This window comes from Culex quinquefasciatus, chromosome 3 (genome assembly GCF_015732765.1).
Source record: "Culex quinquefasciatus strain JHB chromosome 3, VPISU_Cqui_1.0_pri_paternal, whole genome shotgun sequence".
Classification (NCBI taxonomy): Eukaryota; Metazoa; Arthropoda; class Insecta; order Diptera; family Culicidae; genus Culex; species Culex quinquefasciatus.
Genome location: NC_051863.1, coordinates 179,891,912 through 180,036,090, shown reverse-complemented (window position 1 = coordinate 180,036,090; position 144,179 = coordinate 179,891,912). Strand labels below are relative to the sequence as shown.

The 144,179-nt window shown below is 37.2% G+C and overlaps 5 protein-coding genes across 6 annotated transcripts in view; 4 read left to right on the top strand and 1 right to left on the bottom strand.

The window, feature by feature from the left end:
- Positions 1 to 3,864, top strand: part of LOC6049347 (protein disulfide-isomerase A3) — a 7,936-nt gene extending 4,072 nt beyond the window's left edge. The window contains exons 2-3 of the mRNA XM_038262887.1: positions 1,864 to 2,709; positions 2,840 to 3,864. Of these exons, the coding sequence (XP_038118815.1) occupies positions 1,864 to 2,709; positions 2,840 to 3,311 (1,318 nt within the window). The 3' untranslated portion in view covers positions 3,312 to 3,864. The remainder of the gene's footprint in view (positions 1 to 1,863; positions 2,710 to 2,839) is intronic.
- Positions 3,865 to 10,309: 6,445 nt separating this feature from the next.
- Positions 10,310 to 14,464, bottom strand: LOC6049348 (DIS3-like exonuclease 2). Its single transcript, XM_001866092.2, is given in 4 exon segments — positions 10,310 to 10,839; positions 10,900 to 11,792; positions 11,795 to 14,170; positions 14,242 to 14,464. Coding segments are annotated over 3 exon segments (3,489 nt in total). The 5' UTR covers positions 14,163 to 14,170; positions 14,242 to 14,464; the 3' UTR covers positions 10,310 to 10,611.
- Positions 14,465 to 18,650: 4,186 nt separating this feature from the next.
- Positions 18,651 to 20,352, top strand: LOC6049349 (cyclin-dependent kinase 4). The gene is made up of 5 exons (XM_001866093.2): positions 18,651 to 18,897; positions 19,077 to 19,245; positions 19,306 to 19,447; positions 19,575 to 19,903; positions 19,966 to 20,352. Exons 1-5 carry the CDS (start codon positions 18,804 to 18,806, stop codon positions 20,183 to 20,185), a joined length of 954 nt encoding a protein of 317 aa, XP_001866128.1. The 5' UTR covers positions 18,651 to 18,803; the 3' UTR covers positions 20,186 to 20,352.
- A 4,943-nt stretch (positions 20,353 to 25,295) lies between these two features.
- Positions 25,296 to 26,597, top strand: LOC6049350 (AP-3 complex subunit sigma-2). The gene is given in 5 exon segments (XM_001866094.2): positions 25,296 to 25,516; positions 25,606 to 25,697; positions 25,767 to 26,110; positions 26,113 to 26,151; positions 26,154 to 26,597. Coding segments are annotated over 5 exon segments (570 nt in total). The 5' UTR covers positions 25,296 to 25,447; the 3' UTR covers positions 26,180 to 26,597.
- A 4,398-nt stretch (positions 26,598 to 30,995) lies between these two features.
- On the top strand, positions 30,996 to 141,855 carry LOC6049354 (myosin heavy chain, non-muscle). Of its 2 annotated transcripts, XM_038262734.1 has the most exons (16): positions 30,996 to 31,237; positions 31,725 to 31,727; positions 40,154 to 40,437; positions 57,431 to 57,646; positions 93,831 to 93,987; positions 105,898 to 106,019; positions 122,038 to 122,061; positions 122,587 to 122,604; positions 123,615 to 123,707; positions 123,784 to 126,523; positions 129,048 to 129,352; positions 129,553 to 129,907; positions 129,966 to 130,375; positions 133,182 to 134,243; positions 134,302 to 134,465; positions 140,472 to 141,855. In XM_038262734.1, the coding sequence occupies exons 3-16, from the start codon at positions 40,303 to 40,305 to the stop codon at positions 140,572 to 140,574; spliced, it is 5,904 nt and encodes a 1,967-aa protein (XP_038118662.1). In that variant the 5' UTR covers positions 30,996 to 31,237; positions 31,725 to 31,727; positions 40,154 to 40,302; the 3' UTR covers positions 140,575 to 141,855. The 2 variants fall into 2 exon arrangements, with proteins under 2 accessions (XP_038118662.1, XP_038118663.1); XM_038262735.1 differs by lacking the exon at positions 122,587 to 122,604.
- Positions 141,856 to 144,179: the final 2,324 nt, after the last annotated feature.

Below are 144,179 nucleotides of genomic sequence, written 5' to 3'. Positions count from 1 at the left end.
TAATTGAGCTGCTTTTTAATGTTCGACTAATATAGCTAAACAGTTTTCGCTGATTTGCTACTATTTTATCCTTTACATTTTATTGAAATTCATATCAAAGCCAAATTCAACAAAACAACTTTAACTTTTTTTATGGCATTTTGCCCAGTTGAACATATTTTTAGAGTTTTCATCGATCAATATTCAAAATTTTATTCAAAATCCAAACAGAAAACAAACATTTTTTTTAATTTCCACGGGAGCCATCCACCCAAGTATTTAAATATCGTGAAAAATAAACAGGTGAAATTTTCTTAAAGGTGACTTTAAAGATAAAAAAACTGAATAGAAAAAAACTAACTAATAAATATTAATTTAATGTTGAATAACCAAGCATAAATCTTTTAACATCTTTCAAAATTAATGAAAATATTGCTAAATTAATTTAGTTTCCTAAGTAAAATTTATGAAAATTTTTTTAGAGTATCAAATAAAGAGCAATCTATTTTCTAAATATGTTTCTGATGAATTAGAATTTTTCTATCTGTTTTTTTGCTCCTCCGTTTACTCATTGACCGGAGGAAAAGGGAAAGACGACTTCTTTCACTGAATGTTACTTTTTTTTAAAATTGTTTGCTTTTAATTGATTTCTAAAAAAATCAATAAAATTTAAAGAAAAAAAAAACTGTGCAATCTTTTAAAAAAAAAAATCACAATTCACTTGTTTAATAGAATTTAACATGTTTCGGTTGAAAAAGACAGAGTTTGTAAAAAAATACGAGAATATTTTTTTTTCTTTGACTGATTTTTTGTTAACATCGTTTAAGTTTTCGCAGCATTCACATCTTAGTTGATGTTGTATCAATTTCATGTTAATGTTGGTTTTGCTAACATTTTTTTAAATGGTTCATATCACATATTTCAAAACTAATAAAATTTAAGTCTTTCATGAATGAAATTTTGATTATATTATTATTTTTCATGTCAAATTTATCAATCGAAAGCTTATAAAATTTAAGTCTTTTATGAATGAAATTTTGGTTATATTATTATTTTAAAGAATTGGTCTGAGAAAAATTGATAAATTTCACGGGATTTCACGGAAATCTTCAAATTTCACGAATTTCACGCTGTCCGTGAAATCGTGAAAAATCACTAACCCTACAAATTACGATCGCAATTTCTCGATCCACGATCGAGATTTCTCAACAGTAAAATTACGATCGTAATTTCTCGATGGTAAGTCGTAATTTGTCGATGGTAGATCGAGATTTGTCGATGGTAAGTCGTAATCTTACTGTTGAGAAATCGCGATCGTGAGTCGACAAATTACGATCGTAATATTACGATCGAATGCAATAATCACCACGACGATGTTCAACGCCATTCTGGTTATGTCCACTTTCATAAATGCAAAACTTCCAATAATGCATGTTTTTTTTCCATCGGGCACTTAATCTTGGCACATCAGCAGTTTGCCGTTCAGTTACAGCTTATAAAATGCGTTTTTAACTGAAATCAAGGAACAAAGAACTTAAGGGGAAGTACATAAGCAAGCAAGTTTTTTAATCAAAAGTTTTCTTTTTAAAAATAATTGTTAACACTCGACCCCCGGTGGTTGATCACTTTTTCGTTTGACACTTTTTTAGTTTGTGCCCCGTTGGTTGGTCAAAGTCAAACTAAAAAGTGACGAACTGTCACTTTTTACACGGCGCTCACGCACACTATCAACACAAACGTTTGGTAGCGTGTGTGAACTCTGTGTAAGAGGAGTGTCCAACTAAAAAGTGGCCCCGTTGGTTTGACAACAGAAGATATTTTATAAAAAGCAAATTATGTGGGAATTTTGTATTAATTTTCAACCGAATTTTCTTTTCCTCGCAGGTGCGGCCACTGCAAGAAGCTGAAGCCGGAGTACGCCAAGGCCGCCGAGCTGGTCCGCGGCGAAGACCCACCGATCGCGCTCGCCAAGGTCGACTGTACCGAGGGTGGCAAGGAAACTTGCAACAAGTTCTCCGTGTCGGGCTACCCGACGCTGAAGATCTTCAAGAATGGCGAAGTTTCGCAAGAGTACAGCGGCCCCCGGGAGGCCAGCGGTATCGCCAAGTACATGAAGTCGATCGTCGGTCCGGCTTCGAAGGATCTGCTCACGGTGGAGGCGTTCGACGCGTTCCTGAAGGTGCAGGAGACCAGCGTCGTCGGGTTCTTCCAGAAGGAGTCGGACTTGAAGGGAGTCTTCCTGAAGTACGCCGACAGCCAGCGCGAACGGTTGCGCTTTGGACACTCGAGCGCGCAAGCTGTGTTGGACAAGCAGGGTGAGACTGACGCGATCTATCTGTTCCGTGCCAAGCAGCTGGCCAACAAATTCGAGCCGGACTTTGTCAAGTTCGAGGGCAAGACCAAGGAGGAGCTGACCACCTTCGTTAAGGAGAACTTCCATGGGTTGAGCGGCGTTCGTACGCGCGATACCCAGGCCGACTTCAAGAACCCGCTCGTTGTGGTGTACTACGCCGTGGATTACGTGAAGAACCCCAAGGGAACCAACTACTGGCGTAACCGTGTTCTGAAGGTGGCCAAGGAGTTTGTGGGCCGCGTCAACTTTGCCGTCAGTGCCAAGGACGACTACCAGCACGAGCTGAACGAATACGGATACGACTACGTCGGCGACAAGCCGCTGGTGCTGGCCCGCGACGCCAAGAACCAGAAGTTTATCATGAAGGATGAATTCTCGTAAGTATATAAGATAACGCCAGTTTCGCAACAGACACGTCGCCGCGCATCAAAATTGCTTCGGTTGCACAACTTGGCCACGTCGCCGTCACTATCTCATTAAAATGTGATTTACTTTTTTTTCTTCCAGCGTCGAGAACCTGCAGACCTTTGCCGGTGAGCTGGAGGAGGGTGCGCTGGAACCGTACGTCAAATCCGAACCCATCCCGGAGAGCAACGACGCCCCGGTCAAGATTGCCGTCGGCAAGAACTTCGAGGATGTCGTCACCAACAACGGCAAGGACACCCTGGTCGAGTTCTACGCGCCGTGGTGCGGCCACTGCAAGAAGCTGACCCCGATCTACGACGAGCTGGCCACCAAGCTGAAGGACGAGGAGGTCGCCATCGTCAAGATGGACGCGACCGCCAACGACGTGCCGCCCACGTTCGACGTCCGCGGCTTCCCGACGCTGTACTGGCTGCCCAAGGACGACAAGAGCAACCCCAAGCGCTACGAGGGTGGCCGCGAGGTGGACGACTTCCTCAAGTACATCGCCAAGCACGCCACCAGCGAGCTCAAGGGATTCGACCGCAAGGGAAGCGCCAAGAAGGTCGAGCTGTAATCTCATTCTACACACTCACAAACTAGCCAGCGATACAGACAGAGAGAGAGAGGTAAAGACTTGACCGTCCCTTGCAAGTCTTTCCTGTGACTTGGCCACATGCCGACGCCAGCAGCAGCAGCAGCAACAGCAAAGTGTAAATTTCCATTCCTGTTTTGTGAGACCTCAGAGAAATTGTGCTTTCCAATACACTTTAACTACCTTTTTTTGTCTAGCGAGGGTCAGTTCGAGGGACAAACGTAGAAATGCTTCGCTGGCACGAACAAAATCAACAACAAAAAATAACAACGTAAAACGCTTAGGTCAGTGGTCAGGGAGGTGAAGAAAAAAATAAGCTGTGTTTCGGTTTAGAGGACGCTCTGACTGCTCGTTAGTTGAAACAATTTCATTTTCTTACAATCTTTTCTTTTTTTTTTTTGTACGATTCGCCACATTGCGGTTGTCCATTGTATGTTTAAGAGTGCAAATGCAGGAGCAGATTAATTCTTTGTGCGGATTAATTTAACGAGATCTTACAGTTGAATAAAGATTCTAATTTTTTTAAGACTAAGTCGGATCGATATATGCTTTTTTGTTGAAAGAAAATTCCTCAAAAATTGCTTGTTGTATCGTTAGAAGCACCTTCTGTTTGAAAACAGAAAACTCCAAGTTGAACTCACTTGGAAATACCGTGGAGAATTTCCCTTATGCCCTTAAAAAAGTGACTCATCAACACCTCCCATCTTTTCCAGAGAATCTTGTTCAAGTGTAATTGGGTCTATTCTGCTGTTCGCTAGTTCCACATATTGCATGCAAGTTCTGGATTGTATGCTATAGTGACGAACCGCCCTAATTCTCCATACAAAGTTTGGAGAAAAACCGTTCGGCCCCGTCTAAATATTTTTGAAAAATTCAAAGGGCACGTGTTTCAATTTTTGTAGGTCAGTGTAATCTTATCAATGATTACGAGCGATAACTCATTTTTTAAACCATTCTAAAATTGACTTAATTTTTCCATATCTTGTTAAATTTTCAATGCTTTCACTAAGAATATATTTTCTGATAATTTTTCAAAGCATAAACACTAAGTGCATCTCCAGCGCTGGGGACAAACATCGAAGCAAAGCAAACTAGAAAGCAAATCTTCAGAATTTCACTTTGCTGCCGCATCAAATAAAATTATGCACGGAAAAATCGAATCAAACACGGAAAAAAGTTAAAAATCATAAAAAAACTTCAAAAATTACAAAAACATTTACATAAAAATATCTAAAAAAAATTTTAAAAGATCAAAAATTTAAAAATTTAAGGAAATTCAAAAGTTATTTTTTTTAAGTTTAAATAATCTAAAAAGTATAACAAAATTAATAAATTAAAATAAAATAAAAAATAATTTAGAAAAAAAAAAATATTTTTTTTCTTAATTAAAAAAAACAAAAAAAATAGTCTGAATAAAATATTCAAAAGCAAAAAAAAAAAATTTCATTTTTTTAAGATTAAAAAATAAAAAGATAAAAATTAAAACTAAAAAAGCTTGAAATCATTTATAAAGGTGCAGAAAATATAAATTTTAAAATTAATCAAAATCAAAATTGACACATTTTTAGTTTGTACCCCGTTGGTTGGTCAAAGTCAAACTAAAAAGTGACAAACTGTCACTTTTTACACGGTGCTCACGCGCACTAACAAAACAAACGTTTGATAGTGTGTGTGAACTCCGTGTAAAAGGGCTGTCAAACTAAAAAGTGACCCCGTTCGTTTGACAACAGTTGGTGTCAAACCATCGGGGTTTGAGTGTATTATACAGCAATTCCCCACGAAAACAGCATGATTCGAAAAAAAAGTTCTCCGATAGGGCTCAATTTTTTTCTGGGGGTTCCTTGGCCGAAATAATTAGACCCGTATTTTTTTGTTTGGCCATTATGGTGACATACGCCTTTTTTTTCAAAAAATCATAACTCCGCGCCATTTCATCCGATTTTAGCTGTCTTAGACGCAAAAGAAAGGTAATAAGTTTGGCTATTTGGAAAAAATAGTAAGAAGTTTCAAAAATCTAGCTTAACATTTGAAAAGGTCGTATGAAAACTTAAAATGCTGTTTTGAAGGTCTCGGGACCAAAGAGCCTATGTCTGAAAATATTATTATCGGATCTCAGAGTATCGAGAACATAACTTCACCATTTTTAAATATGTTATGTGAAATTTTCCAAGGAGTCTTTTTTTCTAAATAGCCAAATTGATCACCTTTCTTTTGCGTCTAAGACAGCTAATATTGGATGAAATGTCGCGGAGATATGATTTTTTGAAAAAAAAAGTGGTTTTTGCGAAAATGACGAAAATTACCATTTTTTTAACCCCCCTACCACGGCGTAGGTCACCCTAATGGCCAAACAAAAAAAAACGGGTCTAATTATTTTGGCCAAGGAACCTCCAGAAAAATTTTGAGCCCAATCGGAGAACTTTTTTTTCGAATCATGCTGTTTTCGTGGGGAATTGCTATATAGTCAAATGTAAACATTCAGTGTTTCCCGCTTACTCCGATAGACATTGACATGTATGAGGTGTGAGAGGGACACACTCATTGTTTACATTTGTTTAAGGACCAAATCAAAGAAAGTCTAGTAATCAATAAATTTAAAAAAAAACAAAAAAAATAAGAAAAAAAATTAAAAATAAAAATTAAAAACCAAATCTGGAGTTTTTTTTTTTTTTTTTGAAAAGGTCCAATAAGCCAAATTTCCAGTTTTTGCGTCTTGGGTGTTTTTGAAACCGCCTTGAGCCAGGGGTATTAAAAAACACCCAAAAAGCAAAAACTGAAAATTTGGTTTATTGGACCTTTAAAAAAACGATACTTAATCCACCTTTAGGTGGTTGGTGCCTTCCTCACATTCATAAAGTCAATACATTCAGTAAAAATAGCAACATTCCCTTAACATGTTTAACAAATCAATTTTATTACTGATTTCTTTTGATAGGGTTCGCAGACCTTCAATTTTTCTGGCTCATTGGCAAGGTCTGATAAAAAAAACCTATCCAACGAAAGTTCACATGGAAGATTCAGACAATATTTTTATCACAATATCTCAGATCCGGCCTCCAGAAAGTATATAAATAACACTTAATTGCCAATAACTTTTGATAGGGTTGTCAGATCCTTGATGTTTTGGGCTCATTTGAAAGGTCTTTCAATTATCTAACTAACGATGGGTCGCATGATGAACCCGGACATAATTTTTACTGAAATATCTGAGATCCGGCCTCCAAAAAGTGTATAAATAACACTTAAGTGCTAATAACTTTTGATAGGGTTGTCAGATCTTCAATGTTTTGAGCTCATTGGAAAGGTCTTTTTAATACCTTTTTGAAAATGTATAACATGATAGGGTTTCTTGCAAAAACCACCCTTTTTACAATCTTCCGTACATTCGCCAAAATCGTTTTTTTAGCATAACTTTTGAAGTACTCAAGTAAACTTGCTGATTTTAAATAGAGACCTATGGGACCCCAAAACGGATCGAATGAGACTAATACGGTCAAAATCCGTTCATCCAGTCCGGAGATAATCGAGTGACAATTTTTTTGTCCACCCACCTACACACATCCACACAGACATTTGCTCAGAACATGATTCTGAGTCGATAGGTATACGTGAAGGTGGGTCTACGAGGTCGAATTAAGAAGTTCATTTTTCGAGTGAGGAAGGCAAAACTCCAGAAATTCAAAAGGAGTCAAGATTCAAAATAAATCTTCAACAAATTAAAACAGATAAATCTATCAATTTGAAAATCAAAATTAAAAAAATAGGATTTATTTTTAGATTTTGATGTTTTTGTTTTTTTTTTCTTTAATTTTTAATTTTTTGAATTTTTATAGTTTTTGAATTTTTAAAATTGAAAATTTCCGGATTTTAAAATTTTTGAGTTTTAAACTCTAGAATTTTTTTATTTTGTATTTTTGATTTTTTTTCCCGTATTCCTTTTTACTTTTATTGGAGTATTTCTCGGTTGAATACCAAAATTTTCACAAATTACATATTTTTTCGAAAATATTCAAATTTTTATTTTTTATCAAACGATGCGAAATTTGGAGTGCTTTCCCGTGGCTTTTCCCCTTTTTGCCTTCCTCACCTTACTGAGGAAAGGCTATAAAATCACTCGAAAACTGAACTTCTCAATTAGACCTCCTAGACCCACCTTCATGTATACCACCTATCGACTCAGAATCGAATTCTGAGCAAATGTCTGTGTGTGTGTGTGTGTATGTGTAGGGATGTGGGTCTGTGCACCAAAAAATATGCACTCGATTATCTCAGCACTGGCTTAACCGATTTGGACCGTTTTGGTCTCATTCGATTCGTCTTGGGGTCCCATAAGTCCCTATTGAAAATTATGAAGTTTAGTAAAGTACTTCAAAAGTTATGCTAAAAAAACGATTTTGACTAAAGTCCGGAAGATTGTAAAAAGGGTGGTTTTTGTAAGAAACCCCAGCATGTTATACATTTTTAGAAAGGTATTTAAAAGACCTTTCCAACGCGTCCAAAACATTGAAGATCTGACAACCCTATCAAAAGTTATTAGCAATTAAGTGTTATTTATGCACTTTTTGGAAGCCGGATCTCAGATATCACGATGAAAACGTTGTCCGGATCTATCATGCAACCCGTCGTTGAACAGGTAATCAAAAGACCTTTCCAACGCGTCCAAAACATTGAAGATCTGACAACCCTATCAAAAGTTATAAGCACTTAAGAGTTATGTATACACTTTTTGGAGGCTAGTTCTCAGATATTTAGATGAAAACGTATTCCAAGTATATCATGCGACCTATTTTTGGATAGGTAATTTAAAGACCTTCCCACGAGCGTGTCTATTTTGGATAGCATTATCCTTTGAATGAGAGGAAGGCACCAACCACCTGAGGGTGGATTAAGTAACGTTTTTAAATATTTTATAAAATTTTCACAAAATACATTATTTTTCCAAAAATATTCATATTTTCATAATTTACAATATGGGTAATATACAAAGATATTTTTTTATGCTTTTTCACTTTTATTCGTGTTTTTTTTACAATTTTCACAAAAAACCGTATTTTTAAATACTAAAACTTTCATAATTTGCAATATAAGTTTTAAATAATTTGAAATTTGGTACGTTTTATCACTGGTTTACAAAATACCGTATTTTTACGAAAGCCATTAAATTTTCATAATATATGCAATATGGTTATCAAACGATTTTAAATCTCGCATGAATTTTCACTGTTTTCGAGTTGTTCACTAAAATTTTCAACAAGTACCGTTATTGATTGAATGTACTCAATTATTCAAAATTTGAAACATGGGTATTAAACGAAGCAAAATCAAGCATGCTTTTTCACTTTTATTAGAGTTGTCGTTGGCAAAATACTTGATTTTTCACAAAATACCGTAATTTTCGAAAATACTCGACTTTTTCGAAGGGAAATTTTGTTTGCTCTTTCGCTACAAAAATTAAGAGAATCTGTACAGATTTGGCGAATTTTAAGAACAAAATTTCGTTTTTAATTGTGATTCGTTTATCCAAAGTCCCATACAAACGCGTTGGGATAATCGAATCTGGTACTTTACAAAAACATTTGTTCTGTAATTTTCTTACTTTTAACATCAAGTTCGAGTTCTGCGACATTATTTTAGTGAAATTTGAAAAGGTTGATGGCACATTAAATTACAAAATGCATTTTTTCATTATTTCAACATAATCTAAACATAATCACTCTAGAATAGATTAGCTTGAGTATGGCTCAACAATCAAAAAATAAGACACGAATAGAGTAGAATCATTATAATCGGATCTGTATTTTCGAAAAAAATCAGTTTCTTGAGATTTTTTTTGCTTTTTATTCAAAAAAGTAGAAATGCATAAAAAATCGTTTAATATCAATATTGCAATTATGAACATTTGAGTATTTTTTTAAAAAAATACGGTATATTGTGGAAATTTGAGTACAACCCAGACACGATTATCCGAAGCCTCGATTATCTGAAGGATAATCAAATCATCACAAAAAAAAAATATTTTGTATTTTTTTATTTTCTTACTTTTAACATCAAATTTGAGTTCTGCGACCTCTTTTAGTCAAATTTTAATATTTAATTGCCTTTTAAATTTAAAAATGTTTTTTTTTTATATATTTCAGCATCGCCATTTTGGTTGCCATCTTGGATTTAAAAATTCTAAATCAATTAAGAGTAGTTTTACACTTAAGCTAGACAATCAAAAGGCCTTCGTATAATCGAGTCTGGACTGTATTTTACACAACAAAATACTCTAAAACAGTGAAAATGCATACCAAATTTCGCTTCGTTTAATACGCATAAGCAAATTTAGCAGTTTGGTTCAAAATAATGTACACTCTCAGAATAACTGAAAATATGCAGTACTGTTTTCACAAAACCGGAGGAAATCGAGTTTTTCAAAATCAAGTCCAACATTTTAAAAGGGCTAAAACAAATTTTCAGTTATTGCTTTTCGGATGTTTTTTAACACCCCGGACTCAAGGTGGTTTCAAAAACACCCAAAAAGCAAAAACTAGAAATTTTGACCTTTTCAAAAAAAAAAAAAAACTCCAGAAATGTTATGTCTGATTTTGAAACTCACATTTGGTACGGTATGTCTACGCATCCTTCCCCCCCGATAGATTCTGTGAAATGTGACCCACTTACAAAATCCTCACTGCGGTAAATGTAACGTAGTAGGCCTGACCGCTTTTATCGGGGTAATTTAACTTGGAGATGCTCGAATGTACTACGCATTCCCATTCGCATGGAGATGGTGATCCTAGCGGGTTGCAGACTGGATTTCGTCATGTATGTGTGTTGATTGTCCAGCGCAGGTTGCTTAGAAATTGACTAAAGGGAATTAGCCAGGTACTACGGATACTACGTACGTAATTTAAATCGCCATACAAGATATAAATTAAAATAATATAATATTCAAATAATAAAGGAGAATTTCTTTCATAACCAATAAGATTAAAATGTTTGCTTTTGAAGCATTCTATATTTAATCAAGATGTTTGAAATAATGTTGAATGTTGAAAATGGTTTAATATTAACAGGCAATAATTTATGGACTGCTAGAATTCTCGCCCTTGTCCACAATTCTTATCGACGAAGAAAATTATAAAAAAAAATGGTAATGTTTTCATAAAAAAAATAACAAAATTAATCTCCGAGAGTGATGTTATAACACCTAATTAAGCTACTAAACTAGATATTCACCATCTTACCCTCGCATTGTTCTTAAACAGTCAGTCGAAATCTACCCGGAACGCGCGCCCACTCACGCCTCCCCGCCTACCGCCGGCGTCGATTCCTTGCTCTGCACCTGCAGTGACGGCAGCACGCTCGTCACCGTGACCGCCTCCTTCACCAGCTGCACGGTGACGCGCACCTCGGAAAACAGCCGCAGCTCGGCGGGCGCGATCTTGCGGTCCTTGGGCAGCAGCATGCAGTGGCGGAACGGTTTGGTGTCCTCGGTCAGCTTAAAGTCCGCCACCTTGGCCAGTTGCTGCGAATGGGGAGATTCGGTTAAGGGGGGTGTTGTTTGAAGGAGGTTGGTGGCGCTTACCTTGTAGCTAACTTTGCAGACGTGCCCGGTAGAGATCAGCACCAGCTCGAGCAGCTGCTGGCCAATGTCCGAGACGGCGGCGGTCGTTTCGATGCTCTTGGCCTTCTTGAGGTAGTGTTTGAAGTAGAGCAGCGAGCTGGAATCGCCGGCGAGTTTGGCGTTGTACTTTTTGACGTTGCAGATGTTGGCGAGCTGGCTGAGTTCTTCGGGGGTTCGTGCGGGTGGTTCGGCGAGGTCGAGGGCCGCCGTGAGGACGCGATGGACGAGACAGTCGGCGTACCGCCGGATGGGGCTGGTGAAGTGGGTGTACATCGGAATGGCGAGAGCGTAGTGGAAAAAGTCCTCGGGGAGTTTGGTGAACGCGGAGCAGAAGTAGAGGGCTCGGGTCATGGGTTTGGCCATCATGATGTTGAGGACGGCGCGGGCAGCTTCCGGTTGGGGGCAGGCATTGCTGATGGTTTCGAAGGATTCGGCGATGGCTTTGGACGAATCGTGGCGCAGGGTGTGGCCGTGTTTGGCCAGGAGTTTTGCGAGGTTCGTAAGCTGGGGTGAGGATGGGGCGAAGTGGTTTCGCAGGATGGCGAGGTCCTTGAACTTGCTGTAGGTGAATTCTGCCACGGACGAGTTGGCCAGCAGCATAAAGTCTTCGATCATTTGGTTGGCAGTTCGAAGTTCGTAGACGGCGTAGCTGGTCGGTTTGCCGGTGTTGGGATCCAGCGTGAAGGACAGCTTTGGCTGGTTGATCTTGATGCAGCCGTTTTCCATACGACGAGCTCGCAACTGAACGGCGATCGATTGCAGCTGGTTCACGATGCGGCTGAGGTAGTTGGGCGTGTAGTCGTGGAGGATCGGTGGGAAGTCTTCGGCGCGCAGATTCTCCGTTGGCTTGTCAACATGACCTGGGCGTGTTCGTACGCAAGCTGCGTGCACGAGTTGATGACCGTTTTGGCGAACCGCGTACTCAGCACCTTAGCATCCGGAGTGATCTCCCAGAACACGGAAAACGCCAACTTGTCTTCACCCGGAAGTAGCGAACACAGAAAGCAAAGCGGCTTTGGCAGCATGTGATACACGTTGTCCACCATGTAGATCGAGGTAGCCCTCAGCTTGACCAGCTCGTCCAGCTCCGAACCCTCCTTCAGGAAGTACGAAACGTCCGAAATGTGCACGCCAATCTCAAAGTTGCCATTCTTCAACACCTTACAACTCAGCGCGTCGTCCAAATCCCGCGCCGTCAACGGATCGATCGTAAACACGCATTCCTCCCTCAAATCCTCACGCTTCTTCAGCTCCTCTTCCGGGATCTGGAACGGCGACGGCGGCAAGCTGTTGATGATCTCCTCCGAGTACGGTGACACGTCCAGATCGTACTCCACCAACAGAGCCTGGTTCTCCGCCTCCAACTCGCCACACTTGCCAATCGACTTCAAAATCGTCCCAATCGGAACGTCCTCGTGCCACTCGATGATCTCCGCCTGGTAAATCACCGACTCCAGCTGCTTAAAATCGTTCTTGAAAATTGCCTCCGGCCAATGCTGCTTGTAAATCCGCATCACCGGAATCTTCAGGTCCCGCGGCGAAAACTTTATGTACTGATTCGAACTCTGGTAGTACGGCATGAACGTCCCAACGCACACCCGGCTGTGCCGCTTCTCCAGAATATCAATCACGAAGCCCCAATTGTTCTTCAACCGCTCGCTCTTCACCGGCGAATCTTCACTGTCCTCCTCCGGCTGAACCTCGCCGTGCTTGACGAAGACCCGCACCCGATCTCCGTCCATTGCGCACTTCCGCAGCAGAACCGTGTTGATGTACACATCCGCGTCCCTCGTATGATCATCGACGAACGCTTGCGAATTATTGTTCACATTAACTCGCACCACGCCCTCGACCACGTATCCCAACTCCTTCTTGACCACCTCATCTACCAGCTCGTGCAGCGCCTTCTGGTTCGCCTCCGTCAGGAACCCGTTCCGTTCCGCCTTCGAAACGTTCTGCAGCGTCAGCTCCTTCTTGTAGTCCGCCTTGTCCGTAACCTTTCCGTTATTCAACAGATACGAAACCTCCTCCTCAAACGTGCGCACCTCGCGAACCTTCTTCACCTCCTGGATCTTATCGGCCGCGGTCACCGTCAAAAACGGTCGCGAAACCTCCTCTTGCGTCGCAACCCGCGCCTGCGGCCCGTACAAATGCACCATGGCACGCGACTTCAAATTGACCGCAAACTCCTGCAGGTTCGGATTGATTTCCACCGATTTCTTCTCCGCCGACTGACCCTTCTGGTGTCGCACCGTCAGCAGCGTTTTCTCCTTTCCCAGCTTCAGCAGGTACTCGTCCCGCTGCTTGGGGCTCAGCGTGAGCAGCGTCAGCAGAAGAAGGTTCTCCGGTTTCGCGAGTCCTTGGATGCACGACGGCAGCGGGGACGTCCCCACTTGCACCCGATGGTTCGCCATCAGATTCAGCTGCGAGATGGGCGTCGACGGCTGGGCAGGGTTCGGGAAGAAGGCAGCGCTGCCGTTCTTGGTGAAGATGTTGTTCAAATTTTGCTGCTTCGCAGCATTTCCCGCCGCGTTCTTTTTCGCATTCTTGGCAGCCGCCTTACTCGAGGTCGTCACCTTGCTACTCGTGCCGGACGTGCTCGAAACCGTCGACGAGTTGTCACTCACAGCCCCGGAAATCCTCAGCTGCTGCAGCTTGCTCTGAACCGCCTTAATGCGATTGCAAATCTTTTTCGAATGCGCGTCGAATCGCTTCTGAACGGCCGGATCAACCACGGCCGGTTGCTGCTTCTTCGAAGAATTCTTACTCTTCACGCTGGACGTCACGCTGCAACTTCCATCGCCGTCGGATTCCTCCCCTTCCTGACCCTCATCCAACTTCCGGCACTCCTCCCGCTTCTTCTCAAGCTTTCGGTTGGCAGCGTTGTGCTTCTTCAAAATCTCCTTCTTCAGCTTCACCGGGTCTGTCGGCTTGTCCTTGCTGCCACCCGCCACCGCAGGCGGTTCCTCATTTTCCTTCTCCAGCTTGCTCGGCGGCTTATTCGCCGAAACCAGCTCCACAAACTCAATCTTTCCACCATCGGCTTCATTATCATCACTGCTCAACAGAGGCGGATCGCTTCCCGCGGACGGTTCGCTCGAATCATCATCCCCTTCCTCCTCGTCCGGGACCGGTTCCGTGGACGGCGCCGTCTCCTGCAGCATCTTGCTCGTGTCGGACTTGATTTCCTCCCGCAGCTCGCGCAGGTAATCTTTGGCCGACATGTCTGAAGCTAAAACATTTCAAAAATAAATCTTATTTTGAAACGCCGTCCTTCGCCGCCGATGGTGAAATTTTGCTTACCTTTCTCAACCTTGTGAAATTGGGCGAATTCTGCAACGCTGAACCGCTGGAAGCGTGCAATCAACGGCTTAAGTACACGCTAGCTTAACCAAAGAACACAAATTTAACTGGAAATTGCGCGGAAAACACGTTTTTCCGCGAAAGAAAAGTGAAAATCTCTCGCCACCACGAAGACTCAATGAAAGTGCGTTCCTGCCAGAAAACAAAGATGTGTCAAAGGTGGTGTCGTCTATCTCGCTCTTGCACATGCAGTGCCGATTTCACGAAACGTTTTCTTTCCTGCTCTTGCCCCAACAAAGCAAGAGATCTGTCATCGCAGCAAAACAAACAAAAATATAACTCAGAAAAATGCACACTTTGATGTTACGTGACCAATTCCGTGAAAACCGTGAAAACAAATCGCAAAAAAAAAAAACTGAAAAAATTTAAAAGCTTCAAATTACGCTTTATCATTAGTTTTGATATTCTAAAATTCTAAAATTCTAAAATTCTAAAATTCTAAAATTCTAAAATTCTAAAATTCTAAAATTCTAAAATTCTAAAATTCTAAAATTCTAAAATTCTAAAATTCTAAAATTCTAAAATTATAAAATTCTAAAATTCTAAAATTCTAAAATTCTAAAATTCTAAAATTCCAAAATTCTAAAATTCTAAAATTCTAAAATTCTAAAATTCTAAAATTCTAAAATTCTAAAATTCTAAAATTCTAAAATTCTAAAATTCTAAAATTCTAAAATTCTAAAATTCTAAAATTCTAAAATTCTAAAATTCTAAAATTCTAAAATTCTAAAATTCTAAAATTCTAAAATTCTAAAATTCTAAAATTCTAAAATTCTAAAATTCTAAAATTTAAAATTCTAAAATTCTAAAATTCTAAAATTCTAAAATTTAAAATTCTAAAATTCTAAAATTTAAAATTCTAAAATTCTAAAATTCTAAAATTCTAAAATTTAAAATTCTAAAATTCTAAAATTTACTAAAATTCTAAAATTCTAAAATTCTAAAATTCTAAAATTCTAAAATTTAAAATTCTAAAATTCTAAAATTCTAAAATTCTAAAATTCTAAAATTCTAAAATTTTTCTAAAATTCTAAAATTCTAAAATTCTAAAATTCTAAAATTCTAAATTCTAAAATTCTAAATTCTAAATTCTAAATTCTAAAGATTCTAAATTCTAAAAGTTAAAGTTCTAAAATTCTAAGGTTCTAAGATTGATTAAAGTTCTAAAATTAAAATTAAGATTCTAAAATTCTAAAGTTCTAAAGATTCTAATTCTAAAGTTCACAATTCTAAGATTTAAAAGTTCTAAGTTCTAGGATTCTGGAGTTCTAAGTTCAGGAGTTCAAAGTTCACAAGGTTAAAATTCAAAATTCTAAGGTTCTAGATTCTAAAATTCTAAAATCTAAGTTCACTAAATTAAAATTCTAAAATTCAAAAGGTTCATAAGTTTTCTGGATAGATTCTAAAAGTTCTAAAATTTAAAATTCTAAAATTAAAATTTAAAATTCTAAAATTCTAAAATTCTAAGTTCTAAGTTAAAATTCAAAATTCTAAGGATTCTGGAGTTAAAACACAAAATTCACAAGGTTCTAAAATTCACTAAATTCTAAATTCCAAATTCTAAGTTCTAAAATTCTAATTCTATTCTAAAATTCAAAATTCTAAAATTCTAAAATCAAAAAATTCTAATTCTAAAATTTTAAAGTTCACAAATTCTAAAATTCTAAAATTAAAATTCTAAAATTCTATAGGTTAAGGTTCTAAAATTCTAAAATTCTAATTCTAAATTTCTAAAATTTACAATTCTAAAATTCAATTCTAAGTTTAAAATTCTAAAATTCTAAAATTCTAAAATTCTAAAATTCTAAAATTCTAAAATTCTAAAATTCAAAATTCTAAAATTCTAAAATTCTAAAATTCTAAAATTCTAAAATTCTAAAATTCAAAATTCTAAAATTCTAAAGTTCACAATTCTAAAATTAAAATTCTAAAATTCAAAAATTCATTAATTTACTAGTTCTAAAGATTCTAAATTCTAAGATTAAAAGGTTAAACTTCTAAAATTCTAAGTTCTAAAATTCTAAAATTCTGGGTTCTGAGTTCTAAATTCTTAAGTTCTGGTTAGTTAACAGATTCTGGGTTCACAAGGTTCTAAGTTCTAAAATTCTAAAATTCTGAATTCTAAGGTTCACAAGTTCTGGGTTAAGGTTCACCAAGGTTCTAAGGTTCTAAAATTCTAAATTCACAAGGTTCGAGTTAAGTTCTAGATCTAAAATTCTAAAATTCTAAATTCTAAAATTCTAAAATTCTAAATTCTAATTCTAAAATTTAATTCTAAAATTCTAAAATTCTAAAATTCTAAAATTCTAAAATTCTAAAATTCTAAAATTCTAAAATTCTAAAATTCTAAAATTCTAAAATTATAAAATTCTAAAATTCTAAAATTCTAAAACTCCTAACTCCTGTTTTTTTATTTTTACATTGTAAAATCCTTGAAAATTTTCAAAAATGATAGATTGTAGATTTTTCCCAATTTAAAATTTTAAAATTTAAGAATTTTCAGATTTTTTAAAGAATTTCTAAATGTTAAAAATATTTAAAAGTGATTAAAAACTTTAACATTTTTAAAACTTAAAACAATATATTTTGTTTTTTATTTTTATAATTTTTGTACTTTGTATTTTTTTTTTAAAATTTTATAATTTTTAGAATTTGTTTTTTTATTGAAATATGAATTATTTGAATTTTAGTATTTTTAAATTTACAATTTTTAGAATTTTCGAATTCAAAATTCCAACTCGTGCGATTAACGTTTTGGGAATTTAAGAACTTTATAATGTTAGATTTTTATTATTTATGAATTTAAGAATTTTAGTATTTAAGAATAAGGGATTTTTAGTATTTAATTTTTTGTCAATTTCGTAATTTTCATATTTTAGAATTTCATTTTTTTTTAACATTTGAAGACTTTGAGAATTTAAAGAAATAATTAATTCAAAAAAAATATTTTTTTTTTAATTTGCACAATATCAAGAAATTAAATAAATTTAGAATTTTCAAATTCTTGCATCCTTAAGTTCTGGAATGCTAGAATTTTAAATAAGGAAAAACAACTTTATAATTTAATTTTACAATTATCAAGTCAAATCAGCGTTGAAGTTTTTTTTAAGCTTTAGTATTTTAGATTTTTTATTTCTCTGTTTGAAATTATTGGATTGAAAAGAATTTGTGATGTTCTATTCATCCTATTTTTAATTTCGATCGTCCAATCGCACTTTCAGCACACCTCCTCCATCGTTTCTAAAACAGGACTCACCAACCGCTTCCTCGATCGCAAACTGGTTCCTTCCCGTCCCGTTTACTGGAATGGCTCGCCGAGTAAACCATATTTCCCGTCCTGCTCCTCCTCCTCTTCCTCCTATACCGCTACGAAGACCGAAATCTGGAATACAAGACACTTTGATTCGGTCGGTCGCCCACTCCGTCCGGAACTTTCCAGCTGAAAAAGTAGTTCAACCTAGAACGCAACTTACCTTTAAACTGTCCAAAATCCTCCCAAAGCCTAAAACCAACAACTCGGTTCGACTCGGTTGCAATCAAGTCCGAACAAGATCAACTGAAGAGAACTGTCAAACTGTTTGCGTCGACGATAATCGACGTCGAATTGAAGGTAAATCGATGGAAAAAAACAATGTCGGGCAGGTCGAGTGTTTGTCGTACGTTTGTCGTCCTTTCGACCAATCGATATCGAAACGGTAAAATCAAAACCGTGCGACAACTCGTACGACGTGCGACATTTTTCAAACAGGGATGGAGCGAACTGTCAAAAACTGCTCGACTGCGGGTGCTCCATTGCAGAATTCTGCAGTACGGGAATAGACCTAATTGGGTCCTAAAATGAAGCTTAGATTGCTGATATTATTGTTTACAGCGATAAAGCTTATTTTTCTGAGTACAATGACCCTTTGTACTAGCACAAAGAGTTTAAAATGGATTTTTAAATCAATTTTGAAAAATTTACCTCGCGGTCCTTCTTGACAGAAAAGCTCCTACTTGACAGCTCGTTCCAAGGGGACCATAGTTGATCCATCGAAAAAATGTTGTCTTGTCAAAAAAAAAATTTGCATTAAAATGAAAAAAAGTGATCAGAAATGGTTTTTAATCGTGTTTTTTACCGTTGTACATAAAAATTGACATAGGACTTTAGTACCCAATTTATTCATAAATTCAATTTTATGTTCATGCAACATTGCGGTGACAAGTTTTTTGAGTGTGCAGCGAAAAACCCACTTTAGCCGATACACTCTACACTAGCACCCACCACCCATCATCAGCCAAGACACCTCTCGGCTCTACCCGAGTGGGTCCAAGGGCTCGTTAGTGCAACCGTCCAACACCGCAAAAGTTCATTCTTCCACAACAGTGTGACAGTGTGTCCGGGCTAGGTAAAGCTGCGCGCTCAGCTTTGAGGGCCGTCTTTATTTACTTCTGCGGAGCGCTTTTCGGCGAGTGTTTACTTCCGGTTTCCTCTCCTGTGGCTTGATGCGCATCGTGCGCCGGAAATGGCCTCGGGCAACAACAACAAACAGAACCACCAAGCCGTAAGCATGTTCCAGATGAGCTCAAACTACGAGGAGCTGAACGTGATCGGAACGGGTGAGTGTGTGTGTGTGTGTGCGGTTGGTGGGTTGAAGTGGGTTCACTAATACCAACGTAGAAAGGATTTCTGGTGAACTGGCGCGCGGGATTCCGACCGGGATGACCGTTGGTGTGGGGCAATGCTGCCTGGACCACCTGTTGATTGGATTTAAATAATTTACTTTTTTTTGAAACAGGTGCCTACGGTACGGTTTACAAAGCTCGAGATCTTGGCAATGAGGGCAAAATTGTGGCACTGAAGAAGGTCCGGGTGGCCCTGACCGAGGACGGTGTTCCGATGTCCACGTTGCGAGAAATCGCGCTGCTGAAGCAACTGGATGCGTTCCAGCATCCCAATGTGGTCAAGTAAGTTCTATAATGGCTGCTTCTAAATTTATATTAACTAACCATATTTAAATTTTAAAGATTACTGGACGTTTGTCACGGTCCCCGGTTAGAGCGCGAAGGTCAGCTGGTTTTGTTCCTGGTCTTCGAACATCTGGAGCAGGACCTGGACGATTACATCAAGCGGCTTCCTCCGGGAGGAATGCCTCGAATGACAATTCAGGTAAGTTGAAATTTTGATCCAAGAAGTCTGGATTTACGGTGACTTCAATGCGTCTTTTGAACGATAGGACACGAACTGGCAGAATTATAATTATTGTTAATATTTATATTAAAATGATAACTTTCAGCGCCTCTCCCGCGAGCTGCTGACCGGTGTGGACTTTCTGCACTCGCACCGCATCATCCACCGCGATCTGAAACCGCAGAATCTCCTGATTTCGGCCCAGGGTCGGCTCAAACTGGCCGACTTCGGGCTCGCCAAAACGTACGACTTTGAGATGAAGCTGACGACGGTGGTGGTGACGCTGTGGTACCGGGCCCCGGAAGTGCTGCTCGGCGAGCCGTACCACAGCTCGGTGGACATCTGGAGCTCGGGCTGCATCATCGCGGAAATGTTCCAACGGGTGGCGCTGTTCCCGGGAACGTCCGAGGGCAACCAGTTGGAGAAGATTTTCGAGTAAGGCAATCCCAAGCCATTCTGAGATGAAATTAGTTAAATTTAACAATTTCCTCTTTTAGATTGACGGGCCGCCCGTCGGAGAGCCAGTGGCCGCGCGGCATCTCGGTGGCGCGGGAAAACTTCCGGCCGACCATTCAGCGGGAACCGCGCGAACTTTGCCCCAAGCTGTGTGACTTTTCCAACGACTTGCTGAAGAAAATGCTCGCGTTCAACTCGAGGGATCGGCCGTCGGCGTTCCAGTGTCTGCAGCATGCGTACTTTACGCAGGAACCGATGTAGATGCGGTGTTCGCCCTCTTTCCCGTTTAATACTGCCATACAGCACAAGGACCAGGTAGGAACAAAAGTTAAGGATTTCACTGACAAATTAAGTTCGAGCGTTTACATTTTTTTTCTTAATGTTGAATTCAAATTTATACAATAGACAATAGTTTTCGTACAAAATGGCTTGGGACATTTTTTGCACCGTAGAAAAATGAGAAATCCGTTGATTCAATCAATTCCCCTGTAATATTTAATAAATTCATCTCCAGCGCGGGTAGCAAACATCGAATTTGTACCCGACGTCAACCCCACCGCGGTACCTGTCGCGGTAACAAATTTGCTCTCAGTTCTTCGGGATTTCACTTTGCTACCCGCTATTTTGCTGGTTTGCTACTGCGGCAAATGGAATGATGCACGGAAAACTGAATCATACACGGAAAAAAATTTAAATGTTTTTTATGTATAAAAAAAAAATAAAAAAAATTGATTAAAAAAATATAAATTTAAGAAAAATAAAATAAATAAAAATAAAAAAAATTAAAATTGAGAAAATTTCAAACGTTTTAAAAAAATTTAAAGAAATATTTTCTTAAATTAAAACAGGTTTAAAAATTTAGAAAATTTAAAAAAAAATAAAAATTCCAAAAGAAGAAAAAATAAAAAAATGACAGGATTAAAAAAAAAATAAAAATTTAAAAAAAATTAAAAAAAAAAACAAATTTAAAGAAATTCTAAAAAAAATAAAAACTAAAAAAATGAAGAAAAATAAAAAGAAATTGAAAAAAATGGCAATTTAAATTAAAAAAAAACAGCAAAAATAAAGCTATTTAAACGCTTTTTTGAATTTTTAAATTTTTGAATTTTTGAATTTTAATTTTTTTGAAATTTGGAATTTTTAATTTTTTGATTTTTTAAGCTTTTGAATTTTTTGAAATTTTGAATTTTTGAATCATACACAAGAGCAGACATACAAAAATCTCCGAAACACGCATTCAAAACATTGCCCCCGGCTTGCCGGTACTTGTTGGGTATCAGAAAATGAGTACCCGACAGGTACCGACACATATTTTTCTTCTACAGATGAACTTGAGATCAAATTTGATACCTGCTTTGCTACGCGCGGTTGGAGACTCGGGGGCAAACTCGAGAGCAAATTTGGTGGGAATAAAATCGGGTAGCAAATGGTTTTCGACATTTTCGAAAAATGAAATTCTTTGAAATTTTCAATAGGATTAAAAAGTTTAATGAACTTTTAGCATTTCTAGGCATGAATCAACATATAATTATTGATTTTGAAGGTAAACGAGAGCAAAAAATGATAAAAACCCATATTTGCCTCCCGTGGTGGGCTTGTTTCGGTGGCAAATTTGCTACCCTAGCGGTAGGGATGACGGAGTTTTTTCAAGGTGGCAAATTTGATCTCGGTACTCATGAGCCGGGTGCAAATTTGATTTGCACCCCAGCGCTGGAGATGCCCTAATAAAAACATTCAAAAACATATTTTCAAAAATTAAACGTGTACAGATTCAAAAATAAAATTTGAGAAAAAAAACTAAGTTTTAAAATTATAATATTGTTAAATTTTTAGCAGGCCAAGTGCGAATGATGCTGATGATACCTCTTCAGTTGACGCTCAGGTGAGGAACATCCTGGAAGGAGCGTCACTGACTACGTCCGTAGTCCTGTTAGATCATACTTGGTCAAGACAGTATAGCTCTGGTTCCTTGCAAGTGTCCTATTTTCTTACCTCCACGTTGGCTTGGTTTTCATGATGACCTAGCTGGTGGCCTGTGGAAACGGATCGTAAACCTTTGACCACCGCGGGTCAGAGTCGAGACGGCTAAAAGAAAGGGGCGCGACAATGTGAAAGGGAAGTAATTTGTGATTGTAGACGGTATTGTTTTGATTCGCAGTATGTTGAGTCAACTGCTGTGGATGTACCTGAAACATCGCACAACGGGGTTTCTCTTCTTTCCATTTCATCTACCACCTATCTTCTGTTTATTTTGTTTCACTGATTTTGTAACGCGGCTTCTGTTTACTATCCTCCATTTGATTTCGATTTTACTCATTTGATTCTCTTATTTCTCAACGCTTTTTCATTGTATTTTACCAATTGATGCTGCTGTAACATACATTCTGCTTTCCCTTAATTTGGCAGCGATGTCAATTTTGTTTATCATGTGCCTTTTCTTTATTTATCTATTTGACTAATTTTTCATCTGCCCTATAAATTGCCCTCAATACAATCTAAGCTTGTTTGTTACCTCTATTTATTAATTATTGTTAATTTCTTTATCTACTTCAAAAATTATTATCTTTCTTTTACTATTGATTCTTCAACTAGTATATTTCTTTCACTGTCCATTGTTTTCAATCTTTTCTTCAAACAAATGAGGTTCGAGCCCTTACTCAATTTTTGGAGTGATCAAAAAATTAACACAAATATTACTATTGTACTTTTGAAAAACTTTTATAAAATGCTTAGGACTAAAAATTGTAACAAAACACCGCGACAAAAGAAATAGCAACATAAAAACACGACTCAACACTAGGAAAGATTTCAGGAGAAAACAAAACACAGTAAAATAACAACTAGTTTTTGAATTCAAACTAAAAATAAAAAATCAAAAAACTTTAATGAAAGTTGTTAGGCACACTTTAAATGGTTAGGCGCTTATACTTACATCAAACCCTACGTAATGTACCACCCCCGGCCGAGTTAAAATGCGTAACCGGAAAAGAAGGTGTGCATGCCTGGCACGAACACTCAAAGCGTGTTCTAGCGTGCTGCTCGTACTGACTCAGAGCAAGGGTGAGATGTAGGTGTAAGGGCAGTGCGTGTTCGTCGGGAACCTGGTGCATAAGATCGGTCAAGGCCCGTTCTTACACTGAAAATTGCGAATTGCGAATAATATTGTTAAATTTTAAAGCCTTAAAATTCTAAAATTTTAGAATTTTCAAATTCTAGAATTCTAAAATTGTAGAATTGCTAAAACTTTGAAATTCCGAAATTCTAATACTTTAAATTTCTAATATTTTAAAATTTCTAAAATTTTAGAATTCAAAAATTCTTAAATTGATAAATTCTATAATTTTATAATTCCAAAATTCTAAAACATTAAAATTCTTCAACTTTAGAATTTTTAAATATTAAAATTCGTGAATATTAAAATTCTACAATCCTAAAATTGTAAAATTATAAAATTCTGATATTCCAAAATTCTATAATTCTAAAATTACATTACATATTTATTTAAAAACGATAATTCTAAAACTCTAAATTTCTTAAATTTTCAAAAGCCACCATCTCAAAAAACATAAAATCAGATAACTTTGGAGCATATTTGGAGTCATATTTTAGGAAAGAACACCACATTTTGAGAAAGATACAAATTTCGTGATTTGATTTCCGAAGTGTAATATTGATGATCACTACGGATATTCGAGTATGAACTGGTTTTAAAGTTTTTAAATCCCAGGACTTTTAAATTTTAAATTTATGAAATTTTCAAACTTTTTAAATGTATTTTTTTATTTTTGATTTTTTAAAAGCTTAATTATTTCAAAAATCTGCTGTTTTTTTATTCTTTAATTTGACAATTCACTAAAGGCCTTTTTCATTGACCCGGCGAAATACCCTTCTTCCAAATCATCCCTCACCTTCCGTTTACTTTTAAAAGACGCACATTTGCCACTAGTAAACAAAAAAGACTTCCCTTTACGTTCTTAGATATTTTTGTTTGTACCGGGCAATAGTAAAATTAATATTAAAGGTTTAATAATATTAAAGTTTATAATTTTAAAATTATTAAATTTAATATATTTCTCTTTTTTATTATGCTCAAACGTATTGTTTTGCCATGTTATTCGATGTTTTTTGATTAAATGAATTACTCACAAAAAAAGATAACAATGTTTTGCTTCTTTTGCCAAAAACAGGTTTGTAAAATATTATTTTGCCGTCAAGTTAAACTCATTTGCGTTTTTGTGATGTGCCCGAAAATCTTCAAAATCTGGCATGTCTGGGCAATAAGCCACGCGCGCGAACGGTTGGGGAATGTTTGGAGAAAAAGCCACGGAAGATGGGAAGAGGTTGATAATTTCAAATTCGAAGGCTACGTGGTTTTAATGCACGATTCCATTTCAAGAAATTAAAATGCGCTTGAAGAAGAAAAAGGAATTTAAAAATTTGATTATTTGGTCTATCAACAATAGTTCTCGTTCATGATTCTTCTTTGGCAAAACCAGGGGGATGCTTAAGGCCGCCATCTTGGATGATTGAGATTGATAACGCGCGCAAACTGCGCACAGAGAAAACAAAAATATTTCTTTTGCTAACAATTCAATTTGTGTTATAAGAATTACTGTAGTAAAAGTCACAGTTTACACAGTAGTTAAGTTAAACGTTTCATGTGATAAAAGTACAAGTTTAAATGAGGTCATCGGCCCGATGTGTACTTAATAATCCCTACGTTAGTAGTTTATTTTGCAAATAAATTGATAAAAATCACCTCACAAACATACACTAACTTTTAAACGTACATTGCGGTAAAATTTTACATAAAAACAATAATTACTTTTTTTTACAGTGCGCAGTTGCTTTGTTTTGATTCCGTAACGAACAGCTGTTCTTTTGTGCTGGAGCCGAAGTTGACATTTCCCTTTTGTTCTGGTGCCGAAGTTGACAGCTTGTGTTGGCTACGGGCGAGCTGCCTGTAGTGAGATATAGATGTCGTCAAAACCGATGGAGATCAAATTTGGTAGCAAATCGATGATATTCGATATTGTAATTAATTGTTTTTAATCAAACATGTTTATTCTGTAAAATTTCAAAATCTGGAGTTTTTTTTAAAGGGTCCAATAAACCAAATTTTCTGTTTTTGCTTTTTTAGTGTTTTTTAATATCCCTGATTCAAGGCGGTTTCAAAAACACCCAAAAGGCAAAAACTTGGTTTATTGGACTTTTTCAAAAAAAATGATTAAATCAAATTTGGAACCCCAGCCCAGCGGTGGAGATGGCATAGAAAAACAAAAATAATGAACTTTCTTAAGGTGCCATAAATAAATCAGCCATAAAATTCATTTCAGGTGTTTCTGTTTACATTCCACTGAATGACAGCTCGCGCGTGAACAGAACACAACTCTGACATTTCATGTTGTTGTACGACCAGTGAGAAGTGAAAAATCATCAATCTCTGGCTGGATTCCCGCAAACTATCTTCCAGATTTTACGTTTTTATCGCCTTGAGGCCGATTCTTTCCCCAGGGCCACACGATGATCAAGGCCATTTTAGTGTTCAACAATCATGGGAAACCGCGGCTGTCCAAGTTTTATCAGTATTTTGTAAGTATCTGGTGGGCGCTAAAGTAATCAATATTTTGATTACGCTAGCAAATTTGGAACTGATTTGCGGAATTTGTCCACTTTCACAGAACGAAGACATGCAGCAGCAGATAATCAAGGAAACGTTCCAGCTGGTATCAAAGCGGGACGACAATGTTTGCAACTTTCTCGAGGGTGGCAGGTATGTGAAGGAACTCGTTAATTACGGACACGGATTCGTTTTTCTAACGTGCTGCTTTATCTATTTCAGTCTGATTGGTGGGTCCGATTTCAAGCTGATCTATCGGCACTATGCCACGCTGTACTTTGTCTTCTGTGTGGACTCGTCGGAGAGCGAGTTGGGCATTCTGGACCTGATTCAGGTGTTTGTCGAAACGTTGGATAAATGCTTCGAAAATGTTTGCGAATTAGATCTCATTTTCCACGCGGATGCCGTCCACCACATCCTGTCCGAGCTGGTGATGGGAGGGATGGTACTTCAGACCAATATGGCAGATATCCTGGCTCGGATCGAAGAGCAAAACAAACTGCAGAAGCAGGAAGCTGGTTTGTCGGCCGCTCCGGCACGCGCCGTCAGTGCCGTCAAGAGTATGAATCTCCCCAGCAGATCAAGGACATCAAATTACCTGATCTTCCCAAGCCATCAAGGACTTGAAATTCTGACCAAACTCCAACTTCGACACTTCGTTACTCAACAAGATAGCGTCCGACTCGTCCTACATTCCGATCAACAGCGCCCTCGACGGGTTCAACTTTGACTCGTACCAATCGGAGCATCCTCCGTTGGCCATCTGCGAATCGTCCAGTTCCGCCGCTAGCAGTGAATTACGACGGCAGCAGCAGCAAAAAGGCAGACGGAAGTCGTCTAAAAGGAACGTCGCCGGCAATGGCGAACAAGGCGACGAGGAAATGGTCTAAAATTGGTGCAGAAACATAGACAAAAATCTTCAAGAAAACACAATACAACGTGCAATCTGCTTGTGGGCGTGCTTCTCAATTGTGAACCAAACATTATATTCAAGAGATGTTAGTCGGATGCTGTATTAACCTAATTAATAAAGATACACCTTTTATAACATAAGACAAATGCAGTTATTTAGGAAAAAAATGCTAAGTTTTTCGAAAGTCTTTTCATCAAAAAAAAATAATTAAAACTCTGTTCTTAATAAATTCACTAAATTCTATTACTCCAATTGATTTCTTTACAGCTCTACCTCTAGATTGGTTTCGATCTAAACAATCGAATTTAGACTATTTTTTATAGTCACTTCTTTGAGACCTTTAAAAAGTTTAATTCCATTTTCGAATTATCGACTTTTTCCGAAAGGTCGAAAATCTGGAATAAGAAGAGGCATACAAAAAAAGTGAAAACTGTTGTATAAATTGAAAAAAAAAACTTTGTTAAAATTCAAAACTTGAAAAATATTTTTTTTAAAAGAAGTTTTTTAAAAATACCAATTAAGAAAAAAATAAAAAATGGCTAATGCAAAGTTGGTCTGAAATATTGGAAAAATCAGGGGGCAAAAAAATATATGTTTTTCCTAAACCTTCAAAATGTCAATTAAAATTTAAAAGAAAATAGATAAAATCAATTGAAGATGCATTCCGCAGCATTTAGAATCATTTTTAGCATTGTTGGATTTAATCAAAAATCTCTAGTTTTTTTTTTTGAAAATTTTCGATGTACGGTACAACAAAAAATATTTTTTTTTTCAAATCTAACATGTTTTGAAAACTAAAGATTGCAACATAACTGAGTTAGCGTAAATGCACTTTTTTTTATTCAAATATTGATACTATGGCTTGTTATTTTGATTTTTATATTTTGATTCATTTAAAAAAATAATTGGTATTTTTGATTCCATAGTTTTGTGACAAGTTTTGACGAAAAAGGTTTAGAATTTATAATAAAGCTTTATTTTAAATAATGCCAAATTTAACAGGTTTTTTGCTTAATTTTAATAAATATTAAATTTGATTTAAAGTTTTATAAGTTTCCCTCGGATTTTTTTTTATTAACCAAATTTATTGCTATTGACCGGGACCGTGGTGTAAGGGTAAAAGAAAATAAAATTTAATAAAATTTCAAATATTGATTTCAAAAAGTGAAAATCGTTTTTTATTTTGTTCATTCTTTTTAAAGCAATTTATACGTCTTTTTGTGCAATAGATTGGATTTTGATAGATAGGGAACAGCATCTGATTCCAGCGTGCCTCTAATGTTGTTATATGAACACTTTGACGTTCAATTACTACAAACGCGTTTTCAACTGATATCGGGTGTCTGCGATCAGCAGAGAAGCGAGTCAGACGTGCGTCCCTCACAAACCAAAAAAGTGCTAAAAAGTGCAAAAAATGCCTCACGGCAAGAAAAAGAGGCGGTCCTCACCAGCAGGATCGGCAGATTTCAAGAAGCTAAAGAATGCCGAAGCGCTACCTGAAAAGCCAGGCAGTTTGAGCAAGGACGCTCAAAATTCGTCTGGAAACCAGTTCGCTATCCTCCTGGACGTGAGCGAGAAGGAAGAATTTGAACGACGGGAAAAGTTGCCACCCATTTTTGTGAAAACATCGTCATCGGACTCGGTGCGAAAGTGGCTGACCGGGTTTATCAAATCTGGTGCTTTACGAGCTTCCATTCGCTTGTGTGCTGATGGACTCAAAATTCTTCTACCTACCAGAAAGGATTACAACGACGTTCGGGATTTCCTGAAACGCCCCATGAAACAGGTCCTCCGAGGCCTGTACGACATGGATGTGAGTGTTCGAACTGTTTGCAGTTTGGGCATGGTGGAAGGAACTGTTTCATCAAGAGTCGTTGTGCAACCTGCAGAGTTGAGCACAAAACTCAAGCTTGCAACACAATCAACGAGAACATCGAAGCCAAATGCTTCAATTGCGGCGGCAACCATTCGACCAAGAATCGAAGCTGCCCAAAACGTGCTGAGTTTGTAAAAATTCGACAGCAAGCGACGACGAGGCACCAACCAAATCGACGCAAAACACCACCAACTTTCACGGACGTAGATTTTCCTGCTTTGGCGTCACCTGGAGTGGGATCTGTTCGAGTGGTTCCAAATCCGCAGCCATTGCCGTTGAATCAGCGGCAAAGAGTTGCAGAGAATACAACACCTCCTGGCTTCAGTCAGCAACCCAGGAAAACAATCCAGCATCAACGGATGAAGGCAGCAGTGACCTGTTTTCACCACAAGAACTTCTGAACATTTTCATCGAGATGACAACAACACTGCGTGGTTGCAAAACTCGTGCGGAACAAGAAAGAACGCTTGGAGGATTTATCTTAAAATACAGTTCGTAGTTTACTCGTTCTAATGATTTTGAATATTTCAATGAATTTACTTTTTTAAGTTTTTAGTTAGGATTAGTTGTAAAAGTGATTTTTTTCTTTTTTACCCAAATGTATTCGATTCAATGCAAAAATGTAAAACAATTTGAAGTAAATAAATGAATGTGAACAGTTAATAATAAAACGAAAAATACAATAAAGATGAAGAGCATTTAGCCATACCACTTAGAATGTAAATGAAATGTAATTATTATAAGAAAATTCAATAAAGACATATTTAATTTCAAAAAAAAAACTGATATCGGGTGATAAATATTTCATTAGGAAGTGAGCAAGCAAATTTCTATAAACAGTTTTTTAAAACAAGTTGTTTAAATAGTGAAAATCAGCAAATTGAATGGAGTTAGGAGCAAGCTTAACCTGCCAAACATACGAGAATTTTCCCTAATGGTTAATTATTATTCCGAAAAATATAAATAAAGTTTTCTAGAGCAACTTGTGTTCAATATAAGCTGATATATGTGTAGGGATTATGGGTTGCAGGATTTAATATGTAATAAATTATTAAATGAGTATTTATTATAAGATTAATATAATTCATAAATAAGATTTGAGAGCGCAACAAAAAGTGCGCACCTTCATGAATATTGCCTTGTTAGCAGACAGATTGCGGATTGAGTGCGAGCGCGCTAGCGAGCTGCGAGAGAGAACAATGAGCGAGAAAACAACGATGAAGCGCGCGGCCGGCGAAAGAGAGAATCAATTTTGTGGTTAATTTGTGTGGAATAAGACGTGTTGTTTGTTAATTGCAAAATATCTGTGTTTTTATTACAAAAGAAAGTCCCCGATCACGGCCCCTGGGCTTTGTCATAATGAGTGTCATAGGTTTGATGCTTGTTTGGCAAAGAGTATGATTTGATTCGATGTGGAATCAAAATCGAAGTGTTCAGTATATTGCTGAAGCTTCCATTTTTACACATGGACACCACTTCATGCTGCGAGAACCCACTTTGGCGTAGTCTCAGGGCTTAATCGATGGCCGGTAAGCTGTCATCGAGACAAGGAGGTTCTCTGATAGTGGAAATATCACATTTGTACAATGAACCGCTACATATGTGATTTTTCCCTATCTTAATGTGGGTGTCAGGTTAGGATGCGGGTTTAAAAATAGTGTTTGTAGAATTTAGGATTTTAACTATAAATATCAACTTTTTATACTTTGCCTTTAGTTATTTAGGGACAAAATTAGTAACAGTGAATTAAGTAATTCTATCAGAATCGGTGATTTTCATTCAAGTAGCATAAAAACCATTCTGATTTGTCAAAATTTCCATAGAGTCTCGATCAATCAATAGTGAAATGATATCGGACTAAATTCGTTGATCTGTTGAACTAACGGTTGTCGGATTATGATTGTATCGACCATTGTTGCGAATCGAGGATCTACTGCAATTCTGACGAACAAATGGTCGTCTCTTTTTCAATTCACGACGTAAAATACCAACTGTTATTTTTTTTTTTAAGAAGCCAGACAGGTTTTAAAAGAAACGTTTTTTTTTTGGTTAATAATTAAAGTGTCGGGGATTTAAGATAAGAGTAGCTTTCGGATAGGTTGCTTTAAATCTTGTATTCAATTCAAGTTAGGAAGTTATCCGCAAATGAATATTTGGACTTATATGAATAATTGAACATTTTGGACTTATGAATAACACACAACTGTGCATTTATTCTAGAGTCAGATCCATACAGCGTCAGTGTTTATTTGGTCGAAGTGTACTAATTCATTGGCAGATCTGATTCTAGTTGTAATGTACGACAAGACTACTGACGGACGTGACAGGACGAGGGCCCAGTTTAGAGGTTTCGACATCAACGATGTGCGGCTGGATCACCCTCCCAAAAAAAAAAAGAAAGTCCCCGATCACGACAATTTCTTTAAAAAAAAACTTTAATCTTCTCCCCTTCCAAGTACAGTTCAAAATATCAGGCTCAGCTAAATTTCTTATATTTTTAAAAAGTGTAAAAAAATGACGAAGCGCAAGAAATCCACCGCGAGCCCTGCACTTTGTCGCGTGCAGCAAAAAAAACACGATCTTTTGCAGACTTGCCGGTCCCCTCAGCGCAGATCTATTTCAAACCCATAATCCCTTCTGCCAGCTCTGCTTCCATGAACTTTCAACAACGCGTTTCAACTTTCAGTGCGACGGAGTCGAGTCGGCTTGAATCGAATTTCGTTCGGTCAAAATTCTCGTTTTATTTTCCGCAAATTGTCGCGTGTGGTGTGCTGTCCAGCCTGTGTCCAGGTGTCCAGGAACCGCGCGGGGTCTCGGTCGTCGTCGGTTTTTCGCCAGTTTCCGGCCGCGGGGAGTGTGAAGTTCGTTTTTCTTTTTCTGCTGCGGTACGAGAAGAAGAAATTGGTGCGTGTTTTTTTGCGGAGTTTGGGTCGTGTGGATTTTGTCTGGAGCGAAGTTGAAGGACCTGTGCCGGTGGGAAGTGGCCGGCTATCGGCATTTTCCCGGTCTGCCGCGGTCATCGGTCTGGAATTGGAACTCCTGCCTCCCCGTCGCTGCTGGCGAGAGTTCCAGTTCCAGACACAATGCGTCAGAAAGAGACGGAACAAGACGAAAGGGGTGTGCCGGCGGCGGTCGTGGCGGAGGAACCGACGTAGAGAGAGAGAGAGTGCACAGGCAGGGTGTGGTGGATCTTGAAGAAGAAGAAGGAAAAAATAGCAACACTTGGCCGCTCCTTGGAACCGGAGAAATTGCAAGCAAATTCGGTTGGGATTCCGGAATTGGGAATAGGAAGAGGCTATGGCACTCGGGACCGGTTTCTGGAGAAAGTGGAGCAACTTTCCCAGGATTAGCGATGTTCGTGAAGGAATGATGACTCAGGCTTACGTTTAAGCAAGTCCTGGAACCATTAACAGATATCTCCAGTGAGTTGGAACATTCCTGTCTGAGAAGAAGATATGGAAGGTATTAACCGAGGCTCGGAGGCCGGCGGAATCGGGCAGTTGGTGCGACACAGCCGAAATTTTAATCTACAACGTCTGCACGACCAAGATATAAAATATACAAAAAGGAGAAACGTAAATACACAGAAAAATGTAGCCCGCAACGACGTTCCGACGGACGGAACAGTCTTGGAATAACGCACACAGCTTCATTTGGCCACTCACCGTCGTCGAGCAGCCTTTTGTGTGTGACGACGACGATGTCTGCTCCGCTGCGCTCAGCAGTTTGAGAGACCGATGGTGGTGGTGGTGGTGCTGCTGCCGCTGGAAACCAGTTCGCGATCTTCGTCATCGCCGGGAACGGTGTGCCGCAGGTTGGGTGTTTCAATGAAATCTAAGATCAGATAAAATTTTGAATGATCAGCCAATTCTGATTAAAAAAAAAGTTCAAGTAGTTGAATACCGTAATTCATGTTAGTTCAGTTCATCGAGAGGTACTACAAATTCAATGATGGGTTTGATAAACGTCGCAAAAATGCATTCTAGATACATGATGTTCACATCCGTGTTAGGGAAGCGCTTTTTCGATGGCTAATTTTATACATTTTAAACATATGACAGCCAAGAGTCTATAGTACCTCAAAAAAAAAAAAAAGATTAGTTTCAATAGTAAAATAATATGGCCAATGCCGAAAGTTGAATTGAAAATTGCTGAACAAATTCAAATCGAATGGTGCAAAAATCGTGCCATTTCGATTTGTCTGTTCAAGGATGAAAGAGGCAAAACCTCGAAATAAATTTTGCAACGGCCTTAAAGACGGATTCAAAAACACCCCAAAAGCTTTAACCTTCAAGTTTGGTGAAACCTGGTTTTTGCTGAACTAATTTTTTATCTAACATTTTCAGAAAGTCAAATTATTTTTAACTTTTAAATCCTGTTGTTCTAGTTTAAAATGTTTAATTTAGCCTTTGTGGAAAAAGTCATTTTTTTCATTTTGGAGTTTTCAAATTCTAAAATTTTAAACAATTTTTAAACGAGTGGCTATCCAGATTAATTCACTTTTGAATTTCAAAATTAATAGAGTTTTGTGACATTCCTCGTACACTTAACCCCCGATGGTTGGTCACTTTTTCGTTTGAAACTTTTTTTTTGTTTGTACCCCGATGGTTGGTCAAAGTCAATCTAATAAGTGACCAACTGTCACTTTTTACGCGGCGCTCACGCACACTATCATAACAAACGTTTGGAAGTGTGTGTGAACTCTGTGTGAAAGGGTGTCAATCTAAATAGTGACCCTGTTCGTTTGACAACAATTGGTGTCAAACCATAAGTAAATCATCTAATATTGTCCGATGGAAAAAAATAACCTACAATTTTGTTGCGTACGAACACGCATTGTTACGTAGTTAAACATATTGTTTTTTTATATTTTCAATAAAAAATAAATCAATTTTGAAATTTTCAAAAAAATTAGATTTTTTTTTTCAATTTTTGTTAAAAAAAATCAGCTCTTAAACCAATGCCGAAAGTTGAAAAAAAAAACTTTTTGAATTTGCATTTTTTAGTTATTGTTTTATATTTTAAATTTTAAATTTAAGTTTTGAAATTTTCATATTTTTTTAATTTAAAGATTCGTTTTGGTATGTATCTTTGATTTTTTTTTCAATTTTGAACTATTGGGTTCTTAACACTTGTACGCTCGGGTAGTATTTTTCAGGTAGTTTTTTTATCATAAAAATCTTGTAACTTTTGATAGAATCGACCAAACTGGACGCATCCGGTTGCAAAAGATCCGGAATTCCTTCTAGTTTCCACTGAAGAAAGGACGATACATATGGTCCAGGGTTACCGGAGATTTGTTTTTTTTTTGACAAAAAACTATTTTTTGACATGAAACAATGCCTAACTTTATCATTTTCTTATAAAACATGCCTTATAACATAGTTCAGTGCAATTATTTGATATGGTCAAGGCCTCCGGGGACCCTGGGACCGGTTCCAAGTGGCCATCGGATGACCCAATGTTGGTACATTGGTGCAATCGTCAAATATGTCAAGCGACATGTCAAAACGTTTGGAAATGGTTGCTCAACTAGCCACTTTGGCCAGTTCCGGTGAATCCGGAATTCCGGTCCCAGTCGAGAATGTTTCCCAAATATTCAAATTTGTCAAGCAGCATGTTAAAACACTTGGAAATGGTTTTATAAATTCAACAAAAATGTCAAAAATTCAGAAGCTGGTTATCTGGTCACTTTGGCCAGTTCCGGTGAATCCGGAATTCCGGTTCCAGACGAGGATTTTTGTTTCCAAATGTTTAAATATGGCAAGCGACATGTCAAAACGCTTGGAAATGCTTTTATAAATCCAATGAAAATGTCAGAAACTCAGTAACTGGCCATCTGGCCAATTTTGTAGTTGGTCAACTAGCCGCTTTGGCCAGTTCCGGTGAATCCGGCATTCCGGCATTTTGGGTTTTGAGACATTCTGAGTTTATTTTTTATCTTAAATTTTTTGTTTTTATTTTTGAATTTATGATTTTTAACCACCGAATTTCAGATTTTTAAACAAATTTAATGTACATTTTTGTTGTTGTTGATAAAAACGATAATCATGTAAATAATTCGGAAGATTCGCTTGGACACAAGCTACTTACTTAATATTTTCAAATATAAAAAGGAAGGTTTGATCTCTATAAAATTAAAATAATCATTTCCGCATGCGAACTTTCTTCACCCGCGAAAGAGAGAGGGGACGAAACACGCAAAAGAAAATCGCCCTCGAATGTTTCGAAGAAAATCAATCAGGAGAAGATTTTTTGAGAATCTCATTGTTAGCACCACTTCAATTAATATGCACAGATTTTTTTTTAATTTACTCGAAACGGAAAAAATGAATTACATGTAAACTCATCTGATGTAAACTTGAGATTCGACGTAAACGCTTGAAGCACACGTAAAATCATACTTTTACGTACAGTTTGTTGCAAATTTACATCAAATTGCATTTAATTTTAAATGTTTATTGACGTTCAAAAGTGTTATTTCATAAATGATGTAACATTTGGACATATTTTATAGTGTTTACATATTTTTTTTGTGTTAACATTGACACCCTTACCCCCGTGGGCTTTGATGATGAAAGCTAGTCTTAAAGTCTTTACGCTTAGGGATGATAAGATTGGTTTTCCCAGGTACTGTGGGTCGTCAGGACTTTGGCAGCCCTACGGCGCGTGCCTCCGGGTGGCGGATGGAGGATAAAGGGATGAGTTAACTGGAGTGACAGGCTGCAAGGGATCCGGATCCTCAGCAGTCTTCAAAACAGTAAGCTATCCTATGGGCATTGCTTACAAAGATGTTCTCTTAAGAACAAAACGACCTCTCTGAAGAAAAGCGCTCACGCGGACCGGATCATCACTCGATGGAAAGTGCTTTTACTCTGTAGTACTAGCGCGAGTACTCACAAGATAAGCTACGTTGCGAGATGATATTATTTTCTTTTCATTGTAAAAATGCTTAGCTTTTGAAGGCCCTGGGCATGAGTAGAGATCTCAACGCCGTTAGCAATGTTGGCTTAAAAATAAAATTCATTGGATAATATCACCCTCACCCCAGCCAACATTTTTGCCATGCGAAGCGGGCCTCTAACACTGTGTCTAGGTAACACCTAGCTAGGAGCGATCAGTGGACAAACACAAGAGGTGATCCCAGGGTCGATTAGGAGTTCATGAAGCAAATTAGTCGTCTCCCACCCCTTTTAAATTGAAAATGAACTCTGAAACCAGCGTCTACTCACAACAACAGAAACCGAGGCCTCTTCTAGGCATTCTAGGGTCTAAATTACTGCTTGCCATACAATTTTGAAATCAATGATTAGAGTATTTGGGATAATTATTTTCAACATTAAAATATTTATCTGTTTGTTATCTCCACATTACTTTCTATAACAGGTTTTAAAAAGAATACTTTCTGTTGTTACATAAGCCTTTTGCTTGTTCAACAGACAATTTAGAAATGTTAGGTGTTAAGCGGAATTAAGCTAGACCATTTAGAAATTTAGAAGTGCATTTAGGTTTAGGCACACTTATTTTAACCATGAGCTTCAGTTTTATTTTTATTATTATTTAGAGAAGATTTGTAGGGTTTATTCTCCCTAATGAGTTCGTTCCTTAGAAATTAGGAGAAAAAAGATACTGCCGCCACCTTTGTTTAATATTTGCAGGTACCCAGCCTCATCAGCGGAGCTGGTCAAAGGATGACCAGGTCAAATTCGTTACTGACCAATTCCGACATCAACTGGCGAAGGTGATCTAGGACATCTGACGGCGGTTGCGGGGTCGTCCTCTCAAAAGCTAAGTAACAAATCAGTAAAGTAATCGTATTACAGGCCTGCCTATTATGGTCATGTTGAATACGATTAACTACAACACTAACCATTTAAACTTTCAGCAAACAAGACTTATGACGGACGTGACAAGACGAGGGCCTGTTAAGCTTTTAACCATTGTTTCCTGTTGTTTTCTTTGCTTCTGATAATTAATTACTTTCGTTGATTGATTGTAAACCTCAACATATAAATTCATTTTGATAACTTTGCGTTTGTTGGGATGGTTTAATAATCGGTTAGTAAAGGTCCATTTGTGCGTGGATAGTGTACTCCGTTCGCTAGGGTTCCTTGGAGTCAGTTCTGTGGGGTTTAACAGTCTCGACAGTTTAAACCTATAGCGCTGATTTTGGGAAGCTCGTGCGAACGGGGTTTTTAATGAACATTGGGGGCGGCGATTGAGCACGTTTTCGATTTAGCTTATTTACATCATTACACGATTACATACTCTCACAAACACAATCTCATTTTAACCTACCCAATCATGTCCTCAATCCCCGCTCCCATGGAGTGTGAGCGATCCGCATGTGATTGACACGACCATTACCGTTCCTTTACACAACCGGACTTGGACTGACTTGATCCTGGCTATCCCACCTCGATCCGCAAAAAAAAAAAAAAAACATTGACACCCTTACCCAAAATCATGATTTTCTGAGTTCAATATTCCACTTTTTCAAACGATTTTTTTTAGTTCAGGCACTACAACCATAAAAATGGTTTTATGGGTTGAACCATAACGTTCGTATGAAAAGTGGGATAGGGGAAAGTGGGGCAAGTGTAACAAGCTAAGAAAATGCTCGTTATAACCCATTCAAAAGTTAAAAAGTCTGTCGGATTTTATTAAAATCATTTTATTCTAGGTCTTGACTGAGACTTTGATGAAACAAGTTTTCAAAAAATCCTGTTTTTTAATGTAAAAAATTGATTTTAAAATTTTGGATTTTCCGTACGTTCTACTCCACTAGTGGGGCAAGACGAACAACCCGTTGGGGCAAGAGAAACAATGCATGAAAAAACATGTTAATTTGCTAACAATTGAACTGTTATCACTTAGATACATCAGATTAGAATGTATTTGAAAGGTTTCTTGCATTTTTAAATTATATAATAATATTTTACAAAAAAAATTATCGTTTTTACGAAAAAAAAAATTAATTGATGATAAATAGTAAATTTTCATAATATCACTATATTTTGTATGGACAATTTTTTTAACAATTGTTTATCAGTTTTTAAGTACTTTCATGTATTTATTTCCCAATAAAATATAATGTTGCAGCAATTCGTATTTTTTTTCATACTAAAAATCCATATGGTGCACTTGCCCCATCTGAACAAGATTTTTAAAAGCTCTCAACAAAAATTACCAAAAGTTAAATCATACTTTGTAAAAGGTGCATGTCATTGGTAGGGACACTACTGATCTAGGAAAAATAGCATTTTGATAAAATGAGCCTTAAAACGAACCCTAAGCCTTATTTTGTACTTACCAAATATTATAAGAAAACAAAGGTTTTGAACAAAACTTCATTAAATCTTATACCCCGTGACGTTTACGTCGTTTTGGCGTTTATGTGGTAGTAGAATCAGCTAATTGCATTGCTAGCAACAATTCCTCATACTGGAAATAATCAAAATGGTAAAAAAAATGCAAAATTAAGAAAAAAGGGGTTTCCAAATGTTTTACAGTGAAACCTCTTTTTACGCGGTGCGTTACGTTTTTCTAATTTGTTGATTTCTCTGGAACGGCGCAACATTTTTGCAATCTTTTAAGAGCAATTTGTAGGTTTTGTTCAGATCTTCAAAACGTTTTTGAAGCTTGCAAAAATATTGTATGGTTTTAGAGAAATCTACGAAACAAAAACGTAACGCCACCGCGTAAAAGAGGTTTCTCTGTATATCATTTTTTAAAAATTTGATGAACCCCAAAGTATTACAATGTAGTTGTTTATTGCGACCATTAACATATTCTTTTCTTCTAGTCCCAAATCAATTATCGCTGCCAAGCGATGTAATTTGTCGTCTCTCCTCAGGTGTCTGATAAGGTCCAGCTTGTGATGACGACACACTACCTCCCTTTTTCTAAGCAATCAAATCCAGAAGGCAAAAGATCACCCCACTTACAAGGCGGAAGCGTTACCACGTGGCTCGGTCAACTAATGGCAGTGCCTCTGCCAAATTTGACAAGCGATTTGGCCGCGATCGGAAAATGCAACGCTAGTTGGTCCTACTTCCAGCGCACCGCGCATCTTCTCCATCCACACGTTGTGGATAATCCGTGCCCGAGGCTTGGTGTTTGTTCCGTTCCTACACATAACACTCATGGCACTCACCGTTACACGGACCAACCGAGCGACGACCGTAGAATCGCTCTGCCTATACCAGCTCAGACCTCAGCTCGTAGCGTTGACGTTCAGTTCAGCAGTTCAGTGGTGTGTTGTCTCGCGGCTGAATCATAGCCGCACTTTTGTGGAGCAGACCTGAGTGTGGTTGGTGTCTTCTTTCTTTGTGAACGCAGCGCAGCACCTCCGCAGCTTTTGGGGAAGGAATCTACTTCTTGGAGTGTTGTGTGGTAGCCGGTGTTCCGAATAAAAAAAGGGTTTCGCGACAGCAGTGTGTGACGGTGCAAGGATACAACAAACGTGCTTCGAGTGGGTTCCTACTCAAGTGAACGAGGGGGGGTGGTGCGAGGTTGGGCGGGGTACGACAAACCGCAAAACTTGTATTCTTGCACTACCACCAGTGTGTGTGTGCGGGTCGCGCGAAACGACTCTGGTGTGCATTCGCGCGGCCGGGCCTGTCTGTATGCGTAGTACACAGGAACACACTGCTCTGCTCGGCGTGCGAGGAGTAGGAGGAGATCCGGCAGGTGACTGCTGCGGAGGTGTCCACCACACAAGGAGTTGGTCTCTCTCTCTTGCTCGGTCCGGAGAGTTACTCTCTTGATCGTGAGCGAGCGCGCCCGAGGAGTGTCCCTTCTCCAAGATCCTCGAAAACGGACACGACTTAAGATTTCGACAACGGCGACATCTGGCCGTGCGCGCTGTCTTTTGATTTCCAGCAAAAAGGGAGAGGGGGGAGGGGGCCACCCCGCGTGAGAGAGTCGCGACCCTGTGTCGCGTGTGTGTGTGAGCTGGCCCACAGAAGAAAAAGTATCGAGTCGGAAATTTTAAAATTCAGTTGAATAAGTGCCAAGTGACCGAGCAGAAGTCACTCTCGTCAGCAGAGCTCTCTGAACGACTCCGACCGCCCGCCGCCACCCCTTTCTAGAGGAACAGTGTATCTTGTCGCTACAAACGGTTTCGTGGGACACACGATCCTTCGCGGAATCGAGTGTTGGAGTCTGGACTCCAGGGACTCAAAGTCGTCGAGTGTTGTGCAGTTTTTAAATTCAAGATTCATTCATATCTAGTGACATTGTTTAAAGTTTTAGTAGTTTTGAGTTGTTAAGTTTTCTTATTTGCCATAAAGTATTAAATCTCATAAGTTTGTATATTTTAAAGTAGTTTATTTTTGTTACACATTCATTTTAAAACACAACTTAAGCCCTAAACGGGTTGTCCCATCTCTGTGTGATTGTTATACATTTGTGGTTTTCCTACGTTTCATTGTATACCGCCGTCGAATAAAAGCAAAAAGCAGAAGCAAACAAAACAAATAAGCGCGAACGCAGCGAAGAAAACGAAGAAGCAAGTAGAAGAAAAAAAAAGTTCTGCGCTGGAATAACATCATCAACCACAACAAATCCAACGACAACAACACCCCACCGCCAACTACGACGACGACGACGACGACGTGAGTCGAGTTGTGGTGTGCGTGCGTGACAAACCGAAGCGAAACTCCCGATAAAGCAAATAGAGAAGAAAATACCAACTTCAAAAAGGTGTGCGCACTCACACACTCATTTAGGGGCCCTTCTCGCTGAGAAATTAAAAAAAAAAACAGGAAGAAAGAAGCTCCATCGCTCAATTTTGTGTGATTTGTTTCATTAAAACAGCAAAAAAAACAAACCTAAAAGCAGAGAAAACAGCAAAAGATAAAACACAAAAAAAGTAAAATAAATCGACAAATTGTCAGTGTGCAAAGTGCAAAGAGAGTAGTGTGAAGTTAAAGAAAGCAACAGCGAAAAAAAAACTACCAGCAAAAATGGCAGATGATCTGCGAGACCGTAACGATCCGGAGCTCAAGTACCTCTCGGTGGAACGGAACTCCTTCAACGATCCGGCCACGCAAGCCGAGTGGACACAGAAGCGGCTCGTCTGGGTGCCGCACGAGACACAGGTGAGTTTCTAGTTGTAGCTCTGTAATTTAGATTATTCTGGTTAAAATGCAACAAGTTGGGAAAAATTGTTTTTATAAATTTTTGAAACTTAAATCGCGGTAAATAACAATATTTTTTTTCTGTTTATATAATGCAAAAATGTGTACTTTTTTGAAGATATTTAGAGTCTCGATTTAATTTTTAGATTTAGAGTCATTTTTTAGAGAGCCAGCAATTTTTAGATTTAAAATGGCAATCCCAAAATTACAATTTTTTTAAGCAGAAAGTTTCACAAAATTCTTCATTTATTGTTACAGTCTTGAAGTCATCAAAAAAAAAAAAAAAGATAAAAAAATCAAATAAAATATCCTTTTTATATATATTTTGACTGATCTCAATGTGACATAATGCCCAAAATGATCGCAAAATCTGGAGCAACATTTGAAAAGGGCGATACGACATTGCTCTTACGGCCTTTCTTCTATAAAATGTTTTGTTTTCCCTATTCCTACTCCACAAACAGATATTTTCGTGGTTAAAAAATCAATTGATGCTGAGGCTGGTACAAATATTTTTAAAAGTTTTTTTTACCCCCCTCAAAATCTTTTCGGACAGATTCAGAACGAAAAAAATATTTTTCAGAAAACTTTAAAAGTTTAATGGAAGTTCAAATGCAAAAAAAAGAAAACCCCTTGAATTTTTTTGAAAATTCACGTTAAATCTTACATTTTTAGAACACTAATAATTGCAAAACAACTGAACTGCCGTTCTACGTATAATTGTCCCATGTTCGAAAAAGTGCAACTGAGAAAAACGCGATTGAAATATTTCGTCCATTTTTTGTGTTTCTACGCATAATTGTCCCGTGGGTCCCTATTCACCCCATAAATCCCTAGTCATGCCATTTTGCAGTTTATCACTCTTATTTGTAATCCTCTTGCTATACAATAGGTAAACAAGACACAATAATTCGTAAAACTGATAATTTCGTGAAAGAAAATACTTGGTGGGACAATTATGCGTAGAAGTATAACGATGGGACAAACACACTTGGTGTTGTTTTCAATGATTTTCTGAACAAAGTACTAGATTTTATGTGTTTTTCGAAAAGTAAACGTCAAACTAAACCTAAAAATGACAAAAAGTCAGAATCGACCAAAAATGACATGGGACAATTATGCGTAGAACGGCAGTGAACTAGTGTAAAATGCATTTTAAAACAATTTTTTCATTCATATGGTGAGAATAAGGCTTGTTATTTAATTTTTTTTATTTGTTCTGCCAAATTTTGTTTGTCTAGATTCCAAAACTCGTAATAGTCTGGTGGCTTCCTCATGCTTTCACGAGGGTGTCAAAACTATTGTAATTATCTGTTAACAGCTCTGTAAAGCATTATTTCACTTGAAAAAAAATAATTCAAAAACACAGAAAAAAATTAATTAAAATTTATGTTCAATTCAACGGAAAAATCCTATCGGTATCAGCAGGTTAGTGGCTTATCAAGTCTAAAAAATTTCATTTTTTCTTCAAAATTTCAGGAAAAATGGGAATTTCAAATTTACCTTTTCATAGTCTAGACTTGATCGCAGGAGGTTTTTTTAAAAAGGTCCAATAAACCAAATTAAACTTATTAAAACAAAAAAAAAAAAAACAAAGCAAAACTGAAAATTTGGTTTATTGGACCTCTTCAAAAAAAAAAAAAAACTCCAGATATTCATATAGGCGCCGTCCACAGATGACGATCCACTCTTTGCCCCCTCTTAGATTTTTTCATCAAAAATCAATCAATTTTGTATGGAGGGGCCGTCACACAACAACTGACCCTTAATCGAAAACCATTGATAGAATTTTTTCAATCATGGTTTTTATGTAATTGTTCATGTTTTGGTATCTATTTAAATGAAAAATTGTTGTGATATCTTGAAATTTTTGAAATGATGGGCTAAAGATTGATCAATAATATCTCTTATGAATTCTCATTTATTAATTTTTCTATTCGTTAACAGTTTCAGTAATAATAAAACAACTATTAAAATTGGTTTTGACATTTCAATGAAAAAAAGTTTTTCAAAATGCATCGCACAGCAGCAGTTTTCAAAATATGCAAGTAATGTCGAAAACTTTTTTTTCGCGAAAAATCTAGATTGAATGTTGAAAAGGCCCTATCTGCATAGAAAACCCATGACTCATATGTTGTTTTAAAAATCTTATCTAGAAATTAACAAAACATCGCCTTTAATTTTTTTTAGAAAGACTAAACGTAACAAAGTATTACAGTCCAGACTCGATTATCCGAAGGCCTCGGAAAAAATTCACTTCGGATAATCGAACCACGAATTTTTTTTTTCGCTGTCCTATTTTTGATTGTAGAGCTAAGTATGAGCATGAGCATGAGCATGAGAGACCACCCATGGTTGTCCTTCTCCGTTGCTGAACAGAACCGTAACATCCTTTCAGCATTACTGATCATAGGCTTCGACTATCAAGTGGTATTTCTCTTATCAACAGCATGTATGAATGCGCTGAAAAGATAAAACACCATGATTTCCAGAACAATATCAGTTGCGAATAGGTAACAGTCATTGGCCACCAACGGCGCCCGCCATGCCAGTTTGTAGATCTCGATTTTAAGGGACGGGAATGTTAGTTAGCGCAGGTTGCTACTAGGGTTAGTAGGATAGGGTGTTTGGTCAGGATTCATCATAGAAGATGATGATGCGACCCAAAATCATAGTGTTTGTTGAAAGGTATTATATTTTATTCTCAAGGCAAACAATCGGATGCTGCGGATGAGACATTTCCCGTTTAACTGTTGTTAAATTTTTAATGAAATGGTTTAATCTTAGACAGCCGGCTGTGGAAAGATAAAACCAAATAATATTTATTTATAAAATGAGGTGTTAAACGCAATGCTGCAATGATAGCGTAGTCTGATTTTAAATTATATAATCATTTAGTTTATGAATTTGTTACGGAATAGACGCGACGAACTCAATCATCAAGTGCTTTCCGATCTTCTTTCTGTTAGCTAGATAAGGTATTGATTTTCGTTCCCTCTCGAGCTACGATGCTATGGAGAGGGCTTAACACACAAACAACCGACGTCGAGCCCTCCGAGCTACGGAGCTATGGGAAGGTCTTTTCAACACAAAAAAGACTCGCGCACCACACGACGTTCTTGATGAATCAAAATAATTTTGTTACGCGATAAACCTAACGAACTCGGATCTATATCACTATATCACAAATGCGAAACAAAAAAATCACTTTTCACTCCGAATATTTTTTTACGACCACGCGCTCCCTTTGCCAATTATGCACTCCCTATTTTTGATTGTAGAGCTAAGTATGACCCCTAAACTACGCTTAAATGATATACATTTTTTTAATTCAAGATGGCGGCTAATATGGAGGTGACGAAATATTGAAAAAATGCATTTATTTTTTAATAAGCAATCAACTATTAAAATTTGACTAAAATGGGGTCGCAGAACTCGAATTTCATGTTTAAAACAAGAAAAAGAAAAAAACGAAAAAAAATTTTTTTTTTCGTGATTCGATTATCCGAAGTCCTATACAAACCTTCGGATAATCGAGACTGGACTGTATATTGAATATTAATTTATGGAGCAATACCATGTCGAATAGGGAATCGTTTGTACCGTACCTTTTGGTCAAAAACCAATTTACGGTAAATTGGACGAGCTTTCCGGTAAACATATTTTCGAGACTGAAAAATGGAGCCTGTCGTATAGAAATGTAAAAAAATGGCAAAATCTCTGTATTTTCAACATTTTTATTTTTAAAACCGCTGTAACTTCACAAGTTTTTAAAAATTTGGCGTTTAGAGCAATTTTTAAAAAGTCAAGAGTTGCTCCATCCTATTTTTTCCTGAGTCTTTGTATAAAATCTTAGGCTATTTTCACAAACAAATTTAAAGAAAAAAAAACGTGAGCTCACCTTCAAATTTGACTTTTAGACATAAAAATAAAAAAATCTTATAATAGTTCCACTTTTTTTTTATTTCAGTGCTTTTGCCTTCCTCACGTTACTGAGGAAAGGCTATAAAATCACTCGAAAAATGAACTTCTCAATTAGACCTCCTAGACCCACCTTCATGTATACCTATCGACTCAGAATCAAATTCTGAGCAAATGTCTGTGTGTGTGGTGGGATGTTGATCAAAAAAATTGTCACTCGATTATCTCGACATTGGCTGAACCGATTTTGTCCGTTTTGGCGTTAAGTACTTTAAAAGTTATGCTAAAAAACGATTTTAACAAAAGTCCGGAAGATTGTAAAAAGGGTGTTTTTTTTCAAGGAAACCCGTCATGCTATTCATTTTTAGAAAGGTATTTAAAAGACCTTTCCAACGCGTCCAAGACATCGAAGATCTGATAAATCTATCAAAAGTTATAAGCACTTATTTACGCACTTTTTCGAGGCCGGATCTCAGATATTTTGATGAAAATGCTGTCCAAATCTCTCATGCGACCTATCGTTGGATAGGTATTCAAAAGACCTTTCCAACGCGTCTAAAACGTTGAAGATCTGACAAATCTATCAAAAGTTATAAGCACTTAAGTGTTATTAACGCACTTTTGCATTTTGGATAGCACCCTTTAAATGTGAGGAAGGCGCCAACCACCTAAGGATGGATTAAGAAACGTTTTTTTTTTCAGAAAGCCCGTCAAATTTCATACAAGTTTACCTTTGGCTTTAAGATAAAGCAATATTTAAATTACGAAATACATAAAATATGCTAGTCTGCTATTCCCACATATTGCATGCAATTTTTGCTTGTATGCAACAACGACGAACCGCCCTAATTCTCTCTACAAACTTTGGAGAAAAACCATTTCTGGTGACCCCAAACTTCATGGTTCTCCTTGATTTGAGCCGCAGTGATTTTTGTAAATTTTTGTATTTTTTAAGCCATTTTAAGCTGCAAATTATTGAAAAAGATGTCTTTTGCGAATGTAAAAAAAATAGACATCGTACAAAATAGTTAAAAATAGACCTTAATTGGATTCCAAATCTAGGATCTAAATTATCCTATTTAAATCTATATGAAAGGTCGGGCTAACAGCTATGTGAGTTGGCAAAATAAATTTCAGTTATTAAACATATTTGATTCAATAGACTAATATAGAGTATGATCCATTACTGCAGTATGATCCATGGACGAACAGTTAGTATGATCTATTCTGTCTGCCAACAACGGCTTAGTCAGCTAGTACGTGCTTCCACTAAATCACTAGATTAATGCCAAATCATTAATAAAAATCCACCATATCGTGCCCGGCATGAATTATGCCTTCCAAAAATGAACACTTTCCAGATGAAACATTTCGTTCGTGGCTTGATTTTTTTGCGAATTTGATTCGGTGGCCTGACATCGAGCCAGATCATCGCCTGTGTGCGTGTGCCTGTATGCAAATCAGCCGGCAAAACGCGCAACGTTCCGCTGACGTCATGCCCCAACCAACCCCCCTGACTTCGAGTCAATATTTGAAAAATCCAAACGTTGAGTTTTCCTGATTTGTATACTTGTGCCCGGACACTTGAGCGGGTTGAGGCGCATCCATTTTTTTTTCGGCCTGGAATTGGACTGGAAACGCTTGGTTCGGTCAAAAATAGGGCCATTCACCCGCGATCAAGCGACTTTCGTCCGCATTTCGCCGATTATTCAAAAAGCCGCGACTTACCGGCGGTGATTCACGGGTACTCATCGCTCGCTCAAGAGGCTACAACACGGCTGTGATGAATAGATAAATCCGCTACTTGGTGGACGCAAACGCCCTGCGCGCGACGGTCTTAAGCTATTCGTAACCGTTTTACCGCTGACTCAGGCGTTAACTTTTGGCGTCCGCGTCCGCGTCTCTATGCCGCGGTTAAAGAAGAAGAAGAAAAAGTGAGTGAAATAATAACACAAACATTGACAAAACCCGAAACGGGGAGGGATGAGTAGTGTGGGTACTGAAAGAAACCCTCTAACGAAAACATAGGAAGAAGGGTCAAGAAATCAGCGGGTTTTTTTGCTTAGTGCAGCAGAATGTGAGTAACGTGTTTACACAATTTTTGGCCCCAGTGTCACGATCCTCGGTTATGTGATGGTTTGTGTAACTTGAAATTCGCTAGTAGAGCGGATTGTTTGAGCAGATGAGTAAGTCCGGTATCTTGAAGCTAGAAATTATGAATGATTTACTGGAAATTGTGTATGAAAAATATCTAAATTGATGTATTTGATCGGGCCGTTGCAAATTGCATTTTCATTGGTAAAAATTGTTGAATCGATTGTAAATTATTCAGAATACATCACATAATGCCTGTTCTTGAATTTTTAATCAAATTAAGACTATTAATCTTTTTGACACATTTGGAATATCTACAATGAAAAAATCAATTCTCGAAATCGTGAATTAAATTCACAAATGCGAGAACCACGAAGGAATATATTCACTAGGGTGTTTCATCCAAACAAAAAAGTTCTCAGAATCAGGCAAACCGAGGTTCCCCTAGTAGAGGATACCCATAGGGACTCTCATGCCAAATATCAGCCCATTTGGTTGAGAATTGGCCTGTCCCCAGCGGTTCAAAGTTTACATGTAAATTACCATGGGAAATTTTGAATTTTCGTTCATTCGCTCCTACAGGTCTGGGGACAACATGGATTCACTCGGAATAAAGACAGGTGTGTAGGGGATGGTCCAATGAACAAATTCCAGAAGGAATTAGGGTTGTCCATTCTGTCCCCAAGGTGCGCATTGGATCGACGTCCGGTGTCTCCAGAATCAACGATTCACCCTTCAAATGTACGCATTGTCCCTAGTATGCTATGACGGCTAGCTGAAAATTACGACGCCCCATGTCAGACGGTGAACACGTGGCAGAGCATTCACTCAAGTTTTGGCTCAGAAACATACTTTAAAGTAATAAAATTATAATTTGTGATGTTTCTGTAACAATTTGAACTATTCCAAATAACGTAACATGATGATTTTGTGATAATAATGCAATCGATGCTTCCCCACGTGTTCACCGTCTGACATGGGGCGTCGTAATTTTCAGCTAGCCGTCATAGCATACTAGGGACAATGCGTACATTTGAAGGGTGAATCGTTGATTCTGGAGACACCGGACGTCGATCCAATGCGCACCTTGGGGACAGAATGGACAACCCTAATTTCTTCTGGAATTTGTTCATTGGACCATCCCCTACACACCTGTCTTTATTCCGAGTGAATCCATGTTGTCCCCAGACCTGTAGGAACGATTGAACGAAAAGCATAAAAATCCCATAGTAATTTCCATGTAAACTTTAAACCGCTGGGGACAGGCCAATTATCAACCAAATGGGCTGATATTTGGCATGAGAGTCTCTATGGGTATCCTCTACTAGGGGAACCTCGGTTTGCCGGATTCTGAGAACTTTTTTGTTTGGATGAAACACCCTAATATTCACGTTTATAGTGCAAATGCACCATACTCATGAATAAATTCCTTCGTGGTTCTCACATTCGTGAACTTAATTCACGATTACGAGAATTGATTTTTTTCTGTGATGGTCTACACATATACATTATAAATTCATTGATAATTTGCAAATTTTAGATAGGGGATCGTGCATGAACTCCGTGGCTTTTAAATTTTAAATTTGAAAAATATTGCCTAACCCTCTATTGTCCTATTATTTCGAGATTTTTTTTTTTATTTTTCCGTGTTCAAAAGGTCATTTTAAACAACTTTTAGTTCTACCAAAAACTCTACTTAGGCTGGTACAAATTTTATTTGAAGTTTTGTCTGTCATAAAAATTCAAAAATCTGTATCTTTTGAAGGAATTTTTGATCGATTTGATGTCTTCGGCAAAGTTGTAGGTATGGATAAGGACTACACTGAAAAAAAAGATACACGGTAAATTTTTTTTTGGTGATTTTTATTTCACTTTTTGTCACTAAAACTTGATTTGCATAAAAACCCGGGCAGACGGTAATAACAAAATTCACGCCATTTCAATAACAAATATTGTTAAAATAACAGAAAGTGTTATGGAATCTTCTTGAAAAATCCATTTTTGCATAAGGGTTTCATATCAGTTTATGTTATCATAACAAAATTTGTTATTGGTCTGGTATTGGTTGACTTATGCTTTGGAATAACATTTTTTGTTATGGAAGAATAACTCCAACTGTTATTCGGATGATCGGATTAGTTGTTAAAATAACAAAAAATAATAACAAAGTTTTGTTCGAAGAATAACTAAAAATGTTATTAGTCTGTTATTACAATAACAATCCAATAACAAAAAAATCATAACGACGAATAACAAATCTTGTTATAAATAACATAAAATGTTATTGGCCTAGTATTTTCAAATATCAAAAAATGTTATTCCCATGTTATTTCCGTCTGCTCGGGAACACTCTATTTTTAGGGGACATTTTATGTCAACTTTCCAGAAATTTACAAAATGCGCAAACAATCTTTGACCGAGTTATGAATTTGAATTTGACAGTTTTCAATCAATTTATTTATAATTTTTTTAGCGGAATCTTATTGAATCAAGGTGAAAATCAGTAAATTGAAAGGGTAAATTGATCGATTTTTATGGAAAAAAAAACATTGTTTATGCTTACACCTAAAATTATGATTAAAAACATGTTCAGCCCAAAAACAATGTAAGTTAAAATTTTAAATAATTGTTCATATTTAAAATTAAGTATTTTCATTTATATTTGGTCACTTTGAAAAGGTTGTCGTATTTTTTCATAAACAAAGTTTTTTTTTCTATAAAAGTCGATCAATTTACCTTTCAATTTACTGATTTTCACCTTGATTCAGTAAGATTAGGGGAAAGTGGGGCAAGTGTAACAAGCTAAGGAAATACTCGTTATAACCCATTAAAAACGTTAAAAAATCGGTCGGGTTTTTTAAAATCATCTTATTCCAGATCTTGACTGAGACTTGGATAGAACAAGTTTTTAAAAAATCCTGTATTTCAATTAAAAAAATTGATTTTAAAATTTTTAATTTCCGTACGTTCTACTCAACTAGTGGGGCAAGACGAACAACCCGTTGGGGCAAGAGGAACAATGCATGAAACAACATGTTAATTTGCTAACAATTGAACTGTTATCGCTTAGATACATCTGATTAGAATGTCTGATTAGAATGTGTTTCAACGTTTCTTTCATTATTAGATTTAAAAATAATATTTTACTTAAAATTTGATCGTTTTTACGAAAAAAATATGACTTGGATGATAAATAGTAAATTTTCATGAAATCGCTATATTTTGTATGGACAATTTTTTTAAAAAATTGTTTATCAGTTTTTAAGTACTTTTATGTATTTATTTCACAATAAAATATGTTGTTGCAGCAATTCGTATTTTTTGGCTGATTTTAGCGTGACGTACTTTATGGATGAAGCCAAAATCACTTTAAAATTATTATAACTCCTTAATAAAGGCTCTACCCATTTTGCTTTCTTCGGCAAAGATGTGTAATTTTATGTCATAAACAACACTTCAGAACACAGTAGGCCGCTAAAATGCAGACATTTTGAGTTATCACCAAAAAAGTGCTTTTTTTGGACCATTTTTGCAAAAATTACGTATATCTCTAGTAGATTAGGAGATACAAATTTGGCGCCTTCGACAAACTTTCATGATTTTTTTTTCTTCTACAACTTTGTCGAAGACATTAAAGCCCTACAACGTCATCCAACAAAGTAAATTTTTGGTTGACACCCTGGAAGGTCGTCACCCTGTACGTCAATAACTTCAAAAGATAGCCCTTATCAAGTTCAAAAACTCTTCCCAAGACACCATTTGGCTAGGACGTCAAATAAAGGAGTTATCAATTTATTCCACTTAATTTTGCCATTCCGATCACTGTGTAATGGTATGAATTGCAATGTTAAAATATTAAACGCTTGTGAAATTTTACGATTTTTCTGAAATTTTTATTTAAATCTGGACTTACATTTCAAAAAGACGTAATATTGAATGTTTGACCCTATTTAAAATATTTAAAATGAAAAAAAATATTGGACAACTAAAAAACACAGAAATGTTTAAAAATCTTTACTTAGGTGTAAACATCAAATTTCAAGTTGTAATTCTGAAACAAAATGCAGTACAAAATGCTTATTACGATGTTTTACATTTTTGACAAAATTTGAAAATATCTCATGCAAAAATTTGGGTGAACCCCAGAACCTTTGTTTCTCATTCTTTTTGTGTGTATAACTCAGCAACTAAAATGACTAACCTTCAATGGGCGTGAGGGTCAAAAATTCTATTTTACAACATTACGTTTTTTTTTAATTAAAATTTGTAGCGCTGTCAAATATGTTTGGTCTTACTGAGTCTTTTATCTTACATTTCAAAAAGTTATATGAAAACTTCAAATGGCGTTTTGACGGTGTCAGGGCCAAAAGTCTATATCTTAAATATTTTTATCGCATTCCAAATTAAACGGGAGAGGTTTATTAACAAAATTGATTAAAACAATACAAAAAAATAATCAATAGTCGTAGTTCTGGAGAGTTGCCCATGTATAAAAAGCTTCATGGATTCTCAGATTTTTTTTTGCGAAAAACTGAGTCAGAAATATTCTATTTTGTTATTTAAAACATATTACTTCACAAAATATATCCACGTGACAATCAGCTCTCTCGCCTTCCAAATGTTATCCCTATCAGAGGGGGTGAAAGGTCAACTAACACACGTTCATATCCCGGCCAGTGGCCAGCAGCGGCCAGCCGATGGAACCAACACTTGCTCATCCGGCAGCCGGTTAAAAAAAAAAACCAACACAAACTAACCTAGGTCAATGTTCCGAGCTCTCTGCTGCTGCTTCCGGCAATAGTATTCTGCGCTAAAATGTTGCCGGTATTAAATTTGATGGTCGAGAACTCGAGAAAGAATGCACTCTCTCTCGAGATGTATTTGTGTGTCTTCGATTCTCATAGATGAAGTGTCAAGCTGTGTAGAGAAAGAGAGCCAGAGATTGCACATGTGCAGCGCGCGTTGGCACAGCATCCGGTCTTCTGTCGGGGGGAATTTGCTTCCTCTCGACTCTGTAGAGATTGGAATGCAGCACTTCTCACCGCTCTCGATTGTTTGTCTATTAGGAAGTATTCACGAATACAAACATCAATTTTTGTGAAATTATGATGAGTTCTCACAGACGTCTGGAAATAAAATAATCATAAATTGGACAAATCTACGTTGAGAACCAACGTTGAATACAAAAAAAAAATAATTTGAATTTGATTAAAAAATCTATGTAATAAAAACAAGTCCTTTTCAAATGTACGTCCAGGTTGAAAGGTCAATAGCATCGCCAAAAATCAAATTGGAACTCACTCTTGATTGAGAGGCACACTTTGAATAACACATGAGAATCCCATGCCTAAACACATCAAAATTAAACGCCATCGCATTAGATCATCAATCAAAACGGTTGGTCGGTCCAATTTTGGAGATTGACGGCCCTCCTAACACGTATCAATTCCGCGCGATATCGTGCCGCTTCCGAAGCCAGTCGTCCGGTGGTGACAATTGCTGTTTTCTCCGAAATCGGACGCGTTTCGTAATTTGAAAATAATGTTGCACCCGCCGTGGTTGATAAAGCGAACAGAGGGTTTGTTTGTAGGATGTTTTTTTTTTTTCGCAATCTCCGAGGACACGGAAATTCTGAAATTATTAATTTTCTTTTCCTTTTCGGGAGATTTTCAGTAACAAGAAAAGCATTTTATTTTTAAATAATACATTAAACATGCATTTGAATAATTGAGATATAACTTAAAATGCCACAATTTAATTTAATAGAATCGTTTTTTTTAGACATTCCATAATTTCCGTGTTTTGTCATTGAATATCTTATCGCAACGCAACGTGTGTTGTTCGCCATGTCCGTTTACTGATAAGTGTTTGAACAATGATAAGAAAAGGATGACGCGACGCGACACGATAGATTCGCTAAACATTTTATGAATCGCCTCCACTCACACCTTAAGTACATACGTGTGTGAGAGTGCTAACGCATGTGTTGTGCCATTTATTTACGCTTGGGAATACTGTTTACTTTGAATTATGTTCTATCTTTGGAACTTTTAAATACGTGTAAAAGATACATTATCTCGATCGATGTTTACCGTGCAGTGGGGAATGAAGTCATCGTCATTGTGGGGAAATGTAGTGTTCCTTTATTTTGCAGGAAAGTGTTGTAATTTTGTCAATTTCTACACGGTAAAAAAAATATAAATTGTGTGGGTGTAAAATTGAAAGGCTTATTATTAGCTCTTTTATGATGTAACATTACCATAATTTAGACTAAAAATGGGGTATTACAACGAAAAATACTTGACAGTTTAATAAAAATGACGTGTTGGCAATTTTCTCACTCTGAAAATGTTTTTTCTTTTTACATTTTCATTTCATTTCATTGGCAAATTCCAAGAAAGATCCTGATGAGTTTTTCGGATTTGTTTGTGCTGTAAGTGAATCTACATGCTGAAGACAAAAGTGAAGCTCTGCGTAATTTTTTTCGTGTGGCGTAACGGAAAGGATTTCAGTTTGGTTCCAGCCGTTCCGGCAAGGCCAGAAGCTGTTCACAACCTGCGGATGTTCTAGTGAAGCTACAGCATCGTATTCGATGTACAGTCATCCCACATATTCGGAACACCCACAAATTCGGAACACTTTTGTCGTAATTTGTCAATAGAATGCAAAATTCAACTTTTCTGACGACCCTGCTATTTTTAGGGCCTTTATTTGGACACTCTCTTGCTATTTCACCAGTAAAAGTAAAACTTTTAAAACATAAACTGCATTTCCAGACTATTATATCCAGAGCACCAAAACACTGCCTCCAAATTCCCTGTTCCATGATTGTGGGATGTTATTGTGTCTCCCACAATTGTGGAACGCCTGAATTCAACTGATATTTTCACAAAAAAGCTATCAGACCATTCATAAAACATTACTAAGCATGAGTTTTATTGGTTTCAGAGTGCAAAGTCATTATTTTGTAAAAAAATATGTACTCCTAGAGCGAAAAAATAAAGTTTGTTTACATCGTAAGAAAAAAGTGTTCCGAATTTGTGGATTTCAAGGGTCAATGTTTTTCTTTGAAAACTTGATATAAAACGTAAAAATGTACAGCCGGTCTATACTTCAATCGAAAGATCGCAAGAAAAGCATTCACATGAAGGTAAAAGTAGATCATTATGTAAAGTTATCGATTTTATATGATTTGTTGAACATTGGCCAATCTGTAAACTGTTCCGAATATGAGGGATGACGTATATTCGGTTTGGCGCATGCTTTGAAGTACCTACTTTTTTTGCTATTTAATTTTTATTATATTCTATTTACCAAATGAAATATCCTTCCTACCCCAACCCATCTTCCATGTCCTCAATCCCAATTCCAACCCCCGCCCCCCTCCTCCCTCTTCCCCCTCCTAAAAAAATAATAATTACTTGCCAAATTTTCACTTACACACCCAACAACAACTCATTCGGAGCGTTTGGTACGGTATGTCCACGCATCCTTCCTCCCCTGTTGATTCTGTGCAATGTGATCCGTTATCAGAATCTGTCTCTGCGGTTAATGCAACGCAGTAGGCCTGGTTGCTTTAATATTTGTAATACATGTTCGGGGTTACTCGGATGTAATGCAATCATTAATATTGACAATAATATTGGGGCGTAATCTAACCACAAGTTTTTCCAGGATGCTTGCCTCGGACTGGCTGCGCTTGTGTTCGATTAGAAAAAAAAATCAAATTATTCGCTCTACAGCATTGCCTTGGCGTTCTCGATTGCGAGATTCGTACTCGAAACTAGGTGTCCGAAGGCTTGATTGTTGAGGCAATTGCAAACCTCTTTTTACACCTTAGTTTCCATCCACCCCGGGATTCGAACTGACGACCTTTGGATTGTAAGTCCAAATGCCCACCAGCGACTCCACCAGGACAGGACCCAGGGAGACGACTCCTACACCTGGACTGAGCTAACGACCTAACCTTTTTAGGTTAGTCCGGGGCCAACATTTACTTCCCGTCCGACGGAAGGCGTGATCAGACAAATCTCGTCTCAAAATTTGCCACCGGGACCTTCTGGGATCGAACCCAGGCCGACTGGGTGAGAGGCAATCACGCTTACCCCTACACCACGGTCCCGGCTTGTGTTCGATTAGATTAGATTATATTTGGTAAAAAAATGCAAGCATGGTTAGCAGGTTGACATTTAAAAAAAATCTGGACAAGCACCGGTAACAAATCTTGAAAAATTTGGCACAAATTTGACAGACGAAAATCGAACATTTTTCAACTGTAAATGGGAGGTGGGAAATGGTTTTTTTTTTTCAAAGTTTTTGAATTTAAATGGTTTTATTGATTTTCGACCTCAAAATTGTTCAATTTACATTTTCATTCAATAAATATTGAATGATTTTTTTTTCCATTTTCCATTAAACCTGTTCATTTAAATCAAAAAGTTGTTAAAAATTACCTAAAATATTTTTTTTTAAACCTGACAAAATCTGGCAAAGAAAATGATTAATCATTAATCATCAAACCTTCTCTTTAATTTATCTGCCAACCTGGCAACACTGCTTACAAGTTTTGGATGTAGAAACTTTTAGAGACATCTTTTTATCTTCTATAAAACTTAACCAAACAAAATATGGCATATTTGGAAATTTGAAACAAATCCAATGAGAACTTGATATTTTTGAAAATGTTCCAGCAGTTAAGGTACCGAGACAGACTTTCAAAAATGAAAAAAAAAATGATGAACATATTTATGTTTTGATTTGGAAATTTTCTTGAACTTGGAAGAAATTTGAATTAAAAAAATACAAAAGTGTGTCAAGTCCCTTATTTTTGGAGACAGTATTGAAAAGAGACAGACAAAACTTGAAATATTTAAAGTAAGTAAAAAATGCATGAAAAATACGCTTTTTCTGTCTTGAACTTGGAAGAAATTTGAATTTAAAAAATACAAAAGTGTGATTTTTTCGGACTTGAGTGTCAATAAAATTTTATGAAAGAATGTACTTCTGGAAAGTTAATTTGAAAGTGAAAATGTTCCAGCATCCAGGTAAAGAAACTCCCAAAAGTGGAAAAAAAATATTAAAACGTATGCATGTTTTGATTTCTGAAAATTTAACAAATTAATTATGTAAAAAAGATTTAACACAGATTTTTGAAGAAAATGTTGGAGACAGAAAGGAACTAGAAATTGAAGAAAAAAAAACTATAAAAAAGCAACCAATTTTTTTTGTCCTATACTTTAAAAAAAAATGAAAACGGAGACAGGCAAGAACCCGTAATTTAAAAATTATCATAAAAAAACATTAAAAAATGCGGAATTTTTTGGTCTGCCTTGAAATCAATGATGATTCTGGAAAGGTGAAAACATCCTAGGGACCATTCATAAACCACGTCGACACTTTGAGGGGGGGAGAGGGGCTGGCGATTGTCCACGATCCATACAAAAAAGTTGGGGGGGGGGGGAATAAAAAAAATGAATTTACGAGCCATGGATTTAACATTTGAATAAAGTTTTTGCGGTGCTGTACATTGGATTTTCATAAAAAATCAAAATATTTTAAATTCAGTCCAAACATGCTTAATATGATTATTAATGCAGAAAAATGCGTTTTAGATTGTTTTCAGTAGATTTGACTTTTATTTTCATTAAAACTTTGAAGTTTTTTGAAAAAAATATTTGTTTTTGCCCCCTGATTTTTTGGACCAATTTTGAAGGCACCCCTTGAAAAATATTTGCAACGGCCTAACGCCACTTTAAAAAAATGTGTAAAAGCAATGCTTAAATCCTTGATTTGTTTTAGTTTGATCAGATTAACGTATAAAAATAATGCTTAATTAAGAAATTTATTCAAAATATGCCAACAAAAATAATTAAAAAACTACTCCAACATTCCAACCGGCCTTACGTGACTCGCTGTCAAGATCTGAACACCGCACGTTCCGACCTCAATACGACTGTTGCGACCCTCAATTCGACCTCCCTCCCCCTCCTTCTTCCCCTCCCATCCACCCCTCATAACGTATAAATGTGTTGTACAAGTCTTCTGGTGGTTATGTTTACCGGCGAGAGGTGTGGATCACGGCGGCGGTTTCGGTGCCCCCTCCCCATCGGAAGCGGCGAAAGCCCACCGCGTTGCTAATCCGGCCGGCGGAACCAGCCCGAACCCATCAAAAACGCATTTTCTCCCCCGGCCAAGGTCGTCGGCCGGGGTGCGGCGGCCCCATCTAGGCCGCAAAGTGCCAAAACAGCGCTTCCTACGAACAGATGTTCTGCCCTGCTTCTGCTCCGCGGTTGTTGAGGTCCACGGACAGGTTAAGCTTTATGGACGTGGCTTTTTTTTTCGTCGTTGTTGTTGTTATTTGGGGGGGTTCAAATTTGTGGATGTTCGTCGCCGTTGCCACGTCCAACGCTGGGGCCCAAACGACTACCGTGAAATTAAGCCCGGCCTGGCTCCTCCGACGTCGTTGAGCGGTCGGCGCCGCTGTCGCGAGGGAAGGACGGTTGGTTGGGGCATCAACGTCAGAGTAACTAAATACTTCCATACAGGGCAATGCCGAGCGTGCGCGCGCGCTCGTTTGCGAGAGCTTGAGTGAGAGAAGGCCTTGTGGGAGCTTGTTTTTTTTCTGCGGTGCCTCCGCCACCAGGTCCTCGCGGATTCCTCCTGCGAACTCAACTCGACGGTGATGCGTAAGGGTTGAGGTTTTTAGGTTTGTCCCCGTCATTGGGAGTATTCCAAGGGATTGTAAAAATCATAAAAAATATCTAAAGAAGATTTTGTCGAGATATCCAAGTCTCGAGTAAATGGTACTGGTGTAGATCCTGATCTCTGATTATTTGACGAATCAAGTCCAAAGGTCAACGTAGATACTCATCGCAGATCTTCGTCGCAACCGTAGTACACAAATAGTAACATCTTGTTTTTGTTGTTTTACCTTTTCCAGGGCTTCGTAGCGGCCAGCATCAAAGGCGAACGCGGCGATGAGGTCGAGGTGGAACTGGCCGAAACCGGCAAGCGCGTCCTCGTGCTCAAGGACGACATCCAGAAGATGAACCCGCCCAAATTCGACAAGGTCGAGGACATGGCCGAGCTCACCTGTCTGAACGAGGCGTCCGTGCTGCACAACATCAAGGACCGATACTACTCCGGCTTGATCTATGTAAGTAACGTTGTTATTCAGTTCAGTTGGATTCAAAAAAATGATTTATAATTATTAACTCGTGAGTCGTTTGCAACAAGAAAAATACAAAATTAAACTACAAACCTTCCAGATAAGATTACAAAAATCCTGCTGTATACATTGTAACAAAAACTCGATTTTCCCTAAAAGGTCCCAATAAATCCCAGTTGACAAAACCTCGTCCCATCGCCGACATCGAGACGCGGACGGGGTTTGCAATTAACATTATTTTATGGCGCGATATGTGGAAATATATGTTCCTCGCCGTCTCGAAACCAAACAGGATTCGCAAACTCTTCCAAAACTTCAGTTGAGCCTCCTCTCAGCAGCAAACACCGTCCACCAACCAATTCAACTTATCAGCTTTAAAGTGAAACGCTCGCCGGTTATGTAACCCCCCCCCCTGCTCGACGGCCAACCCAGCCAGGGTACTGTCATTTTCGGCAGATTTTTTCTCTTGTCTTTCAATTTCTGCACGCGGAGATGCGGAGAGTTGACTTCGTGGCAAGACGACAAGACCGTAAAAAAAAAACAAGTAAGGAACCCCCTTCGACGACCTGACATATGTTGCACATAGCAGACATTCCAGTCGAACGTTGAAGCGTTGAAAAGGCTCTTGCGAAGGTCGTTTGGTGACCGTCCGCGATAAAGACCCCCGTCCCCTCCCCTCCCCTAGGTGTGTTGAGTCTTTTGTCAAAGGTGCTTCTAAGCTTTGATTGATTTGAACTCCCCTATGGTATGGTCTAGGAGCGCACGCGCGCGGCTCGGATTAAGCAGTGAACTGTCCGGGGTTGTCCATCACAGATCGAGCGCGCGCGGCGGTGTAAAAGGTTACCCGGGGGCTAGAGGTCGCTGCGGTGTTCCCAAAAAAGGAACCATAATTGTCATGTTGTTCGAGAGAGAGCTCGTCGTCGTAATCGCATACGTGCGAGAGCGCGCTCGGAATGTGTCCAAAAGGTTGAGTATGTCTTGAACCTGCTAGGGCTTACCGAAAATGGGGTAGCTTCGGATCGTTGTCGAAGCGGTTGAAGTAGCCGCAAACTGCAACCCCTTGATATCCACTTGGAAGAGATCACGGACGTATGTGAGGCAGTAGGGTGTAATATGGTTGTATGGAAAAAAAATAAAGTTGTCCAAATTTAGTGAGCACAGCATTTTTTCAGTTCCTTTTGGGGTCCTAAATAACTCCCCAAAGTTTGGAAACGATTGGTTTAGTCCCCACTAAACGCCACTTGGCGCAAAGCGATTCAAGTTTGTATGGAAATAAGTATCAAGTAATCCATTTTGTTGGATTTTGGTATTTAAAAAATCCAGGTTTCACGTTATATCAAAACCGGATTCATATTCTGATGCTCTAGAATGTGCTCTACAATTTTCTCGAAGAGAGTATGGTGCTAACTTGCTTCTATAAAAAGATACAGCGTCCTCAAATCTAGTCTAAAACGTGTTTTTTGCTCGAAAATCACGTTTTAGACCAGTTTTGAGGACGCTGTATCTCATTTCAGGAGCAAGTTAGCACCATACTCTCTTCAGGAGAGTCATCCGAATATGAGTTCGGTTTTGATATAGCGTGAAACGTGGTTATTTTAAATATTAAGATTAAAAAAAAATTATCCCATGCAAATTTATATGGAAAATTTAATTGCTTTGCGCAGAAGATTTTGTTATTACACCCCAGTGGGGCAGGTATCCGGATGTATTGGGATTTGAAGAGTTGATCTTTGGAAAACTATGCTATACAACTCAATTGATCTACCGTAAACTGGGGTGACTTTGATAGCCCGGGGTGACATTGATAGAAATTTGATTTGGCCACTATTTTTGATACATCCAATGTAACAGTCACATTTTTGCATATATGTTCGATAATAAGCTTTCCCTTAATGCTTACATACTCAAAATTCTCAAAAATGTTTAAATATTAATTTGACGGGCATTTGAAAAACCTATCAAAGTCACCCCGGGCTATCAAAGTCACCCCAGTTTACGGTACGTCAAATTCCAGGACTTTTTGTTGGTAAAAAAGGTTTATTGAACTAAGGTCTGGTATTGTAAATGTATGTATAATTGTATATTTGAGCTCTTAACTTAGATCTAGGATCTGTAAAGAACGGTAGTCAAATTGTATAAAATTAACATGAATTACCTAGAATATCAAATAGAAATAAGAATTTCATCAGCTGAGCAATTCTCTGAGATTTCGGTCATTCGATTTTTTTTTTTGTATTTTTTAATCCGGCTGGAAATTTTTTGGAGCCTTCGATATGCTCATAGAAGCCAAAATAATACACGGTAAATTGTTAAGTTGTTGTTTGCTGTTTTTTATTTTACTATTTTTTTCATTTTCTGATATCTGGAGTTTTTGTTAAAGGTCCAAAAAACAGATTTGCTTTTTGGGTGTTTTTGAAACCGCCTTGAGTCAGGGTTATTAGAAAACACTCAAAAAGCAAAAACTAAAAATTTGGTTTATTGGACCTTTAAAAAAAAACTCTAGATATTTTATAGGGGACATAAAATGCCAACTTTTCAAAAATTTCCAGCATGGGCAAAAAATCTTTGACCGAGTTATGAATTTTTGAATCAATACGGTTTTTTAAAAAATCGAAATACTGGTCGCAAAAATTTTTCAACTTCATTTTTCGATTCAAAGTCGAATTTGCAATCAAAATAGTAGTTTATGCAACAAGTTGCAAAAAGAGGATTATTTCAGCACGAGTCGTACATTTATCCAACGAGGTTCACCGAGTTGGATAAATACGAAGAGTGCTGAAAAAATCAAGTTTTGCAACGAGTTCCATACAACATTTTTTGCAATTCCAAAAAACACACACTGAGTGAAATTTTAAGTCAAATTTTCATGTATTTTGTCAATAAATTGTTTAAATCAAAAAAATGTTGAAAAGTGTTTCTTTTCGAAACAAGTGCTGAAAAGTTCAACTTTTCAGCACCCATTTCAGTGCTGAAAAGTAGAACTTTTCAGCATTTATTTTGAAAAGTGTTGCTATTCGATTCAGTTATTTTTGGTACATAAAAGTAGGCTATTTTGTCGTTCAAGAATGACAGGAAATCTAAGTAGTTTCACGACATGGTAAAAAAATCTGCCGCCGAGTTAAGAATTTTTGAAAAAAATAGTGATTTTTGGAAAAAAAAAATCGAAGTTTTATACAAAAACAAATTTGACATTATTTTATAATGCAAAATTGAATTTGCAATCGAAAAGTATTTTACAGATTTTTTGATAAAGGGCTCCGTTTTCAAGATATAGCCACCGAAAGTTTGATTTTAGCAAAATATTTGCAGTTTTTCGATTTAAAAAAAAAAGTGACCAGGATTGACCATTTCTAAAAATATTTTTTTTTGAAAAGTTCAGAAAGTTTGCTACAAAATTGTCTAAGAGACATTGAAGATTGGACCTCGGGAAAATTGAAGTTTTCTAAATCTCACCAAAACAACCCACCATTTTCTAACGACAATATCTCAGCAACTAATGGTCCGATTTTCAATGTTAAAACAAGAAACATTCGTTAAATTTTCCGATCTTTTCGAAAAAAATATTTTGAATTTTTTTTAATCAAGACTAGCATTTTAAATGGGCGCAATGGCCCTTTTAAAATAATAGTCTTGATTTAAAAAAAATCAAAATATTTTTTTCGAAAAGATCGGAAAATTTTACGAATGTTTCATGTTTTAACATTGAATTAGTTGCTGAGATATCGTCAGTGGCTATAAAGTACTTTTTTTAATATTTTGATTTTTTTTAAATCAAGATTAGCTTTTTAAATGGGCGCAATGACCCCTTTTAAATAATAGTCTTGATTTAAAAAATTTCAAAATATTTTTTTCGAAAAGATCGGAAAATTTTACGAATGTTTCATGTTTTAACATTGAATTAGTTGCTGAGATATCGTCAGTGGCTGTAAAGTACTTTTCGATTGCCAATTCAATTTTGCATTCAAAAATTATGTCAAACTAGTTTTTGCATGAAACTTAGATTTTTCCAAAAATCACTATTTTTCAAAAATTCATAACTCGGTGGCAGATTTTTTGACCCTGTTTCTCTATGGCTAAAAGTTGCGGATTTTTGTCCCCTAAAACATATCAAAAAATTGAAGTTTTAGTAAAAAAAGAAAAAAAGATGATTAAAAAATCTGCAAAAAAATTTCCGTGCACCTATTATTTTCTCAAAAGTCCTCAACAATACCTTTTGCCCAAAACACCAATATGATCAGAAAATTCACTCTAAAGTTACAGCTGTTTGAATATTTACATACCATTTTTGTATGGACAGCAGCCAAAGTTATATGGAGACTTGTATGGGTGAACCAATGACACAAAATAGCTTATTTGGTCATAGAAAAAGCCCCCACAATGTTTGAGCCAAATCAAAAAGTACAAATAAAATCCATTTCCGGTTTTGGTAGAGAATTGCTCAAATACAAAAAAAATATGTTTTCTAAGTCTCACCCAAACAACCCACCATTTTCATATGTTGATATCTCAGCAACTTATTGTCTGATTTTCAATGTTAATACATGAAACATTCGTGAAATTTTCCGATCTTTTTTGAAAAACAATATTTTCAAAAAATGTTAAATCAGGACTAACATTCCAAAAGGGCCAAACATTCAATATTACGCCCTTTTGAAATGTTAGTCCTGATTTATTTATTTTTTGAAAATATTGTTTTCGAATGTCCGAACTATCTCGCTTCCAACATCAGCTTTTCTTCCCTCCCTGCTACTATTGCCTGTCCCAACCCTGCTACTATTACACTTAATTAAGGGCCCCCCGGATTAAGCTTATTACCATACTAATCTCTCAATTTGTGTGCGCTAAACTTCGCTGTTTGACTTACTACCCATCAAGAGCCGACGCGCGGGGTGGTGGCGTGGGTGCGGCCAGAACCGCAAACCGCCTCATTGAAGTTAAACTATTTTCCATTATCTATTAGCTCTCTCCACTTTGCCTTCTTCGCTCAGAGTCACTTTTTATGGCAGTCGTGCAAACTAGTGCATGACGAGCCTACCAACAAAGTTCTGCTGCCGCTTCTGCTGTGTACGTCGTCGTAGGTACACATCAAATCCATCAAGTGGGCTAGTACTACAGCTGCGGGTTCGAAGACACATGTTTTCAGCTTAAGTCAGTCGTTTTTTTTTTGCGCCGGAGGTACGACAGCGGGGAAACTTGGCCATAGGAATGCAGCCCGAAATGATATTATTGAGTAGATACCGGCGGTCGCAAGGTGGAATGTGTGAAAACAAAAACGGCAAACATTCATCGGGAAAGAAATGCAAAAAGCGAGCGCGTTGATTCGCGGAGGCCCACACTGAAAGGAAGAAACCGCTTGTTTTACAAATACAGACTTAGGCAGCGTAGCTGGAGATTATCGCGCAGAGACATGCGGAGAGTGCGCGCCGAGATAGCAGATAATCATATTCAAATCACATTCTCGTTCGGCTTACGTATACAAACTACGCTCACTCAAATTAATTAGCATAAAACATATCTTGCGCGACACGGTTCAAGTGTGGAAAACGGTACGCGAGGTGTTGGGTTCGATATCCGGATTGAAGATTTGACCAATTGGGGAGACTCGCAATACGCGTTGAGGAAAATACAAGACTACTTAGTCCGGACTGACATCGCGAATGTCAATAACCCAAAAAAGCAAACGTTATACCTTAAACCTGCTATCATTTTACGACCTTTTGTACTTCCAAAACGAAGACGAGCTGCTCCAAGCAGTCGCGCTACAATTCCGGGAATTTCCATACTTTTTTATGTTCTATTGTCCGGTTGTTGACTCAGCAGCAGCAATCGCCGAATCAAGTGGACACTGTGAAGTGGAAGGTCGTGTCCCACGGAGAACGTCCTTCTGCGCGTCCCCGTGTGCTGTAGCTCGCCAACTGGTCACTATAATTGAGACGCGTCGCCACGCTCGTTCGAGCTAGATCTCCGAGTAGTGGGGAAACCTTTTAGAGATCTCTCCCATACAAGGGCTAACCACCTTACGTAATTCAATTTCGCTCGTAAGGTGGTCAATCAAGCCGCACCAAGTTGGTATCGCCAAGCCAAGCCATGCTGCTGCTGCTGCTGAATGAAGCGCATTCTTCGCTAATGAATGTGTCACCATGCCCGCGGACTATGTAGATTGAGAGCCGTGCCGTGTTCTAATGGCCGGCGGGGCAGGTTGGGCCACCGCGCACCAGTAATTGAACTACATACTAAGCCGTAGCTCGGCGTTAGCCTTTTATGGGAAGCTACCCGGATTGTCCGGCGACAAGTGGCCGAATCCTGACATTGGGTTCACTAGGCCACTCACCTTCCAGCTGGCAGGTCGGTCGGCTCAAATTGAACCAAGTTTCTGTTTTTGGATATCCTGTGAACCGGACCAAAGTGGTCACCCAACCGCTGCGCTAATAGGTCGTAATTCTCACATCGCGCGAGCATAATCCCGTGGTTGGAGGACCGGTGCTAACAAGCTACCAACTCGTGGCGAGGGGGGTTTAATTGCCTGTCATTTCTCATTTGATTATCTATCGCGCACTTGGATTTAGCGGAGTACTGCAGCATACCTGTTGAACAAATGTAAACCCAGATGGTAACTGCCGATAGTGGGATATCTGCACGAGCTTTGAGCTCGCGTACACAACGTGAGCATACTCAATTCATGCTGAAGCGCCACTTGTGGCGCCCTAAACTCGTTTAGCATCTCCCCTCTAACCATCCCATTGAATACAGCGACCCACAGTAACAAGAGGACAGCGATTGTGGTACGAACGAATCAACCCGCGTAATGCAATTCAATTCGCGGGTTAGAAAACGCGAATCCTAATTTGAATAATATACTGTGTGCATTCGTTTAGTTTGCCTGACTGTCATATTAATTGTGGCTGAACCACTCAGAAGGCACTTCCTGTCTCGTCGCTGCGCGGCTCTTGAACAGCTGCTGCCTGCGAATCTTTGCCTTTGAAGAGAGAGAGAGAGAGATAGCGCATAAGGCACTACGACGTATAGGCATTATGTAGCGAACTCTTGGTGATCGTCGTGCACGCACATTGTAATGCAATTTGTCGAACAAAAAGGGGATTGTTACGACCACGCAAATTGATCGTAGGGGTAAATGGAGGAAATTTGAGGCTGTTTCGAGTTGGATCTAGAAGCATGAATCAATCGAAGTACTTTCAAAATTAAAGTCACGTTAATAAAATAATTTCCATTTGACCGTCTTTAGCAAAGTAGTATGTAATGACTAGGACTACAGTCTAGACTCGATTTTCCAAAGTTTTAATTATCCATTATTCGGTGTGGTCCAATCTTCAAATTTTCTGAACTTGAAAATAAAAATAATATTCTAATTATTTTGATTTTAAGATGTTTTTCACTGAAATCAAACTTTCGGTGGCTATATCTTGAAAACGAAGCACCTTATCAAAAAATCTGTAGAGTACTTTTTGATTGCAAATTCAAATTTTCATAAAAAATCGGTCAAAAAAATTTTATCTATGAAATTTTGATATTTTTCAAAAATCACTAGTTTTAAAAAAATATGGCTCAAAAGTTGCGGGTTTTGGTCCCCGAAGCGTATAATAAAATCTCGAAAAAAACGGATTTTGGGAAACTGTTTTTTATTAATAAGAATCTTTTAACTGATTTTGGGAAACTAAGTTTTTGTGAAAAAAAAAGTTAAGTAAAAAATCGGCAGGATTTTTTTCCGTGTACCTACTTTTTTCTGAATATCCCTCATAAATACCTACAACTTTGCCGAAGACAAAAAGTTGATCAGAAAATTCATTAAAATGTTACAGAATTTCGAAAATTTACGTATCCTTTTTGTATGGACAGCTGCTAAATTTGTATGGAGACTTGTATGGTTGAACCAATGACACAAAATAGCTTTTTTGGTCATAGGGTTAGTTTGAGACAAATAAAAAATACAAAAAATAAAAATGGTCGAAATCGACCAATTTCGTAGAGCATCGAAAAAATAAAAAAAATATAAATATTAAAATAACATGCCATAGTTTCAACATTTGCATGGAAAAAGTGTTTTAAAATGTATTTTACACTAGTTCAGTTGAGAATTCATTTTAAATTGATTTTAACTAATTGTACTTATAATTTCATTAAAATATTGTAGTTTTTTGAAAAAAATATTTTTTTTGCACCCTGATTTTTCGGGCCAACATTGAAGGGGGGGGGGGACAAAAACTTTAAATAAAATTTGTACCAGCCTAACCAATTTATAAAAAAATGGGCATAGTCAAATCATATTATTTGGCCCTATTAAAGTGTAAGTAGTGGTATCAAATTAATATATATTTTTAGGCTTAGTGATTTTTCACGCTCGAAAATTGCAAATTTCACGTGGACCTCAATTTCAAAACACCAAATTTCACGCAAATTTCGCGGAACTTAAAAATTGTTAAAATAACTCTGAAAATCCTTAGTTTAAATCACAGAAACTACGTTTTATGCTTCACTATATATTATTCTTCAATAAACTAAAAAAATCTTCACTAAATTTGAATGCAACACAAAAAAATCCTCCTGGTTTATGGATGGGCTATATATTTATATATTTTAAAACACAATGTAGGGCACGCTTATTCTCATTTACTGAACTGCTCTTACATTTTATTGAATTTCATATCAAAGTAAGATTTAACAATCTTGTCCAGTCAGAATGAGTAAAATAAATTGAATTTTCTGCGACGTTTAGCCCATTGAACATATTTTTTAGCTCACTTTTCAAAAACTTAATTCAAAACCAACTTGCAAAATAATATAATTTTTAACAAAATCGAGATTTTTATTCTAAATGAGAAATGAAAACAAAAAAGTAGTATTTTTTACTTTCACAGGAATCATCCACCAAAATAAACAAATATGCCTAGTTGAAATTACACAGGCCCAAAAAAATTATATGTTTTTAAAATGTGATTCTAAAGATAAACAATACTCTTCATCTTATTTTGAATTAATTTCTTTCAAAACTATACCTTTCAAATGAAATAGCAGTAAAATTTTTAATTCAGTGAATGAAAGTATTGCTAAATTTAGTTGGATTCTAATAAAATTCAAAACTCTGAACATTTCTTCAAATGGTTCATATAAAATTGACATTCAAGCTTTTTAATTGAAAACCTATAAAATTTAATTAAATAGTCTTTTTGCTTTAGGGCGACATTCGAAAGAAACGACGACTGTTGGTATCCAACTGATCCACGAAGCGAAAAAAATCACCGGGCTCCAGGCGGGACTTGAACCCGCAACCTCCTCATTAGTACTGAGACGTACTGCCTTCGTGGATCAGTTGGATACCAACAGTCGTCGTTTCTTTCGAATGTCGTCCCTAAAGTAAAAATCGGAGACATGTCGTTTTTTTTATCATAAAATTATTTTTATTAGGTCCTTTTCGGTACTGGGACCTGGTTAGGACCGAGTCGGCTTTTGTAATTACATTTGACTTAATAATTACAGAGGATCTTGTGTGTAAATGTTAGTGGGAGGGGAGCCGATTACCCGCGGCCTACTCGGGATTAGTAGGGAAGGGATTGATGTTAAAGACAGGGCGTGGGAAGGGAAGGGGGATTGTGTAGGGGTCTTGGTTGGCTCTTCTGGCCTTTGCGTTTTGTCCTCAGCCGCAACTCGGTGTCCAGCTGCTGGGGCGGCCTTGCTTTGCTTCCGGTGCAATCCAGAAACGACGGCTTTGTGCGAAGGCGAGTTATACTAACAGAAGGAAAACTAACTGGAAGAAAACTAAATAGATATTTTGGAATTTGAGAGAAACTGATAGATCGGATAGAGAACATCAAGGTCAAATTGAGATAACGCGTCTCGCATCGGAATTTCTGGTAGTCTTCCTCGGGCCCTGAGGGTATCTTTCAACTTAATTCTGTGAACATGGTGATCTGGACACGCCCATACGAGATGGGAAGACATGTCGTTAGTGTCGATACAAAAACAATAATAGTCTTTTTGGATGAAATATTTATTATGTTGTTATTTAAAAAAATGATTTGAGAAAATTTATGAATTTCACGAATTTCACGCCGTTTACGAAATCGTAAAAAAACACTAACCCTATATATCAGTAATTAAACCAGGGTATTCACTCGCTTAATTCTACAGTAGTTCATAAAATTATTTTTATTCCTTTTTGAGTTTGATAAATTATTTTGAGAAAAATCGTGACATTTTCACACAAACATAAAATTTCACGGGATTTCGCGGAAAAAAGCCAAATTTCGCGGATTTCACGCTGTCCGCGAAATCGTGAAATTTCACTAACCCTATATATTTTATTTGAAAAAAGTTAAACAGTACTAAAACATATTAAATAATGACAAAATATCGAGGCTTTTAAACATATGTGTACAGTCCAGGATCGTTTATCCGAAGGACTTCGGATAATCGAATCATGACCAACAATTTTTTTTATATTTTTATATTCTTATTTTAAACATCAAATTTGAGTTGATTGCCTTTTAAATAGAAAAAATCATTTTTTCAATATGTTTTCATTGCCATTTTGGCCGCCATCTTGGATTGAAAAATTCTAAATAATTTTAAAAAAGTTTATGGGTCATACTTAAACTCGACCATTAAAAATAAAACAGCGAATAAAACTTTTTTTTCGTGATTCGATAATCCGAAGATTCGATTATACGAAGTGAAACATTTCCGAGGCCTTCCGATAATCGAGTCTGGACTGTGTCAGCCTAAACAGTTATTAAACAAATTGGTTTATTTTTTAAACGCGTTTCTTTTTTTTCTTAATAGTCCGAGTCAAAACCTAAAAATTTGTCTTAGATACAGAGATACAGATTTTCGAATGTTTTCATATATTTTTTATGGACACCCTCCAAATTTGTATGGAGACTTGTATGAAGAAACGAATAATGGAAAATGGCTTATTTGGACGTAAGGAATCGATGGACAAAGTTTCATACAAATAAAATTAAATCCGTAGAAAAGTAGTTTTGCGATCTTCTAGAGAATTGCTCGATATTGAATGTTGCATTTCCAACTTGTTGGACCGCCTTGGGGCTGCAAGTGTTAAATTTCTTGAGTACTAACGAATATCCCTTTTTTTCTCTTACAGGTAAGTGCCAAATCTGTCTAAACTTTCCACAAGCATCGATACGTGTGAGTAAACCCCCACAAAATTCCAAGAAACCTCCCCCAAAATATAAGCCAACGACCTGTCGTGGTTCAGCACCGAGATCTGCATATTATCTCGCCCAAATACTTCATAACTGTAACTTTCCTCGACCACTCTGACTACTGTGGATGACAAACACCCGCATCTCTACGACAATTCTATACGTGTGTGGGATCACGACGTGGTTGTGTGCGTGTTCCAAATACTGTGCGCAAGTTCATTCTTCGCTTTGATTCCATCAGTCGTCGTCGACGACGAGAATGTGGGTTTAATAAACTCCCAAAGTTTTATCTTCCGAATACCGGCGGCGACGGCGGCGGAACCACTTGGACACAAATTAGTTCGCGTCGCGTCGTATAGAGTGGGAAGCTCTGTTGACGGTAGAACTTTTCGTTTATAGCTGCGCTACCGACCGAGAGCGCGCGCGCTCAACCCACATATCCAGAGTTGCTTTCGACTGCTCCCAGCTGATGCGAAGAGCTGGGAAACTGCTAGAACACAACCGACCTTTTCCAAGTTGTGAGGCGCAACAAGTTGAGCAGCAGCGAGAAGTAATTGTCATTTGATTAAATCGAGATGCGTGCGGCGATCCTCCTCAACAACAAACAGCGCCTTTTGATGGATTTGTCCGTTTGGCGTCACCGGCGCGAGCGTTGTATTTGGACAGCTGCCGCACGACGACTTCAAAAGCCAATGATTTCATCAATCGATTTAAAACGGCGCGGCTGCATGCGGAGGAGACCGAAGATTCATCAGAAGAAGGGCCTGATGTGTGTTGCTTTCGAGTACGGTCGACGCAAGTCGTTGTTGGTAGAGCGATGCAAATGGGCTTAGTTTGGTTTTGCGCATTATTGCTGCGGGGTGGTTGGGACAAGGTTGCGTCATATACCGTGTGGTGTGTGGTGGTACGCGGAGGATCTTTTTGTTTTGGGGTACGTGATCTGAATGGTTTGAGTGCGAAGTTTGTGAAGCAAATTTTGAGGCTTTCAAGCCTTTGCGTTCGAGTTAGGAGCGTGGGATAGCTTGATTAGTTTTTTCCCTGCATGTTGTGTGCAAATTAATTTTCTTAGTTTTGGAGGCATGATTCGAAGCAGTTTGTTTGGTTTACAAAATGGTGAATCGGAGTTTACAAACTGATCCATGTATGTCAACTTATGTAAAATATTTGTTTTAATGTCTTGGCTTTATTTATAGAAAATAAAAGTTTAAAAAGTGTAAAAAAAAACTTTTACTATTTTTTTGGCTGTAATGTAAAAAAAAATTGGGCTAAATATTTGTTCTGAATTGTAAGTAAGACCGTCTATGCGAAGTGTCTCTACACCCGCTATTCATTTTTGGCGCTTGGGGAGGAAAGAGGGAAACCATTTTGTTCTATGCGCCGGTATTTGTAACATTAGGGCCGTTACAAACATTTTTTTGAAGCATATGTTCCTCGACCTTTGAAAAAAAAAAGTATTTTATTAGGCATTTTATACCGATCCAGTTGTTTTGCAAGGTTACGGTTTAATAATATTCATGTCACTTTTTACTAGAGCGTCCAATTTCCTGGGGTTACAAAATTCCCGGGAAACGGGAAATTTTCAACAAATTTCCCGGGAAATCCCGGGAATTCCCGGGAAATTTGAAATTTAACGAAATTTATTCTGATCCTGTTTCTGATTGATATTTTGCAACAGAATTGTATAGAACAGCAACTTCAATGGTCAAAATGAGTCTGAGGATCATTCAATGGCTTGACTGCTTGTAGAAAAATCATGCAACTTTGAAAAAATATATAGATTTTCTAATATTTTATGCTGTCTCTCAAATCGTACCAAATCAAAAAAAAAAAAATTGCAATTCCGTCGTGAAACGACTTACTTTTCCTGTCATTCTTGAACGACGAAATAGCCTACTTTTCTGTACCAAAAATAACAGAATCGAATAGCAACACTTTTCAAAATAAATGCTGAAAAGTTCTACTTTTCAGCACTCAAATGGGTGCTGAAAAGTTGAAGTTTTCAGCACTTGTTTTGAAAAGTAACTCGGTGAACCTCGTTGGATAAATGTACGACTCGTGCTGAAAAAATCCTCTTTTTGCAACTTGTTGCATAAACTACTACTTTAGTATTTTTTGTTGAGCAGCATTTTTTTTTATTCAAAGTGTTTGGGCTGTGGAAATCTATGCTCCACAACAATAAAATTGTTTTTAAATTTGCCTCAGTGACCATAAAGTTGAAAGTGAAATAATCATGCAAAAATATTGTTTTTCATGACAAACAACTTATTCCAGATCAAGTATTATCAACTTGTGAATAAATAGATTATCATTGAATTTGCCTTTAAAATGTAATTTCTAGCGCTATTCAACTTGAAACACTATTTCATGAAATCACAATTCAGAGTTTTAAAATATTTGTAGCATGTTTTTAAAATATGGTTTGGTTAAATTTCATATGATACGAAGTTGTTTTTAATCATTTTCATGGTTTCAATTATGGTATAATTTAAGTTATATGGTTATATGGCCTAATTAATTAATTAGATTAAAATAATTTTCATAGTGTAAAAGTGGTTGAAATTAAACGATATTTTATTTATATTTAACCCTCTAATGCCCTTAGTAGCTCACGTGCCTTTTAAATTTATAATAATCAGTAACTTCGCGAATACTTTTAAACAAATTCTTATCGAACAAATCTTTTTGAATAATTTAATTATATCAATTCAATTTTCAACCAATAAACAAAAATGTCAAACAAATCTCAATTTTTATACTGGCCGGAAGAGGTGAGTATATATGAACGATATAACAAAAAAAATCGTTAAAATAGGTTGTCGAAAATAAAATAGTTTATATTCAATCCATAATAACGTAATTTTTGTTACCCAACATATAAGCAAATAATATTCCTAACTAATAAATAAATAAATATTATCTGAATTAAACCTTGACAAAAAATTACAGAAAAGCTAATTAGTTCAATATGAATATGAAGGTTGAAATGAATTAAATTCTCTCATAATTTTTTTTTATAATTTCAAAACATTGATGCCAAAAAGGTAGGAAAATGTATATTTCCGCTGGTATTTCGGGAATTCCCGGGAAATTTGTAAACGGGAAATATTTATTTCCGGAACGGGAAATTGGACGCTCTACTTTTTATAGTAGAAAAAAGTAAAAAAAAAATTAAATAGCAGGCTACGGTTTTAACTTTTTAATGAAAAAGGTGTTTTAGAATGCATTATTCACCTGTCCAGTTGTTTTGCAGTTTCCAAAATATCGAAGTATTCACGAACTTTTTATTTTTTGCACAAAATTTCCTAAAAAAATCAAAACATTTTTAAACGAGTCCAAACATGCTAAATATGATCATCAATACAGTAATTAGTTTTGTCCCCTGAGCAATTCTCTACCAAAACCGGAAATGGATTTTATTTGTATTTTTTGATTTAGCTCGAACTTTGTGGGGGCCTTTCCTATGACCAAATAAGCTATTTTGTGTCATTGGTTCACCCATACAAGTCTCCATACAATTTTGGCAGCTGTCCATACAAAAATGGTATGTAAATATTCAAACAGCTGTAACTTTTGAGTGAATTTTCTGATCAATTTGGTGTCTTCGGCAAAGTTGTAGGTATTGTTGAGGACTTATGAGAATAAAATAGGTACACGGAAAAAAAATTGCAGATTTTTTAATCAACTTTTTTTTTACTAAAACTCAATTTCCCAAAATACGTATTTTTTGATTTTCGAGATTTTTTGATATGTTTTAGGGGACAAAAATCCGCAACTTTTGAGCTATAGAGAAACATGGTCAAAAAATCTGCCGACGAGTTATGATTTTTTGAAAAAATAGTGTTTTTTGGAAAAAATCGAAGTTTCATGCAAAAACAAGTTTGACATTATTTTTAAATGCAAAATTGAATTTGTAATCGAAAAGTACTTCACAGAATTTTTGATAAAAAGTTCCGTTTTCAAGATATAGCCACCGAAAGTTTGATTTTAGCGAAATATTTGCAGTTTTTCGATTTTTTAAAATAGTGACCATGAGTGACCATTTCTAAAAATATTTTTTTTTTGAAAAGTTCAGAAAATTTGCTATAAAATTGTCTAAGAGACATTGAAGATTGGACATCGGGTTGCTGAGATAGAGCCGCTTTAAGAAAAAGAAACACGAAAATTGAAGTTTTCTAAATGTCACCAAAACAACCCACCATTTTCTAATGACGATATCTCAGCAACTAATGGTCCGATTTTCAATGTTAATACATGAAACATTAGCGAAATTTTCCGATCTTTTCGAAAAAAAATATTTTGAAATTTTTTAAATCAAGACAAACATTTCAAAAGGGCGTAATATTCAATGTTTGTAAAAAAATCATAACTCGGCGGCAGATTTTTTGACCATGTTTCTCTATAGCTCAAAAGTTGCGGATTTTTGTCCCCTAAAACATCAAAAAATCTCGAAAATCAAAAAATACGTATTTTGAGAAATTGAGTTTTAGTAAAAAAAAAGTTGATTAAAAAATCTGCATTTTTTTTCCGTGTACCTATTTTTTCTCAAAAGTCCTCAACAATACCTACAACTTTGCCCAAGACACCAAATTGATCAGAAAATTCACTCAAAAGTTACTGCTGTTTGAATATTTACATACCATTTTTGTATGGACAGCAGCCAAAATTGTATGAAGACTTGTATGGATAAACCAATCACACAAAACAGTTTATTTGGTCATAGGGAAGATCTCCACAAAGTTTGAGTCAAATAAAAAAATACAAAAATTAAAAATGGTCGAAATCGGCCGATTACGCAGAGAGTTGTTCCCCTGATTTTTCGGACCAATTTTGAAGAGGGGAGGGGGGAATATTTGCAACGGTGTTATTTGACTCCTTTCATTATTTTTGATTTGTAAAAAATGGGTTCTGATTGAAAACTTTATTTGATGGAAAACATCGTTAAGCATTTGTATTGTTTTTCTTGAGATAACAAAAAATATTTTGTAGTGAAAAAATATTCGCTAATGATCCATTTTACAATATATCTTTGATGTTGATAAAAAAAATGGAAACTTCTTGAATTTTTTGATGTTTTTTGGTTGTTGATTGAATGATCCTTAAACACTAGAAAAATAAAAAGAGGAAATAGAAATTGAGCATTAAGGTGTTAAAAACTATTGTTGAGTAATTTTGATATGTATCATTTTTCCTGCCATACCGCAAACGAACTTTCGGACATCCCATTAAGCGCAGTCACAGTGGCCAGCAAATGCAGAAAGCAAACAACGATATCAATTCAATTGAAGTCTGTATATATTTCAACACGGCACAGCACTCATAAAATCATTTATTTATATTTCACCATTGGGAACGCCAGCGCGCGCTCGCGCCACCCAAACCTCATTTATCGCGGATTCTCGGACAAATGTGTCCTCCACGCCATAGACAACTGGATACAAACGGTAAGCAAAAGTTTCATCTTGATTCAATGACCAACCTAGCAGTGAGCTCATTCGGACAAGTTTCTCGTTTAATTGTCCATGTTTTCATCTCTCAAACGTCCCAACGACTCCGGGACCAATAATTGTTTTATGTGTTTGGTTGTTTTTGTGTAAAATGCCGACACCGTCACCGCGACTTCCTTCGGCCAATGTGCGAACATCCGTTTCCGAGTCGTCGCCGGTTTCCCCCTCGTAGATGACGCAATTTGCCAATCTACGCCGAGATATCTTGAAGGATCGCGAGGTCGATAATCTGATCGTCATGAAGTTGCCGTTTTTGGCCGTCGTCGCGGACTAATTGAATGCAAATAGCAAGTTGTGCGCGACCAATATGGTCTTGACGGGCAAAATGAGTGACCCAATTTCGAGCAGCGGCGACGACGGACTCTCCAGAAGCGTCCGGACATGCCTTTTTCGTACGGTCTGTGGCCCTCAAGTGCGATACTGTGGACTGGCCACTGCAGAGACACAGATTTCATGGATTGGTGCTCAAAAGTGGTGCTGCGAAATGACCAAATCTGATGAGTTGTTGAAGAAGTGGTGTGTGCCCCCTTGGGTCTCGAGAAGATTATTGGCAGCCCCGGCAGTAAACATGCTAATGACATGCCGTCGCGACGCCGAATGTCGCGCGCGCGAGATCTCGAATTAAAACCCTTCGCTTTAGATGGCAGCAGTGGCGCCAGCGTGATCAACCTCGGCGTTGAGCGAGTACGTTGTTGTACGCCACCATGTTGTGTCAGGGTGATAATAAGCAATTCGACTGGTAGATCGAGGGGTCACGTCACGACACTGACACCTGAACTCGAAGAAGACTCGAGCTGCGTCATTTCTTGTGCGGAAATGGTCTCAAAAATTAAAGGCTAGAATTTAGACCATACGTGGACCCCTCGGATAAATTTCTGAAAAAAAAAAAACAGTACGCCACAGCCCTGTACCCGTCAATATGCAGCGCAAAATTTTGTGCGATAAAACGCACATTAAACACTGCCTGTAGAGAGATGCTTGAGTTGGAGAGATCGAGGGGGGCGGCGGTACGAGGAGAGAGGAGTGCTTGTGTGAACACAACAACCCCAAAGGTCTGCGCCCATATTTGGTCAAAAGCGCAAATTATGGCTTGAAATGCGCAAGAAACGGGCACAATATTGCGCGCAGTCGCGTCTTGGCACAAACTTGCACAAGTGACGGCGACGGTGGGTTTTTTGGAATTATTACTGACGGGGTTATTTTGGTTAAAAAAGAAATATTAACATTTCAAAATATAATACCACTATGCCTAAAAACATCATTATCCCTGCAGCACCAAACGGTTTCAGTCAAATATTATACGATTGTGATGATTTTTGCTACATTTGATTCGGAAAATCTCTAGAATGATCCAAGAATAATACATTAGTCGTTAGTTTCAGGAAAGTACCTTTTCCTTTTTTTATTCTAGAGAATTTTCAAAAAAAAAATTGCAAGTAAATTAAATTTTTATGTATCAACCTGTTATTTTTTCACATTAAACAGAATTTGAATGATTTGAAATTTGCTGAGATACAGATCTTTAAATTTGCAATTCCAACTTGGGTTGTATCTATAAATAGATACAATGATCCTTGATTGAAATAAGCTGAATCTTGTCGAAATGAACAATTTTATCTCCTGATTTTTGAATTTTTAAATTGTATTTTTCTGAGACCCGTAAAATTTGGTGGTTTATAGATGGTGGTTCCAGTAGAAATTGTATATTTCTATGGTAAAAAAAACACTCAGCCTAGAATACATTATTCCCTCTGTTTTTTTTAAATATTTGTTCCGTTTATATATATTTTTTATTGAAACATAATTCCCCTGCTGCCTGATTGTAACGCACCTTTACAGCTTATCCAAGATCTTCCCTACACAAAAACCGTCAAACTCCAAGCGACGCTTATTTGTGTATACTGTGGAAAGTCTCCCTTATCCTCGTAATGGAGCTACCTATGAAAATTTTTCAAAATTGCGTTTAAGTACATTTCGGTTTATTTAAAAGAATGTATCAATTTAGAGAAAAAAAATCGTAGATTTTCGTGCTTTTACAAAAAAAAACTTTGTTTTTGTGGATCGAATGTGTAAATTTTTTTTCAACTCAAATTCTATTTTTTAGGCACAAGTCTCCATACAAATTTGAGGGCTGCCTGTATGGAGACTTGTGTAGACATAGGTTTCATCCAAATAAAAAAAACTTTACTACCCTGATTTGAACCACTCCTGTCCATACAATAGCTCTACGTAAATATTTGAATATCAGTCGATTTGGTGGCTTCAGTAAAGTTATAGGTTATGCAAATTTTGACAAACTTTACCAAGATCAATTTTATTATTTTTTTTTTATGTGTCTCAGTAGACCAATTTTTGAGCTATGCAGGGTGGCCACTCAAGTCGGGAAATCGGGAAAAAGTCGGGAATTCGCCAAAAACCGCCAAAAATCGGAAAAAGTCGGGAATTTATGATTTTTTGTCAAAAAGTCGGGAAAAGTCGGAATTATAAGCATGCTTGATTGAACATTAATTTTATAACTCTTGAATAATTTTGTAATATTTTGTACAATTCTCAAATTGAATTCACTCTTTAATAACTTACTTTAAATTTAATGTTCTTTTCACTATTTCAATATACTTGAGTATGGAAAAGCTGTTAAAGACATTCAAGATCTTAATTAATATTGGAGTCTTTGACACAGATATTCATAATATTTTTCATGAATCATATGATCTCTATAAATTTTTGCTTATCATACAAGAGGCAAAGTTAATGAAAAACTAATATAAAAATAGAGCCTAATGGCCAGCTTAGAGTTATGATTCTATTTCATTTTGTCACATAGATTGAATAGTTGAAAACAGATTCCAACTTGAGTTTGGCAATGGTTTTTTGGTGAATATTTTTAATTGTTTAACTAAATTCTTTAAGTAATTAAAATATGTTTTTTTTTAATGTTGCCGTTAAACTTTTTTTTGTGAGTATGGTTAAATTACTACTATACATAAGCTTGATTTTCAGTTTTCGGAAAACTTAAATATCGAATAAAATCCAAAATTAAAAAAAAATTTCAACGTTTTGAAAAGATAAAGAAAATTTTGAAATTGCAAAAAAAATAATCCAGGAAATTTAGAGTTATTGCAAAACTGTTTAAAAAAATTGTCTCTTCATACATGTTGCTTAAAATAAGTGGTAAAACATAAAATCATATCTAACTGAATGTTCATTAATTTTTTTTAAATACTGTTCACTAGATAAATTAACATTGATTAAAAAAAAACAATATCAAAAATTACAAAATTAAAAAGGGAACCAGGCAATTTTTTTTTATGAATTTCTTGACATTTTTCTAAATCCTTTGCATGAATAACTTCAGCAATTATGTTTTAATCATTCTTTGATTTAAAATGACGATGAAGTTTAAAAAAAAAAATAGGAACGAAATTTTAAGTTCAGTTATCTTTAACTTTTTGTCATTTCCAGTTGAAACGAAGTATCAAAACTATACTTTTGCCAATTTAAAAAATAACATGAATGTTATAAGCATTGTTGAACTTTCGATAATTTTTTCAAAGACTAATTGTTTGTGTTTCTACACTAAATCATAATAATGAAGTTCCATTTGTGAAGTTTTTTTCAATTGTTCACAGCAAAAAATCCGATGGTAAAATCGCATGCAAACGCATGCACACCACTTTCGTCAAAATAAACACTTAATATTACACACTGCATGTACAATTTTTGCAAACACAAAAAAAAGTTGCAACGGACGGGATTCAAATTCAGCACCAATAGTAAGGACTGGTGCCTTAGCCCACTCGGCCATCAGACCGATGAAAAGCTGTAAGGATAAACACATATATGAGCTTGACATTTCGGTCAAGTAGATTTCCCATACTGATGGGCTACATATTTCAGGGTGTAAAATCACATAAAATTGTATAAAATAAAGCAATATTTAATTTACACCCAGACGTTTTACACGCAGCTGGATTACTACTTTTTTAGCAGTGTTGTTTAGTTTCTGTTTTTACAAAAAATGCGTATATTTGGATTATTTTTAAATTCATTTCATTTTTTTCAGTGGTTAATATTGACTTTTCTTATAGAAAGTTTTTTGTTTGAAATCTATCTAAAGAATGATTTCAAACAAAAAACTTTCTATAAGAAAAGTCATTTATTTGAGCATTCTGGAAAAGTCTGAAAAAAGTCGGGAATTTGAAAACGGGATTTGAATGGTCACCCTGGCTATGGTACATGACGGATTTTTTATTTCAGCCAAGTCATGTCTTTTAATTGTGTGATTAGAAAAGTAAAAAAAAACACTCCGAATATCCCACATATTCGGAACGGTTTCCAGATTGGCCAATGTTCAAAAAATCATAGCAAATCGATAATTAAACTTAATAATTCACTTTTACCTTCATTTGAAAGCTTTTCTTGCGATCTTTCGAATGCTGTATCGAACATCTGCAAATTTTAACTTTTATATGAAGTTTTTGAAGAATTACTTTGACCCTTGAAATCCACAAATTCAGAACACTTTTTTCTTACGAATGTAAACAAACTTTGGATCTCTCCAGGAGTACATGTTTATTACCAAATAATGACTTCTCACACTGAAACCAATGCAACTCAAGCTAAGTGATGTTTTATACATAGTTTGATAACTTTTTTTTGTGAAAATATCAGTTAAATTCAGGTGTTCCACAATAGTGGGAGGCACAATAACATCCCACAATTATGAAACAGGCCATTTGGAGGCAGTGTTTTGCTGCTCTGGACAAAATAGTCTTGGAATAAAGTTTTTTGTTCTAAAAGTACTACTTTTACTAGTGAAATAGCAAGATAATGTCCAAATGAAGGTTCTAAAAATAGTAAGGTCGACAGAAAAGCTACTTTTGGCATGCTATTGACAAATTATCATAAAATTGTTCCGAATTTGTGGGTGTTCCGAATATGTGGGATGACTGTACTTTTCAAATGAAAAGTATTTTTGTGAAACCATTAACTTTAGTTCTTAAGTTGGCACCTGTGGTCTACTAAATATTATCAATAAAATGAAATAAATCGAAAAGGGTAAAGGGTTTCACACAATACAGTTTTAGATCTAAAAATAAAAATAAAAATTTTGGGATTTTTTTTTCAAGCTACAATTTTGCCACAGACATTACATCGATCAGAAAATTCCTTCTCAAGATATAGATTTCAAACATTTTTTTTAGCATTTTTGTACGGATATTTGTAAAAAGAAACCGCTAATGCAAAATTGATCATTTGCTAATAAAAAAATCGATGGAAAATATTCATTTTCATTATCGAGTTCATCAGCTTTTTTTTTGAAACATTTAAAAAATAAAAATCAAAATTATAAATAAAATTCATAAGAACACAACAAAAAGTGTGCCGTAACCGTCATTGCTACGTTATAAAGTCCAACACATTACTGTCCCCGTCAATTGTCCGTGAAACTCCGCGACCAACCACCGCACCACACGCGACTCGCACACGTTCATTACGGGTGCATCATTTTTCCGTTTATTTTGACATGACCCAGTGGTCCGACCAGGAAACCGGCGGAAGACACTGCACTGTTTGTAAACATCGCCCCTTCGTCTCGGTGTTGCTCTGTGGGTTCAAAGTTGTTTGCCTTCTCTCCCGAGCGCGCGCTAAGTGGTCCATGTTGTGTGCTCGCGCGACCTGAATGTTGGCATGTTAGGGTCCATTAATAACCCAATTACTGACCCTGCTCAACAGCAGCAGCTTTAACAAAGGGACTCTTCCCATGGCCATATGGTTGTTGATTTGCGTAAACTCCGTACAAGGTAGCAGAGTCGAAGTCGACGACGCAAAACGGTCATTGAGTCCGCGCGGACATTTAATTTATTGGCTACGGTTACTTTACGGTGGTGATTTATCGTTTCTAGCGCTTTTCACACGGCGACGCCGCCGCCGCCGCCGTCCAGAACTTCGCCGCGAGGGATGCCTTATAAAGGGAAGCGACTTGCATGTGTCGCGGTGTGTGTCACACGCTGAGCAAACTTATACAACCCGGGCTCATGTTGCAGGGCCCGGTTCTATGAGCGAGATTGATATTCACGGTCTAGTGATCACCCGCGTCGTCGTCGTCGCCGGTCCCGGCGCGGTCTCGGTTGGCCTGTGGCCACTACGCTTTTGTGGTCGCTCGCGAAAAGGTTGCGAGCAATTTCTAACAACTCTCCTCCTGCTAGAGATGTGGAACTGTAGTCGTGATGATATCATGAACCTAAACACAATGTACCCTCGATTGACTACCCGCAAGTCCATGTTTGGAGCGTGACTGCGATAATGATCGCCCGGGGCGCCTAATCGTATGCAAATTTGGTGCGTTACATCCAATCCAGATCAAACCGCAACAGGTCCGTGCGGTCGTCACCGCGAAGCTTACACGGACCATGGAGTCTCGCAAGCGCTGACTGACAGGTACCCCACAGTTCTAGAACGCTTCAGAATAACGCGTCGCGCGACTTCGTGAAATTTGATACAAACTTAATTACCTGTTCCGACGGACCTGTTGCTACCGTTGGCCTCCAACTCGACACCTCAGAATGTGTGTAATGGTGAGTGTGTCTCTCGAATTGGGTATGCGATGCACGAAACCTCAACTGGTCCGCGAAGTGACGAAGCGGAACCAAAGGGAACCAGCTGCCAGCAACTTGTTGGTATGGGCGCGCGCGCGCTCGAACTCTAGGCGCAAACAAGATCCAATTGTGTCACCCCAGCACCGTAACGCGCGATAATGGCGGTGGGTAAACCAAACAGACAACTACGGATGGTTTGAGGCTTTTGACAATTGGTGACAAATTAATTCAATCGTTTGAGGCATCTATGGAGTGGAAAAGCTGTTGAAAACGCATTTGGTTTGGAATATTCCTGCAAAAGGAGAGTTGGAGAATTTCCCTTATCCCCCTCTCTCTTGCAAATCCCCTATCCTTGTTTTCTGGTCTGCGTTGAAGATGGGAGTGTGACCGGCAGTCATGGTGTTGACATATACATGACGAAATCCAGTCTGCAATCCGTTAAAATCACCTTCTCTAAGCGACGTTCAAATATGGCGAATATTTCCAACACCAGCAACAACCGGCGACCTCCTTCACCAGGGTCACTTGCTGTGCGGAATGCCATTTCCTCACAATCTTTATAGCGTTCCTTTATCATCATCAGGCGCGCGTCGGGGACATTCTCGGAGCGATCGTTACGCTCAGACGCGATAGGGAATCCTGCGTCTTGGCCATAAATCATACAATTTTATATCAATTGCGTTCCGTTCCGGGGCCACCACCACTACTGTGTTCTATGCGAGACACCCAGCACCGCAATTCAAATAAAGAAATTATTCAATTAGACGTGCAAACATCATCGACTTTGTCGCGTCGTCGGTGGCCAAGATCGTGACTTCGCCACCGAACCTGTGAAGCGTCTCTAAGCGTCGATGGAATAAATACTTAATTGCAGTTCGATTTGAACAACAGATGAAGTTATTACACACACCCGTCTGACTGTCTGTCAATCCGTCTGGGGCTGCTGCGCAGCGCTGTGGTCCAGATATACTAGCGATTAATCTGCGGGAACAGTTGATTAACCGCAGTGATTTGGTTTGAGGTGTCGGTTCGAATCCCAACTGGGTAGTTGGATGAGGATTTTTTTTAGTGGCACCGACTGGAATCGTCGCTGCAGCGACACATCAATTTTATTGTTTTCTTCAAAGTCATCGAGATGACGCAAGTACAGGGTTGTTACGGACGGCGCGGGTCGCGCGGATGGCGCGTTTCGCGCGGATAGCGCGGATTTGGCGCGGATTTGCTGACTAATTTTGCTCAGGCGCGGATTTCGCGCGGATGGCAATTTTAATAAATAAATAGATAAAATTACTTTCAAGTTTGTTTTTTTTTTCATTGAGTTGCAATTTCAATTTCTTATTAATAGATTTTTTTTTGAAAATGATTGTTTGTATTTTCTTAGTACGAACCGTCGAAAAATTAAGATGAAGATTATGTAGAGATTATTTTTCAAATGTATGGTTGAGAATTTCTTAAATTTAATTATTACTACACTTAACTCATTTCTTAGTATATCCGGCTCTAAATATGTAATTTCTTTTGAGTTTTGAGTAATGTTTTTTTTAACCCTTATTTATTTTCAATTTTTTAGTGGATTTATTCAATTTGCCTTTGAATTGTAGATGGGATTTACCCGTAGAAATATTTTTCTAAATTTAAACATTCTTGGTGAAAAATAAAAAGATCAGAACATTCCAAAATTATTGCTCTATCATTCAAAATTCAAATTTCAAAAATTCGAATTTTTTTTTATATTTAATAGTTTTTTTGAATCAAAATTTTTAAAATTCAGATTCAACCAATTTTGAATTTCTAAAATCGTAATTTAAAAAATCTTAAATTTCTAAATTCAGAATTTTAAAAATCTGAAATTCAAAACTCCAAAAAACTAAAAAATCCAAAATTCAAAATTTAGAGAAAAAATCAAAATTAAAAAAAATTAAAATTAAAAAAAATCTAATTTTGAAAATAAAAAATATTAAATTTAAAAAAAAATGGAAATCTAAAAAAATCTCCAATAAAATTTAAATTCTTAAATTCTTAAATTCTTAAATTCTTAAATTCTTAAATTCTTAAATTCTTAGATTCTTAAATTCTTAAATTCTTAAATTCTTAAATTCTTAAATTCTTAAATTCTTAAATTCTTAAATTCTTAAATTCTTAAATTCTTAAATTCTTAAATTCTTAAATTCTTAAATTCTTAAATTCTTAAATTCTTAAATTCTTAAATTCTTAAATTCTTAAATTCTTAAATTCTTAAATTCTTAAATTCTTAAATTCTTAAATTCTTAAATTCTTAAATTCTTAAATTCTTAAATTCTTAAATTCTTAAATTCTTAAATTCTTAAATTCTTAAATTCTTAAATTCTTAAATTCTTAAATTCTTAAATTCTTAAATTCTTAAATTCTTAAATTCTTAAATTCTTAAATTCTTAAATTCTTAAATTCTTAAATTCTTAAATTCTTAAATTCTTAAATTCTTAAATTCTTAAATTCTTAAATTCTTAAATTCTTAAATTCTTAAATTCTTAAATTCTTAAATTCTTAAATTCTTAAATTCTTAAATTCTTAAATTCTTAAATTCTTAAATTCTTAAATTCTTAAATTCTTAAATTCTTAAATTCTTAAATTCTTAAATTCTTAAATTCTTAAATTCTTAAATTCTTAAATTCTTAAATTCTTAAATTCTTAAATTCTTAAATTCTTAAATTCTTAAATTCTTAAATTCTTAAATTCTTAAATTCTTAAATTCTTAAATTCTTAAATTCTTAAATTCTTAAATTCTTAAATTCTTAAATTCTTAAATTCTTTAATTCTTAAATTCTTTAATTCTTAAATTCTTAAATTCTTAAATTCTTAAATTCTTAAATTCTTAAATTCTTAAATTCTTAAATTCTTAAATTCTTAAATTCTTAAATTCTTAAATTCTTAAATTCTTAAATTCTTAAATTCTTAAATTCTTAAATTTTTAATTTCTTAAATTCTAAAAATCCTTAAATTCTTGAATTCTTAATTTTTTAGAAGAAAATATTTCAAATATTGGAAATGCAAATTATTTTGGAATGAAATTTTAGTGAGAAATTTGTAATACAATCTGTATTAAAATACATAGATTTTGAATTTATAGAATTTCGAAATCTAAAATTTAATCATAATAAAATTTTAGATTTTGGTTTTTTTAGCCAACATTTTTGAAGTTAAATATTGAATAAATGAATTAGATTTTTAAATTTTGTTTATATTGGTTGATAATTTTCTATTTTGTTTATATTGGTCAAAATTATTGTAGTGTCCTTCTGATTTGCAAATAGTTTTTTTTGGTGACACTTTTCTTGACGTTTCTTGAGGTATTTTTAAAAGGATTTTTGCTTTCATTCCTTCAAACATAAAACGAGTTTAATTTTTTATCAAATGCTTTCTGTATTAGTTTTTTTCTTTGGAAATAACATTTCTTGAATATTGGTCGCGATTTTTTTTATATGGCGCGGATTTCGCGCGGATATAGGTTTCGGTCGGCGCGGATTTGGCGCGGATTTTTTTTCGACTTTCCCGTAACAACCCTGCAAGTATATACTATAGTATCTATTGGTGGCGATGATGGTTGCAGCACTTATCCGACGCTTGAGTAGATTATGAACAAAGAGCTCAATTTACGTCGATGGATCCGCACTGCCATATCGTTACCATCAATTGAAGGTTAAACGGATTTAGCGGACTTTTTGCCGTCGAGTTGACGCCGTGCTGAATTATTACGGAATCAACTATTGTCCTGTCCGAGCAAATCGGCTTACGATTTGGCAGCAGTACTCTTCGTTCAGAGATAAGAAACCAGCGTGCGGATTAAGTCCTACTTGTGGGGACATCCTGCCACAAATTCAACAGGTCAGGTAGATCTGGACTCATGAGGTGGAGTGTGCATCACGGCGCAAATGGCAGCCCTTGTATGGCAGTCCGTCGGACCAAAATGGGTCGTAAAACGTGAGGTATGTCAATGTCTGTCCGGCGAGCGAGCTCGTGACGGCTGATGATGACTAATTCGCGCATATTTCTGGCGTGGCGCAAGTTTCTTATAGTTTCTCAAGTATCTCGCCGATGAAAGTGCCCTTTCATCGGAGATGACGCACGCAATGTGGAATGCAACCTGAATTCGTCAATATCTACCTTTTGGGATTTTGACCAAACCGAGCGTGGTCAACCACCTACAACAACAACAACAAACTCCAACTCCAAGCCGGTTTTAATTACCATCCGGGCGAAGCTCGTTCAACCTACCTTCTTCGCGGTTCATGTTCACTTCCACAATAACAGAACATCAAATCGTCGGTTGCCGAAAGACACAAACAAACGCACAAACCCCACAAGAAATCAACGACCTTGCTCGTGACTCTCGGCAGTAATCATTCCCCTCCGCGTGTGCTTCGTCCGTACAGAGATACTGTGTCTGGCACTGTGTTCGACTGTATTTGTACACCACCAGTCGGACATACCGTTGTGTTTGTGTGGCATATTTCTTGGAATTAACAGTGAGGTCAGACTCGACTGGAATGCTTCCCGCCGTCTCAGCACAGAAGATGGTTTGTTTTGAATTGCTACACGCGTGTGTGCTGGGCTCTTCCAGAACATCGCCGCCGCGTCCAAAGCGGATCTGTTAGATCATTGCTATCCTACTTGGTGTCAAATCGAACGATATTAGTGAGCCAACGTAAAGAGCATAAACCTGTTCCACCTGAGATTCGTTTGTCCCCTCCAGGTCTCCGGAGGGATGTCTTCAATTCATTAGCCCGTTGAATGGCACGAACTTGAGTTGTGATTATTTTTGTACCTTCTCAATCCGGTTTTTTTTGTGGTCAGGCGAAACCCACAAGGTCATTCCCGGACGGTGGATCTCCTCTGGAAGGTTCGATACCTGTACTGGAAACTGACCTGCTGTGTGCAATGACGCGCATGGTGACGGACGTTGCATGTTGTCCAACGGTCAACAAATGCATACCGGAACACAAGAAGGGAAGGTTGGCGTGTGTTTGGCGCCCTCAGGACGCCAAACCGATAACATCAAGGTGAACTAGAAAGCCTGACGTCATGCAATGTTCAACCTATTCGATGTCAATAATGAATTCTGAGTATGGTGGATTAGACAGTACACTCCATATAAAATTGATTCTGCTCTTTTTGTCTATGTGTCAACCAACATTGTTCAGCGAATATCAAGCAAACCTACTGCGACCTACTCCCCAACATCAACAAAGAGCTTCGAAACGATTCAGTTCTTTTTTTCAAACACAACTTTTTGCGCGAACTCTTCGAGGGCAGCTCCGCCGCCGTGTCCAACTGTCAGAATGAGTCACGCTGGTGATAAATATTCGCGTTGATTTCCGAGGAATCATGGAGAATCGCAAAGAGAACGAAAAAAAACTCGGTGGCAGACCGTCGTCACTTCACGTGATTGTTTTCCCGTCCGGGTCACATCCCGGGCATTCCACGCCGAAGTTCTGCGTCGTAAGTTCTGTAAACAACGCTCTTTTGGGATACATAATTGGTAATTTAATACTACTCGGTTGACCTCTGCGGACTGTTGTAACTTCCCGCCATCATCCTCCGGAACGGGAGGTCGCTGCTCGCAAATTGATTAGCACCGGTCTGGTGACCAGTCTTCTGGACTTATTTCTGCCGTATCACGGGAGGATGACGGACGAATTAGTCGCAAGTCTCAACCCAAGCAGCAAGTCAGCCGTCGTCGTCGACAACAAAAACTTGGCTGACCCACATTCGACGCTCGACTCGGCGCGGCGCTGCTTTCCCTTAAAAGGAAGCAAGTTTTCGACTGTATAGCACGGCTGCCTCTGGTGAGTTGCTGTTGTCAGATTCAGCTCGACGTAAGCAACCATTAGGAATCCATTAAGGCGGGGAGGGGGTAGCAACGTGCAGATCGTCAAGGTTGAACTGTTCTATGCACGCACGGGGACCAACCGCGGAGGGGTGCAGTTGCCGTAACACTTGGGTATTGGCATTGATTTATTGCTCTCGTTGACGGGCAAGATCCAAGGTCGACTGCGCGACAGGTTGCAGCAACGGTGGGAAAGTGACGGAGGCGACGGGGTATGTGGGTAAGGACATCGCTGTGGAGGAGCTCTTCCGGCGTTGAAGGAGTCACTTTCATTGTTTTCATCCAGACAATGTACAGGGGATTCGCCTTATACCGGTGAATGCTGGAAAAGGTGAATAACACAAGGAAATGTGGTGCGCACACTCTTCGAAAATTTGCTACACAGGAAAAAATATTGTGAATTGTGATGGTGTAATTTTGGAAGATTGAATATTACCCCTTTTATGATGTAATTTTACCTCAATTTAGACTTAAAAAGTGACATTACACCTGAAAAGTGGTAAAATTACACATTTTCAGAGGTAAAATTACACTTTTTTCTGACATAAACGAAATAATATTACCATGATTTTTTTTTTACTGTGTAGAGAGAAGGATTTCAGTTTCGTTCTGGCCATTCTTTCGTCAAATGATGTAGCTATATTGCAAAATTGGAGACTTTGTTATATAGATCTTGATGAAGACAAAGGTGTCTGGCTGGGACAACAGGTTTGTTGATGGTAGGGAGATATTTTTAAAGAGACCAGACCAGAGCTCTGAAACACAAATAAATGTTCTTTAACTTGAAATTTTGAATCGATATGCTGGGTTGGAATTCGTTTCAGTATTTATAAAATATAACTTGATTCAATCAACGATTTTGGTGGGACTTATCACGCAATCAAGGAAAATTTCAAAACAAAGATTTGGCCAAAATATCGCGTCCAATTTTGCGCAAAATCCCTTTGAAATGTGACCCTACACGGAGAAAAATCAGTTCCCATAATCGTGAACAAGCGTTCATGAAATTTGGAACCACGAATAAAATGTTCAAATTTCATGATTAATTTTTGAGCACTTTTCTTCGTAGTTCCAAATTTCATGAATACTTGTTCACGGCTATTAGAACTGACTTTTCTCCGTGTATTTAGCACGACTTTCTCCACTCACATTTTTTACGACTGTGAAAACGGTCACTAAATCGTCGCAAATCATAATTAACCGCGGCTCGAGCTAACCGCTCGCATGTGTCAGCATGCGAAATCACTCACATCTATTAGGGGATAGTCCAACAAAATCATAAACCAACCCGCTCTTGCTCATTCATTGATCAAAATGCTCAAGATGATGCAAATAAGGTGGCAACCGTTGAAGTAGATCAATTGGCTTGCGTTTTAATGCAAAGTTTCAACGTTACTTAGTTTTTAAAAAGCTCTTTGTAAAAAATCATAAAAATCGATTCGAAATATTCAAGTCACCTTTAAATCTACCACCTTGGCGTTGGTGATGACGTGTGGTCGTCATGATCACTTAGTCACACGCCGAGGAAAAGTCGTCTCGAGTCATGGCGCGGAAGTGTGAGAAAAAAAAATGACAGAATTTTCAAAATAATTCACACGGCCGTTACTAATCCGCGCGGGACAGAGACAAGCAGAGTCTGATTGTGATACACCCGCCGAAAACCTGTTCAAATTTCAACGGCTACGACGAGCAAGGGGATCGTAAAAATATTCCGAATTCTTTCGGACTGTCCTGCCAGGTCGTACGATCGTGACTTGAATATCCGCTAGAATGAAACCGCTCCCTCTCTCCCGGCTCTCGGAGCAAACATCGCGGGATTAATTTGACAAATGCTTAAAACTTGGTGTCGTAAAGTGACGGCGGTGACCAGTTTGACGCGAGAAATTATTTACAAGTCCCATAAACTCGGGAAAGCACCCATCACCAGAATAAATAATCGCTCAAGAAGCCCGGCTTTTCGCGCCAATTTACGACCCAAAACATTGTTCGACGCGCGGACATTGCATTGTTGTGTTGACAGTTGCTCGCTCTCTCTCTCTCTTTGTGTTGTGACATCGCTGAGAGGAGCAAATTCCTCTTGAATTCTCAGCCGCCGTGATGCATCGCGGTGGACGCCGCTATTAATAGTTGCACTTGATGCTTGAAATTTTGATGCAGGTTAAAAATAGATGTCTCTAACCTTTCCGAGTTTTTCGCTCACTGCTGGAAAGTAGTGCACCTACACGCGACAAATGGATAAACTATTTCAATGAAGATCTTCCTCGCACTCACCGCTTCTTGGCAGACAACCAAATCGGTGCAATTACTTGGCGCCGTTAGTACAAATGGGTAATTAGGGACTCTTTAGAATGCAGGAAGCCTGTTCTTCAAGGCCATCCTGCGCAGCAAAACAACTGGATAACGTGAATCAGCGATGAACGTAAAGGTCGACCTTCCGGATGCCACGATTAGACCCAAATCTGCGAATTAACACCTGGTAACTCACCTTGACGCGTCGTAATCTTCACGGGGATCCCCCAATCGAAGATTAGTCACTCCGGACGACATACATCTATATTGGTTCACATTTCAAAGAAAGAGCTTTCAAATTCTAAGCAAACATCGGACTGCGAAATGCTAATACACAAAACCCACGACACGTCGACACGGTGCCTGACTAATGTCAGTGTCATATTGTATCCGTGTGGGGCCGACGGCGATATCTCCCGTCAATATCTTGAGTTGAGACGTGTTCAGATTTTCGGCGCCCCTCAACCTTTCTCTGCGCGTGTTAATTACCCACTTTGTTGACTAATTTGTCAATTTTGGTTATTGTGGTGAAAAGGCCGTTGACGTTCAGGTTGAATCATATCGTCACGTCAATAGGTGTCGAACGCGTCAATCATTTGAAAAACGGAATAGGTCTTAAAAATAGATTTTTCTGGAATGCTATACACAACATTAGACATTTTCAAGTTAAGATTTTATTTTTTCGTTTGTGGTGCGGTTTCGAATGCAGGCGCTTAACATTCAGCCTACCTTTTTAGAGATATTTAAGTTATGAAATTGTAGATTTGACCCTTCAGTCCAAATCAACCTTAAAAAAACAGATTAATTTCTATAAATTTGGTCGTATACTCTATGAATTGGGTCGTCGTATATTTCTATAAATTTGGTCGTATAGAAGGTGAAGACAGCGAGATAAAATTTTGGTGTCTTCGTTAATGTTGCAAAAAAGTTAGATTTTCAATAACACTTTTATAGTGTACCACCCTAATTTTCAACAAAGCCAAAACATGCCCTCCAGAACGCGGCACCGTTTTTCGGAAAATCTATTTTCCACTTAATTTTGCGACCTACACCAATTTACTGTGGTATTTTGGAAATTTGGATTAATCTAAATCTAAATTATTCGCTCTACAGCATTGCCTTGGCGTTCTCGATTGCGAGATTCCTACTCGAAACTAGGTATTCGAAGGCTTGATTGTTGAGGGAATTGCGGAAATGGAGATAAGTACCTGGTAATTATGACAAGGCACATTTGAGTTTAAATATTCAAATATTCCAAAATTTCAAAAATCGAATCAAAATTGTAAAATTTTCTAATTTGAAATAAGAGAGTTAAAAAATTCCATAATTTGTAAATTAAAAAAATCGAAAATGTCTTTTTACTTTTAGAAATTATGAATTTGAGATTTTTGAAATTTTTGAATTATTGAAATCTTAAATTCTTAAATTGTAGATTTTGAGATTTATTTTATATTTTGTTATCTAAGAATTTTTGATCAAGTTTAAAATCCTAAAATTGAAATTTTTGTTTTTTTTTTTTTAAGTTACAGATGATTTTTAAGTGCTTTAGAGCAGTAAGAAATTTAGAATTTTAGAGGTTTACAAATTTTTGAATTATAGAAATTTTTAATCCAGATTTTTTGGACATTCAAAAATTGCAACATCATTTATTTTTAAAGAATTATGAATTTGATTTTTTTTAATTGAAATCTTAAATCTTAAATTCTTTAAGGGGTTACATACATGTAGAAAATCACAAAATTTCATATTGCAGAAAATTAATTGAATCCACTAAAATGATGATTTTCAAGCACTCCTGAAACTTTCATGAAGATATTACATGATTAAACTGAGTTAGAGACGATTTTCAGCTCAACATTTTGCCGTGCGCAAAGCGAACTGTCAAACTTTCTGAGCGTTTTTCTCGAAACACCGAGTTGATTTACTGGTGCCCCGATATCTCGAGATGGGATGGACCAAATTGGCTGAAAATTGGGGTGAAGACTCTCAAGAACTATTCCGTGTGCATGACGAAGCCCGATTAAGAAATTTTGCTTTTTAAAAAGGACAAAAATCAAAAACTGACGATTTTTTATATGAAAAACACAAAAATATTTTTATCTTTTTCTTAAATAAGTTTTTTGAAAATCGGCCTTCGTCATGCACACAAGACCGGTTTAAAGAGTCTTCACCAAAATTTTGAGCCGATTTGGTCAATGCAGGGTTGAGATAACGTGGCACCCGTTTTTTGAAACTGCTAACTTCAAATAGCTACATCTTGGCAATGATACAACCAAATGTCTTCAAAATTGTTTTGATAATGGATGAAAATGTATATTTTAATTCCCTGAAAACAGATTTTAAATAAAATTTAGTTTGTGCTCACACCAGCCTCTGACTTTTCTGTCGATTTACATGTATGTAACCCTTTAATTGTAGATATTGAGTTTTTTTTTTAATTTTAGAATTTAAAATCCTAATTTTATTAATTTTAGATTTTGCTTTTTTTTAATTTAGAATTTTTGTTTTACAATATTTGAATTATTTTTTATTAGATTTTTTTTATTTTGGATTATTTTTAGAGCTTTGCAATTTTACAATGCTAAAATTTCTGAATTTGTGATTCTGAGATTCCAAGAATTTTTAAGATTTACAATTTTAGAATTTCGGAAATTAGAAATTGGAATTTTAGAATTTTTAAGGTCTAAAATTTTTAGAAAGGTTCGTGCTTCTTTTTTTTCTTGAATGTTTTATTTCTGAATCTCTAAACATCTTTATCATTTTTTTTTAGTTTTTAAAGTTATTTTTTTTTTTAATTTGGGTTTGTAAATTTGAGGAGTATAGAGTTTTTAAATTTAGGATTTTGTAAGTTGGCTAAATTTTTCAAACATTGCAATTTAAAATTGTATGTGAAAATATTTTTTAACAGCTTAACAACTAAAACTTTAGAATTTGAGATTCTCAATTTTTTTGAATTTAAGAGCTTTTCAATTTTTGAATTTTGAAATTATGAATTTGGATTTTGTGGACATTCAAATATTCGAAAAAATCTTTATTTTTTTTGAATTATGAATAAGATTTTGTTGTTGATTTTTTTCAATTCTTAAAATCGTAAATTCTTTAATTTTTTAATTGTAGATATTGAGGTTTTTTTATTTTAGAATTTGAAATCTTGATTTTTTTTTCAAAATTTTATGTGATTTTAATTTTTGAATTAGAGTTTTTTCATTTATAAAAATAAATGATTTTTGAACTTTTGAACATTTTTTTTATATGTTTGGCAGCGTCGTTAATTCGGTGGAGTGACTGGTCGGTAGTTGGACTCGCAATCCAATGGTCGTCAGGTTGAATCCCGGGGTGAAAAGGAATTAAGTAAATCTTTTATAATTTTTTTTTAGTTTTGAAATTTTAGAAATTCCTGTTTTTAATTTTTAATTTTTTGATCTTTTTATTTAACAATCTGTCGAATTTTTAAATTTTTGATTAAAAATAACTGTTCCATTTTGAAAGGTACCCAAATCGCTGGTGCTTCAGATAGTTTGGAATCAGGAAGCTGAAATTCATAATGTAATGTCGGAAACCATGTTCAAATTTGCATAATTCTTCTTATTGTTTTTTTTACAAATTTCAAATACTCAACACTTGCTCCTCCCTCTAGCGGTCACAGCCTATTGCACGCGCAATTGAGCCCGTGATCATCCACCGGCATTGGTGCTAAATTGAGACGTCGTTATCAGCCGGTTGTCGGCCCTGGTACAAAGTGTGCTGCAGGCAATTGTTTACTAAACAACCCCTTAATTGCAAGCTAATCGAACCGAGCGCGCGCTGCTGCGCCTTGTTAGCGGATCGTAACGGCGGATCTTGCAGGTTTAATCGCTACGGATCATCGTCGTCAACAGTAGTCTACTTCTTCGCCGCATTATATTTATTATATGCATCTGCTGTGCTGCAGGCCGCGTTAATGGTCAAACAGTAGCACTTTACGCCCCTGTTTGGCCGCGCATCCAAGAGCTAGATTATGGTAATAAAAAATCGCACGCGCAAAACGGAAGGCAACATAATAAATATGGAAAATACGACCAAACATTAACAGCTTTGCCGGACGGACTCAGGAACGGCTGCGATGACGGCGTTCTGAAGCAAAGATTTCGTGAATGGGCGTTAAACTCATTCCAATCGGATCATGAACTCCAACGCTTCACACTAATTGAAGATCTGCGGGGGCGTGACCGCAGGCCACCGAAATCTGTCGGAGAGGAGGGATTGTGTCAATTAAAAATAGCTCAGCGCAAGTTCCGTTGCTCCGGAAGCTGTAAACCGGTTTCCTTTGGCCGTTGCCGCATTTTCCGGTCGGGTTTCCCTAAGACAGAGTCTGAACCAGATGTGTCATGTGTGACATTGACCACGGCCAATGGAAATTGCGACGATCCGCGGGGTGTCTAATGCGCCAACGGTTGACGCCCATACCCTAGAGGTCGTACATTATAATTTAGCGTTTTTTGGGGAATGCAGAACGTGGGGAGCCGTCAAAACATGTGTACAAATGTTGCTGTTTTCGTCGTCGTGCTGGTTTTCGGTATCCCAAATTATGGAAGTTGGCAGACAAATGACGTTGCGGGGGTGGTCAACGGGGACGTGCGATTTAACAAATGACCCGATGTTTTGTCATCGTTGGTTAGCGAATTATTTGGACTTTTAATAGCATTTAAAAATTATTCCATATCTACAAACACTAACCAATCACTTCTTTTTCTCTTCCAGACCTACTCCGGCCTGTTCTGCGTGGTGGTCAACCCGTACAAAAAGCTGCCCATCTACACCGAGAAGATCATGGAGAAGTACAAAGGCATCAAGCGGCACGAGGTGCCGCCACACGTCTTCGCAATCACAGACACCGCGTACAGATCGATGCTGCAAGGTAAGACAGAGAGAGAGAGATCAGGAACTTTTCCGCGGATTGATTGAGCCATTCTTTGAACTGTACCGCGGAGCTGTTACCAACTATGGGATGGGCAGGTGGGAAGTTGTCGCTAACGAGCGCTATAGTTTGGGAACAGATCCGTCAGTGATCACTCGATTAAGTAACTCCTCCGTAGATTGAAAAAGCTTCAGACAGTTGTTCAGAACTTGTTCTGAGAGAGATCGTTGATTGAGTTGACAGAACGTTCTGTAACGGTAAAGAGTGTAGGAGGTTGAAATGGTTTGGGTAGAATTTTAACCGGTTTTTTTCGATCAAACAAAGACTGGTTGACTGCCACGAAGGAAGCAATTAGTGGTGGCGCCTATCAGCTGATACTCTTTCGAATTCAGGATGGGACGCATCGTTAGCACCCAGCAGCTGTTTTACCTTAAAACTAATAAACGTCCGGCAGAACGGACCCAATAATAAAAACATATGTATGGTCTGATCGATGCATGGCAAGAATTGGGCTACCAGTTATTTTTTTAAAGAATTTCTGTAAGGCTTTCTTGGTAATCTCCAACTTCGCTCTTTGCAATGGCCAGGCCCACTGTTCGAAGTTAACCACAAAGATGATTCATCAAAATGGATCGAGTTCTGGGCTATTTTTCATTTCATTCCTTCAGTAAATATTCAAGAACACACACTCTCGACCGGTAACCGGCCTTGTTTGGTGCCAATCTTGCAAATGAGAGGACATAAAGTATACTAAAGATTCACTCTCGAAAACCGGATTGCCGGTGTCGGGTAACTTGCGAACGAACACCGTTCGTTGGGAGTTGAATGAGGTAAAGATTGCGTAAGCGATGTCACGCCTGTATGGGCACTGTGGTTCATATTTGCATTAATCAACGACTACAATAAAAACTTCTACAAAAAGTAAATAATTGTGTAAATTTGGAAGGTGCTATTTATAACTTAAATTTTCATGTGTCTTTTTCTTTAAGCCGCTAAATCTCGGCAATCAGAGGTCCAATCTTCAATGTCTCTTGAACAATTTCATAGAAAATTTTCTGAACTTAAAAAAAAATATTTTTAGAGATGGTCACTCATGGTCACTATTTTTAAAAATCAAAAAACTGCAAATATTTCCCTAAAATCAAGCATTCGGTGGCTATTTCTTGAAAACAGAGCCCTTTATCAAAAAATCTGTAAAGTACTTTTCGTTTGGAAATTCAATTTTACATTTAAAAAATGCGTCAAATTTGTTTTTGCATGGAATTTCGATTTTTTCGCAAAATCACTTTTTTTTTTTCAAAAAATCATAACTCGGCGGCAGATTTTTTGACCATATTTCTCTATAGCTCAAAAGTTGCGGGTTTTTGTCCCCTAAAAAATATCATAAAATCTCGAAAATCAAAAAATACGTACGTTTTCCGTCCTCAACAATACCTACAACTTTGCCGAAGACACTAAATTGATCAGAAAATTCACTCAAAAGTTACAGCTGTTTGAATATTTACGAGCCGGTTTTTTTTTATGGACAGCAGCCAAAATTGTATGGAGACTTGTATGGGTGAACCAATGATACAAAATAGCTTCTTTGGTCATAGGGAAGGTCTCCACAAAGTTTGAGCCAAATAAAAAAATACAAACAAAATCCATTTCCGTTTTTGGTAGAGAATTGCTCCCCTTCGGATGTTAAGCTACCTTCTACAAGTGTTCAAGACAACACATCCATATACACTGTGGGACAAAATTGACCAATCACTAATTGAGTTTGATCATTAAAAACAATCCGAAACTGTGATAAACCAACCACAAGCCAGCGGCAGCCAGTTGCAGAGTGTATAGTTATGATAGTTTTGCAATTGATTACTTCGCCGGGCAGCAAGAAAAACCTTGATGAACCAGCGCGGTTTAGTTACCCTCCAACTTCCCACCCTCCAGATATTTTAAACGGATCTTTACCCTCCACCCTCCCAGTTTCCTAGCAACTTTTTCAAAACGGCGTATGTTTTTTGAATTAATACATACTACTTCTTGAAAAAGATACTCTTAGTCAAAAAATTCATTTGAGAGCTCACCGAAGAATTCACTCAATTAATTGTAGAGAAATCTCTTGCAACAACACCACCACCAACCGTCCTGTTCCGCTATCGATGGCTAAGTTATGTTTCAAGCAGCACCACTATCCACACTAGGAATGTTACATCAGCGATGGATAAATTAAAGTTTTTAATCAATGGGCTTTTGGGAGCGATTAAGATTAATAATTTGCATAATTTACCGTTTTTACTTTAAAACCAACAATTAATTAACAGATTAATCACATTTCGCTTTTCAACTAATGAATCATTCCTTGATTTTTATTCATTTCAATCATTTTAAGCATTTCAACAGTTTGAAGTATGTTAAGTTGATTTTAAATATTACGAGTAATTTTTATATTTAAGGTATTTCAGGTATACGAGTGTATCAAGTTTTTTAAAGTTTTCAAGGATTTAAAGTGCTTAAAGTATTTCAAATATTGTATGGATATCATGTATTCCAAGTTATTCAAATATTGTTTATCCAATTAGTTTTAGTTTTTAAAATACAGTCGTCGACTCGACGGTCTCTGAGCTTGGTGCTGCTGGACTTTAAAGTGAAAGTGCTGTTGTTTTTTTTTGCTTGTTGAATTCTTCAATTGCGCCAATCATTTCCCGTGTGCAGCTGTCAATTTTGGTCGTTGACATTTTCGCAATCAGGTCAGTTTTTTTGTTGGTCGTCGATTTCCCGGTAGATTTCTGATGGTGCAAATTTCGAGTGATTATACAGCAAAAAACAGCATATCGCCGGAATCGATTTGTGTCACATGTGTTGCACGTGTAATGTAATGAATGCAAATTACACACTGCACATTCGGTTGATAACGTGCCCTGGAAAGCTGCTGCATTATTATTATCGTGTCTAGCCGGAGAACCCCCTTGCTTGGGTGTGTGTAGTGGTTGCCCTTTGCCACTGACCGGCTGTTTGTCGGTTGGAGTGCAAAAAGTTCTGACCATTGAGGGGCTGCTACTGAATGCCCCGGAGCGATGATTCATCAACGAAGAATTCGCGACTTCGTTTACACACGTGGAGAGAAGGGGAAAATGAGGTTTTCCCTGTTATGCACCCAGCTGAGAGTGTTTAGATCACGCAAAATGGAAAAATGAGAGTGATAGAATTCAAAGATGGTTATGGAAAACAACTTGTAATGATTTCATTGTTGTTGAACCAATGGTAATGAACAAAATCTCAAATACAATATTGGAAAGTAGATGCTGATTTCTATTTAAATTGCCTTCCAAAAAAAATGGAAAAAATCATAGAAAGCTGTCCGCGAATCAGAACTTGATTCAAATGAAAATCCGTGCAATTACATGTGGAACGATTTAATTAACCCCTGATACCCCCGCACTGCATTCCCAGACCCAGTGACATCACAGTTGTCACTGCCGATTATTTGCGGAACAGCCGCGGAGTTTTTTTTCCATATCGAAAGGCCGCGGAATCCATGTATGGAAATAATTACCGATGTTGTCGCTCTGTCGCCGACCGCGGTGGGGTCACCAAAACACCATAATCTACAACCTTCTCGGTGGCGGCCTTCACGGACAGAATCGGCGGCGGCGTCGTCGTGGTAATTTTTATTTCGCGCACTGGACAATTTGTGTACGCACGAAGTGAAGTTCAACTAGTTAGAAGAGAAGAGAATGTCCGAATAAAGGTCCTAAAAATAGTAGGATCGACAGAAAGATGCATTTGGCATGCTATTGACAAACTATCACAAAAGTGTTCCGAATATGTGGGATGACTGTATTGCGCATTTTGCACTTCTCTAGAGTCTTGCGCAATTATTTTCATCACAGTAATTTTTCATCACACAGCCGTAACCATGGCAAAGTTGTTTGTTTTTACCCAAAATGTCAAAAAGATCTTCGGTGTGCGAGCAAAAGTAACTGTGATCAAAATAAACCATCAAAATAAAGATGTGTTGAGCCCCACCGTGCAGCTCATAGGCAGATCGACAAAATTGTTGCTAATTTAAACTTGTCAAACGATCAAAATCCCCGCAAACTATGGCTATGCTAAAAGACCAAAAAGCTATCTCTTAATTTTGAAAACATCCAAGGCTTTTCGCGCGTGTCATTAACGTCCAAATCGGGACTCCTGTCCATAATTAGGCGCTTGGCTACCGGTGATACGCCCAGCTAGCAAGTCCCCACCAATGTTTGGATTCTAAATTAAATAAAAACCAGTCAATTAGCGCTGGGGCCCCCCAACTTTGCTTACCCCCAGAAATGACCATATGTTCGATTCGACGGTGGCGGCGGCGGCGGCCAGATTTATTAGAGACTCACGATTTTTCTCTTGAGCCTGATTTCCTGCGAGGACTCGAGAGCGCCAGAAGGAGGTCATCGGCGCCGTCGAAACGCTTCCCAAATATGGTCATTATGTCATTTGAATAAAACTTCGCGCGTGTGGCATATTCTCGTCGACGACGTATTCAAATCGTCGACAAGAAACTGACCTTATTTAAAGCATCGAGATATGTCCATAGAAGGCACAAAACCGATACTTCTTTTTGCCACGGCGCTGTCATGGGAATTGAGCGATTAATTTAGCTGGGCAAATATTAGCATCTCGGTTCGTGTTTGTTGTCGCGTTTGACTAAAGGTGTTTCGTTCCGTGGACCATAGACGACCCGTAAGGGTATATGCTGGCTGCTGCTCTCTAGTGAGATGTGACACATGAATTATGAATTTTTTTTTTTGAATTAAATATACTTTATTGAATCTTTCTTATAATAATTACATTTGGTTTACATAATAAGTGGTCAGCTGTGGCTCTTCAGCTTTAGTTTGCTTTTCGTGATTTAAACACTGTTCATTTTCTTAACTTTAAAAGTATATGATTTATCATTTTTGTAACACTAGGTACAATGAGAAAAAAAAATTAAGAAAACATAACCTAACCTAAAACTAACTTAATCTTACCATAAACTAAACCAATCCTTGAATCAAGGGGTATTCAGATATAGCACATTTTTCCCTGAATTTCAAACATTTTTCTTGAATCTTCTGATCCAACATTTTTACTTCTGCTAATTCATGAACCTCACTTGATCTTGTCCAGCCAGGAACATTCAAAACCATTTTGAGTACCTTGTTTTGGACACGCTGGAGCTTCAATTTATGAGTTCTAGCGCAACACTCCCAAACAGGTACTGCATACTCAATAACGGGGTAAATTATTTGTTTGTAAACTGCTAGCTTATTTTTCAAAGATAGCTTTGATTTTCTGTTAATTAAAGGATACAAACACCTGATGAGAATGCTGCACTTGTTCAATATTTTATCTACATGCTGCCGAAACAATAGTTTCGAGTCAAGTATGAGACCTAAATAGACAACTTCCTTTGACCAGGGTATCGAAACATCATTCATTTTAATCAAAACATCATCCTTTGGGACAAATCTGGCCGATTTGGAAAGTGGAAAAATGATGGTTTGAGTTTTGGCTGCATTTATGCGAATTTTCCAGTCGCCAAAGTATTCGGAAAGAACGTCAAGACCCTTCTGAAGACGGCCAACTAAATATCTGGTTATTTTACCCTTATAAATAACGGCAGTGTCATCAGCAAAAGTGACAACACACCATTACCAGGAAGAGTAGGCAAATCAGATGTAAAAATATTGTACAGAAGTGGGCCAAGAATACTTCCTTGGGGAACCCCAGCATCAATGTTGAATAATCCAGAAGCAATCCCATTCAGAAAAACCTTGAACGATCTCTCCGAAAGATAGTGCTGGATAATTTTGATAAGATACATTGGAAAACCGTATAAATACAGTTTATGTATCAAACCATCATGCCAAACATTGTCAAAAGCCTTCTCAACATCCAACAAAGCCATAGCAGTTGATTTAGACTCAAGCTTGTTCTGCTTGATGATTTTAGTTACTCTCGTAAGCTGATGAGCAGTATTATGTCCCTTTCGGAAGCCAAACTGCTCATTCAAAATTATATTATTATCGTTGGTAAAATCCAAAAGCCTTGAATAGATGACCTTCTCAAAGAGTTTGGACAGACTACTCAAAAGACTAATGGGACGATAACTTGTTGGCGATGTTGGATCTTTTGAGGCTTCAAAATTGGTATGACTTTGCCCAGCTTCCAATTGGTGGGGAAGTAACCAAGTTGCAAACATTTATTGAAAATATTGGCTAGATGTTGAAAGAACTGATCACTCTGTTTTTTCAACACTAGATTAAAATGTTATCAAAGCCTGGAGCTTTCATATTTTTCATTTGTTTAACTGCAACTTTGACTTCCTCACCAGAAACATGGGAATCTGCAGGAAATTCAAAGGTAGAGTCATTGATTGTTGAAATACTATTGGCAACTGATGTTTCTTTACGGCTGGTCATGGAAGCGCCAAGATTATGTGAACTAACAAAATGAAGCCCAAGTGCATTTGCCTTTTCCTCGGATGTAATCAAAGGAGAATCCTCAACAATAAGAGGAGGAATAGGCTTTGGTTTGTTTTTAAGAACTTTTGAAAGTTTCCAAAATGGTTTTGAATAATTCCCAAGCTGGCTTACATGTTTTGAAAATTCTTGATTTCTGATATTGTCAAGTCGGTCTTGTATGATTTTGTTCAAATTGTTAACTGAAATCTTTTGTCATAGTCCCCAGTCCGTTGATATTGTCTCCTATAAACATTCCTAAGTCTAATCAAGTGTTTAGTATCTACGTCAATATCAGTTACCTTAAAATTAACAGGAACCTCCCGAACGTTGGCAGCCTCTGCTTGGTTGATAGCCTGCTGGATCACCTCCAGCGAACGATCAATATCGGCAGAAGTTTCCGGGTGTTGATCATAGTCGATGTTGCTGTCGACCACTTGCTGAAACTGCTGCCAGTCAACGTTGTGGTAATCTTTCCGGGTTGGTTGCCGCTGCGGAGTAACGGAAGCTCCAACCTCCACAACCACCGGATAGTGATCAGAACTCAACTCTTCAAACACCTCAGGATGAGCCACGTTCTCAGCCATATTGGTAATGAAGAAGTCGATGATTGAGTGATTCCCAGACCGAGCCACCCTCGTTGGACGATCCGGACTCACAACGTTGTAGTATCCGTTTTGCAGATCGTTGTGCAGAATCACTCCGTTCCGATTCCTCCTGCTGTTGCCCCAAACTTCATGCTTCGCGTTGAGGTCACCAGCGATGATGTACTTTGCGCTCCGCCGTGTCAGCTTCTGGATATCGCTCTTCAGTTTTGCTGCTGAACCATCTCTGGAATTCACCTGACGTGGGCAGTATGCAGCAATGAAGAGTACTGGGCCAACCGAAGTGGGAATTTCCACCCCAACGGCCTCGATGATGTCCAGCTTGAAGTGTGGCAGCCGGCGTGGCTTGAGATCACGATGAACAGCGACAAGCACACCTCCTCCTCCAGAGGTGGTCCTATCGAGCTGCGTCGCGATCTTGTAGTTTTGCAGATAAACTTTTTCACCGGGCTTCAGATGAGTTTCCGTGATGGCAGCTACGTCGATCTCCTTCTCGCGAAGAAAATCCACCAGCTCTAAATTCTTCCTCCTAATGGAGCAAGCGTTCCAATTCAGCAGCTTGAGGGACCTACGATCCATACTGGATGACGAACGAGGTCAGCACTTCAATCTGCTGGGTCTTGGTTTTGCATCCACGCAGTGCAGCGGACATCTGTTTGAAAATATTGAGGAGTTCGGTTGAGGTGTAAAGATCATTACCATTTTCCTCAACTGCTGGTTCTTGGGTTGGTCTTGGCTCCTGGCTGAAGCCCGGTGGTGGCGGTCTCGGCTCCTGGCTGGAACCCGGCCGTGGATGATTCATCTCAGCTCTCTTCCTGGGATCCAACGGCAACGGTGCCAAGTTCGGGACCTGGCGTCGCGGTTGAAGAGGTGGAAATTTTGCTCCACCAGGGCTGGAGGAGTTCTACGACGCTGAGGCTGATTCTTCGTCGATGCTTGCTGCCGAATTTTCACGAACTCAGCTCTCTTGGGGCACTTTCGGTCGGTTGACGAGTGCTCACCGTTGCAGTTGAGGCACTTCACCAGCGAATCTTGGATGCACTGGGATGTGATGTGCGCATCGGTACCACATTTGGCGCAACGACGCTTCAGGTGGCAGTTCTTACCTCCGTGCCCGAAGCCCAGGCAGTTGAAGCATTGTGTGACGTCACGATGCACTGGTCGGTATCGCTCCCACGACACGATAATGTTGAAAACCGCTCGGATTGCCTTCAGCTCAGGAAGCGTCGTCGATCCCTTAGCCAAATGCAGCAGGTAGAGCTGGTCACGGTACTTGATGTCTTTGTTGCGTCGGCTCATTTTGTGCACGGCCAACACATCCAGTTTCAAAACTTTTAGCTCGGCAGCTAATTCCTCCACTGGCATGTCGTACAGACCTCTGACGACGATTTTGTACGGCTTATCCATGACGACATCATGGGTAAAGTACTCCGCCTCGTTTTCGGTCAAGTAATCCTTGACCAGTTGATAGTGCTGCCTGGATTGCACCAGCACCTTAAATCCGTCCTGACACAGACGAATGTTGCCTTGGACTTTCCCAGACTTGATGAGTTCAACCAGCCCCGCTCGAAAGTCGATCGTTGCTGCTGATTGCCGCACATAAAAAGGAGGCAGTTTCTCCTTTCGCTGTTTCACTTCATTCTCCTTTGCTTCCGCTACCTGGTCCTCGTCAGGCAGTCCAGCAAACTTGTTGTTCTTCAATAGCTGCTCCTCGTGCGACGAAGAGTTCTCCTCCTCCTCATCCATCGGTACAGTACCGTCGCTCTTTTTCGTCTTTTTGCTGTTCGATGTCACTTCCAAAAGCACCTTCCTTTTGGAAATTCCCGGTTTTTGGCCATCAGTTGAGGCCTCAACCTTCCTTTTGGAAATTCCCACTTTTTTGCCTGCTTGAGCCACAGGTAGGGCAATATTGCCGGCGTTTTGCGCCGGGACGCGACGAGTCATGTTGATTCAGACAACCTTCACCAACGAATGCTCGGATAACAATGTGAGATGTGACACACTGTTTGTTTATTTATTCTTTTTTTGCATTCGACAAAGTCGTTAGACTTCGTGTCTGTTTGACAAGCCTGTTTTTGCCTCTAGTTTGCGTGGTTTTTTTACTCTCTCTTTGACAGAACTGCGTGTATGTGTGTAATGTAAGGCGCGACATGTGCCCGCATCGTTCAACAGATTTGTAAGCTGTGATTAGAGCAGACTAATCGACGCCTGCGGCGCAAGGTGTGATGCCTACTTTGACCCCCTCTCCTTAGAGCTAGAACCTCGCTGGTGTTGATTTGACTTGTCATAATATGCCAATGAGGCAGTTCAAAGTGGACCGACTTTGTTTTTGATCTTGTGAAAGATTAACGTAAACTTTTTTTTGTGTGGTTTTGTTTGATTCAAGTTTAATTTGCAGTTATTAGATTAGACCACTACAATTTTTCAATTCTCCGAGTACATCGGCAGGTTCAAGACCTGCAAGACCCGCTTGGACCAAGTAACCCTCGTCAGTTACATGATCTCCAAGTATGGAATTTAAGGAGTTGTTTTTGTTTTTTTTTTTTTTTTTGTTATTATGTATTGTTTTACTGATCCTTGGTCCCAACCTGGTCACAGCACCTAAAAGGGCCTAATAAAAATAAATTAAGTAGAAAAAAAATACCATTTTTCAATATTTTGGTTGATCTAAGAAACGTTTGTGGAACATAAATTCAAAACATACAGTCCAAATCGTCATTCCAAATTTTTGGAATGCTCACCAGAAGTTAGCCGAGCTTCCGTGGCCGTGAGGTTACGGGTTTCGCTTTGTAAGCGGAAGGGGATGGGTTCGATTCCTGTCTGGCTCGGCAAAGTCAGATCCCTTAAAAGAGTAAATATGCTCACTGGGAATACTGACCGATAGGGATTGGGTTTCCACTAGCGGCGTGCTGAGATTCTCGTACCGGGATGATGACCATTTGCTGTTGATTGTTTTACGCGTTAAATATTTTTACAAGTTTATTTTAACCCACTACTGCCCATTTTTTTTAGAAAGTTTTTATTTTTCCCGTATTTCGAGGTCATTTTAAGCAACTTTTGTAATACAAAAAACTTTACTTCTCTTGTTTTAAGCTTTTTTGTTTCATTTTCAGATTTGCTTTTTCCTGTTTAGTTTGTTTGTTTTTGGTAGATTTTGGGCTATTCTACCACCAGCGATAATTACCACCTTCTATTATTAAATTATGGGTATCACATTTTTTCATGTTTTTACAGTCACTTTTTCAATTTTTTGCTTGTTTTTCACATTTTCTGCTGTAGAATGGCTCCATTGTCATTTAAATTGTAAAAAATGCGTAAAGGTAGTCTGGGACACTATAAAAATTACTGCAAACTTCTTTTTACTTAAATTATAGAAAATTTTGGTAAAAAAACAAAGCCAAAGTTTAATTTTCAGAGTTCTTGAAAAATTTAATTTTGGCGATTTTTTAGATCGAAGCCCGTCCCAAGGCGAGGTGGGGTTGTAGGCGGTTAATGTAAATTTAAATTTTCAGCGATAATTATTTTTTTGCTTTTTTTGGCGTTTTTGAAACATGATATAAAATTTGCTTCGGGGTAAAACTACTTATTTTTCCAAGCATTCTCGAGCGACGCAACGGGCTACTTTTCTCTACCAGTCATAAAAGAATCGATTAGAAATACTTTACAAAACAAATGCTGGAGAGTTCTACTTTACAGCACTGAAATGAATGCTTTAACGTTGAACGTTGTTTTGATTAATCCACCGTTGTCTGATATGGAAAATTGATTTACAATTCCATTCAAAGGGTTTTCATTTATTTCGTTGTTTAAGCATTATTTGTGTGAAGTTACTATCCTAAGCTGAGATGTGGACTACCTTTCAATAGCTGATTAATTCAAAGTTGGGAACAGAGTTTACGGATGCTTAAGATATCAGGTAAATCTACTGAAGGAAAAACGTTACAAATAACCTTGAATCTCGCTGAATAGAACTCGTTTTTAAACTTGATTTTTTCTACAGTCGTCGTATTTATCCAACTCGGTGATCCTGATTCGATAAATGTACGACTCGTACTGAAAAAATCTTTTTTTTTTTGTAACTTGTTACATAGACTCGATTACCCGAAGGTCTCGACAAAATTTCACTTCGGATCGATATTTTTATTTATATTTTTTATTTTTTGTTGTCTTATTATTGATTGTCGAGCTTAATTATAACCCCATTATGGTGACAATATACTGAAAAATGCATTTTATTATTTAATATGCAATCAACTATCAAAAAAAAATTGACTAAAATGGGATCGCAGAACTCAAATTTAATGTTATTAACAAGAAAAAGAAAGAAAATCCTTTGCTGGTGTGGAAAATTCACTGGAAAACTTCATGAAATATTTTTAATGTACAGAAAATGGAACATTTTTCTAAAATTTGGCCCTAACATTGAAAACGGTGAACTATTTCATTGCGTACAAATTATCTTGGAACGCTCCAGTTATCCACCTTGAAGTTATCTTCACCTTTTCTCGGCCAGCTGTCATTCCGCGAAAGCCACTCAAGCAGGAATTTGCAAAGCAAATAAGACACAGATTTTACACTGAACTGTGTTCTGCGAGGAAGACATCAGTCGAGAAATTCCATCGCTAATCTCGCCAAGACGAGGGAAGAAATAGTTTGCGTCGTGGTCATCTCCGGTGTTGGATAAATATCTGTCACTCAACTCTCGTGGGGTTTTCGAATTTTGACTAGTAATTCTGGCTGGACGATGATTTATAGCTGCGCGATCTATCTCTAGAGGCTAATTTATAGATTTAAATTCATTTTTTCTCTTTTTTCGTCTAACTTTCCAGATCGAGAAGACCAGTCTATCCTGTGTACCGGTGAGTCGGGTGCTGGTAAGACCGAGAACACAAAGAAGGTGATACAGTATTTGGCGTACGTGGCCGCCTCCAAACCGAAGGGATCCGTTGCGGTAAGTTTTATGGAGAATGTACTTTCCTTCCGGTTCCGTTACGCACCAAGAAATCTTAAGGGTTAACAACAAGGGAGAACATGCTCGAAACAACAATGTTGTACACAGTTTAAATCCTTTTTCGGGGTGGAGATTTTTCGACGTTGTACATATATTGTCCATTTAGGGGGTCGCGTCGCGAATGACGCCACGGTGGCGTGCGCGTTAATTCAATTGACAGGTACTGTCGAAAAGCATTTTCCAAATGCGCCCACGAGTTCTCTCACGGTGATTTATTAGCTCTCGCGTCAGCCATTTAGAACCGATTGCGTCCATCCGTGGTTTACCATGTTTGGATAATGGTTTGCTTTTTTTTCGGTCATCATGACGAATGCGGTCGTGCTTCGGGCTTGACTTAGTGCTAGGATAAGCTAGGCTGGAACGAATCATTTTCTCTCTCGCAAGCAGTATTGTAAGAATTGGGTTAAAGATCATACTTTAGGTGATTTTTCTAAATTAAAAATCAGTTATTTATATTGAACTCTCCGCGAATCGTTAACTCAATGGCATTTCTGTGTCTTCCAACGATAAAGAGCATCAGGGTATCAATTTCTGCCGTCTAACGTAGTGTGTGGTTGTACGATATTGATCGCGATTCGCTGGAAATCGCGCAATAAAAATAATCATTTCTTGGCAAACCATTCATTTATTTGCCAAGTGCAGCCGCAGCACCACCACCACTACTAGGTGAAATCAAAACAACCATCCGTTTGAAGCTGACTGGCTGGAGAGACATAGTTGATTGAGTAAGCCCCTCTCTGCGCATAGATTTATGGATATCATATGTCGTAGATCTGCACCAACTTGCGCTTGTGGCGGAGGGTGATAACTGCGGTATCACTTTTTTAATATTTTCTCAAAATTAAGGCATCCTTAAATAAACATAACTTTATCAATTTATTAAACGTCGAACGTAATTTAACTTTAACTCTTTATGGAGTGAAAAAATAAAATAAAAATCTCAAAAATATGTGTCAATCTGATGCAATGAATCGCCGATATGAAATTGCCTTCTTTTGGCAACGACATGGGCAACGACGACGGACGTCTGGCCATTTAGAGTGTCCGAAGGAACCCGCGCCACCACATACTTAATAAATCACGCATCGCGGGCCGTTTTGGAACCGGCGGTGGTAGGGCCCTTCCCTCCTTGTTTGGAGCGGTTCATAAATTGAGTAATTAAAAGTGGCGGATCTCACCATCCATCAGCCCAGAGAGAGAGAGAGAGAGATCGAAAAAAAAAAAAACATTTTCAATAGCCCAGCAACACTTCATCAAATAAGGACACAATTTAAGCACGAATTGCGCCGATTGCGCCACAACGCGCGTAAACAGACATAAATAATCCATTTGGCTGAGCCGCGGTGTGTGTGTGGATGAGCGTAAAGGTGGCAAAACATGTTAAGTAGGGGTGGGGGCAGGGCTTGGGAAATGTTTAAGATGATGACGAACCGTCATCAATCAGGCAGCGCTCGATTGGGAAATTCGATACTTGTCAGCTTGGTGGGATGGGAAATTGCAATCTGGTAGATCACTTGAAAATCTTGCGTGTACACCTGCTCATGACTGATGCCTTTCTTAAGATATAGTTTTAATTCTGACAAGCAGTTCTAAAATAAGGTTTAATTATATCATGTACAAAAATGATCGATTCAAATCAGAATATTAACACGCAAACCATAGTTGGATGTCGATCTCCAATTAATGAAATGGCGCCTCTAGCATTTGACCGCTTGTTGCATTCAATGTTTACTTTTCTAATAAGAGATCATAATCCAGGTTTTTAAGCGAAAATGACGTTCGAAAGGTGAACGCCCGAAATGTCAAAATCACGCAGCGGTACCAACATTACGAAAAAAGAGTGCCATGGCATGACAGCCAAATTTTTTTTCTAATGTTGGTACCACTGCGCGATTTTGACATTTCGGGCGTTCACCATTCGAGCGCCATCTTCGCTTGAAAACCTGGATTGGACACAAGCATCAGATTACGTAGATTCCGTTGATTAAATAATATCAGGTGTTCGTTTGTTTGAACATCATAATTTTTACAAAAATCATCAAGCTTTTAATATTTTCATCTCTACGATCTATTAAAATAATATACATAAATAATAAATTCTGGAACTATCGGTCTCATCAATAATTTAAACAATTATTCTGGATATTTTCAAATCAATCCTTACATGTTTATGGTTCGAAAAACATAAATGTTCACCCCTTTCAATAAAAGATATATGATTTTTATATTGGAAATATTTGTATTTGGAAGATAAAAAAAATCAAAAAGGTTTTTGATATTTTTCGAGACATCTCCAGTTGAAGATTGAAGGCTCACAGTCCTGACTCGGTTATCCGAAGTCCTCAGAAAAAAAAACATTGGATAATTGAATCACGATTTTTTTTTCATAACCTTAATTTTATGAATTCGCAAAAGGCCAAACATTGAATATTACGCCAATTTAAAATGGTAGTCTTAATTTATCTTTTTAATTTTTTTTTTTGAAATATCGGAAAATTTAACGAATGTTTCATGTTTAAACATTGAAAATCGGACCATTAGTTGCAGAGATATCGACATTAGAAAATGGTGGGTTGTTTTAGTAAGACTTAGAAAACTTCAATTTTCCTGTTTCTTTTTCTTAAAGCGGCTGTATCTCAGCAACCAGAGGTCTAAAGGTCTGAAGTTTTCAAACAAATATTTTTAGAAATGGTCACTCATGGTCACTATCTTTAAAAATCGAAAAACTGCAAATATTTCGCTAAAATCAAACTTTCGGTGGCTATATCTTGAAAACAGAGCCCTTTATCAAAAAATCTGTAAATTACTTTTCGATTGCAAATTCAATTTTACATTAAAAAATAACGTCAAATTAGTTTTTGCATGTAATTTCGATTTTTTCCAAAAATCACATTTTTTTTCAAACAATCATAACTCGGCGGCAGATTTTTTGGCCATGTTTCGCTATGGCTCAATAGTTGCGGGATTTATCCCCTAAAACATATCAAAAAATCTTGAAAATCAAAAAATACGTATTTGGTAAATTGAGTTATTGTGAAAAAAGCAGATTAAAAAGTCTGCAAAAAAATCCGTGTACCGTAAACCGGGGTGACTTTGATAGGATTTCAATTTGTTTTTAGAATATTTTCCAACAGGTATGGTTTTTCTCAAGATTATTATTTTTAAAACATGTACTGGGGTAGACTACACAAAGTCCATGCACTATTTCGGAAAATAGTTTTTTCAATAATGTTTAGAAAAATAGTTACGTTAAAAATTTTAGTTTTAATTCCGGGGTGACTTTGATAGTCATAGTTTTTTCTTGATAAAATCATATTTAAGATGTTCAAACTTTATTTGTATGCTAAATGTACCATCACTAAAGTAGCTGATATAGTTTTTAAGAAAAATCAATGTTTATATTTAGTTAACTAAGTGTATAATCTTTTTAGCAAAATACATATAAATTTAAGGTAAAATTGTTAAAAAGTCGGAATTTTGCCTAAAATTTGTTAAAACTAGTTTTGTTTATAAAATTATCGATTTATATTGCATTCTATACTGAATTCAAAGCACGAATCACAAGTTTTCACACTTTACATGAAATTTGTTCAACTGAAATTGCCTATAAATTTGGAGATTTTTTTATGTTGTGTTTTAAAAACACATATTATTTATTATTTACAAACTTTTTAAACCTTCTCCTAGTGGAAAATTGTCAAAAGAATCCGAAAATGCATTCCGTTTTCCGATTAAAAATCATGTTCATTGAGAAAATCATGACACTTTGAGAAGTTTAAAATAATGACTTTCATCAACATTTTCTTAACTATAGTTAACTAACTTTTTAAACTTGTCAAAATTTTATGAAAAGTTCTGCTTAAGGTAGTTTGAACACTTCTCTACCACGGTCAGTATGTTTCTAAACCATTACTTACGTATTTTAATTGTACTCTTCATTTTGTGGAAAAATCGCAAACCTATCAAAGTCACCCCGTTTTACGGTACCTATTTTTTTTCTCAATAGTCAATAATACTTACAACTTTGCCGAGGACACCAAATTGGTCAGAAAATTCACTCAAAAGTTACAGCTGTTTGAATATTTACGTACCAAAATTGTATGAAGACTTGTATGGGTGAATCAATGACACAAAATAGCTTATTTGGTCATAGGAAAGGCCCCCACAAAGTTTGAGCCAAATCAAAAAATACAAAAAATAAAAATGGTCGAAATCGGCCGATTTCGTAGAGAGTTGCTCTGATGCGACCTTTGCACTGGTTTGATCTGATTTTTAATGTAAAAATAACGATTTTTTTGTAAAGAGATTCTAACTCAGCAAATGTGGGTCCTAATTTTATGGCCAAAAATTTAAATTTAGTGATGTTTTCCGACCATTCGAATAAAAATATTTTCAGTTTTTTGAAATAAACCATAATATGCTAGAAGAATATGCTAGAAAATAAGTGCTTTTGGGTCATTGCAGACTTTTTTCGACGTATTTCAAAAATTATGATGTTTTCGAAAGATGGCAACACTGCCAAATAAATTTTGACAAAGTTTGTCGTCAGCTAAAACATTTCCAAAAATAAAATTTTCAAAAATGATTATTGTTCGCAAATCATTTATAGAGCTTTGTTTCAAAAGATCATATAAACAAAGGTAATTCCGAAGATCTGGCAAACCTGTCTCAAGTTATGACCATTTAGGTCAGGCCTGCCAAAAATTGTATGATAAACCAGTGTTGCAAAATTGCTGTCTTAGTTATAAAGGAGCCTATATTAGCGTGTCCCAAAAAAACACGAAGTCGAGGAATTCAATGTGCTCAGTTCTCAAATGATAGAAAATCATGTTAGAAACAACTCTCTCATACATAAAAACTTTCGGAAAAATTGTTTACCACGTTCCCTGGGCATTTTTTTGAAAAAAGTCAGTTTTTTCGACAATTTCACAAAATCTGCTTAGAATGGAAAATTTTAAAATTTCAAATAGCCTATGCCATTAAATGATGGTCTGTGGTCCAATAAACAAGTTAATGTATCGATTTGGCCTTTTAAAACCTTGTTTTCACTTTCCCGGTAGCTTTTATGTCGAAAATACGAGTTTTTGCTTTACTTTTTTCAATCTTTTCCTCGGTATTGAACACAAAATTTCCTCATATGTGAGAATACATGCATCTTGTAGGAAATTTTCCGCCAAAGATTTTCGTCTAAGCAACTTTGAAGTTTCATCAACTCTGAGCTGAGATATTCCAGTTTTTGTGAAGAAAGAATATTGAATATTTGAAAATGTTGATATTAATCATCATTGGCATACAATATTAAGAATAATTTAAGCCTAATTTGAAGTGCGGCTGTATCGCATCTGTTTTTAAACATGATTGGTTAATCCTTCAATACTAAGGGCCACCTGGTGTTTTTTCTCATGGCACACTACGTGCTAAATCAATGAATTACTTTTAGCAAATAACTCATATTTAGAGCATTTTGCATTTAAACCAATCGATGCACGTTTGCTGTGTTTCCATGGATACAAATAAACAAATAACAAATCGATGCATCTGTGCTCTCTTATGCTATCTAGATAGGAAAACCAGTAAGCTTAGTACAAGAGCACAGAGTCATCGAAATATATGGTTCGATTGTACGGGGTTGGCAATTGTCCACGCTCCATCCAAAAAAGTTTTTTTTATGGACAATTGACCATGAGAAGGGGAGGGAGCTGAGATTTAAAAAAATGTCTACGTGATTAATGGATGGATCCCTATAGAATAAATTCCAAATATTAGTGATATTTTTAATTGACCTGAACATCGGATTTATCGACAGGAGTTATAAGAAGGAGTGTAAACGTTACGTTGTGGTTCAGATCACGGAAATGCGTACAATTGAACCTTATATTTGTTATTTGTTTATTTGTATCCATGGAAACACAGCAAACGTGCATCGATTGGTTTAAATGCAAAATGCTCTAAATATGAGTTATTTGCTAAAAGTAATTCATTGATTTAGCACGTAGTGTGCCATGAGAAAACAACACCAGGTGGCCCTTAGTATTGAAGGATTAACCAATCATGTTTAAACCAGATGCGATACAGCCGCACTTCAAATTAGGCTTAAATTATCCTTAATATTGTACACAGAAAAAAAAATCATGAGAATATTACATCTGGGAAGGGGTACATCTTTTATGTCAGAAAAAAGGTGCAATTTTACCTCTGGAAATGTGTAATTTTACCACTTTTATGGTGTAATGTCAATTTTTCAGTCTAAATTGAGGTAAAATTACATCATAAAAGAGATAATATTCATCCTTCCAAAATTACAGCTTCCAAATTTACATTATTTTTTACTGTGTATGCCAATGATGATTAATATCAACATTTTCAAATATTCAATATTCTTTCTTCACAAAAACTGGAATATCTCAGCTCAGAGTTAATGAAACTTCAAAGTTGCTTAGACGAAAATCTTCAGCGGAAAATTTCCTACAAGATGCATGTATTCTCACATATGAGGAAATTTTTGTGTTCAATACCGAGGGAAAAGATTGAAAAAAGTAAAGCGTACTCGACATAAAAGCTACCGGGAAAGTAAAAACAAGGTTTTAAAAGGCCAAATCGATACATTAACTTGTTCATTGGACCACAGACCATCATTTAATGGTATAGGCTATTTGAAATTTTAAAATTTTCCATTTTTTCTGAGCAGATTTTGTGAAATTGTCGAAAAAACTGACTTTTTTCAAAAAAATGCCCAGGGAACGTGGTAAACGATTTTTCCGAAAGTTTTCATGTATGAGAGAGTTGTTTCTAACATGATTTTCTATCATTTGAGAACTGAGCACATTGAATTCCTCGACTTTTTGTTTTTTTGGGACACGCTAAGCCTATATGTATACTCTTAACTATAATTCAAACAAAAAAAGAAAAATCTGATGTTTAAAATTCTTATTGATAACATGATAACAGTTGCGGTGTTTTGTTAAGTTTAAATTACAATCAAGATTCAATTCTTACAAATTAAGACAAAATATTGCAAATTGGGACGAATGCAATATACAAAACGCACCAAGTATTTTTTTAACAATGAAAAAGATTTTTTTTAACGAAAAACAACATTTGAACTCTACAGCTTCTTCAGATCTTGCGTTGATTGATGTGAGCTCTAGCTACTTTGTACCGTCAAGCCTCATACTTACTCTCTGATAACGAGTCGTACTCGCAATGCAACCAAGGGCGTTTCCCATTATTGACCGAAAGTGCATTCACACAGTTGAGTGACCATAAATTGTGTACGGGTTTTTGTTTTTGTGTTTGCTTCATTCCTTCTGCTCTGTTCAGTGCGGTTCCTTACTTGAACGAGGAAATTATGGTCACGATCATCAATGTGCTGGGCATACAAATTTACTATTTCACTTGCTTGAATTGCCAGAAATAGTTGTATTGTGATACGTTTTTTTGTGTGCTCTTACTGGAACGGTAACGATTTATGGTCTGACGGTCTGATTTACGCGCCAAAAAATGGTCCTTTTGACCCAGCAGGGAATATCATATTTCACGGTGCAAATCAACGTTTACAGGCACACTTTCGTTTATGACCATAAAAAGAGCCTCTTTAAAAGCGCGAAACCGGACATTTTTTTTATGACGAGAGATTCACTTAATTGTGCGAACCCGTTGAAAGCACACTTTTGGTAATGTCACTTGCGCTTCAACTTGCCGGGTCGGGGTGTGGTGATGCAATATAGGGGATCGATCCGTGTGTGAGTCATCTTCACGACCACGAGCCCACAGCAAATTAGGGTCAGGGCGCACAGGCCTTGTATGGCGGCAGATGATGGCTCCGTGGGTCCCTTAAGATTTCACGCTAATTATGGGTAAAACCAAAGAGTTACACGGCCTTTTGTAGCACTTACTTGGTATTTACCAGATTGAGAAAGAACAGAAATATTGTCATTTTAAATAAGTATTTTTTTAAGGTATTCTAAGCATCAATTGTTTACAAGCAATGTTGCCAGTTCTTCAGATTTTATGACTAATCAAAATGTTTCTTTGACTTTTTAAATTTTAAATACACAATACACCTTAATGAAAGAATGCAAAGCTTAACTACTTTACGTTTGTTAAATTTCTGAGGCGTTTTCTTAATTATTCGCAAAAACTATAATTGCAAATTAGCGTAAAATTAGATGCAAATCCCTCTCTAAACTACAACAATCAAATCAATGAGGCAGTCCCCAAAGGCGACCACTTGTCTCTGCTCGAGCCTAGCTATCATTAGCAACCGAGACAAAACGTAATGAAAACCAACGCTTTAATCAACTAATTAGCGCCCCAAGTACTATAAACACGTCAAGTGTTGCCATCCCCCGCAAAAATTGATAATATTGATTAAATCCCCATCGACAGTGGCTTTCCACGCCACATGATCAGCGACTGCTGTTTAGTAACTGTTGCTCTACTAGAACAAAAAATAATAATAACTAAACTGGATCTGTATCACCCCTTAAGTGACACTTAATCTTTGTCAGCCCTCGGAGCAAGTGTTTGCGCGTGTGTCTGTGTGTGTGTGTGTTGGCAGGCAAATCCGTCGTCGCACGGCAGGCAGTTTTCCCCCGATTACCGGGCAATTACTACCGAATCAATTATTAATTAATTAACATGTTCATAAATTATTCCCGATCCTAACGATTTCCAACCTAGCGCGCGCGAGGTGAGGACGCAAGGGCGGTATCGTTTACGCGCTTTTTTTATCTTTTCTGAGCTAGGAAAAGCTATGAAATCACTTAAAAATTATGCTCTAAATATTTTATTGAAGCTCTGGATTTTGTTTAGTTCTAAACAATAAGTGCTTTAAAATTTACATAATTTTATAATCGAACGATGTTGTCAAAATATTATCAAGAGAGCAAAAAAAGGTGTCAACATTTGAATTAATAATATTTTGTTAAATGCTTTTTCTCGAGCTTGGGAGTTGGGTAAAGTTTACCGAACTACTTTATCGATTTTTCAACTGCCGAATTCGGTAAATAAATCTTAGTGTGCAGAAATTCATAAAAATGCAACATATTTAAACATGCCCAAAAATGCTTAACATCTGAACTCCCAAGATCGAGAAAAAGGGAGATTTTTGTATGGAAATTCTCCCTATCTCAATCTTGACTTGGGATTTAGGTGTTAGGGGAAGAGGGGGTAATAGGCACCCCCTACTATTCTCTGTATTGGGAAGAATTTTCCGGGGAAAAAATCATGGAAATCGGAAGCTTAACATTGTAGAATTATGCTGGAAAAATTTATGCATCGTACGATAAAAACTGCTGAAGTTTTTGTGCCTTGATTTAATTTTCATTGGACTTTCAATATGATTTTTGGACAATATAAAAAAGCGTGGTTGGGGCAAAATGCACTGCTGTGATGCTTCTTTGTAAAAACAGTGGTGTCATCTAGTGGTGACTAGTGAAAACTGCTTTTATCCGGCGCATTTTGCTCCATTGTTGTAATGCATTTTGCCCCGTTGTTGTAGTGCATTTTGCCCCGCATGATTGTTTGAAATGAATCAAAAATGTTTTTAGAAATTTGCTATTTTTAAACATTTTTGGGGGCTTTCAAGACCTTTTTCACATGGATGACGAAGAATAATAGTTGTTTTAGAACATCTAACAAAAATCTTGCACAGAAATGCTGTTATGGTTGAGGAATCATATTTTGTCCTTAGGGCCAGGGGTGCTCAAAGTTTTTGGAGGCCGAGCCAAATTTGAAGTTCAAATGAGCGGGTCAAATTTACAAAAAAATGTTATTAAAAAAATAAATAACGTTATTTTAATTTGATAGATTTCATTTCTGTAATTTAAAAAAATGACAATTCAAAATAATAGAAACCACAAAATAACGGTTTTCTGTCGGTATTGTTGATTTTATTGTTTCAGATATTTAAAGCAAAATTTCAGCTGAATGTACTTGCGTTTTCAAAAAAAAAAATGTTTTTATATATCGAAAATGGTGACATTACAATTGAGCAATTCATCTAAAGGCGTAATTTTATCTATAAGTTAAGTGTGGCTAATGAGAGGATCAAAGTAGCCATGGGCGTGTTTGGACGTAATTTTTTTTCGCTGCCGTAAATTTGACGTTTTCTTCGGGGTTTTTTTTTTCAAGTTATTTCTCGTTGGCATCTTTTGGCCAATTTTTACAAAATTCCACGACGGTTTCGGATTTGTTCTTCGGTTGACTTTATTCTGTAAGAGAATCTTTCTGTGGCTGAAGACAAAAGTGAAGCTCTCCGTGAACCTTTTAGTATGGCGGAACGGTGAAGATTTCCTGATGGTTCCAGGCTATTTGCAACCTGCGGAGCCTGTTCCTTCACTTATACAGCCCCTAAATGGAAGCAGATTCTATTTGATTCGGTTCGTCGACTGAAAACTATCAAGAACCCAGAGAAGGTGACGTCAGGCTGTGTCCAATTCCGGTTGCAGGAAAATGAAGATTGAAGCTGCTTATTGAAGATATCCAGGTTTTGGTGAGATCTTTCCATAATTTTTTGCAATGTTTTTTTTTCCATGCCATACCAATATAAATTATATTCTATTGATTAAATGAAATATCTTTCCTACCCCTTCTCCATCTTCCATTTTCCCAATCCCCATTTCTCCATTTCCACGAACCCCATTATTTGCCAAAGTTACACTTACACACCCAACCACAACTGATTCGGAGCGTTTGGTACGGTATGTTCACGCATCCTTCCTCCCCTGTAGATTCTGTGAAATGTGATCCGTTCACAGAATCCTCTCTGCGGTAAACACAACGCAGTAGGGCTGGCCGCTTTAATTTTTGCAATTCATTTTCGGGTGTTCTCGGATGTACTGCAATTATTAATACTGACAAGAAAAGTGCTTGGGGCGTAATCTAATTGCAAGACTTTCCAGCATGCTTTCATCGGACTGGCTGCGTTTGTGTTAGATTAGAGATTAGATTAGATAAGTTAAGTGTGGCTAATGAAAAATCGTTGAGAGCCAGAATTTCAACATTTATTTCATCGAAAATACACTAAAATTCATTTTTTTTAAATAAATCCAAACATGCGCAAATGATTCTAAATGCAAAGGAATGCATATAAAATTAATTTCAGCTGATTACACTTAAATTTTTTTTAAAGTTTTGAAATTTTTTGAAAATATATTTTTGCTTCTGGGTTTTTGAGCCAATTTTTTAATAATGGGGGAGGGGTGGGTTGATCGACGAAGGCTTTGTTAAATATTTGCAACAAACTTGATCCTCCGATTTCCACATTTTTTCTGACTGAATCAGTTGGTAGTCAACCAGATTCGTCATCTAACTGTAATGAGTTCGAATCCCGAAAGTTTGAGGGTCGTTTCATAAAAGAGTCATTATGACTTGCAAATTAATAAAGATAACTTCTATTTTTGCAACTATTACAGAATTTTACCTAAGTCAAACTTGAACGTTTTTCAAATATTTCTAAAACTGTTTGATGAAAGTTTTGACGATTGAAACATGTGATTTTTTTTACTTATAAAATTTTTTGATCTATTTATAGTGGGGATCAAAAATTAAATAGATTCGCATATAAAAGTTTAAAATAAACCTTAATTTTAAAAAAAGGATAATATCACTTTAGAAGTCGGGCCATTTAACATGTTCATTCAAAATGGGTCCGCGGACCACAAAATATCACCTCGCGGGCCACGTTTGGCCCGCGGGCCATACTTTGGGCACCCCTGCCTTAGGGGGTGCATATTACCCCCTATCCCCCTAATATGATTATGAATTATGCAAATTATGGAACATGCATTTTAGATTGTTTTCAGTCGATCAAACTTTTATATATATATTTTTTTAATTTCTTTGGAAAAAAATCTTTCTGATTTTTTGGGTCGACCATTCATGGGTGACATAAATGTTGAAAAATATTTGAAAGCCTAATATAAAAACCAAAATGTTTTTTTAGAGTTTTTCTTTCCATTTTCCTGTAATTGTTTTATCTCACTGAGCTAAGAAATTCTTTTTTATTGACTTAAACTTTGTTGGGGGCCTTCCAATAAGGGACCATCCATAAACCACGTGGACACTTTTTAGAGAATCTGTTACCCCCCCTCCCCCTCTGTGGACAATAAATAACTTTTTTGTATGGATCGTGGACAATCGCAATCCCCCCCCCCCCCCCCCCTTAAGTGTCCTCGTGGTTTATGGATTGTCCCTAACCAAATAAGTCATTTTGTGTCAATGTCCACCGTACAATTTTCCCCAATAATCGGTATTTTAAACTTTTGATTTTTTTGATTATTTTTATGAGACAAAACGCCGCAAAAGTAGAAAAGTACGGCCAAAAATGTTGCCGCTATGTTTTTTGGAAAATAGAAATGCTAGCAAAAAAAATATAAAAAATGTTTGACTGATTTTTTTAATGTACCTACCACCGAAATTAGATTTTATGTATACAGTTTAATTTTAACTTAAAATTTCGATTTTTTCCATGTCCATGGTTTACCTTTTCTAAAAATATTTGTTAATTTAAAAAAAATCAAATTATTCGCTATACAGCATTGCCTGGGCGTTCTCGATTGCGAGATTCCTACTCGAAACTAGGTGTCCGAAGGCCTGATTGTTGAGGCAATTGCAAACCTCTTTTTACACCTATGCTTCCATCCACCCCGGGATTCGAACTGACGACCTTTGGATTGTTAGTCCAACTGCCTACCAGCGACTCCACCGAGGCACCTAACACACCTCTAGGTTAGACCGGTGCCAACATTTACTTCCCCATCCGACGGAAGGCGTGATCAGACAAATCTCGTCTCGAAAAATGCCACCGGGACCTTCTGGGATCGAACCCAGGCCGACTGGGTGAGAGGCAACCACGCTTACCCCTACACCACAGGGCCCGGCTGTCCCCGTGTTAATTTAAATATAGCGGATTTTTTTTAAATTTCAAAAAAGAGTTTTTATGAATAATTGGGTCTTTGTTTAGTTTTAGTTTAGCTTTTCTTAATTTTTTTAAATGATCGGAAAATTTCAGAAATGTTTCATTTTTTTTATATTAAAAATTGGACCACTAGTTGCTGAAATTGTCATTAGAAAATGGGGAGGCTGTTTTGGTGAGCCTTTGATTTTCCTGTTTGTTTTTTTTAACTTTTTTCACAAAAAAAGGAATTCACAAATTTTGCACTTTTTTATTATAGAATTTTTTATATGATTGGACCTGAAAAAAAAACGCATCTTTGGGCCATAGAAAAGCATTTTTGAAAGAGTGTATTTAAGAAACGGCCTAATTTTTTCAAGTTAAATCAAATGATCAATGAAATAGAACTAAAAATTCTATAGTTCACCCTTGAAAACGGTACATACACCCGATTAAAGTTTGATATTAACAAAAAAAAACTTTCAGTTATTCGTTGTGCCCATGATTTCTGCTAATTTCTGAAGCATTATTTTCTAATATACATTGATGATTGGTCCTCTTTTTCCTCAGATACAGCCGTTGAAAAAAAAAAAAAAACAATAAAATTTAAGTTTTCCATGATAGCACAAGTGTCACCCAAAAAGCATTTTATTTTCAGAAACGATTGGTTCGATATTCAATGAAACACTCATGAATAAAAAAAATGGTTTATTGAATCTTTAGAATAAACTCTGAAAAAACTATTTTGTATTTCAAGTAATCAATTCTTTTAAAGATTTGAATACATACAAAATAAATATTCGATAGACCTTCCCAATGAGCAAACATACATGAATGATCTGGCAACACTGTCGCTGTGGATGAAAATGAAACTTTGTACATTATTAAATAAATATTCGGAATATTTGGAAATACTTCTTCGATAAAATGTATAGTTCGATGATTGGGAACACTGCCCCAAGATATCGAAACATATGTCATGTAGTTTTGAATGATTTGGCAACACTGTCATAAGAAAATCTTTGGCAAAGAGATCATACAAATGCGAGGATGGCTCCAAACACCTCTAGGTGGATTCAGAAACTTTTTTTTTGTCAGTAACGACACCTCCACCGAAGGTTTCTAGATCTCAATCGTGGTAATGTTATGAAAATGAGACAGAAAACATGACAGCTTTGGCGGGACGGGGAAAGCAACATGCTGCAATTGGTATCTAGAATCTGCATAGTACTCTGGCCACTTAACAGTTTCAACACTTGACACGAGCTGGTTGTGATTTTACGAGTTAGAGAACATTACTTCCATTCATTTCTGCAGTTCTAATGGGCTAATAATAAAAGTATTGCAAGGCAATGATTGAAATTTGGTTTTGGAATGTAATGACAGCTCCTTACAAGTCCCAAGGCCCAAAGACCACCTCCCTAAACAATCACCGCGCCCTGATTAGGGGCCCCTCTATTTGAAGTCGATTTACAATAATTCATTAAGGACCTAAACACCAATCATTCGAGCCCTAATGAGTGTGTGCGTTCTCAAAGGCACATGTTATTAATATCATACTTTGCGGCGCGGCATCAATAATAACGAGAGAGAGAGAGAGAGAGAGCCGCCACCTTCCTCGCGTCCTCCCCGAACTCGCGTACTTGCGAGGTGGAAGATCTCCAAAGAGAAATACCTCCGAGAGACCCACTAAACTACAACTGGAACTGGTTGGGGCTCCCAGCAGCAACAGCGCCAATTTTGCAAGATTCTATAAAAGGAAAAAGGCGCAACAACAACATCAACAACAACAGCATTGGGTGTGTGTAATACATTCTATTTTTCCCGATATGGAATGAATTATATAAGCGCCTGGCCCTCGTCCGGATGAAGACCGGTTGTTGCTGTATTTTTTTTTTTTTTTTTGAGTTGTGGTACTTTGTCTTAAAACGTCCCCGAAAAAATAACATTGCCGAAACGAGAAAAAAATGCTGCTCGACGAGATAAGGTGCATAAAGTGCTAAACATTATGGCACTTGGCGGATTTGGCAGCAGTGCCATTTTAGTGCTTGTTCTCTCCGCGGTTTCGCCAGTAGCCGCTAGGTGTCACTCCCACCACCAGGGAGTGACAGCTTAACAACAGAACAATGTGTCAGAGCTTGCGTTGCGTTGGTGTGTGGGCTTTTGGTAGTACCACAAATTTGACACTTTATGAGGTTGAAATCAACTCAACTGGGGAGGCTATGAAATTTTAATACAAATCTGCAAGTTTTGAGTGCATTTTCTGCGTAAAACCTGATAACATAGTTGTCCGTTACCAAAATATGATTTTATGGCACTTTGATATTGCTCACGGAAAACTTTAACCAAATATAAAGAAGTATTAGTGAGGGCAGCGGATCACTGTCAAATTTACACACGGGCAAAATTGTTGTACGTTTTCCATGCTTGTTTTGGCAGAAAATCTTCCATTTGATGTACGAGACTTGGGTGACATTTTTTGCAACTTTTTTTTCCTATGGATGTTCAAAAAGGAAAATTGTAAATTCCTTTTGTAAGTTTGAGCTGTTTTTGACGAATAGTGAATTGAAAAAAGAACTAAAATATATTGAAAACTGCGGAGAGAGAAAATGATACGTTCCATATTTTTTGGTAGGTTTTAAGTAGTGCTAATGAATTTCAAGTGTAAAAAAATGTGATAAGTGGTTCTTATTAATGTCTTGTTCTATTGCTAATAAATGATTGTATAAACGTTTTTTTGTAGATTTTTGTAGATAATATTTTTCTAATTGTTCAACTTGGGTTTGTTTCCCTTCGTTTTTTCTTTCTTTTTATTCCATATTTTCCCGATAACCGCTGATCCGCACCACTACCACCACCACCACCACCACCATCACCTGGCTAATATATAAAAAAAATAAAAAAAAATCCTTCCTGCACCCAAAACACACAACTTCCAACTCATCTGTTGTTGTCTGCTATTTTGTTGAAACCGTTCGATGCGTTTTGATAAATTTGCAATATGCTATTGTGTATGGGCCTGATGAAACCTCTTTCCTGCGATGCTACCAATACCAATAGGCACCATCACCGGCACTGATCATCGTAAGTATGAGTTTTAACTACCTTTCGCTAGTCATTCGTATTTATCTAGAAAAAAAACAACAATAAAACCGTATCACTAATCATCGTTTATCTCCATCTTTCATTTGTTTTTTCTTACGATCTCGCAAACAAAAAAAAAACAAAAATCGATCATACCAATACACACAAAAAAAACAAAACAATTCAAAACAATTGCGCGCCACCATCGTTCACCACTACCATCTTGCATCTTGACCCGTATCTCGTACCGTTTGTGTGTGTGTGTGTGTGCCTCCGTCCACGCGATTTATCTCCTAACGATTAACACCAATACTACTACCGCTGCTGTTGCTGCTGCTGATGCCTGCGATGCGCGCGCTTCACCAATACCACCAATACGATTTCGGCAATCTTGTTTCAAAATTTGCGTGTGCCGCACTAACCTATTGCTATTGCGATCGTCATTACCAAACAACAACAAAACACACACATAAAACATCAAAACGTCGATTTAAAAAAAATCATCGAATTTGATAAACGACACAGAGTGGTTCGACCCTATCGGTAATGTATTCTTTTCCTTCTGAATTGGCTGTTTTTAATGTTTTTTATCATGTATTTTTTTTAATGCAACATGTATATGCTAGAATTTTACTTGATTTACTTCTTGGAGTAGATAGATAATGTTCACTTTTTATCGTTTCCTGGTTGAAAAAGTTAATAAAATGCACTTTTTAACTCTGTTCATAACACTGGAATGGTTTAAGTTTTTTTTTCTAATCTTCCTTGTTTCGGTAAAATTGCGTATTTGTACTTTTTATCACTCCTTTTCCTTAAGGTTGGAATGAGAAGAATTTTTTAGTGTTTCAGACCTTTTTTTACGGATTCCATCCAATAAAATAAAAAGAATATTTGTTTGTAAAATTCTACTCTCAGATAAAAAAAAAAATCGTAAAAGCCTGTGTTGGGCGGCATTTTTTAAATATATTTTTGTCTATAACAAAAAAAAAAGACATGGTTTTCTGGTTTAGGACAATATTTTCCAAACTTTTTTTGGTCCAGACCTCGCCAGGGACTTGTTCGGCTCTACAAGTAGGGCCCAGTACCCACTTTGGGAAACACTGGTTTAGGAAATTTAAAGATTGACCAATTTTTAAAAAAAATAATATATTTAAATGTTGATACAGAGTTGTTCAAAGAGAACTCTTTGACGGACAAAACAGCGAGCAAGAGAGCAACTCTCTTTCCTCCCCATTTCTCGCGATTTCTCTCTGAAACTCATTGTCTCTGAAACTAACCCGCGTATTGGAGGAAAGTAATATTAATGCATGTTTTTTCTGTTGATTGCTACTTACATTTTTTTTCAATAAGTATATGTAAAACTCATAATTGCATGTTTTTATGTAACCTTTGAATGACTTTGATGGAAATTATTTGACTAATACGATAAACTCACATTTGTCAACAACTCTCACCCCGCATTTCTGTACATCGCAATCTCCATCGCTCAAACCGTATTTTTCCGTCGAAAACAATATCTAACTTTGCAAATCTTCACTCCGCGCGCACAACAGGGCGAGCTAGAACAGCAGCTGCTTCAAGCCAATCCCATCCTGGAGGCCTTCGGAAACGCCAAAACGGTGAAAAACGACAACTCGTCACGTTTTGTGAGTATTTTCCTCTTGACACAATGTCGCAATCTAGTCTTCTATGGATTACAATTTTGACATTTGTTGTTTGTAGGGCAAATTCATCCGGATAAATTTCGACGCGTCCGGCTACATCTCCGGTGCCAACATCGAGACGTACCTGCTGGAAAAGTCCCGTGCCATTCGACAAGCCAAGGATGAGCGTACATTCCACATTTTCTACCAGCTGCTGGCGGGGGCGACGCCGGAACAGCGCGAAAAGTTCATCCTGGACGACATGAAGACGTACCCGTTCCTGTCGAACGGGCCGCTGCCGGTGGCGGGGGTGGACGACGCGTTCGAGTACCAGGCCACAGTCAAGAGTATGAACATCATGGGCATGACCGAGGACGACTTCAACTCGATCTTCCGCATCGTGAGCGCGGTGCTGCTGTTCGGGTCGATGAAGTTCAAGCAGGAGCGCAGCTCGGACCAGGCGACGCTGCCGGACAACACGGTCGCACAAAAGATCGCCCACCTGCTGGGGCTGAGCGTGACGGACATGACCAAGGCGTTCCTGACGCCACGGATCAAGGTCGGTCGGGATTTTGTCACCAAGGCACAAACCAAGGAGCAGGTCGAGTTTGCGGTGGAAGCGATCGCGAAGGCCTGTTACGAGAAGATGTTCAAGTGGTTGGTTAACCGGATCAACCGCTCGTTGGACCGGACAAAGCGGCAGGGAGCTTCGTTTATTGGAATTCTCGATATGGCGGGTTTCGAAATCTTCGACCTGAACTCGTTCGAGCAGTTGTGCATCAACTATACGAACGAGAAGCTCCAGCAGCTGTTCAACCACACGATGTTCATCCTGGAGCAGGAAGAGTACCAGCGGGAAGGCATCGAGTGGAAGTTTATCGACTTTGGGTTGGATCTGCAGCCGACGATTGACCTGATTGATAAACCGGGCGGTATTATGGCACTGTTGGACGAGGAATGTTGGTTCCCCAAGGCCACCGACAAGACGTTCGTGGAGAAGTTGGCCACGGCGCACACGATGCATCCCAAGTTCATGAAGACGGACTTCCGTGGCGTGGCCGATTTCGCGGTGGTTCATTACGCCGGCAAGGTGGACTATTCCGCCACCAAGTGGTTGATGAAGAACATGGACCCGTTGAACGAGAACATTGTATCGCTGCTGCAGGGCTCGCAAGATCCGTTCGTTTGCCAGATCTGGAAGGACGCCGAAATCGTGGGAATGGCCCAGCAGGCGCTTACCGACACCCAGTTTGGAGCCCGCACCCGCAAGGGTATGTTCCGCACGGTGTCCCATCTGTACAAGGAGCAACTGGCCAAACTGATGGACACCTTGCGCAACACGAACCCCAACTTTGTGCGCTGTATCATTCCGAATCACGAGAAGCGCGCCGGCAAGATCGACGCCCCGTTGGTTCTGGATCAGCTGCGGTGTAACGGTGTCCTGGAGGGTATCCGTATCTGCCGCCAGGGCTTCCCCAACCGAATTCCCTTCCAGGAGTTCCGCCAGCGGTACGAACTGCTTACGCCGAACGTCATCCCGAAGGGCTTCATGGACGGCAAGCGTGCCTGCGAGCAGATGATCAAGGCCCTCGAGCTGGACAACAATCTGTTCCGCATCGGACAGTCCAAGATCTTCTTCCGTGCCGGAGTGCTTGCCCATCTGGAGGAGGAGCGTGACTACAAGATCACCGACCTGATCGTCAACTTCCAGGCGTACTGCCGGGGTTTCCTCGCGCGTCGCAACTACCAGAAGCGCCTTCAGCAGCTCAACGCCATCCGAATCATCCAACGAAACTGTGCCGCTTACCTCAAACTGCGCAACTGGCAATGGTGGAGACTGTACACCAAGGTGAAACCGCTGCTCGAAGTGACCAAGCAGGAGGAGAAGCTCGTCCAAAAGGAGGACGAACTGCGCCAGATCCGCGACAAGCTGGACAATCTGTCCAAGAACTCGCAAGAGTACGAGCGAAAGTTCCAGCAGGCCATCGAAGAAAAGACCCACCTTGCCGAGCAACTTCAGGCCGAGATCGAACTGTGCGCCGAAGCGGAAGAAGGTCGTGCCCGACTCGCAGCGCGCAAGCAAGAGTTGGAAGAGCTGATGCAAGATCTGGAAGCACGCATCGAAGAGGAAGAAGAACGCGTAAATGCCTTGTCCAACGAGAAAAAGAAGCTCCAGATCAACATCCAAGACCTCGAGGAACAACTCGAAGAGGAAGAAGCCGCCCGGCAAAAGCTCCACCTCGAAAAGGTCCAACTGGACGCCAAGCTGAAAAAGATGGAGGAGGAAGTCGCGCTGACCGAGGACCAGAACCAGAAGCTCCTCAAGGAGAAGAAAATCATCGAAGAACGTGCCAACGACCTGTCCCAGACTCTCGCCGAAGAGGAGGAGAAGGCCAAACATCTCGCGAAACTGAAGGCGAAGCATGAATCCACCATCGCCGAACTGGAAGAACGCCTCCTCAAGGACCACCAGCAGCGACAGGAAACGGACCGCTCCAAGCGAAAGATCGAGACCGAAGTGGCCGACCTGAAGGAACAAATCAACGAGCGTCGCATCCAGGTCGAGGAGATGCAGCAGCAGTTGATCAAGCGCGAAGAGGAACTGGCGCAGACGTTGGTGCGGATTGACGAGGAATCTGCCGCGAAGGCCGCTGCGCAGAAGGTTCAGCGCGAGCTGGAGTCGCAGCTGGCTGAGATTCAGGAGGATCTGGAGGCGGAGAAGCTGGCTCGGTCGAAGGCCGAGAAGCAGAAGCGCGACTTGAACGAGGAGCTAGAGGCACTCAAGAACGAACTGCTTGACTCGCTGGACACCACCGCTGGTAAGTTTAATTTGGGTGTTTAGGGTGGCCACTCAAGTCGAGAAATCTCAAAAATCCGAAAAAAAAAATCCGAGAAAAGTCGAGAATCTCGAACATTTTTATAAGAAAAGTATTGTCTAACTCTAGAATTATTTTGATTTTACTATATTAAATCAATAATGCTACAAATATAAAAGTCAAAGTAATTATTATTTCAAAAATTTGAAGAATTTAAAAAAATCAAAAAATTAAGGAAAATTTAAACTTTAAAATCCAACAATTAGTTCAGAACATTCGAACGTAGGGTAGGGTAGTCATCAATGAGACACTTTTGGTTTTCAACTTTGAACGATTTTTTCCATTTTTCATCAGCATGTTTTAATGAGCTTTTAATTGCATTTTCTTTCTTTTAGTGTGTTCTAACATTGACCAAAATATGAGATCGATCCGACATCTACAGCCAGAGTTATTCAACTGTCTCATTGTAGACGCACTTGGCAGGAACAATGAGACAGCTGGGGAACAATGAGACACTCTACGAAAATCAATACTTTTCTAGTAAAACATCATGTTTTTGTATTGTTCCATTGCAGGTGACTTGCCTTGAACATTTTAGAGCAATTTTGCCAACATGAAACTTTTAATTACAAAAGTTACACTAAAAAGTATTTAAATTTTGTAAAAACCATTTATTAATACCAAATAACTTTGTATTTTTGGTTAAATGAAGTTTAAACTCTATAAATATGCCAAAAATCACTTTTAATTCATGTTTTGAAAGATTTCCATCGATTTTGAAAAGTTTATTGAAGTAAAATCAAAGTGTCTCATTGTTACCCATGGGCTGAAATGAGTGGGGAAGAATGAGACAGCCTTGGATTCTGGGTATATTCTTAATTTTTGCCAAACCTAATGAAAGGACATTGTAGTCCAACTCATGCCCTGTGAAATGACGAAAGAAATTCGGAGAAATATTAGTTTTTGAGTTAATGGCAGCCTATGAGCGAAAATTTAATTTTTGGTCATAATTTTCTTTTACACCCCAGAATCAAACATGTATGAATAACTTTGCAAGGGAGCGTCCATAACCAAAGCCACTAATATGGCAGACGTGTATCCAGTAGACACACCTTTCCCCCAAATATGAGCCTGATTGGTTGAAACTATGACTTGTGAGAGCCATTTTATCATTGTTCCCCGTGTCTCATTGATGACTACTCTACCCTACTCTATTGTTCGAAGTCCCCATAAAAATTAGGAATTTAAGAATTTAAGAATTTAAGAATTTAAGAATTTAAGAATTTAAGAATTTAAGAATTTAAGAATTTAAGAATTTAAGAATTTAATAATTTAAGAATTTAAGAATTTAAGAATTTAAGAATTTAAGAATTTAAGAATTTAAGAATTTAAGAATTTAAGAATTTAAGAATTTAAGAATTTAAGAATTTAAGAATTTAAGAATTTAAGAATTTAAGAATTTAAGAATTTAAGAATTTAAGAATTTAAGAATTTAAGAATTTAAGAATTTAAGAATTTAGAATTTAAGAATTTAAGAATTTAAGAATTTAAGAATTTAAGAATTTAAGAATTTAAGAATTTAAGAATTTAAGAATTTAAGAATTTAAGAATTTAAGAATTTAAGAATTTAAGAATTTAAGAATTTAAGAATTTAAGAATTTAAGAATTTAAGAATTTAAGAATTTAAGAATTTAAGAATTTAAGAATTTAAGAATTTAAGAATTTAAGAATTTAAGAATCTAAGAATTTAAGAATTTAAGAATTTAAGAATTTAAGAATTTAAGAATTTAAGAATTTAAGAATTTAAGAATTTAAGAATTTAAGAATTTAAGAATTTAAGAATTTAAGAATTTAAGAATTTAAGAATTTAAGAATTTAAGAATTTAAGAATTTAAGAATTTAAGAATTTAAGAATTTAAGAATTTAAGAATTTAAGAATTTAAGAATTTAAGAATTTAAGAATTTAAGAATTTAAGAATTTAAGAATTTTAGAATTTTAGAATTTTAGAATTTTAGAATTTTAGAATTTTAGAATTTTAGAATTTTAGAATTTTAGAATTTTAGAATTTTGAATTTTAAATTTTGAATTTTGAATTTTGAATTTTGAATTTTGAATTTTGAATTTTTGAATTTTGAAATTTTTGAATTTTTGAATTTTTGAATTTTTGAATTTTTGAATTTTTGAATTTTTGAATTTTTGAATTTTTGAATTTTAGAATTTTAGAATTTTAGAATTTTAGAATTTTAGAATTTTAGAATTTTAGAATTTTAGAATCTTGGAATTTTAGAATTTTAAAATTTTAGAATTTTAGAATTTTAGAATTTTAGAATTTTAGAATTTTAGAATTTTAAAATTTTAGAATTTTAGAATTTTAGAATTTTAGAATTTTAGGATTTTAGAATTTTAGAAATTTAGAAATTTAGAATTTTAGCATTTTAGAATTTTGAAAAAAAAAATGGAAAGTAGGAGGATGAAATAAACCAGAATATTATCTGAACCAGATAATCCAACCATCTTTTTTCACAGCTCAACAGGAGCTGCGCTCGAAGCGCGAGCAGGAGGTGGCCACCCTCAAGAAGACGCTCGAGGACGAATCGTCGAACCACGAGGCGTCGCTGCAGGAGATGCGCCACAAGCACATGCAGGAAATCTCCTCCATCAACGAGCAGCTCGAAAACTTCAAGAAAGTCAAGGGAGGGTTGGAGAAAGCGAAGCAGACACTGGAGGCGGAAAACGCCGACCTGGCGACCGAGCTGCGCAACGTGAACCAGTCGCGGCAGGAGAACGACCGCCGCCGCAAGCAGGCCGAAACGCAGATCGCCGAACTGCAGGTTAGTTGGTTTTTTTTTTTAATTTGTCGCTTATAATTTCGCGATTCGTTTCTTGCATGCAACTTTTTTTTATTGTTAATTTTTACGTTGCGACCTCGTCGTCGCAGGATCAAGTTGAGTACTATTTGGTAAACCGACGCCGCAGCGGCTTCCCAATTCAAACGAAACTAATCAATGTTCTTTCCCCCCAACCCACGTAGGTTAAACTGGTCGAGGTGGAGCGAGCCCGCTCGGAACTCCAGGACAAGGTCACGAAGCTGCAGCAGGAAACCGACAACATCACCCAGCAGCTGGACGAGGCCGAACTGAAGGCGTCCGCAGCGATCAAGAGCGCCAGCAGCATGGAGAGCCAACTGACCGAGTCGCAGCAGCTGCTGGAGGAGGAAACTCGCCAGAAGCTGGCGCTGAGCTCGAAGCTGCGCCAGCTGGAGAGCGAAAAGGAAGCCCTGCAGGAGCAGCTCGAGGAGGACGAGGAAGCGAAGAAGAACTACGAGAAGAAGCTGGCCGAACTGAACTTTACCATCCAGGACATGAAGAAGCGGTCCGAGGAAGACTGTAAGAACTTTGAGAGAGGAGTTTAATGAATAATTGTAACGATGTATCTTTCTTCCAGCGGACCTCGCCAAGGAGCTCGAGGAGTCCAAGAAGAAGATGAACAAGGACCTGGAGACGCTGCAGCGGCAGATCCAGGAGCTGCAGGCCGCCAACGATCGGCTGGACAAGAGCAAGAAGAAGATCCAGTCCGAGCTGGAGGACGCCACGATCGAGCTGGAGACGCAACGCACCAAGGTGCTGGACCTGGAGAAGAAGCAAAAGAACTTTGACAAAGTGCTGGCGGAGGAGAAGGCCGTCAGCGAGCAGCACGCCCAGGAGCGGGACGCGGCCGAGCGGGAAGCTCGCGAGAAGGAAACGAAGGTGTTGTCGCTGACGCGCGAGCTGGACGAGGCGTACGAGAAGATCGACGACCTGGAGGGCAAACGCAAGGCACTGCAGAACGAGCTGGACGAGTTGGCTAACACACAGGTGCGTTGTAGAATGTTTGTGGTTGTTTTAGGTTGTCAAAACAAATCATCAATCAATCATTCATAAAGAAATTAAATATTTAAACATTAGAAAAAAAATCTAAACTGTCGCGGTAACACACTTGTTCCCAATTAATAGGGAATTAATTTGTCTTCCCGGCTCAACAAAAAAAACGGAAAATAATAATTCAAGTAAATGACAAAATTTAAAGTTTCTGGCAATAACGCAAAGCCAATTGGAAAAAGACAAAATTTAAATAATTAGTTTATCTTGCTCACGTCAGTCAATGTTTACGTTAGGAAAAAAAAGAAGATTAGATAGCTTGATAAAATTCTGAAAAAAAATAAAGGAATAGGGGAACTATACCCTTTCTCAGCCTATTTCTATTATCGGCCTATCAGCACTTTGATCATGAATTACAGCTTAAATAAAGTGTTTTTGACTGCTCCAAAGTAATAAATAGCTCAAATAAAAGTGAGCAAGCAACTAATCATTCTTGATTCATCTGAAAATATTAATTTAATAGCGGAAAACGGCAAAGTGATGAGAATTGGTCGAACGGCTTAGTGTGATTAAAATGGGTATATTTCCCCTACATCTTTTTGAAAATAAAAACAAAATGCAAAAAATAAAAAAATAGTCATTCTAATATCCAACAAACATAGACAAATTAAAAAAAAAAATCACAAAATTCAAAACAAATCTTATGTCAAGCTACGGGTTTCACCTTGTAAGCGGAAGGTGATGGTTTCGATTCCTGTCTTTATCGGCAAAGTCAGATCCCTTCAAAGAGTAAATCTACTCACTAGGAATCCCAACCAGTAAAAAATCTTAACAATCAAAAAAAAAATCAAGAGATATTTTTTTTTCAAGATTTTGGCAATCAAGAAATTTAAAAATTTAAATAGGGGAACTATACCCTTTCTCAGCCTATTTCTATTATCGGCCTATCAGCACTTTGATCATGAATTGCAGCTTTCATTAAGTGTTTTTGACTGTTCCAAAGTAATAAATAGCTCAAATAAAAGTGAGCAAGCAACTCTTCTTTGTTGATACATCTGAAAATGTTGATTTAATAGCGGAAAACTGCAAAAGTGATGAGAATTGGTCGAACGGCTTAGTGTGATTAAAATGGGTATGTTTCCCCTATTTAAAAAAAATCTCTTAGCAATTTAAAAAAATAATAAAAAAAACATAGAAATTTCAAAAATTAAAAACAAATTCAAAGCCTTAAAAAAATCAAACCTTTAAAAAATAAAATTGTCATTCAAAAAAATATATAAATCGAATACTAAAAATTTTAAACATTCACAAGATTCTAAAAGTTTCAAACCTAGATTAAATTTTCAAAAGGTACTATCTACATAGGAAACCCATGACGAATAGGTTGTTTTGAAAATATAATCTTGAATCCATCTTAAATTCTAAACAATCTGAATATTCATAGAAAAAAAAAAACAATAAAAACATAAATGAAAAGAATTCAAAAACACACATAAACAAATAATTCAAATCAAATTGAATCCAAAAAAAAAAGCCCAAACAAATTTAAAAAAATCACGGAAATTAAAAAAAAAAAAACAAATCAACAATAACAGAAATTTTAGAAAAATCAAGCTAAAAATACATTTAAATACAAATAAAAATCTCAAATGAGAAAAGAAACAAAAAAAATTAGGCATTCAAAAATTCTTAAAATAATGGGCAATCCATAAATTCTAAAGAATTTAAGAATTATCAAAAGTTCTCAGCATACATTTTATAAACATCTCATAGTTCTTTTTTTTTTTGTTATAAAAATTAAAAAATCGATGTAGAAATTTCAAAGGTTTTCAAATTTTTAAAAGTTTCAAATTTCAAGTAAAAATCTACGTTAAAACCCCTTGAAAAAATGTATGTTATTCAAAAAGTTGTAAACATTCATAAAATTTTCTTAATTTAAAAACTGTAAAAAATCTTCAATCTAGAAAAGTTCTGAACAATCTAAAATTCTAAACAAGTTTATTTTAATTTTTTTATTTGAAAAATTAATAAATTTCTCTAGATTTAAAAGTTGAAAGATTGAAATAAGGCACTCCAAATTTTTAAAAATTTAAAAATCAAAACATAAATATTCAAAAAATCTCATGGATCTAACAATTTTAGACATTTTTTTATGATTTGTAACAAGCTACAAATTCTGTAAAATTCTTAGCAATGTAAAAAATCTCAAAATGAAATATATGTAATTTTTAAACTTTAAATTATAAAAAACTATTATTTCAAATTTAAAAAAAAAACTTTAAATGTTAATCATAAATTGAATTTTATAAAATTCAATTTATAGAATTCTATGAATATAAATTTCTAAAATTCTATAAGATTTAAAAAATCTTCTGATTTTTTTTTTAAATGTAAAAAGTAAATAAAACTCCATAAAAACAAACCAGAAAATATAAAAAAGGCAAAAAGTAATTATAAAACAAGCTTTCAAAAAACAACGATAATTAAATATTTTTAACATAAATTCGAAAAAATAAAAATTTCAAAGATCGTGACAATCTCAAAAATTCTAACCAAACTAAAATTGCTCATCTAAAAATTCCTAAAATTTTAAGTTTTAAAAAAATTAAGCAATCCTTTATTTCTGAAAAAAGTTAAAAAAATACTATAAAATCTTAAAAAAAAAACAAAATTAAATATTAAAAGTTTTTTACTGTGGCAAATTTGTAGTTGTTATTCATAAGAAAGGATCAAACTTGATTTGCACTCCAGCAGTGGAGACGGCCTTAAGCAGTGATTAATTAGTTGTCGCTTTCTCCTCTAGGGAACCGCCGACAAGAACGTGCACGAACTGGAGAAGGCCAAGCGCGCCCTGGAGAGTCAGCTCGCGGAGCTGAAGGCCCAGAACGAGGAACTCGAGGACGATCTGCAGCTGACGGAGGATGCCAAGCTTCGGTTGGAGGTCAACATGCAAGCGTTGCGAGCCCAGTTCGAGCGGGACATCCAAGCCAAGGAGGAGCAGTCCGAGGAGAAGCGTCGCGGTCTGGTGAAGGCCCTCCGGGATCTGGAAGCCGAACTCGACGAGGAGCGAAAACAACGGGCAGCGGCCGTCGCGGCCAAGAAGAAGCTCGAGGGAGACCTCAAGGACATTGAAGCCACCCTCGAAATGAACAACAAGGTCAAGGAGGACGCCCTCAAGCAGGCCAAGAAGCTGCAAGCCCAGGTCAAGGACGCCGTCCGAGACGCAGAGGAAGCTAAGGCCGCTAAGGAGGAATTAGCGGCCGTTAGTAAGGAAGCCGAGCGCAAGGCAAAGGCCCTGGAAGCGGAAGTCATGCAGCTGTCGGAGGACTTTGCCAGTTCCGAGCGTGCCCGGCGAGCGGCCGAAGCCGAACGGGACGAACTCCTCGAGGAAATCAACTCCAACTCCAACAAGGGCTCGCTCATGATCGACGAGAAGCGAAGGTTAGAGGCCCGCATCGCCACCCTCGAGGAAGAGCTCGAAGAGGAACAGTCGAACGCGGAACTGCTGGTAGACCGAAACCGCAAGGCCCAGCTCACGATCGAACAGCTCACCACCGAACTGCAGGCGGAGAAATCCAACGCGCAAAAGTACGAAAACGTCAAGACCGGCCTCGAACGCCAGAACAAGGAACTGAAGGCGAAGCTGTCCGAGCTGGAGACGGCCCAGCGCACCAAGGTGAAGGCGGCCATGGCCAGCCTCGAAGCCAAGATCGCCAACCTCGAGGAGCAGCTAGAGAACGAAACCAAGGAACGACTGACGGGCCAGAAGGCGAACCGCAAGCTCGAGAAGAAGATCAAGGAACTCACGATGAACATCGAGGACGAGCGGCGACACGCGGACCAGTACAAGGAACAGATCGAAAAGGTACGACTTTAAAATGCTTATTGTCTTAATCTTAACTAAACAAACTCTCCTTTTTCAGATGAACAACCGCATGAAGATCCTGAAGCGAAACCTGGACGAGGCCGAGGAGGAAATCCAGAAGGAGAAGACGCAAAAGCGAAAGGCCCAGCGCGAGTGCGAGGACATGCTCGAAAGCCACGAGGCGCTCTCGCGGGAGGTCAACTCGCTCAAGACCAAGCTGAGGTAAGGCGCCCCTTCTATTCGTTTACTTTTATTGATTGACCGCAAATCTAAATCAAAATTTCCAAGCAGTACACGAAAAGAGTGAGATCAGTCCGCTGCTGGTGGTCGGCAGCAGCGGCGGGACAAGTCAGCCTCGAGGCAACTCCAGTAAGCCCTCGACAGCACTGTGTATAAAAACCAAGAGATAAGAGAGAAGCTGTGTCTGTTTTAGTGTGATAGAAAACCTACCGTTTTTAGACTATTAGTTTTTAGAGCTTTCTGCGTGCTGGACACGGTTCGAGGCCGCGTGCAACTGTCGAGAGGTAATCATTGGTTGGTCGTCGTTTGTTTTCGCTCCCCTCTTCAACTCACCCTGAATGGATTTCGTTGTTTTTTTGTTGGAAAGTTTACTTTTTTCCACTAACACCTTAGTATTACTAGCAGGAAGTGCACTCTTCACGTGCTAGTTTCTCAATTTGTTAACCCATTTCATGCATGATTTGTTATTTTTGTTACTCACCTTCAAATGTTGACGACTTTTTTTAGATTTTAAACTTTTCAATTCATAGTGGCTATTTTTGTCAAAGCTCAATCACATATCACGCCCAAACAGTAATTTGGACTCTTCCTCACATATTTGTAAATATGTAGCAAAATAGGATTTTTTCTTCACTGTCTCGTAGATTTAAGTTCTTTTCAAATAAATCACAATAGACTTTCACTACCGTTCTACGCATATTTGTCCCATGTAATTTTTGGACGATTCTGACTTTTATCACTTTATCTTTAGTTTTGCGAATATCCATAAAATCCCGTACTTTTTTCGGAATAACTTTTAAAACATCACCAAGTCCCACCATTTTTTTTTTCTTCTGCGGTAACATTAGTTTCAAAAAACATAAGCAGTTGCAAATATTTTTCAAACTTTATGTACCTATCTTACTTTTACGCCATTTGGTAAAAGTAAGCTGAAATAAGTTAATTCGATAGTAATAGTCAACAAAACGACGAAAATGCTTATGTTTAGATTGAAGACTGGCCCTTTGTACATTTCGGCCGATTTTCAAAAAGTTATCTAAAAAATATACAGCAATTCCCCACGAAAACAGCATGGAAACAATCAAAAGTGCTCGGATCGGGATCAAAATTTTTCTGGGGGTTCGCTGGCCGAAAAAAATTAGACCCGTATTTTTTTTGTTTGGCCATTAGGGTGACCTACGGCGTGTTACACAAAAAAAAGTTGCATCCGACGGGATTCAAACCCAGCACCATCAGTAAGGACTGGCGCCTTAGCCCACTCGGCCATCAGACCGATGTAAAGCCCTAAGGATAAACGCATGTATCAGCTTGACATTTCGGTCAAGTAGGTTTCCCATACTGATGGGCTACATATTTCAAGGCGTAAAATTACATAAAATTGCATAAAATAATGTAATATTAATTTTACACACATAACTTCTACACGCACCTGGATTACTACTTTTTTTTAGCTGTGTAGGGGGCCCCTCTTCCTTAGCCTTAGCGAAATGATCTGAAAAACTTACAAAACTTTGTCAATTTTTTTGTACAACTTTCCTTCAAAAAAATTGTTTTTGCCTCTTTTTTACAACAACTGAAACTGAAGTTGAGCTGGTATTGATGATGAATAGGGTTAGTGAATTTTCACGATTTGGCAGACTGCGTGAAATTCGTGAAATTTTAAGATATCCGTGAAATCCCGTTAAATTCATTAATTTCTCAAATCATTGCTTAAAAATAATAACAGAATAAATATTTCATCAATAAAGGCTTTTTAAGTAAATTTTAAAAGCCAAAAAAAAGTGAATCCTACAAATAGTTCAATGATGTTAACAAAAATCAGTTAAAGAAAAAAAAATCTCGTAATCATCAAGAAAAATCAAAAGAATGATATGATCAATCATTTGATTGCTTTTTTAAACCAAAACATGTCTAAACAAGTATTTTGTGATTAGTCCTTGAAAGATCACACAGATTTTTTAAAATGAATTGATTTATTTAAAAGATTAAATGAATAGTATTTTTGATCTTTAATGAACATTTCAGATTTTTACTGAGTCCTGGTTAAATTTTACGTTATTTATTTATTTGTTTTCTTCGGAAGTAAAAAAATACAGTTTTTTGTTTGTGCTGTTCTGATTTTTGATAACAATTTGAAGAGTTCGTCACAGATTACTATTTTTGGTTTTTTACTTTTTATTTTAGTTTTTAAAAAGTGAGAAAAAATCCTCCAAAAATATTTTTACTGCTTACACTACTTAACAAAAGTTATTTCAATGGTTTTAGCTAGACAAGATTGTTGAATCTTGCTTTGATATGTAATTCAATAAAATGTAAAACGATGAATAGAAGCAAATTTGCGAAAACTATTTAGCTATATTAGTCGAATATTTAAAAAAAGCATTTCAATAACTGAGAACACGCCCTACATTTCGTTTAAATTATTTATAGAACTCATCCATGAAGCAATGGATTTTTTTTAGAAATTAAAAAAAAGTTTTTTTTGTGTCACGTTCAAATTTAGTGAAGGATTTTTATTAGCTTATTGAAAAATAATTTATAATGAAGCATAAGAAGTAGTTTCTGTTATTTTTACATAAAATGTTCAGGTTATATTAACATTTTTAACGATCTGCAAAATTTCCGTAAAATTTGGTGTTTTGAAATCAGTGTCCCCGTGAAATTTGCAATTTTTGAGCGTGAAAAATCACTAAGCCTAATGATGAAGATACATAATTTGGCCAGACCGACCGTGATGGGAGCAAGGGCGCCTATGCGAAGTGTCCCTAAAAAAAAGCAAAGCAATCCACTTTAACGACCCCTGGGTCTTTTGTGGGCTCTGTTGCAAGTTTCTGCTCATTTCTAGGCATCCGAAGGTTATGTGTGGTGTGTCACCCAAAACGTCTTTTACGCAAATGGACCGACGTTTTACTTCCCCATCCGATAGAAGGCAAAAGTGTCCCTACGATCTTTTAAAATCTATCGAACTCTTTAGAAAGCTTATATGTGGGTGATTCTCCACCAACTCACGCAGCAGTTGCCCCAACCTTTGTCTTCGATTCGATTTGCGTGAACGTTTTGTTCTTCTCCCGTAAAATCGCGATAACTCACGTTACAAGCAAACCCCTAATGTTTATTGTAAGGTATGCACTTCGGAAGAAACCGGTCAAGAAAAATTTCAAATGGGAAGCAGCGGCAGCGCAAGCAAGTCAGAGAGGGTGAAGAAAAGCCCCAAGAAAACGTTCCCTCTCCTTTGTTCTGCTGTTCGTAAAGCTGTTTCTTGACCCCTTTCTTTCCGATCTGCAGACTAGCCTTATATATCAAATTTGTGTAATTGTCTGATCTACAACTTTGAAAACATTTTTACACTCTAAACAATAACTCTGACACTTTTTTTTACCGAATGCGGTCGTTGTTAGAATCGGTAAACTATCTGTCAAAATGAAGAAAATTTGACCGAATTTTGGTTGTACGAAGAACAATAATGAACTTCATTACCGAATTTCGGTAAGTTTTTACCGAATTCGGTAATTTTCAGTTTACCGAAATGTTCAGCAGTTGAAAATTCGGTAAACTTTACCGAATTCGGTAAAAAAAATCAAAGTGTGTGCAAAACACGAATTTTTAAAAGAAAAAAAAAATGTTTAAATTAAAAAAATACCCTCCTGTGTTATTGCAGATTTGAAAAGTACATTAAGAGCGAGTTTTTCATCAATGTGTAACAGGTCGTATCGAGGTGCTCCGATTTGGATGAAACTTTCAGCGTTTGTTTGTCTATGCATGAGATGAACTCATGCCAAATATGAGCCCTCTACGACAAAGGGAAGTGGGGTAAAACGGCCTTTGAAGTTTGAGGTCAAAAAAACATAAAAAATCTTAAAATTGCTCGCATTTCCGTAAAACTTCATCAATTCCAACTCTCTTAGATGCATTCGAATGGTCTTTTGAAGCACTTCAAAATGTGCCATAGACATCCAGGATTGGTTTGAAATTTTCTCTTAGCTTTTGCAAATTACTGTCAAAAATAGATTTTTTTAAAACCTTAATATCTTTTTCCAACAGCCTCCAACACCCATACTCCCGTAGGTCAAAAGATAGGTAATTTCATGGACTATAAGCCTACGGTATTAACTTTTTGGCCAATCGCAGTTTTTCTCATAGTTTTTCGATTTTTCAACAACAAACAATTTATAACGTTAGTTTTTACCCTGCTGGCCTCCATAACGGCACTTTTTGGTCTCAATTTTGTCATATTCGGAATCCTTGGACAATTTCACTTTAGTTAGAAGTATTGGAATTGTAATTTTGATTTAAAAAATAATTAAATAAAACATTTTTGAAAAAAGAAATAGATTTTATTTACCCTATGATCAATACGTCAAATGCTGTATCAAGTAGGCGAAAACCTGTTTTACCCCTAATTCAACAAATTTCTAAAAAATATTTTAATTCATTCTAAATGGCAATTTTTCCAATCAAATTTACAACTCCAATACTTCTAATTTACGTGAAATTGTCCGAGGATTCCGAATATGACAAAATTGAGACCAAAAAGTGCCGCTCTGGAGGCCAGCAAGGTTAAAACTAACGTTGTAAATTGTTTGTTGTAGAAAATTCGAAAAACTATGAGAAAAACTGCGATTGGCCAAAAAGTTAATACCGTAGGCTTATAGTCCATGAAATTACCTATCTTTTGACCTACGGGCACTAGCGTGCCCAGCTCTTTGAGGAAGGTGGGGCAATAATATGGACGTTTTGAAAATCACGTCATTTGTGGACACCCCCTGACCAAATTTAGAACAAATTTCTGAGGATGGTGGGGCAGTTGCCCCATGTTGCCCCACCCTATGCACGCTAGTGCCTACGGGAGTATGGGTGTTGGAGGCTGTTGGAAAAAGATATTAAGGTTTTAAAAAAATCTATTTTTGACAGTAATTTGCAAAAGCTAAGAGAAAATTTCAAACCAATCCTGGATGTCTATGGCACATTTTGAAGTGCTTCAAAAGACCATTCGAATGCATCTAAGAGAGTTGGAATTGATGAAGTTTTACGGAAATGCGAGCAATTTTAAGATTTTTTATGTTTTTTTGACCTCAAACTTCAAAGGCCGTTTTACCCCACTTCCCTTTGTCGTAGAGGGCTCATATTTGGCATGAGTTCATCTCATGCATAGACAAACAAACGCTGAAAGTTTCATCCAAATCGGAGCACCTCGATACGACCTCTAGAACAAACCGAGCAATATTTACAAATACTGCCTCTTAAATTTCCCTTAAAATGACATGTTTCAAACTTTTTTTTTTATTTTTGTAACTATTTTTCTATTTTTTTTCATGAAAAATACTTTTCTTTTTTGGGGCTCTGAGTATGCCAAACCAAATTTCAAAACCATCACCATTTCAGGCTGCAATTGATTGAAAAACACGCCTTTTTCGAATGTTAAAAAATTGAATGGATCGTATCACCCCTCCTTCACGAAATATCGAAAAATGGAGCTCGGATTCGTTATCGGTGACAAAAATTACCCCTTAAGACAAAGTTTCGCGCAAATCGAAGAGGAATCGAGGCAACTTTTTCCTATTTTGTGTGACCGAGAATTACCCACATATAAGCTTTCTAAAGAGTTCGATAGATTTTAAAAGCTCGTAGAGACACTTTGCATAGACGCCCTTGCTCCCATCACGTCACTAAAGGTATGGAGCAAACGAAATAAAAAACATTTAAGGTCAGAAAGGTTTTGAAATCTTGAATTATATTTTCCTAAAACCATGGACCATGGGAACCGTAAAAACTAACTCTGAATCACGAAGTTTGAAATGCAAATACATATACCGAACAAGAATGCCGATAAAGTTTTCGTTAACTCCTGAATGTACTGCCGTTGCAATAACCCCTGAAAGATCACTCGCTGCATTGTTGTTATTTTTTCTCCATCACCCTTTTCGTAGCAGTTCAAGCAGTTCTCACACTTTCTATTACTAAAGAGGGCTCATTTTTTTTTGTTTTCAGACGCGGCGGCCTCGGCGTAAGCTCGTCCCGACTGACGACGCCGAAGCGCGAGAACGACTCGATCGCCACCGCGGACGAGTCGCTGGACGGCGAGGACGAGTGACGACTGACGGGCACGTCTTCCAACTACTATCTGTCCAACTACTACTGAAAGTTAAACGAAACAAAACAAAACAATGAGCATCCAGCAGCAGAAGCGTGTTTCTATGTTTGGTCGAGAGCGAATGTGAGCGCGTGTGTCTTTTTAGTTATTTTTATTTTATTTTGGAAAATAAACGCAGGAAAAAAAACCAGAATCATTGCGAATGCGTGAGTGCGCGCGCGGAAACACGCGATCATTCTTTGTTGTATTAAACTATTTGGTTAAAAGAAAAATGAGAAGAGGAAATCCATACACACAATTATTAGGATACGGGAGGAAGAAAGTTCCCCATCTTTTGCATGTATTTAGATGAGAAATAGCACAGAAATGGAAATTGAGTCGAGATGTGACGCGAAGCATGCAAGAAAGAGAGACGAGGAGAAGTTAAGCAAACGTATTTAGCCAATAAGTGATGAACATTTTCCTAAATCAAAATGAAGCGAAGGAGAGCAAGCAAGCAAGCAAGTAATGATTTAAACACACAACAACAAAAAAAAAAAAATAAACCAGCAGTTAAGCAACTCCATAAAAAGTAATTACCATTTCATTGACTTACTCCTTACCGAATGTATCGAATCATAAGCACTTAAACAAACAAACAAAAAAAAAGATAAAAAGTTTTGCCAGATGAGTAATTAGCCGAGTAATCGAATTGCCAACATGTGTAGTAAAGTGAGCGAGAGAGCAGTTTTTTAAAAAGGATGAAAATGATAGAATCAGAATGTTTTTATATAATACCATCAACGTGAACGCGAAAAAGAGAGAGAAGAGAAAATCATAACAATTGAACCGAGGAGCATTTAGATACGTTTATATATGTTACGAAAATTATTTGTTTTTAATTATTATTATTATTAAAATAATTAACTTCTTTCTTTATCATTTCGTCGTCAGTAAGTTTCCTTTTCTGCCACTCTTCCTTGTTTCCATACGGACAAAACAAGACAAAACAAACCCACAAACGCATACACTCAAAACACACAAACGCATACACTCACTTACCGGATGATTCAGATGATTCCATTAAAAAAATACTTCAGACGAAACAGAAATCAATCAAGAGGGAAGAAACACAAAAAAAGAAGATAAACACAGTGTAAGAAAAAGAAAACAATGAAAAATCTGTAGCTGCCTAAGTCGTAAAGTTCGCTTTTTTATATTATTAACAATGAAAAGGAAAGCCTCTAGTTGAAACAAGAAGAATCCGTTAAATAAAAAAAAACTATTGCAAGTAAAAAAAAAGTAGACTTTTTCTTTTGTAGCGATTTCGGAATCTAAATATAGTTGAAAAATATCACAATCCAACACGATGAAAAATATTAGTCTTTATTTGCTGCAGCTTAGTAAATCTCTATGTTTTCCGAAATGTATTTTTTGATTTCGATAAACTTTGTCCATTTACCACTTTGTCAAAAAAGCAGCGATTGTCTAAGAAGTTAGCCGATTTCGACCATTTTTTTTTTATTTGCCTCAAACTTTGTGGGGGCCTTTCCCATGAAAAAAGAAGCAATTTTGTGCCAATGGTTCGCCCATATAAGTCTTCATATAATTTTGGCAGCTGTCCATACAAAAATGATACGTAATTCGAAAATCTGTAACTTTTGATGGAATTTTCTGATCGTTTTGGTGTCTTCGGCAAAGTTGTAGGTATTGTTGAGGACTTTTGAGAAAAAATAGGTACACGGAAGAAAAAAGTGCCAATTGTTTAATAACATTTTTTCTACAAAAAATCAATTTCTCTATACCAGTTTTTTTTTTTATTTTTGAAATTTTTCAATTCAATTCAATTCAATTTTTCGAAAACAAAAAAAAACTCAATTTGATTTTTTGAAAAAAATACTGTTTTTTTTGGAAAAATAGAGATTGTAGTCGTATTTTTTTGGTTTTTAGCTTTAATTGAATGTAATATAAAATTTCAACCGAAAATAACTAAACAGAGTTTTTGATAAATTGCCTCGTTTTCAAGATATAGCCACCTAAAGTACAATTTTAACTGAAAAATTAAGGTTTTTCCTTTTTTTTAATTGTGTCCATGATTGACCTAACATTTTTTGTTATCAAAAAGATCAGAAAATTTACAATAAAGAAGATTTGATCTCTGGTTGCTGAAATACAACGAATAAAAGAAAAAGCAACAAGAAAAAATTTTGAAAAATTTTTGAAAGTCTTATCCAAATATTCCCACATTTTCTAATGCCAATATCTCTCAGAAACTAATGGTCCAATTTTCAATATTGATAGTGAAAATTTATGACCTTTTCGAAAAAATATATTTGAAAATTTTAGAATTAAGAATAACATTTCAAATGGGCGTAATATTGAATGTTGGGCCCTTTTGAAATGTTAGTCTTCATGCCAAAATTTTCGAATTATTATATCGAAAAGCTACTATAAATATAAATAAAATCCACTTCCGGTTTTGGTGGAGCATTGCTCAGAAGCCATCTGGCATTTTTTTCCGTAGTCATTCTAAGTCTCCATACAATTTTGTGGACAAAACTGATCATACATGTGAACATTTAAAAAAAAAACGTTACTTAATTCACCTTTAGGTGGTTGGTGCCTTCCTCTCATTTATACTGATTTCAATCCCCCTAAAGTGTACACATGTTTATGGATCTCCCCTAACGTTCGCAGCACCTAAGAAGTCCTATTAAAAATAAGTGATGAATAAAAAAACAGACTACCTACAGACTTTTTGTCAAGATTATACAGACACGGCCTTTGAGGAAAATGGCATCCCTCTACACGGCTTTGTCGTGGCGGTCAGACCCGACCAGTTGAGGTTATGTGAATTCAGACCATTTTTAAAACTGCTTGTAATGCAAGATAGGTAAGTCAGATCTTGAAAATTCTTACTCCACCTAAAAGGTTCTAAAAATATATAACATGTGAGGGTTTCATGAAAAAACCACCCTTTTTACCATGATTTTAATTTAATATGAAACAGTTTTTTAACATAACTTTTTAAATACATGATAAAACTGCATGAATTTAAATAGCAACTTAGGGGATGTTAAGACGGATCGATTAAAATTTTTCCGGACAAAATCGGTTGAGCATGTGACGAGATATTCCAGTGACATTGATTTGGTACACATGTCTACATACAGCGAAACACACAGACATTTGCTCAGCTGGTGATTCTGAGTCGATATGTACAAATGTAGGTAGGTCTAGGAGGTCAAATTAAAAAGTTCATTTTCCGAGTGATTTTATAGCCTTTCCTCAGTAAGGTGAGGAAGGCAAAACTGTACCTCAAGAAAAACATTTCTGAGCGATTTAAAAATTAACTATATGTATTTGACATTTTAAGCAAAATGTTAAATTAATTTAATTATTGTAAAAGTTAAATATTATAAAAGGTAAATTCCCGAAATACGTATGTTTAATTTATGTTTTTACGTGGTTTGGCAAATTTTTAAGACATTAATTTTGTTAATCTCTTATTTCCAGTTTTTTTAGTTTAGATTTTTTGCATCTTAAATTATTCACTTTTTGCCATTTTAAAATGCTGGAGTTATTAATTTTTTGAATTCTAAAATTTTTAATCCTTTTTTCATTTC

Coding starts and splice junctions, on each gene's coding strand:
- LOC6049349 (XM_001866093.2), top strand. CDS start 18,804: ATGGCCTCGGGCAACAACAACAAACAGAACCACCAAGCCGTAAGCATG. Junction 18,898..19,076: donor GCTGAACGTGATCGGAACGG/GTGAGTGTGTGT, acceptor TTTTTGAAACAG/GTGCCTACGGTACGGTTTAC. Junction 19,448..19,574: donor TGCCTCGAATGACAATTCAG/GTAAGTTGAAAT, acceptor GATAACTTTCAG/CGCCTCTCCCGCGAGCTGCT.
- LOC6049354 (XM_038262734.1), top strand. CDS start 40,303: ATGGCAGATGATCTGCGAGACCGTAACGATCCGGAGCTCAAGTACCTC. Junction 106,020..122,037: donor AACCGAAGGGATCCGTTGCG/GTAAGTTTTATG, acceptor CAATACCAATAG/GCACCATCACCGGCACTGAT. Junction 129,908..129,965: donor GAAGCGGTCCGAGGAAGACT/GTAAGAACTTTG, acceptor TCTTTCTTCCAG/CGGACCTCGCCAAGGAGCTC.